General features: G+C 36.7%; 2 protein-coding genes, 1 long non-coding RNA gene and 1 other non-coding gene across 9 annotated transcripts; 3 read left to right on the top strand and 1 right to left on the bottom strand.

Annotated features, from left to right (window-relative positions):
* Nucleotides 1-16,566: 16,566 nt before the first annotated feature.
* Nucleotides 16,567-33,493, top strand: NDUFA5 (NADH:ubiquinone oxidoreductase subunit A5). Of its 4 annotated transcripts, XM_034964902.3 has the most exons (6): nt 16,613-16,752; nt 17,079-17,123; nt 20,779-20,865; nt 23,937-24,053; nt 28,859-28,924; nt 32,304-33,493. In XM_034964902.3, exons 1-6 carry the CDS (start codon nt 16,732-16,734, stop codon nt 32,403-32,405), a joined length of 438 nt encoding a protein of 145 aa, XP_034820793.1. In that variant the 5' UTR covers nt 16,613-16,731; the 3' UTR covers nt 32,406-33,493. The 4 variants fall into 4 exon arrangements, with proteins under 4 accessions (XP_003815494.1, XP_034820793.1, XP_057158736.1 ...); XM_003815446.5 differs by lacking the exon at nt 20,779-20,865 and having other exon boundaries at nt 16,567-16,752; XM_057302753.2 differs by lacking the exons at nt 20,779-20,865; nt 23,937-24,053.
* A 4,384-nt stretch (nt 33,494-37,877) lies between these two features.
* On the bottom strand, nt 37,878-39,401 carry LOC129398352 (uncharacterized). Its single transcript, XR_008626038.2, has 2 exons — nt 39,130-39,401; nt 37,878-38,938 (listed from the first exon to the last, which is right to left on the bottom strand). It is a non-coding gene; the product is annotated as an uncharacterized LOC129398352 (long non-coding RNA).
* Nucleotides 39,402-39,403: 2 nt separating this feature from the next.
* Nucleotides 39,404-122,491, top strand: IQUB (IQ motif and ubiquitin domain containing). Of its 3 annotated transcripts, none has more exons than XM_003815444.5 (13): nt 39,404-40,087; nt 62,229-62,629; nt 64,539-64,673; nt 71,220-71,381; nt 71,467-71,639; nt 71,831-71,986; nt 77,671-77,881; nt 94,947-95,122; nt 105,547-105,717; nt 109,942-110,118; nt 113,334-113,582; nt 117,386-117,571; nt 122,027-122,491. In XM_003815444.5, exons 2-13 carry the CDS (start codon nt 62,233-62,235, stop codon nt 122,207-122,209), a joined length of 2,376 nt encoding a protein of 791 aa, XP_003815492.1. In that variant the 5' UTR covers nt 39,404-40,087; nt 62,229-62,232; the 3' UTR covers nt 122,210-122,491. The 3 variants fall into 3 exon arrangements, with proteins under 3 accessions (XP_003815492.1, XP_057158735.1, XP_008966687.1); XM_057302752.2 differs by lacking the exon at nt 39,404-40,087 and adding an exon at nt 41,610-42,199; XM_008968439.5 differs by lacking the exon at nt 39,404-40,087 and adding an exon at nt 41,627-42,211.
* LOC112440518 (U6 spliceosomal RNA) lies at nt 116,857-116,963 on the top strand. The gene has a single exon (XR_003028559.3). It is a non-coding gene; the product is annotated as a U6 spliceosomal RNA (small nuclear RNA).
* Nucleotides 122,492-144,179: the final 21,688 nt, after the last annotated feature.

Here is a 144,179-nt window from a genome sequence, read left to right as displayed (position 1 = left end):
GACACCAAAAGGACAGGCAATAAAAGCAAAAATAAACAAGTACAACCAAATCAAATTTAAAAAGTTTCTGCACAGCAAAGGAAACAATCAACGAAAGAAAATGCAACCAAGGGAGAAAATATTTACAAAACATATATCCAAAATATATAAGGAATGTATACAACTCAATACAGAAAAAACAAATAACCTATTTAAAAAACAGGCAAAAGATCTGAATAGACATTTTTCTAAAGAAGATATACAAGTGTCCAACAGGAGTGAAAAGGTCATCAACATCATTAATCCTTAGGGAAATGCAGATGAAAACCACAAAGAGACATCACTTCACACCTGTTAGGAAGGCTGTTGTCAAAAAGTCAAAAGATAACAAGTGTGGATGATGAAGTGGAGAAATAAAAAGTCTTGTACACTCTTGGTAGGAAAGTAAATTGGTACAGCCATTACGGAAAACAGTTTGATGATTCCTCAAAAAATTTAAAATAAATCTACTATATGATCTAGCAACCCCACCTGTTAGTATATATCTAAAGGAATTGAAATCAGTATCTCAAAGACATATTTGCACTTCCATATTCATTGCAGCATTATTCAGAATAGGCAAGAGATGGAATTAACCTAGGTGTCCATAAGTGGATGAATGGATAAAGAAAATGTAATATATATTTATCATGGAAGATTACTCAACCTTAAGAAAAAAGAAATTCTGGTATTCGTGACAACATGAATGAAACTGGAGGACCTTATAGTAGGTGAAATAAGCTGGTAACAGAAAGACAAATACTGTATGATATCTCTTATATGTGGAATCTAAAAACGTTGAATTCATAGAAACAGAGTTTCAGTTATAAGTTTTAGAGATCTGACGTACAGCATGGTAACTATAGTTAACGATAATTTATAGTGTACTTAAAGTTTGCTAAGAGAGTTTGCTTAATTGTTCTCACCACACACATACACACACACACACACATACACACACACACACACAAATAGTAACTATGTAAGGTGATGGATATGTTAATTAGCTTGGTTGTGGTAATCATTTCACAATGTGTAAATATGTCAAACAATCACATTGCAGTATTATGTATATACACGTTTTATTTATCTATTAATTAAACCTCAATAAAGCTGGAAAAATGTAAAGCATAAAAGTAAGTAAGAAATCCAGGTCAGAGGGTGCTGATGTTAATCCAGCAATATTGCATATGTATTCCTACGTGTAATGTGTCAGTTTGAGGACTTTCTCCTAGTGTGCCCTAAATTGAGGTTTAGGGAATAAGGGGAGGAAGTTTTCTCTTCTGCTTGGATAAATTTGCTTGTTTCTGTAACAATTTAACAGTTAAACAGTTTATTTTTAAGAAACAACAAATTTTTCAATTTTCAGAAATTTAAAAATAAATTTCTAAGAGGGGGATTGGTACAAAATTCAAATGCAAGATTATTTGATTTCTTTGTTCAGATAATTATATTTTACAACTAAATAACAGAGTCAGGGAAATGCTAACAAATACATATATTGGTCTTTTCCTTTACTGGTTTCACATTATTTTTATTTGGGAGGGAAGATCTTTCCTCGTAATTTTCCTTTTAAAAATATTTTGATTTCATTCATTGTTTCTTTCAGGTGACTCTTAGAATCATCTAGTCAAAATGGAATTGTGACTGTAAGTGCACTAAGAAAAGATACCTTTGGGAAGAATGAACATATTTTGACAAATATGTTCAATATTTTTACATATTAAAATATTGACTCTCACCCATGAAAATATGTCTTAATTTATTCAAAGTTTTCTTTTGAACTAATGTAAAGTTTCATAGTTTTACTGAAGTCTTGAATATTCCTGACATACTTATTCCTCAATAGTTTGTGATTTTTATTTCTTTGTGAATAGAATTGCTTCCCCTGGTTATTCTGGCACATCGAAAGCTAACAGTCTTTGTATATTTATTTTTATTCAGCTGTCTTTTAGAATTCCTATTTGTTCTAATGATTTTAGGTTGATTTTCTTGCTTTCTGTACAAAATGCTGTCATGTTGAGTGGTTGAAAACCTTATAAGAAATATTATACTAATCTGTTACGGGGGGAAAAGATAGATTCTACTAAGAAACATTTAGAACAAGAGGTCAGTATGTAAACTCTAAGTGTGACTTCCATAGAGCAGTTGTTCTTAGGTTTGACTTGCATTGGAATCACCTGCGGAGCTTTAGAAACCACTGATGCCTAGCCGCCTCCCTCAGATACTCTGATTTCTATGCATCAGGACATTAAAACTTCTTTCTTTTTCTCTCACTTTTTTTTTTTTTTTTTTTGACAAGGCCTTTCTGTCTCACACAGGCTGAGTGCAGTGGCACGATCAGAGCTCACTGCAGCCTTGATTACCTGGGCTACAGTGATCCTCCTGGAACTCAATTTGGATCATGTAAAATTTGAGATACCTATCAAAGTCTAACAAGAAAGGTTAAGTAGGCAGGTTAATATGGTCCAAGTTTAGAAGAAAAGTCTGAGCTGAAGAAATAAATTAGTGATACGTAAAACCGTGTGGCTTGAAGAGCTCACCAAAGCAGTACATGCAGATATAAAAATAGAGATGTTTAAGGAATGAACTCCGGGGCTAACCAGAGCTATGAGACAGAATACAAGCCAAGGGAAGAAAAATATTTACAGCCTAAAGGAGTGATCGACTGTATCAAATTCTGCTGCTAAGTCAAGTAAGATGAGGACAGAGAACTGACCATTGGATTTGGCAAACTTTAGGTTTGGTTTTTTATTGTGGAATCATCTCACTAACTGGCTAGACTTCCTTTCCTGGTTTTCCATCTTGTCCCCCGTCTATTTTGCTTCTCAGTATATTATGAAGATGTTATGAGGAAAAGAGACAGTGTTCTTATGCTTAAGGATCAGAAGACCCATATACAATTTCCTAAGTCTAGGAATGTTACTCCTCTTTCCTGTGCCTTCTCTCCGAAAAAATCTTTCTTCACTCATTTTGTTTGACTTAGTTTATGACTAAGGGTTGTTGATTTATCAAAATCAGCTTTTTAAAAGTTTATACTAGTAACTACTTTAGAATAAAGAGAATGTCATATAACAAATTGAAGTAGAATTTAAAACTCATTTTATTGCATTTTCTTAGAGAATCATCAAACACTAGATGAGCAAGTGTTGAGGTAAAGAGTGTATTACCCACTGTCAGAGAAGACTTTTGGAGGAGTTTAGACATTTGCTACACTTCATGGTTATCAATTCCAGTTTCCCCTTAGTTCCCACTTCCCATGATATCTCCTCATATGATATATGTTGAAATTAGGCCCGAAAATAGCTCTGATTTACTGTTCAATTTTAGAATCTACAATGCTGTCTTTTATTTATTTATCTATTTACTTATTTATCTTTTTTAGAGACAGTGTTGTTATAATTGCCCCAGCTGATCTTGAACTCCTGGCTTCAAGCAATCCTCTTGCCTCAGCTCCCAAGTAGCTTGTATTACAGGAGTGAGCCACTGCACCTAGGTCTACAATGTTATCATTTTATGTTCTCTCATCTGAACAGTCTATAATTTTAAAGATCCAAATTCCACTACAATATTTGCTTGTGATGCTTGCCATCTCTTTGCCTGCTATAAAAATTAAATTTTAAAATAGAGGCTAGTAGATTAATTTTTAAAACAAGATTTACACTAGTTTCTTTCATGGTACTAAGTTATCATTTCTGAGTGTTCTAAATGAGGTATATTCCTCTTTGAATAATACTGCATTCATTTATTTGCCAAGTATGTATTTATTAGCTACTATGTGCCTGGTAAAATGAAAATGTTAAAGAAGGCAGTTCTTACTCTCAGTCAGTGGAGGGGATGAATAGATGATCAAAAGAAGGTGATGCTTAGCTTCTAGGAGGGGACCAAGAGTATGCCTTAGACGATATAAAGTCTTGAGCTGAGACTTGAAGGATAAGAAGGAGTTTTCGAGATAATGTATAAGGGGAGAGGCATTCCAGGCAGAGAAAATACACATAGATCTGAGGGAAAATGGCATATCTGGGGGGAATGCTGATCATTTACTCTTGCTGGTCACAGAACGCATTGAGGAATCTACAGACAATGAGCAGGAGCTTTAGGTAAGAGTTAGAATATGTAGGATATATGTATATACTGAACTATATACTGGAGTAAAGAATTTGGGGCTTTATTTTATTTCTTCCTCCAGGACGGTGGCAATGAGAAAAGGCTTTCTCTTTGGGGTGCACTAGGGTAGTGGTGTTATTCGTCAGAATCTCTAAAGGCCATCTGTGGAGTCTTAACATTCTGAAGCACTCACTCCCTTTGGATATTGTAATGCAACCCTCCCTCCCCATCTCCCATTGTCACACATCCTTCCTTCCACAGGGACGTTACCTTCACATACTGTGGGTTGAACCTGTCCCTCAAAGTGGTCTGGGCCTGAGAACCACTGCAGGAGACAAGAAGAAGCCACAGGAGCATTTTAGGTAGGAAAAGATCATGATCAGTTTGAGCAATTTCTCCTCCCTTTCCTTGTTTTGCAGATATTTTACCATTACAACATAGATGGAGATTTTCATCTATTAATAAAAGATGTTCTCTATTCACAAATGGAAATGGAGCAACAGTACACAATTTCTGCCCCAGAATTCATGGCTGGTGCAGGTAAAAAGCTCTTTACAGATTGCTAGTCAATCCATTTGCTTTACCTAAAAAGTTCATTTATATAGTTTTAAATGGTTTGCAGAAGTCGTTTGAAAAGTACTCTTGAAGTTTCATGTCTTTTCCTCAAAACTTGACAGTCTTGGGAGTGACAAAAAGGGAGAAAATATACAAACATATGTGATATATTCATAGCTGGACTTAAACAATGATAAAAGAAAATTTTCATGTTACAACCTACTTCCAGTAGAATTTTACAATCCTACTATCTAGTAGGAATCATTTCCTCTGAGTGGTGTTCTCACTCTGAGCAAATCATTTCTTAAGTAGCAAATTCTCCTCACAATTTGATGTATATCAGTTTAACCGAAAGACTTTTCAGAAACCTAATATGTAGCAAAGCTCACAAGGTCTTTAGAACATGACACATCAAAAAAGATGAAGGTAGAAATAACAAAAATGTGCCCTTAGGACTTAAGTTGGATGGGATCCCCTTTCTCTGGCATGGAGTCTAGGTATCTGGAGAGTACCTTTTTTTTTTTTTTTTTAAGTGCTCACTTGAATGATCATGTTTTGTTTTCACTCCCACACTCTAACAATGCCCAAGAAGGGCAAATAGTAAAATGATGCTGTTATTTGATAAATTAATTATTGATGATAGACTCATTTTGAATTCAAAGTGTTAGGAATTTAATGGAGTTTCTCCTTAGTGGCTTACAGATCTCCCATACCCTTCTACTATCTAGTAAGTATCATGTCCTCTGAACGGTGTTCATACCCTGAGCAACATTCATGCTCTCAGAGAAACACCTCCTCCTCCGCAAAGGGCTGAAGGAGGTTGGTGGGACACAGATACCACCTGAATTATCGGTAAATACAAGCCATTTTTAAGTGGAAGACAGTTCCACTGCAACAAGCTGAAGAAAGCCAGCACCATCTAGTGGAAGGAGAGTCACACAGGAATGGACGCCTGTTGGTTTGGTTTCCTGTTCTGTATTTTGAACTCTTTGCTGAGACTTAGGTGTGCATTGTTAATATTGGTCTCTTTTCATAATAGACTTAACCGAATGGTCTCTGACCAAGCTTCAACACTGCGTTTTTTTAGTGGTTTGCGGTATAATAATTATAATGATGGCTATGTTTATTTAGATTTTGTTATACCTAAGCATTTCTCTAAGCCCTTATCTCAGGGCTTCCAGGTACGGTTGTGCGGGTTGTATACTGCACAAGGTTGCTTGGGTGAGGTTATGGGGAGACTGGAATCCATCTTAATCTCCACTCACCCACATGGGTGCCCTAGAGAAGGGTTGCATTCACTTGGAGAGATGATCAAAATTTTCCAAACTGCACAAAGGTGCCATATGATGCAGTTCTGGTTTTTCATATGCATTATCTCATTTAACCTCATGGCATTCTTGCAAAGTAGGTGTCATATTATTGTGACCATTTTTCAAGGAAGAAGTAAGCCTTAGGGGGTTAAGTAAAATTGCCTAAGGCCACATAACTACGCTGAGCAGTTTTTGGTCAAGTGGCTCACAGCAGAGGCAAGCTCAAAGCCTCTCCTGTGCCTAGCAAGTTTGATTGTGATGACTGCTTCACTCACTGACTCAAGCAACTCAAACCAAAAACTTAACAAGCAAAGCCAAAAATTTAAAAAGCAGTGCAACAGAGAACGGCCTGCCATGCACCTGAGGACTTCATCTGCCACCTTAGCATAACTCCTGTTTGCTCTCTGAACAGGCAAAACGCATCCTTTCGCTGGGTTCTTGTTCATCTTGTCTTTTCAAATGCCCTTTCTTGCCACTCCCCCATTTCCTTCAGTAGAAATCCTTCTGCTCCTTTAAGACCCAATTTAGACCATCCTTCTCCATCTCCATGAATTTTTCTAATCCCGCCAATCTCTTTTCCTCCTTTATTTCCCTATCATATTTATTTTGTTTGCCTTACATAGTAATTATTTATGTACCTTTGTTACATCAGGATTTATTGTAACTTTTTTAAGGACAGGAGGTGTAACAGGCTTTGGACAATGTGGCCATTCAATAAATGAGAATTAAATTGAAAACCTAGGGACCTAAACAATGGCAAGAGAAACCTGCTGTTTTATTATATGCTTTATGTTCTCACTTAAACTAAATGTCTAAATAGGAATTTCATAATATTGAATAATGACAAGCTGGGAGTCTTAAGCCAAATCCACAATGCATTCTATAGCATAATAGATTTGTTTCTAATAAAGACCTAGTGAAAATTGAATTAGTGTGATTTGCCAAATTAACTCAACTCCCAGGAGCAGAAGGAGTTATAGATTTGCAAATCCCAAGGTACCAGGCATGTTGCAAACTTGTTCTAAATTAAGTTTTAACTTTCATTTTGACTGCAATTATCTATTAAACCCTCAGGCTACAGTGGGGCAGATAATAGAGAGAAAAGAAATCAGAACAACTCTTCATGGTATTTTTGAGACTATTTATAGAGAGTTTACTTTGCATGGAAGTGAACTGGTAATACAAAAGATTTCATAGAACAAACATATAACTATTGTAACCTCTACAGTGAGTACATAGCAAAACAAATTTAACAATAGTTATTCACTGAAAATGTAAATCTAAGATCCTTATTTTTAACTATAACTAAGAAAGTATTTTTATCTAAAATTTTCCCAATTACACTTATAAAGAAAATGTAGTATATCTACACCATGGAATACTACACAGCCATAAAAAGAATGAAATCATGTCCTTTTCAGCAACATGGATACAGCTGGAGGCCATTATCCTAAGTGAATTAATACAGAAACATAAAATCAAATACTGCATATTTGTAGGAGTTAAACAGTGATATACGTGGACAGAAAGATGGATACAATAGACACTGAGGACACCAAAAGGGAGGAAGGAGGGAGCGAGAGGGGCAAAGGTTGAAAAACCACCTATTAGTACTACAATCACTATTTGGCTGATGGGTTCAATAGAAGCCCAAACCCCAGCATTATACAATATCCATGTAACAAACCTGCATATGTACCACCTGAATCTAAAATAAAATAAAATAAAATACCTTGCATGTAAATTACATTGTCATAGGTTTATGTTAATGAAGACAAACAGAACTAGTTATTTCAAACAGATTGACAAAAATAGGGGAAATAAGACTTTATAAAATAGTTTAAAGATAGCAATGATTCAGTAGCCTGAATCTATAAGAGGAAGGTAGACTTTAGCACATAAAATTCTAACCATGCATTCAATGTCTCCCTGAGAAAGAAAAGACTAAGCTATTGAATGAAATTGCTGTGGTAAACAGCAATCTCTCTCATTAGCTCAGATATTAAAAGAGTATATACAAAAATTGGCAAAGGTCTCCATAATAAGGAAAAATATCAGTCTGGTGATAATAGTTAGAAAAGCAAATGCCTGAAATTAACTGAGCTTGCACAAATAAATAAGTGAATGAATAAAAAAGCAAGTACTAAAAGTATAGAGGAAACAAAGGTCCAGAAAAATAAGTAGAAGGAGGAAAGAGGGGTATGTTCACAGTCTAGACAAATGGCAAACATTAAAATGACAGATGTTTAGGCCAAGGCAAATTACTTCCTAGAGGCTAAAAAACAGAGTTCTAATCACAGGAATACTGCTGGTAATTTTTGAGCAACATAGAGAATGAAAGAGGGACCAAGAGGCTTTAGATAAATTTTGTCATTTTTTTTCCAACTGATACAAAATATCAGCAGGTAGTTTGTGAATAGTGAAAACAGTAATAGATGATCTAGTATGGGTTACGAATAACTTTTATAATTTGAAATTTATTTTACTATTCATTTGTCCTTTTATTCATTCAACATTTAAGTTGAACAATGAGAACACATGGACACAGGGAGGGGAACTTCACACACCGGAGCCTGTCATGGGGTGGGGGGCTAGGGGAGGGATAACATTAGGAGAAATACTTAACGTAGGTGATGGGTTGATGGGTGCAGCAAATCACCATGGCACGTGTATAACTATGTAACAAAACTGCACATTCTGCACACGTATCCCGGAACTTAAAGTATAATTTTTTAAAAAGTAATTTCTACATGCAAAGACTATGCTTGATATTTTTTCAAAAGGAACACTCATAAACAAAGAACATGATGTCTAGAATGTCTTTGATAGAAACTGTCCTTGCAACCCTGGGGATAAGATGAAGAAACATGAGCTGGATGGAGAACAGTTAGTGGATTTAAAACTGTTTGCATAACCATATCCAAAGAAAATCTAATGACGGATTGATGTCAGTTTGACTCTGTATTGTTCAACATGTTTGCTATGTTTATTACCATTTTTGATCAATTTCTAAGAGGACCACATTTTGGAGTTTTCAAAACCTGAGAAAAAGAGAATTCTGGCAGAAAGAATTTAATTTGACTTACAATGTTAAATAAGGTATGACAAAATGAAATTAATTAAAGTCGATCTGAATAAAAACTGAAGCTATAATAAAAGCAAATGTCATTGTGATGTGTTCAGTTATCTTAAGTGAATGAAAAATGTGATTGTTATATTCTAACAGCTGTTAAAGGAAGGGAAACCGGGCCAGTTACAGAAGCATTTTATGTAAAACATAGTGCTTGTTCAAGACAAGTGACAGTTCTTCTCAGTATCGAATAAGAATGAATAACATTCACCAAAATAACACATAGCAAAATTATTATTTTTGTAATAAAATGCAAAATCATGGCCATATCCTGCAATAATGGGAAAAACTCAACAATGGAAGATATCAATGATATAGTAAACCTTTACATCTAAGTTCAAAACATCAGTCATGTAGGTATATAAATAATATGAAAAAGACAGAGACTTCAGTTTATTAAGTAGGAGGTGGTTATGTAAAAGCTATTTTTATAACTACAAATGTTGTCTTACATGATATCAATAAGAATAATTTCCATATTAAAATAGATAACAGGAAGTCTTCTTGTTTGACCACTGCTGCAAAAGTTGACATCTTTCTCTTTTTCCTCCTGAAAATTTGTGCATAAGCAACACGGAGAATGACAAGAAGAATAAAGTAATAGAAAACATAAATTCCATTTTCACAAAACTGGAATAATGTAACCAGCAGACCCTGCAAGAAATGCAAGGACTAGTAAAAGTACAGAGTGGTGAGAAAACCTAGTGGCAGCAGATCTTAGACATGCCACAAAAATATACTTTCTAAAGGTGAAGAACTCATCTTCACAGTGAAGTGTGTAGTAAAAGCTGTTTTCTTTTACTGCAGCATTCCGTGCAGGAACTAAAGAGAGCAAGGTGGTGGTACAAGTCTTCTTGGATCTAATTTGGCTCAGAGAAGCCGAGGATGTGGAGCTACACAGAGAATCCCATAGATGAGTGACAGCTATGGGAAGCAGTCCCTTTGTTATCACTTAGACATAGTTGGCCAGGAAAATCCAACTTACTTTAAAGTGAGAAATAAACATGAAATTCCTATGGCACAAATATAAAAACACTATGAAAAATACAGAAAAAAGCAAAACTTTCCAACGTATGAATCACACACACATGGAAAATGTTACCATTGAACAGATGAAAATTATGATCATATATTTTACCGTTAATTAAAACAACAACAACAAAAAACACAACTTCATATATTAAAAAAGAGTAAAAAGTACAAATGCAAAAACTCAATAAAGAGATGCAAATAAAATAGAGGAAGATCAAATTAAAGCTGCAAACTCAGAAAAGAAGAAAATAAACTAGTCACAAAAGTGAAAATCAAATTTGAAGGATTACAGGACCATAAAAAATATAGAAGATGAAAATAAGAAAATAAAATAAAATAAAATAAAATTGAAATAAAGAAAGTCTTAAGGATAATAAAGCATATTCCTATATATCTATATATTTATATTTACATATAAAACAGTCAAGTAAAATCCAACAAATTTATAGTTGGAGACCCTAAGGAATGAAGCTGAAGAAAATAGAAGCCAACAAGAATTGAAAGTCATAAATCAAGAAAATTTTCCTGAAATAAAAGAAGGTTTAAATCTAAATACTTACAGGACACACTATGCATGCCAGGGAAAAGTAACCAAAAATTTGATATGGAGACATAGTCTAGGAGTGTCAGTGGATTTCAAAAAAAAAAAAAGAAAACTTCATGCTGCCAGGTTAAAAAAATCAAATAATTCATAAAGGGAAAAACAATCTAACAAAATATTTCTCCAAAGCATCACTTACAAGATAATTAAGTAAAGAAAATATAAGCAAACAATTTTATATCTAGTCAAGCTGTCCTTCAAAGATAAAGGTTACAAACATATTGTTACAACAAAACAATAATGGCTTGGGTAACTATGACAAATGGAGTAGTAGGGAACATTGAAAATATTTCACTGTAGAAATAATAATAAAAGAAATGTAGGGAATTAAGATTACTGAGCAGAATGTTGATGTTATATGCCCTCACAATACAGAAGTGATACAATTAAAGTTGTTTTCTTTAATTGTGTATGATTTAATTGTGTATGATTGCCTCATGTGGAATATCTGAGATTGAAAGGAGATATATTGTATCTGACATACCAAAATAATAGAGGTATGAACATATTTAACATATGAAAGCAAGCACTAAGAAAGGCGGTGTTTTACTAGAATCAATGGAAGAGGATATGCAAAGGATGAGAGAGAAAGAAGGAACATGATAGTTTCATTGTTTTTTCCTAGTAGGGAACTAATAGGTGTTGTCTAGAAAAAATGGAAAACCAAGAGTTATGTAATATAAATATAATGTTAATCCTTAAATTAAAAATACAAACCTTCTTAAATATCTGAAAAATTATCCAAAAATTGAAACAGCCTGCCTAGGCAAAGATATTTTTAAAAACTACCAGAAAAAAAAAAAAAGGAAACATACCTGTCATATTAAATGCAAGTAAGCCTAACTCATTGCTTAGGGAAAAGGATCAATGTAACTTATTCATGGTGGAGTCTTACATCTGTCTCCATATTTTTCTCCCCTATGTGTCTTAAATACAGCCCAAGGGAGCTGAGAGTTAAACAAGTATGATGTAGATCCAGTAAAGTCTTCAAGACTGAAATAGAAAAAATAAAAAGAGTACTTTGGAGGAAAACAATCATGGAACTACTTAAAGATGTGTAAGCTGCCTGTTACTAGATAAGAAAATAATCCACTCTTCAAGAAAAAAAATATTGCTTGATGTAAGATCTTTTGAACAAAGTACAGTGGGCTAAGGAATTAGCTGTAAGACTGCCACAGAGATGGAGAAATGGAATTGGCAAGTAGAATGAGGTTCAACGTTAGAGGGCCTCAAACTTGGGAATGTAGATATGATGCTACTGGCAATAGGAAATGGCTGAAGGATATTGAGTACTGGAGTGCTAACATGTAAACAGTGTTTTTAACTAGCGGTTCTTAAAGTGTGGTTCACAGCCCACTATCATTATCATCACCTGAGAACTTGTTAGAAATTCATATTCAGGTCCTATCCCTGACTTACTGTATCACAAACTGGGGGCCTGGGGATAGGATCAGGGAGGCTTTAGCTGGAGCCAGCAATCTGTGTTTTAACAAGTCCTCAGGTGATTCCGACATATACTAAAATTTGAGAGCCACTGTCTTAAAAGATTGTCCTGGGCTAAACAGATGCTTAGAAGGCTGTTGCATAGTACAGGAGTGAAGTGTTGAAAATGTACCTGGTCACTCAAGAGCCCTGAGGATGAAGATGTACAAAGAGATTAACATTGTTTTCACGCACAACATGCTGCAGTCATCATTCTGCAGTCCATGAGTCAAGGAGTAATGTCCACTTTCAAGTCTTATTTAAAAAAATACATTTTATAAGGCTATAGTTACCATAAATAGCGATTCCTCTGACAGATCTGGGTAACATAAATTGAAAACCTTCTTGAAAGAACTGACCACACTAGATGCTATTAAAAAGATTTGGTGATTCATGGGCCAGGTGCGGTGGCCACGCTTGTAATCCTAGCACTTTGGAAGGCTGAGGTGGGTGGATCATGAGGTCAGGAGTTCAAGACCAGCCCGGCCAAGACGGTGAAACCCCGTCTCTACTAAAAATACAAAAATTAGCCGGGTGCGGTGGCAGATGCCTGTAATTCCAGCTACTCGGGAGGCTGAGGCAGGAGAATTGCTTGAACTGGGGCAGCAGAGGTTGCAGTGAGCCAAGATCATGCCACTGCACTCCAGCCTGGGCAACAGAGACTCTGTCTCAAAAAAAAATTGGTGATTCATGCAAGGAGGTCAAAATATCAATATTAACAGGAGTTTAGCAGAAGTTGATTCCAACTCACATGGATGACTTTGAGGGGTTGAAGATCAGTGGAAAAAGCCATTGCAAATGTGAGGAAAACAGCAAGAGAACCAGAATTAGAAGTAGAGCTTGAAGATGTGACTGAACTGCTGCAATCTCATGATAAAACTTGATCAGATGATGAGTTGCTTCTTGAATGAGCAAAGAAAGTGGTTTCTTGAGATGGAATCTACTCCTGGTGAAGATACTGTGAATATTGTTTAAATGACAACAAAGTCTTTATAATATTTTATAAATTTGGTTGATAAAGCAGCAGCAGAATTGAGAGGACTGATTCCAATTTTGAGAGTTCTTCTGTGAGACAAGTGTTATCAAACAGTGCCTTCTGCTACTGACAAATCTTTTGTGAAAAATTTCTGCAAAAAGGAAGCTGGGATTTTGATAGGAATTGTGATGAAACGCTATATCAACTTGAGTATTGCCATCTGACCAATATTGACTTCAAATCATTAAATAAGAAATGTCTATTTATTTAGATCTTTAGTATTTCCAACAATATTTAATACTTTTCAGTGTACAAGTGTTACACTTATTTTGTTAGATTTATTTCTTTTTGATGCTATGGTAAATAGAATTGTTTTCTTAATTTATTTTCAGATTATTCATTGCTATAATAGACTAGAACATATTTTTGTATATTGATTGCTATGGACTATGTCCCCCAGATTTCCTATATTACAGCTCTAAACCTCAATAAAATGGTATTTGGAGATGGAATCTTTGGGAGATAATTAGGTTTAGATGAGGTCATGATGGTAACAGTGGCCTTATAAAAAGGGACACCAGAGATCTTGCTCTCCACCCTGACCCAACCCCAAGCACACACGAAAAGAGGTAAATATGAGCATACCATGAGAGGGTAACCAGTATAAGCCAAAAGAAAAAGCCTCAGAATGAAATCTGTCTTGCTGGCTTTGGTCTTAAACTTATCAGCCTTCAGAACTGTGAGAAATACATTTCTGTTGTTTAAGCCACCTCATCCATAGTATTTTGTTATGGCAGCCTGAGCTGACCCTGATAGATCATGTATAATGTAACCTTGCTGAAGTTATTTGTTTTAATTGTATGTATGTGTGTATTCCTTAATAATCCTATATAAAAGATTATGCAACTGTGAATAGAGATAATTTTACTTTTTCCTGTCTCTTCTGGATGACTTTTATTCATTTTATTTTCTTGCCTAATTCCCTTAGCTAATATTTCCAATATATTGTTGGATAGAAGTGGTGAGAGTGGAAAAATATTTGTCTTGTGAATGATCTTAGCAGAAAAGAATTGCCTTTCACTCTTAAGTATGATGTTGTGGGGTTTTTCTAAGCATCTTTATCAGGTTGAAAAATTTCTCTTCTTTTCCCAGCTTGTTGTGTGCTTTTATCATGAAAGCATGTTGAAATTTGTCCAATGCTTTTTCTGCATCTATTAAAATTATCATATAGTTTTTGTCCTGTATTCAATGGTACATTAGATTAATTGATTTGGGGATGTTAAACCAACTTTGTATTTTTGAAATAAATATCATTTATTTGTGGTGTATAATTTTTTTTCATATGCTACTGAATTTGGTTTGCTAGTACTTTTCTGAGTATTTTGTGTTTATTAATAAGGGATATTGGCCTGAAGTTTTCTTTTCTTTTTTCTTTCCTTTTTTTTTTTTTTTTTTTTTTTTGTGAGACGGAATCTTGCTCTGTCACCCAGGCTAGAGTGCAATGGCCCAATCTTGGCTCACTGCAACCTCTGCCTCCTGAGTTTGAGTGATTCTCCTGTCTCAGCCTCCAGAGTAGCTGAGGTTACAGGCACGCACCACAAGGCCTGGCTAATTTTTGTATTTTTAGTAGAGAGAAGGTTTTGTCATGTTGGCCAGGCTGTCTCAAACCCTTGACCTCAGGTGATCCTCCCGCCTCAGCTTCGCAAAGTGCTGGGATTACAGGCATGAGCCACCAGGCCCAGCCGAAGTTTTCTTTTCTTGTTGATTTCTTTGTCTGGTTGGAATCAGAGTCCACACCCGGCTGAAGTTTTTGTTTCTTGTTGATTTCTTTGTCTGGTTGGAATCAGAGTAACACTTGCCTTATAGAATTAGTTGTTAATTGTTTCCTCCTCTTCTATATTTTGGAATAGTTTCTTAAGTGTTATTCTTTAATTGTTCAGTGGAATTTACCAGCGAAGCCATCTGGACCTGTGCTTTTCCTTCTGGATAGGTTTTTTTTTTCTTGCTAATTCAATTTCTTTAATTATGTTAGATCTAGTCAGATTTTTCTTTATGCCTTCTTGAGTTGATTTAGGTAGTTTGTGTTTTTCTAGGAATCTGGCCATTTTATCTACTTTATCTTTTTTAAGCATAGTTGTTCATAGTATTCCTTCTTATTCCTGTTTATTTCAGCAAGGCTATTAGTGATGGTTCTTTTATTCTTGCTTGTATTAAATCTTCTCTCTTTTTTTTCTTAGTTTCACTAAAGGTTTGCCAATTTTGTTGATCCTTTTAGGGAACCAATTCCTGGTTTCATTGATTTTCTTTATTGATATTCTGTCTCCTTCTTTTCTAATCTTTAATATTTCCTTTCTTCTGTTTGCTTTTGGTTTAGCTTTCATTTTTTCTAGTCTCATGCCTCTAATGAAAGGCCTCATCTCTTCCAACTCATTCTCTTCAACTGTTGCCTAAGTTGTTTGTATATCTGAAACATAAATTTGATGGTGTCACTTAGAAGCTTAAAAGTCTTCTCATTGTTCCCGTTCCTTAAAAAGTAAAATTCAAATTTTGTATAATGGCAAACAACACCTTTCATAATCTTAACCAGTTTACCTTAACAATCAAACCCACCTTTCCAATCACATAAAATCACCTGGAATTTATATATACATTTTTAACCTCTTTTCCTTTGTACTTGTGTTTTCTCAATTTGTTCTTTTCTCCTACTGACTTTTTAGAAAGTCACCCACGCTTTTTAGTTATTTCCTTTTCGCTGGTACCATCACACTTTGCATCAACTTCTTTTAGAACAGTTACCAAATTATTTATTAATACACGCCTTCTTCATTATTCTTTGAATTCCAGGATGTGAAATCCCATTTTAGAAATTATGTCCCAGTAACTGACACATAGTGAGTGGTCAGTGTTTGTGGAGGTAGGAAAAAGTGGTATGGTCTGATATCATTTCATCTGGAAAAAAGATGATGTATTTCAGCCAGTGAAATCGAAAAGAGCGATGGAAAATGACCTCCCACTCCATAGGGCTTTGGTTCGTAAGACACAGAGAATACTGATATCCTTGTGCGAAGAACTAACTTGCTGTTGAGAGATCAATTCAGAGGATGCTCAAGCTCCGTTATCACCTTCATTTTACTAAACTGAGAAAGGAAGGTTGAGGAATGCATCAACGGTTAAGCACAGTGCAGGTTCCTACAGCGACTGGAGTTTTTTGGTAGTTGGGAGTGTTTCCCTCAATCTTTGGGCAAGCCGTCAGCAGTGGCAGGAACAGGAACAGACAGCTGAGAAACCCTTTCTTTCCCCAATCGTCTTCTAGCTTAGCTTTAGGCTTGTATGCCCATCGCGCATGCGTCAATTTTTCTCTTTTAAGATGGGCGGGGCAGAGTCTTTGCTCCTTTGGCGATCCTGAAGGGGTGGAGCTAAGCTGTTTCCAGGGTGACAGAGTGGCGACCTCGGTGGTCGATTGAGCAGGTCTGAGAATTGTTCCCAAAGGGTTGTGCGTCACCGAGTCGTCGGCGCTGTCATGGCGGGTGTGCTGAAGAAGGTGAGACGAATGGAGGTCACTGTTGGAATTTAGACTGTGGGGGTAGACTCAGTCCGATAGCCCTACTTCCCGCGGGTGTTGACCCCTACTGTCGCGGGCTCGGCGGTGCTTTTCGGGGACTCGTTCTGCATGCCTTACCGGGTAGGGCAGGTTAGTGGTTCCGCTCCGAGAGTCAGGAAAAAAGCTCCAAACAAGCGAGACTGAGAGACCAGTAGCTGGCTTTAGACCAGTTTTAGCCGGGGGATTCGTGGTTTTGTATTTCCTTAGCGTGCTGGACGTATGGAAACCGTAGTAAACAGCATGAATCGTGTTTTGTTTTTGAACAGACCACTGGCCTTGTGGGATTGGCTGTGTGCAATACTCCTCACGAGGTATGTACCTTTGTTCTTTCTTCGTTCTTGAATTCCCAAGGAAGACTAAATTCCTGTCACTTTGCTTATTGCAGGGTTAACGGGATACAGATGTTTCAAGCCCTTAATTACAACCCGCGTGAGCTCTTGAGACACGGGCGCTGTCCACCTACTTCGTTGATCCGATGTCACATTTTTATTTATTTTTGCCATGACCTCTTTATTAAGCCAGTTTTCTTGTTGACTGTTTCCTTGACATTTTCATGGCTTCACTTGTGCTTGCTTCTGTCAGCGCCATCTCAAATTTATATCTCCGTTTTCCATCTTTTCTCCTTGCCTTACCGTTTCTGCTTAGGTGCGTTGGATTACATATATTTAGGCTTACTAAAGGTACTGCCCCCTTTTCCTTCTATTAGGTCTTTTCCATCTGTATTCACGAATGTTTTCATCAAAAAAACCCACAAAATTTTTTTATCCTTCTTGTCTCTTCTATAATCACACCATTTCTTTGCTTCACTTTACAGATAACTCAAAAGAGTTATCTCTATTTTCTCCAATTTCTTTCTTATTCACCCTTGAATGCACTCAGTCACCCTTGGCGTTTTTCAAGTTCAGCAATTATCTCCATGCTGCCAAATCCAATGGTCAGCTCATATTTCTCACCTTCATTGACCTAATAGCAGCGTTTTTTGACACATTTGACACTTTTTCCATCACGCTCTTTTCAAGTTCACCAGTTATCTCCATGCTGCCAAATCCAATGGTCAGCTTATGTTTCTCACCTTCATTGACCTAATAGCAGCGTTTTTTTTTTTTTTTTTTTTTGACACATTTGACACTTTTTCCATCATGCGCTTTCTTTACTGGGCTTCAGGGCTCCCCCAGTCTCCTGATTTTTTCCCCCTACTCTTTGACTTTCTCTTTTTCTGGTTATTTCTCTTATGCCCACTTTTAAAATTTGAGTTAGTCAGGATTTAGTTCTTGGACCTTTTCTTTTGGACCTGTACTCTGTCACCAAGAGAGAGCAAATCCAAATAGAGAACGGTTTTAAATACCACCTATACACTGACAACAGATTTCCATGTAAAGCACTGACCTCTTCCTTTATAAAAGTCCTGAATATTTAATTGCTTAGTGGGCATCTCTACTTGAATGTGTCAGACAGGCAACCCAAACTTAACATGTCCAAAATGGGGTTCCTGATCTTCTGCCTAAAACCTGCTCTTCTCTCAGGCTTGCTCATCTCAATTAATGGCAGCTCAATTATTTTGACTCAGGTCAGAAACTTGAAATCATCTTTGATTTCTTCCTTTCTCTTACACTCCACATTTGTTATTTCGGTAAACCCTCTAGGTTCCACCTTCAAAATATATCTTGATTTTGACAACATCTCACTACCTCCTCTGCTACTACCCTCTTCCTCAGTCACCATCATCACTGATGTGGATAATTGCATTCACTTCTTAACTGCCTCTCAATGCTTGTCACAGCCTCCATTTGGTCTTTTTTTCCAGCCAGGCTACTAGAGTTAGTCTGTTAAAATATGAGGTAGGTCAGATCTCTCCTTTCCTTAAAACTAATGGCTTTCCATTTCACTCTAAATAAAGACAAGTTTCTTACTGTGACCCTCTGGTTCACTATTCTACTGATTTATTTTGTTATGTCTCTACTAGAATGTAGGTTTCATGAAGGCAGGGATTTGTAATTGTTTCACTGCTAGAACTCTGTCACATAGTATGTGCTCAGTAAATAGTGTTAGTTGAATGAGTGTCTTGCACTTCCTATGATTTCATAATAACTTTATTGTCATTGATGTAAAGAACTGAACTCATGGTTTTTCCCTTCTAAATATATTTCTTCCTCTGTGGGCTGTATTTTTCTTGATAGTTTCAGATCTTTCTACTCCCTAGGCTGGGAATTTGGACATCATAGTTGGTATTTCTCTTATACTTGTACTCTCATATTCATTCCAATGGTGATTTTTATTTTTATTTTTTTTGCTGATCCTTTTCTATAACAGCTCTCCAGTCTGACTTCTGTTTACTATTTCTATTGTTACTACCATAGTTCAGGTCCTTGTTCTTGTTTAGAGAATTGCAACCACCTCCTTACTGGCCTTTCTGCCTTGTTTCTCCTTCAGTCCTTTTAACTCACTACAATGAAGCTAATTTTCCTAATGTAATCATATGATTTTCCTAAATCTTTTAATTGTCCACAGAATAAAGCCCGAATGCTTTAACTTGGAATGCAGAACCACTTATAATGTGACATTTTCTCCAACTTTATCTCCTATGCATTTCCTTATGTGTCTTGTACAGCAGTATATTCCAAAATCCCCAGTGGATGTCTAAAAACCACATATAGTACCAAACTGTATATATGCTATGTTTTGTTTCATACATACCTATAATAAAGTTTAATTTATGAATTAGGCACAATAAGAGAGAAGCAGGCTGGACGTGCTGGCTCACGCCTGTAATCCCAGCACTTTGGGAGGCTGAGGTGGGTGGATTGCTTTAGCCCAGGAGTTTAAGACCAGCCTGGCCAACATGGCAAAACCCCGTCTCTACAAAAAATGTGGAAATTAGTCAGGTGTGGTGGTGTGCACCTAGTCCCAGCTACTCGGGAGGCAGAGGCAGGAGGATTGCTTGAGCCCCAGAGGTTGAGGCTGCAGTGAGCTGTGATGATGCCATTGCACTCTAGCCTGGGTGATGGAGTGAGACCCTGTCTCAAAAAAGAAAAAAAAAAAAAAAGAGATAACAACTAATAAAATAGAACAATTATAACAATATACTGTAATAAAAGTTATGTGAATGTGGTCTCTTTGTCTCAAAATATCTTACTGTACTGTACCACCCTCTTGTGATGAAGAAAGGATAGAGTGGGATAGTGTGAGATTTCACCACACTACTTTGAATGGCACATAGTTTAAAACTTATAAATTGTTTATTTCTGGAATTTTTCATTTAATATTTTCTGACTGAGGTTGACTATTAGTAACTGAAACCTTGGAAAATGAAACCACGGATGGGTAAAGGGGAGCTACTGTATTCTAACCAAGTGCTGTCCATTAAAAACATAATGTGAGCCTTAAATGTAAGCCATATTTGTATGTAATTTAAAATTTTCTAGGACTAATTTTTTAATGAAGAAAAAGGTAAAATTTAATTATTTTATTTACCCTAACACATCTAAAATATTGCCATTTCAGTATATAATAAAAAAATTAATGGTATTTTATAGTGTTTTTCTTCATACTAAATTTTCCAACTCTGGTATGTATTTATACTTATAACACATCTCAGTTTGGACTAGCCACATATCAAGTGCTCAGTAGTCATATTGAGCTAGCATCTACTGTTTTAGACAGCACAGTTCAAGAAAATAGAACTATATACCACTTCCTTATGTTTGCTGTATTTTCTGCCATTCAGTTCTATGTATTCTGTATGTAATTGCCTTTTCCAATATCTTTAAGTTTCTATGATCTACCATCCCTCTGGGTCTATCTTAGATGCCACCTTTTTGAAATATGAATGCTTCTCTGGTCTCAGCTGAAGTGAATTCTTCTTCTGCTATAGAAAAATAATGCTAATACTTAGTGAAACTTAATGTGTACCAGGTACTGTTCTAAGTTGTATATACCCTATGAGGCAGTATTATTCCCATCTTACAGATGAGGGATGAAGGCACAGAGATGGAAATAACTTGTCCAGTGCACCTAAGGAGTGGAGCCAGTGTAAACTCAAGCAGTTACGTTCTGGTTAGCACACCCTTAACCGTTGCTAAGTATTATAATATCTCTTTGCTCTATGTATTTCCCCATCCCTGCCAAACACACACTTATTTTTTCTTTTTATCATTTTTATTATTTTTCCTCTTCTGTATCTTACCCTGTGATATGGTTTAGCTCTGTCCCCATCCAAATCTCATCTTGAATTGTAGCTCCCATAATCCCCATGTGTCGTGGGAGAGGAACCTGGTGGGAGGTAATTGAATCATGGGGTGGGTTTTTCCCATGCTGTTCTTATGATAGTGAAGAAGTCTTGTGAGATCTGATGGTTTTATAAAGGGCAGGTCCCCTGCACATGCTCTCTTGCTTCCTGCCATGTAAGACAAGCCTTTGCCCCTCTTTCACCTTCTGCCATGATTGTGAGGCCTCTCCAGCCATGTGGAACTGTAAGTTCATTAAACTTCTTTTCCTTTATAAATCACCCAGTCTCAGGTATGTCTCTATTAGCAGCATGAGAACGGATAAGTACACTCGATAGTACCTTAAACATATTGGAGTGTGATCCATGTCCAGTCTGTCTTTATACGCAAACAGTGTGGTATTGTACATGGAAGTACTGAGTATATTTTGTCGCGGGTAGCGACTGTCTGGGGCTGGTGTTGCGTGGTGGTAAAAATAATTTACCAAGACATTTGAGGTAAAGAAAGGCAGATTTATTAGAGAAAGTATGAAAATACATTGCAAGAAAGCTATTGGCAAGTCAGCAAAAGAGGAGCTGAATGCAAGTAGCAAAGGCTTGCTGGGGATCTTAAAGGATGGTGCTTGTGTTGTGGGCTGAAGAGAGCTTTGTGCAGTACTGATAACACCTAGGTTGCAATGAGCTATCAGGCGAGGGTCTGATGATAGCTGGGCACAGGAAGACTGTGAGTTATTTGGGCAGGAGGACTATGTGTCCTGGACCATGAAGAAAGGTGGACTTCTAGCTTATCTGCTTTTTTATTTTTGCTTTACCCTGTTCCCTTATTAGGACTGCACACAATTTTTTTTTTTTTAGTTATACTTTAAGTTCTGGGGTACATGTGCAGAACGTGCAGGTTTGTACATAGGTATACATGTGCCATGGTGGTTTGCCGCACCCATCAACCCGTCATCTACATTAGGTATTTCTCCTAATGCTATCCCTCCCCTGGCCCCCCACCCACTGACAGGCCCCAGTGTGTGATGTTCCCCTCCCTGTGTCCATGTGTTCTCATTGTTCAACTCTCACTTATGAGTGAGAACATGTGATGTTTGGTTTTCTGTTCTTGTGTTAGTTTGCTGAGAATGATGGTTTCCAGCTTCATCCATTTCCCTGCAAAGGATATGAGCTCATCCTTTTTTATGGCTGCATAGTATTCCATGTTGTATATGTGTCGTATTTTCTTTATCCAGTCTATCACTGGGCATTTGGGTTGGTTCCAAGTCTTTGCTATTATGAATAGTGAGGACTGCACACATTTTTTTTTTAATTGAAAAAAAAGGTTGCTCTTTAGGAGAAGGGTTTGTATACTTGTAATTATTGAGACTTACTCCTGGAGTGATCATGTCTTGTTTGTTTCAACTGTTCTGGTTCATACCTGTGTTTTGGCATAATGATTAATAGGTATCTTTTCACTGTTACAAGTGTCCAAGTTTGGATGATAAACTAAGTGTCCACCCTATTGATAACATTTTTTCTTTTATTCTATATTAATAGTCCCCTGTTCTCATCTGTATTTCTCTAGACACTGATACATTTTTGTCAGGAAAGATGAAAATTTAAAACGTGAATTTTAGATCAGATTAAAACTTAATTAAAATGCTATATTAAAAACTAATATGCATTATATATTTAAATTGGAGAGGATCAACTTCTTACTGATGTCTATACTGAAGTTTAAGTTCAGTGTGCTTCAGTACATGCTATGCATTGACTCAATTCTCTTGCTACTTTTTCGGTTGAGCCTTTTATGCAGACTTTATGTCGTAACTCATTCATAATCAGAAGCAAGAACACTGAAGTATTATGACCGTATTTAGTTAAATTTGATCATACAGATGTAATGATTATATGTGTTTATTTCTACAGAAATTCAAATAAGAAAAATTAAAAAAAAAAATTTGCAGTGCTTCGGACCTCACTTTGAAAAATACTGATTCAGGCTGGGTGGGCTCACGCCTGTAATCCCAGCACTTTGGGAGGCCGAGGTGGGTGGATCACCTGAAGTCAGGAGTTTGAGACCATCCTGGCCAACATGGCAAAACCCTGTCTCTACTAAAAATAGAAAAAATAGCCAGGTGTGGTGGTGGGTACCTGTAATCCCAGCTACTTGGGAGGCTGAGGCAGGAGAATCACTTGACCCCAGGAGGTGGAGGTTGTAGTGAGCCAAGATCACGCCATTGTACTCCAGCCTGGGCTATAAGAGCGAAACTCCGTTTCAAAAAAAAAAAAAAGAAAGAAAGAAAAATACTGATTTAGTAAATGACTTGATTTCCAAAAAGGTCATTAGCAATAAGTTGTTTTGTTTCTGACCAGCCTGGCCAACATGGCAAAACCCCGTCTCTACCAAAAATTAGCCAGGCGTGGTGGCGGCCACCTGTAATCCTAGCTACTGTGGAGGCAGAGGCAGGAGAATCGCTTGAACCTGGGAGGTGGAGGTTGCAATGAGCCAAGATCATGCCATTGTACTCCAGCCTGGGCAACAAGTGAAACTTCGTCTCAAAAGAAAGGAAGAAAGAAAAATACTGGTTTGGTAAATGATTCGATTTCCCAAAAGGTCCTTAGCAATAAGTTAATTTTGTTTCTACTTGTTATCGTACCTTTGACTTATCTAGAACTTGTTATACACAGAAAATACAGAATGTTCCCATGTTTATATACAGGTTTTTCCTAAGTTATAAAGGGTGTAGATAGGGCACAGACATAAAGAAGTCAGAGCAAAGAAGAGTTAAATTAAAAAAAAAAAGCAAAAAAAAAAAAAAAACAGATGTGAGTTTTGTTTGTTTTGTCTTTGAGACGAGTGTTCCATTAAGTCTTTGGTAATATTTTAACCTATGGAAATTTGTATGGTTTGTCTTTTCAGAGGCTAAGAATATTGTACACAAAGATTCTTGATGTTCTTGAGGAAATCCCTAAAAATGCAGCATATAGAAAGTATACAGAACAGATTACAAATGAGAAGCTGGCTATGGTTAAAGCGGTAAGTAGCTAAGTCAGTTTTGTTGTCTTGGATTTGTGGTATCCAGTGTAACATTTAACCAAAAACGTTTAGTTCCTTATTTTTTATATATTCGACACACTTTTCTTCTATTCTCCTTCCTTGAATGCTCTTTTCCCATCATTCCTCCCTTTTATTCAGCAAACTCTTGTTTATTGAGTGTTTTCTATATGCAGGCCTCTGTTACATACTGGAGTTTGAGACTAGGATCAGATCCTTCCTTGAAGTAACATTGTAGCTGTTCCTTTTACCTCTCTTCACTATTTAGTCCTTTATTGATCTTTTGCTTTTTATCTTGGATATATCAATCTTGATCTCCTTTTTCTAATCTTAGAGAACAATAAAAGCAAAACAAAAAAGGGCATTTTTTTTCAAAGAAACCTGTCAAAAAGACTAGACTGTTATTAAGTAGCAGTTAATAAAAGTCTAGACTGCTGATTCATACCAAACTATATTGCACTATTGTTAAATTTTCACACTAGCAATCATTAAATGGACTTTATGTAATTATCTAAAATAGTGCTTAGAAACTCTGAAGGTAATTTATATACATGCATAAGTGATCCTAGTCACATATATTTCTTTTTATTAGATTACCAGACTATATAGTTCAAAGAGAATTCCTATCTTTCGTTAGGTATGCAACAAAACAATGCAGTTTGTATTATATCGTATTTTGTATTGTATTATATGATGGGTCTCACTCTGTTACCCAGTCTAGAGTGCAGTGGCACAATCACAGCTCACTGCAGCCTTGACCTGCCAGTCTCAAGCAATCCTTCTACCTCAGCCTCCCAAGTAGCTGGGACCACAGGCACTCACCATCATGCCCAGCTAATTTTTAAAATTTTTTGTAGAGGCAGAGTTTCACTGTGTTGCCCTAGCTGATCTCAAGCTCCTGGCTTCAAGTGACCTTCCTGCCTTAGCCTTCCAAAGTGCTGGGATCACAGGCATGAGCTACCTGCACCCGGTGCCTCACCTATTTTATCATCATCTTTCAAATAGCCTCAAATGTTTTTAGCTTGTTCCTATCTTAAAAATAAAAAAAACTGTATGCTTGTATTTTCCTTTACTTATTGTCCTATTTTTGTTTTCTCCCATAGCCAGTTTCAACCAAAGAAGAGTTTACTCTCATACTTCTTTACTTACTGGTTCCAAAATCCTTTTCTCTGCTATTTAAACTGCCTTATAACTAATTGATCTGTTTGTATTTCCATTATACTTCATTACATGCTCCACCATACAGCCAATAATAGACTGATTTTTTTTTCAATATGTAAATCTTGTGATGGTACAGTTGTCCCTTGGTATCCATGAGGGATTGGTTCCAGGATTCCCATGGATGCCAAAATACAAGGATGCTCAAGTCCCTTATATAAAATGGCATAGTATTTGCATATAACCTATGCACATCCTCTTGTATACTTTAAATCATCTCTAGGTTACTTATAATACTACAATGTAATGCTGTGTAAGTAGTTATACTGCATTTTAAAAATTGCTGTATTGTTATTTTTATTGTGTTTTTTGAATATTTTCCATCTGTGGTTGGTTGAATCCATTCTTAGTTGAATCCACAGATGCAGATCCTGAGGGCCAACTGTACTGTCTTGCTTAAAATCTTACTGTGGTTTTCTGTTCAGTGTTTCTCAAAGGCTGAGTTTAAGGATTTATGTTGAGCTGGTTGTATGAAGCTTACTTAGCTACCTTTATCTGCATGATTTTGATGTGTGGCCATGTTTGGGAACCACTGGCCTAACAGGGTAAAAACATGGTATAGAAGGCCTTCTAAGTTCTGGCTCTTGGTTATTTTCTCAATCTGATCCTGTTGCTTCCTGTTTTATACTCTATACTTAAGCAGTACCAAACTGCTGGCAGTTCTGTGGATTCCTTGCATTTTTATTTTTGTGTTCATTTGTATTTTCTCATTTCCTGGAATGCCTTTACGTTGTTTGGTAGTTCTTACTTTTTCTTCATAAATCATCGCTTCTTCTGTGAAACCTTTTCTTACTTTCTTAAGTAGAGTTTGACAACTTTGTTACCTCCTTTCCATTGTACCTTCATGCTGTATTATGTCTCCACCAGCCATAAGCTACTTGTTAATGATATTGGATTCAACTTTGTATCCTTAGACTCTAGCATGGTACCTGGAACATAAGGTTCCTTAGAAATGTGTCTTTATCCCAAAGGCTAGATATAACCCCAAACACTTAACAGTTGTATCTCTGATTCCTGTTTTTGGTAAAATTATCACAGATTTTTAACCCTGCATACAGCTACACACAAAATCTTTAGTGAATATTGCCATTATTATAAAATATCTATTTACTAAGCCTAAGGTGGAAATAAAAGTAACTTTTTTTTTCAGATTATTACTAGGGAGATAGTACTATTTTGGTGAAAAGCGTTGTTTGTGTCCCTGTCCAAGATTTTCATCTTAGTTCTAATACTTATTTGTGGAGTGACTTGGCATATTGCTAGTTTTCTCTGTCTCAATTTCATCATCTATAACGTGGGTATAATAATACCCACCTCGAACACTTTTTGTTAGAACCGAATGAGGTAATGCATGTAAAAGCTTAACATAGTCCCAAGTATATAGTGAGCATTCAGTACATGGTACCTTATCAAGTTTAATGGCATTATGCCATTGGTGACTAAAAATCACATTATTCACTATCGGTAAGACAAATTTTGAACTGTTCACCTAACACAGGCTTTTTCTGAAATGAAAGTGTCGTTGAACTTTCCTTGCCTTCTTTACCTTCACTCTCCTGAGTCTCTTATAACAGTGACCAGCTTCCCTGTTTTGTTTTTGATTTTTGGTCTCTCATATGAGTTAATTCCCTGTTAAATAATCTGTCTTAAACATGCTTATTACTTTTTCCCCTTTTCTCCCCCTTTCAGCTGTTTTTTATGTATTCACTTCTTTAACCAAGAAACATTTATTGAATGCCATGTATGGTTCTAAGCATGGAAACTTGTGCCTAGTTGGCACAAAACAGATAAAAATCCTTTCCTTCTTGGAGATTACATGTTAGTGATGGGAGACCAAAAGAAAAAAAAAAAGTAAAAACTGAGTAAAGAAGTACATAGTGTGTTAGAAAATAGTAAGTGCAGTGAAGGAAAATAAAACAAGGAAAATGTGTGCCATGGTGGGGATAGGGGATGTTACACTATGTATTAATTTCGTATGGCTGCTGTAATATTCCCACAAACTTGGTGGCTTAAAACAATGTAAGTTTATTTTATTAGATTTCTGGAGGCCAGAAGTTGGAAATCAACATCAGGGACCCAAATCAAGGTGGTGTTGTCAGGGCTGTGCTTCCTTTGGAGGATATTGGGTAGAATCTGTTCTTGTCTCTTTCAGCTTCTGGTGGCTTTTGGCATTTATTGGCTTGTGGTCTCATCACTGCAATTTCTGCCTTTGTGGTTACATTACCTTTTCCTTTTCTGTGTGTAATATCCCTCTGCCTCTCTCTTATAGGGACACTTATAATTGCAGTTAGGGACTATATGGATAATTCAGGAAAATCTCCCCATGTCAGCATCCTTAACTTGATCATATATGTGAAGTCTTTGCTGTATAAAGTAACACTCACAGTTTCTAGAAATTAATACATGTATATCTTTTGTGGTATTTTTCAGCCTATCATAATGCAAATTATCAGTAGTTAATCAATAAGAAGGTGTTATTTGAGCAAAGATTTGAAAGGTGGTGAAGAAACAAGTGATGCAGATACCCTGGGCCATCCAGCAAGATACCCTGAGGCAGTAACATATCACGTCTTGTGTTGAAAAGCAAAATGTATTATTTTCTCCCTCTTTATTCCATTTATTGGCCAGAAAAACACCCTGAAAAGACAAAGCCTTATTTACATATGTGGGTATATTTACAGAGCACGATTTCTGGCTCAAAAAGCTCAGTTTACTAGAAAATAACTAAATGTCATTGAATGTTCTAGGTACTATATTTATTAACATTTTGTTCTTAAAAACTTCTATTAAATAATTATATACATTACAAATGTGTAGAAAAAAAGGACTTTTCCAGAACAACAAAACCCTTGCCTCTTCCCCTTCAATTTACTACTTGTAAAGTTAATCTCTATTTGGACTTCTTTTTGCCTGTTTTTGAATTTTATATAAATGAAATCATTAGTATGTACTGTCTTATACATACTGTACTCTGGCTTGTGCTTAATACTGTGGATAAGAGAATCACCTATATTGTTGCATACAGTTTATTCATTTTCATTGCTGTGAAGTATTATATCCAAATATTATAATTAATTGATCCATTCTATTACAGATGATCATTTGGGTTATTTCTAGTTTGGGGCTATAATTTGTGCTGCTGTGAATATTCTCAAACATGTTTTTTAAAAAATATATTATGCATTTCTGTTTGGCATTATGCCTAGAAGTGTAATTTCTGGGTCATAGAGTAGCGTTTATTTCTAATTCTAATGCTCTCAGAGGAAATACAGGAAATATTAAGAAAGCAAAGTCATATTTTAAAATCTGTTTTAGGAAGACTGAATTTGACATTGTATTTCTGTCCCTTGATCAGCATGTCAATAAACATTTAGCACTTTTCAATATTAAGACAGAAAAGCAATGAAATAGCAGAGGTGAAATGAATTTTCACCAAATATTTAGTAAAAAGAGTATGATGAAAGAAAAGTTGTATTTTTAAGTGTTTTTATATAGGAATTTTAAAATATAGGATATTGAAACATTCAGTTAGTATGCTTCTTTAATTTTTTTTCTCCCTGAAATTATAGGAACCAGATGTTAAAAAATTAGAAGACCAACTTCAAGGCGGTCAATTAGAAGAGGTGATTCTTCAGGTAAAGAAAAAGTTGACTATTTAGGTGTTTGGTTTCATAGAGACACACAACTGACGTTCTAGAATGAAAGGAAAACTAAATTTCCTTGTTTATGTCAACTCGTCAAATATGTAAGACTAATCACATACAGAAAATGTGGTGCTTCTCATGTGTATGTTGATTATAGTATTTATTGTTGATTATAGCATGAATTTATGAGACTTCTGTTAGAAGCCTGGAGTTTGACACTCTTTTAATTTAATTAGCATGTTCTCCTTGGCCTAACCTTAGTTTAAATTGGTAGCACAATATTACTGTTGTTTTAATAGTTGTATCTTATTTTAAGAGTGTGGCACATTTTTATTAGGGAAAAATACAGACATTTTGAATTATAAAATTAAAATGTACTTTTATTTTTATTTTTGGTTCTTGAGCATTTGAGCAAGTTAAAAAACAATTGCATAGTATATTTGAGAGCTTAATTCTACATTATTTCCCAAATACTAACCCTGACAAATAATATTGAGTAGTAAAATGTAAGCATGATTATGAAGAGACTGAGATTAGAAAAATTATTAACATTATTAATTACATTTAGAATATTTAAATCTTAAATTATTCTATTGGGAAATTTTCTTCTCCTCTCACTATACCTGCTGCTTATACAAGAGAACAAACACCACAGTTTAGTTTTATTTAATCTGAATTTTAATTCTTTTCCTTTGGTCATAGTTAGGTTATAGAAATAGATAGGTTACTGATGTAAATAGGCTGGAAATATACTATTTTGAGTATTCCGTAGTTGGTTTTTTAAAGCATCTATGGGAAAATAATGATACCTCTTTTTTTTTTTTTTTTTAAGATTTGCATCTTTTTTCTCCAATTGCTAGTAAGGTTAAACTTTAAAAATATGTTATTATATTTTATAAATTATGTCATTAATATTTTTACTGTGTCATTTAGTCTGTGTTATTTATACATATGAGTGTCTTTTTATAATAAAAGATATTAACCTTAAACTTTTCTGACATTGTCTGCACATACTTTTTCTAGCCTGCTTTTGCCTCTCAAATGGGGTTTTTCCCCCATATGTAGAGGTTTTCTTTTTTTTTTTTTTTTTTGAGATGGAGTTTTGCTCTTGTTGCCCAGGCTGGAGTGCAGTGGCATGATCTCGGCTCACCACAACCTCCAGCTCCCGGGTTCAAGCAATTCTCCTGCCTCAGCCTCCTGAGTAGCTAGGATTACAGGCATGTGCCACCACATCCAGCTAATTTTGTATTTTTAGTAGAGACAGGGTTTCTCCATTTTGGTCAGGCTGGTCTTGAACTCCTGACCTCAGGTGATCTGCCTGCCTCGGCCTCCCAAAGTGCTGGGATTACAGGCGTGAGCCACCCTGCCCAGCTCAAATTTTTTTTATTTGGTGAAATTTTGTTGTTCCACACCCCTACAACCCTCATATTATAGGTTTAGAATGTCTTCATCTTATAAGTGTCTGATAAATATTCAATTGTTTCATTTAATTTTTATTTTGTTGCATCTTTTTTCAAATATAACCCTTTCTAATGTTTTCTTACTGTTGATTGAAGGACAGATAAAAGGAAGTATTGGATAATATTGGAGATTAGGGAGGTATATCACCAACAGACATGATATACCAAATCAAAAGAATTGTTAGATGGCTCTGGAAAAAGAGGAATATAGCATTCAGACAGCTTTCTATGAATGTAGACTGTTTCAGTTATTCAAAGGCCTGTTTACCTGGCCTTTATATTCGTCAGGTTGGCTGTGGTACTAGATACAGTGTTATGGGAACTTGCCGCAAACCTTATACTGTTGTCCTATACCTATTTCTCTTTTCTGTACCACCTGATTTCACTTTGATCATGACTTTATTTAGTTGATACATTAATTTTTCATGGAATTAAGTTTTAAGGCATATTAAGTATTTTTAAGTCAGCTGTGCAGTTCCCCATGTTTTCATGGTCAGTATTAAGGGTAAATTAATTTTAGTATTTTTTAAACTCAGTATATGTAGTATATTATTTAAATATAATCATAAAAATATTGAGATATTTTACGTTCTTTTTTATATGAAGTCATCAAAATCTGGTATGTATTTTACACTTTGCAGCACATCTGAATTTGGACTAGCTGCATTTCAAGTCCCCAGTAGCCATGTATGGGTAGTGGCTAACATATTAGACAGTCCCATTTCTAGATGGATGGTATGATGGTGTGTCAGAAAGGAGGAAATAGGCATCAGGGGCCAGGTGCAGCTGGGTCCAGGTTCCTGAGATAGGGCTGATTCTCAAGGATGAATGAGGCCTAGGTGACCTCCTCATGCCCTATAATGGCTGGGGGAGATTGAGAAAGCATTGGATGTTCATGAGACCCAGGGCAACCTTAGGAAATATTTTATCAGTATTTAAATTATTTTATCCTTTTGGCATTAGTAATACCTCTACCCCTGATTTCCATTCATCTGCTCTTTAACTCATTGTTTTTTATAGTTGCTTGTAAACATAGATTGACTTTTGGGACCGCTGTCATAGATGGGGTATTATCTTTTAACTGTGTAATAATAATTACCTTTAATATAATCTGAGCGCTTATTCTGTGTTTGAATTTCTTTTCTAACATCCTGACAGGTGTTTAATAGTATTCATCTTATAAGTTGGCTAGAGTTGTCATAAATATTGTTTGTTGTAGAAAAAATATGAAATAAAAAGCTACCTAAAATGTGTGTGTTAAATATAAGTTGTGTTTGAAAGGAAAAATTAAATGAAACATAATTTGATTAAGGAATTTATTCAGTTAGTAAATATTAATTATACATGTATTGTGTTCTACATTCCATAGATCACTGTTTTATAAACTCTGGGTCTCAAGTGACTGTGGGTCATGGAATCAGTTAGTTGGATAGTGATTAGCTTAAAAAAACACAATAGAAAAAAGAATATATCACTGCCAGTAAAGATAATAATTTAAAAAGTTTTAGTTATATGTTTGTATTGTGGAACTCAAAATAAAACATATTTTCTTACTGTAGGCCATGGTAAAATAAAGTTTGAAAGCCACTGACATAGATGAAAAGACATACTTCTGATTCTCAAAAAACTTGTGAAATATTATTAAGATAAAAAACCTCACCAGCTAAACTTTTAAACACTATAGCCTATTTCAATCAAATAGAAGATAACAAAAGATATCCTTTCTTACTCCTGATTATGTAGATGTGAGAATTAAGGTAATTTAATTACTTAATATTCAACATTTGATGGTGGAATAGATTATGAGATATTAAATGAAAGTAGTAACTAATAGTTAAATTTCAGTTGTTCTGATAAATATCTGTTGAAGAGTAAAATCCAATGATCTTTTAAAAAATTTGTATTAACAGGCTGAACATGAACTAAATCTGGCAAGAAAAATGAGGGAATGGAAACTATGGGAGCCATTAGTGGAAGAGCCTCCTGCCGATCAGTGGAAATGGCCAATATAATTATTAAGTGACTTTGGTGTGTTCATGGGAAACTGATGTAATTAAATATTCTGTTATATTAAGAGCGTGTTCTCATTACTGACATTTTGTAATCAAGAAAAGTGATATAGAAAATATGTAGGAGACTTAAAATTGGTGATTATGGTAATATGGTCATGTGAATCCATTTTTGATTTATAAAGTACTCACACAAGTTGTTTCAAAGATGATATTTCTGTGAACAGAGAGGCCATGGGAAGATTTGAAAATTATTAAAGAAAAATTCCTACAGATCTTCAATGCAGAGACCATAATCAAAAAGTAAACTTTCTTTAGTAGTATGTTCAATACATCATTTAATTTTTTAAGTTATCCTGAAGAAGAAAAGGTCCTTAATTATTATAGTCTAAACAAATTTATAGATTACTGTTTGAAGTAAATAATACGAGTGAATATTTTCAAATGTGATAAAATAGCACAAGTGGCTGGTGATAAAATTTGAAATTATGGTTAACCTCAGCTGTGATCTTATGTATGTAAAGTGAAATTTAAATAGATAATTATAGGTTGATTACAAAATCCATAGTGTCATTTTATTTTAGTCATTATTGAATTATACCATTTACTCTGTTTTGTTATAGTCTTAATTTTATTATATTTTGTTGTTACTGTATTATATTTGAAAACCTTCAAATTAGAATACATTGTACAGTTAAAGAAATTGACTTGGTACTTAAAAGAAAGATTTCCCATTGCATACAGGTTATTGGAGAAATTTTCCTTTTGTTGCATTTGTGGAAGTTAGTTTTCTGGCCCGTGGCCTTTAATTTTCTTAATCAACCTAATTACATCAGGATAGAGGTAGAGTTTCTGTAAAAGAAGAGACATTAAGAGTTCCTGAAATTTATATCTGGCATACGGATAGGCTTATATTCAAAACATCTTAGTCATACGACCATAAATTAAAAGTGGAGTCACTAAATAGTTTGCAGTACGTTTCTAATATAAGTGTAGGTGGGTATCAAAACAAGACAAATGCTGTTCAGGGAAAGAAGTTGGCAAGCTTAAGGTTAAACAAAAATAAAATTACATGTGTTTTCGCCTTCCTAGCTCCCTGTCATTTCTAAATACTTGGTTAAATTTAACGTGGTATCTCTTTCCTTCATAGATAGTACTATACTCTTGTGGGGTTTTGTGTATACGTGTGTGTGTGTGTGTGTGTGTGTGTGCGCGTGTGCGTGCGTGTGTGTGTGCGTGCGCGCGCATGCGCACATTTGCTCAGAATGAGAAAAAAATGGTATTTTTCCTTCTTTCCAGTATATTTCTCCCCTCATAGAGCTGTAACATGAATACTAAATAAATATTAAATAAGGTGGATTCTTAGAGGTTAGAGTGCAAGAAGGCTCCTTCTGGTGGGGAAGTGTTAGAGGGGGAGTTAGAAGCCCAGGGTTTCTCATTCTCATGGTTCTAGTGTTGTTAACTCAATGACTACATTGAGGCAAGTTTGGCCTGTTTCTCAGAATGGCCTATTTCTAATGCTGCAAAAGAAATAGAATATGATTTATAACAACATTTTCAGTTCTAAACATTTCTTGAATATATAATATATTTATTAAAACATGATGCTGAAGTGTGTTTGCATGGGTACTTTCAAGGTAATTTTCTAGCCAACCATTATTTTTCAGGTCCTTTGGACAACACAGAAACAAAGATGGCTTGCTGTGTTTTTGTCATATTTTCAGTCCCGTATCTGCCATGATTCTTGGGCATCTTTTATGTTTCACCAACAGTGTTACTGAACTTTTTTGCTAAAAGGGGACCTTACTGGTGTTTGCATTAGAAATGCTAGTTGCAGAATAATAGTCATTGTAAAAATAATATTATAACAATAATAGCTAATGTTTGTTGAGACTTTAATATGAATGTCAGGCACTATCATAAGTACCTGACTAATTTCACTCATTAAACCTGCACTACAACCCTAAGAGTGATACTACAAATTATCTTCATTTTCCAGATAAGAAACCAGAACCCTACGTGAGTAGTTTTCCCCTGCAATTATGCAACTTGGGGCCTTGGGGACACTGAAACCAAGAGATGATTTAATAACAAATCCAAGGTCACATAGCTAGTAAGATGTGAAGCTGAAGTTTGAACCCAGGCAGTCTGGTTCTAGAACTGATGCTCCTGTTATATTATTATTTATGAATATGCTTGGGATGTTGTGACTTCTTCCTGTGCTGTATGGGCTGTACCAAATGAAACTAGATCCTGCTCTCTTTACCTTTTCTGTCAAAATTATCTGTAAAGAACAAATATGAGCAGAAGTAGTAAACGATTTCATTTTCTGTAAAGAGCTGCATATACGTTATAGGCAGATTATGTTAATGGGATAGGTATCTAAAAGGTATTGCAATTTGGTCATTGGTTCTTTCTCCTGTCTCAATTGCTCACAGAACTTTACACCTGATCGTTTTTACTCCTTCAGTCTTTTCCCAGTTGCTTCCTACAAACATCCAGGTTAAGTCTCCTGATCACTTTGCAAATGATTCTTTTATTCAGAGATCTTCAGTGTTTTGAGTGGCTACTAAACTAATTTTAATAATTTTCAGAATGGCCTATTTCAGTTCTCCCATGGGTTTCATTCTAGTTAATCATCATACTGCAGATACTTCAAAAGAAAGAGAAGCTGATCAATTTGAGCTTTGCTAAGAAAGAAGAAATGGCAACAAAGTTGATGCCCCCTTTCTCCCACACTGGGACTTAGTGCAGACGATTCCAATTTCTTGGCATTCTTTCCTTTGGGATGAAAATGGCTTATATTTAGGATAACTATAGGATAATTTATCATTCCACTTGGAATGATTTTGAGTGAAAATAATTACATAAGGATAACAGATGTACACCATGACTGTCCTGGGCAAACAAGATATAGGGGGGCACCCTACTGGAGTAAGGCTCAGGTCTCAAGGTTGCCATCTTTCCCACACCAGTAGGATCAACTAGTCTGTCATTGGAATAGAATGAATTGATGCCAGCAGTAGTAGTCATCATGTGCAATCAGGCCTCAAGTTTTATTGTATCCTTTCACTCTCCCTCATTCTCCCCTCCCCCTCCTTTTCCCTCAGAATTGGGGGATGGAAGAAAAGAGAGCTTATATTTTATTGTCAATTTTCTAATCCCATTCAGAGGAGCGAAGCTAATTAAGCCAATAACAATGTTTATGAATGTATCTTTTTTAAAAGGGAGATGACAATATATAGGAAAATTCCCACATGTAGGCTAATAGCAGCTTTTTCTTTTTCCTCCCATCCTCTATGATTATGTAAACATATAGAAGTCTAACACCCTACACAAGTGTATTGTGGGGTATAGGATTAAGTACCAAATTGCTGAACATATCACTAGTATTTTGGATTTGCTGAGTGCAGTCTTCCCATTAAAACTAAGTGTTCAGTGGGGAGGCGTGGTGGCTCACACCTATAATCCCACTACTTTGGGAGGCCGAGGTGGGTGGATCACTTGAGGTCAAAAGTTCGAGGCCAGCCTGGCCAATATGGTGAAACCCCGTCTCTACTAAAAACAAAAACAAAAACTAAGTGTTCAGTGAGATTGTAGCCTATGCTACAACAATAGTAATGCTAATTGTTTTAGAGAAAAGTAAATGAGAGGCTACCAGTTGGGTTTAGAGGAGGTCGACGTTTTATTTTAGACAAAATTCACAGGAAATCACAGTGGGAATGTGATAAGGGGTTTGAATGATTGATGGGGACAGGAAGAATTCATTTGAGAGACTAGAGATGAATCAGTATTCTAGATCGTGAAGTAAAATAGTGAGTCATGTAGTGACTTAGCATGGGTTATCCTTAAATCCCAGTGTCTTAAGTGTATTTTTTATTCATACTGCATGTCTAAGGAGGGTTGGCAAGGAGTGCTCATAGACACACAAGGAATCCAGGCTGCGTGTGGCACCATCAACATATATTTCCATGACCATAGTGGTGGTGGGGAATTGGAACATGGTAAATTACACATAGGAATAAAAAAAAAGAAACAACCAAGGTTAAATTTTTTTTTGACTGTGCCACAAAATTTATGAATTGAACTTGCCATGCATCACTAATAATTTTCAAATTGGTCTTTAGGTTTACATTAGCAGCTAATTTTTTGTGGTACACTTAAATGTAATTTATGATTGGCATCTGTATATAATTAAATGAAAAGCATTGCAAAGATTTCTATTTTGGTATTTCTCATGATCCTCAATTTTTTTTTAGGTGAATCTATTAGCTTTTCTAAAGATAACTATTTTTTTTTTTTTTTACAAAATATTGGCATTTTAATCTCTCTATAACTGGAGGGTGAATTATTTTTCACCAGAGTAAAACAGGTCCAAAGTCCCTTATCTAAATTCCTAATTTCAAAAATCTCTGAAAACAAAGTTTTTTCATAACTCATTTGGCAACAAACCCCACCTGAATTACATGAGGCTATTTGTGGTATTTATCGCACTTCAATGTGAATATGAATATATTTTGCCACAGATGTATCAATATATTTTATTCTAAACTGCTTCCTCAGACCCTCTTAATGTGTTACATAATGTAAAGTATATGCCCATATTTCCTTTCAAAAATCTGAAAAATTGTGAATATCAAACACATCTGTCTTAAAAGGTTTCAGAAAAGGGACAATAGACCTATATTTCCATTCTCTTAACAAGTTCACAAAGTGGTATTATGATCCAAATTTAATCTAAATAATTTCCAAAACAAAAATTTTCAGGTCCTTATTTTTCTAAATTATTTTAATATTAAAAATATTCATTATTCATTTTAACCTGTAGTAACAACGGGAGGTACTTTGAAATGCTTGATTTTATCAAGCCACTAGGTGGCATCTTTGTAAAAATAAAAGCACATCAAAAGAAATGTTTATTACATAAATAAATGCTGAGATGAATAAAGGTAGATGTTTCATGAGAAACACGAAGTCGTTTGGTGGAATAAATCCTGAGAAAATGCATAGATTTATCATGAAAAGGAAAATGGAAAATGGTATTGTAAAATTACTCTTTCACTTTTGGAATTGAGAAGCTTTTTCCTATTGGTTGTTTTCATTAAGGTTGAATATAAATTTATTATGTAACCAAACTACATTTGTGTGTATGTGCGTGTATGTGTGCGTGGACAGGATTTTGACATGCTAATAACTTTTCCATGCTCCACAGACTACCCAAGGAAGCCTAAGTTAGGTTCCTATTTAAGATTAAATTGTATAAAGTCATCCTCACAGCAAACTACAAAAAAAAAAAAAAAAAAATGAATAGTGGCTATCAAGTCACATTTAACACTGTGAGACACTTAAGTTCTCTCCTACCAGTTTTTCTTCCCCCATCTCCTGACTCTATTCCTAAACCTACTGTTTGCATACCGTCTCTAACATTGAGAACAGTGAATGACAAATTTTAAAGAGGAGACCCAGCAAAGTGAATGTTTAAAACCAGTGGAATGTTTATTAGTAGCAGAATGTAAGATAAATTATGATTTTGGAGATGGGAGTGTATGAGTGTTTGTAAAATCTTATCTGCACACCTCCACACCTGGTCTACCCATCCAAGAAAGCCTAATTCTAGTGGTTACCTCTATGCCCATTTTTCCCCTTTACTTTTCATGAATGTGTGGAAATGATTAAAATGAATTTACTTTTACTGATCATTATTAAAACAAAGCCAATTTTATCTGAATATATATTTCACTATTCTAGTAAAAATATATTTTAAAATGGGATGACTGAAAAAAATGGCATTGGATATTACAAAGTTATTGGGGAGATGAGAGTGCAATTTCAGCAGAACAGTATAAAGAAATAAATGAAGACAATGAACATTTATGAATAAGGGAACGGACCTGTACTAATTTTATTAATCCTTTTAACATATCAAATCAAATTAAACAGTACTGTAATAGTGGTTAAAAAATCTGGGACCTGGAGTTAGATTGCTTAGGTTTAATCCTGGTTCCCTCATTAAACTTTGTGTGCCTTAGTTTTCTCATTTACAAAATGGGTCTAATAGCAGTTTCTCCCTAATAAAATCGTTGTAAGGATTAAATTAGAAATCTATGTACGGTGCCTCATGACAATGAATACTTCATAAGTGTTAGCTGCTATTATGAGATAGCAACATGTAGTTTGTTACTAAATTTCCAAGAGGAACATACTTGACTTGACCTCCAATACTATCCTGCGGTTCTTTAAAAGTTTTCTTATTCATTGATAGGCCGAGCGCGGTGGCTCACTCCTGTAATCCCCAACACTTTTGAAGGCGGATTGCTTGAGGCTAGGAGTTCCAGATCAGCCTGGCCAACATGGTGAAACCCCATCTCTACTAAAAATACCAAAATTAGCCGGGCGTGGTGGCGGGCGCCTGTAATCTCAGCTACTCAGGAGGCTGAGGCAGGAGAATCGCGGGAGCCAGGGAGGTAGAGGTTACATTGAGCCGAGATCGAACCACTGCACTTCAACCTGGGCGACAGAGCAAGACTCTGTATACACTAGAAAAAAAAAAAAAAGAAAAGAAAAAGAATTTGTTGTTAGACAAAATTTAGTTTATTAACTAATTTAGTGATTAACAAAAGTTCTTCTCTTATAAGCAGAATTATTTGATAGCTACTATCTCCCTTTTCTCTTTGGCTGCCAGGAAGCTGAGAGCCAAGTTGTTAGTTTAACAAAAGCAAGTAGGCACCTGACAGTTTCTCGCCTCTGACTTCATCGTGATGATTTCTCTGACTCGGATTTTTTTTATATCTGTAAAATTAAACTGCTGTCAGTGTTTGGTTTAGAGAGCTGTGCCGTTTCACAAGTGTAAAAGATCTTGGAGAGAAGTTACTGTCCTGATTCACTTGGATCTAGGTAGCCAATTGGTAACAGCCTCCGCCTCTGGCTCCTCCCCTTCTCCCTGCCGCGTCCCTCCTCCCCGCCCCCTCGCCTCTGGCCCCGCCCCTTCTCCCTGCCGCTTCCCTCCTCCACGCCCCCTCGCCTCTGACTCCTCCCCTTCTCCCTGACGCGTCCCTCTTCCTGTCTCTTCGCCTCTGGCTCCTCCCCTTTCTCCTGCCATGTTTCTTCTCCCCGCCCCCTCGCCTCTGGCTCCTCCCCCTTTTCCCTATCGCGTTCCTCCTTTGCAGCCCCCATCCCCCTCCTCTGGCTCCTCTTCTTCCCTACCGCGATCCTCCTTCCAGACCCCGGCCCCCAGCCTGCCTCTAGCTCCTTCCCTTATTTCCTGCCGCGCTCCTCCTTCCCGACACCGCCCCTCCGCCTCTGGCTACTCCTCTTCTCTCCTGCCGCACTCCTCCTTCCCGGCCCCACCTCTCCGCCTCTGGCTCCTCCCCTTCTGTTCTGCCGCCCTCCTCCTTCCCGGCCCCGCCCCCAGTCTTTGGCTCCTCCCCCTACCCTGCCGCGCTCCTCCTTCCCGGCCCCTCCCCGCGGCCCTCTTCTGGCTCCTCCCCCCTACCCGCCTCTGGCTCCTCCCCCCCACCCGCCTCTGGCTCCTCCCCTTCCCACCCCTGCCGTGCTCCGGCAGGAAGAGGTGGTGCCAGGGCCGTTGCTAGGATACGACCAACAGCTGAGAACGCGGCGAGTATGGAAGCTGCTTCTTAGGAGCCTGGGAAAGCGCTTCGACGAGAATAGTTTGGTTTCGTACACAGGTAGGAGAACAGGTTTTGACTGCGGCCTCCTGGTCCGACGCTTAGATCCAGCCTAGAGCCGGTGACAGCCGCGCTGGACTCTGGGTTCTGTGTGCTGGGCAGTGATTCCCGCCTGAGCGCCTGGGGCTGCCTGGTCGGTCAGGAATGTTCCGACTTTACTTTAAAAACCGTGCGAAGCATCCCATCTTTCTCGGCTCCTTTTTTGGCTTCACCTCTCTGATTTGGGACTTGAACCAGCAGCATCAAGCTAGGAGGTACACCTCACCTCACACCCCGGGTGCTTATCACGGTAATTGCATAGAAGATGTGTGTATAACCCACACCTGGCACTAGAGACTCTTAGCCTTCCGTGGCCACCATTCTCATATTAAGTCGAGAGATTTTAGACTTTCCTCACCTGGCACTCTCACTCCTTCCTCTCCACCCTTGGTCTTTGCCTCTTAACAAACCTAAAAATTCAGCAGATCTATTTGGTAGAAGGCAATACTGGATCCCTGCCTTACTAATTATACTACATTCTAAATGTATTAAGCTTTAAATGGTAGGGAATGAAATGTAGGTGAAAAGGGAGACTTTTTTGTATGCAAACATGATAGAGGTTGCTTTTTAAACAATAAGATTTAAACATTTTCATTTGAATAGATAATACATAAAAAAATAGTTCGAATAGTAAAAAGAATGAAGAGTGAAAATCCTCCATCTACCCATTTCTCCCCATCTCCAGGCCACCTTCCACAGGTGTTTTAGACATACGCAAATATGTAGTTACACCTGTAACATTGTGCATACTCTGCTGTGATTGGCTTTTACACTTAAGACTGTGTGTCCAGTTGTTTTCTATCAATATTTACAGATCTGTCTCATTTATGCATTTATGGATGAATTTATGTATTTATGTTTCATTGTGAGAAGGTGTTTCGAAGCATGTCAGGAAATTTGGAAACTCTCATAAGCAAAAAGATTGATAAATGTCACTACCTAACAATCTAAAACTTTTATATAGTAAGAGAAAAACAACATCAAACATACAATGGGAAATATAAGGGCAACACACAAAGGGATATTTAATTATTAGGACTCATAAAACAATATGAGGATGTAAGGAAACAGTCAAGGGGAACTTCTTGGGGCTATAATAGAAAACAGTTTGATGGAATTTAACAAAATTAAGATCTGTATGCCCTTTGACTTGTCCATTCTAATTCTGGGAACTCATTTTCAGTATACTTACACATATATACAGAGATAGATGTATAAAATGTTTGTTGCAGCACTATTTTTAATAGTAAAAAACTAGAGGGGTCTGCATGGCGGGGCCTCGGAGCCAAGACGAGGTTGAGTAGACTCGTTTTGAATTTTCTCCCCTCTGCTCCGGCGGACTTCCCATGTCGCCTTGTGGGGCTATCGGCGGCGGCAGGACTCGGGGAGTCAGAGGTCTGGCAGCGCTGTCTGCGCAGACCTACCGGACGCTACCTCCCAACCCCTTTTCTTCCTCCTGCCTCCTCCTCCTCCCGTCACCTCCTGACCCGCCGGAGCTCCGAGCAACTGCCGGTCTCCGCCCCCAGCCGCAGCCGGTCACTGGCGGCGCCTTCCGCGCCAAGCTTGGGGGCCTTTTCCGGGTCCTACAGGGCACGGCTTCCGACCCGCGGCCCGGGACGGGGCTCGCAGGCCCCAGAGGGGCAGGCTGGAGAAGGAGGAGGTTAGGTGTCTTCAGGAGGGTTGCTGAGCCCAAGGACGCGCCATCGCCGCGGAGAAGGAGCCGGACCCCTTGGGCGGAGCGCCCAATGTGTGGTCCCTCACGCCGTCCCGCACCTTGCTTTTTAGGGTTCTTTTTCCGCTTTCTGAGCCCTTTTATACCTTACGTTTAGAAGGGGAAAATCATCCTCCCACACCTTCTCCCCGACTTTTTGCCTTTTTTGTCTTGAAGTTACCCAAAGGTCTGTGTATTGTTCTCAATGGTCCCAAGAATTACTCGAATATAGTTGTTTTTCTGAGGGAGGATGGATGGAGATAACTATCCTGATCCCAGTGTCACTTTTTAAGGCATTCGCTTCAAGAGACAAGCAGTTTAGAATCAGGCAGAACTGGATTGCAAAATTTATGGGCAGACCGGTATGTGTGCAGGTGAAGACAAAGCTTTCCTTTTTTACGTTGTTTAAAGATGTCCTACTGTAAGGTAGACGCCTAATATTTAAATGAACGCCTAATATTTAAATAGAGAATGAGAAGAGATTTAAACAATTGGAAGAAAAAAATAATTTTTATTAGAAAGCAATGACAATAAAAGTAGGACTCTTTTCAGTTTACTCACCTTTGTAACTCCGAATCCGGGCCCTGGAACCAGAATTCCTGGGTTCAAATCCTGCCTCTGCTACTTGATTAACCTTTTTGTGCCACACTTTTATCAACTGTAAGAATTAACTGCGCCATCGGAAGCACTCAGTATGTTAATTATTATCATCAAATAGTTACTAATTCCAGTTTAACTAGAAGCTTTGCCAGCGTGAATAGATAAGGGAGAATAGCCACATTGAGTGGAGGAATAAAATTAGAAAACCTCTGTGCTGAAGTCCCAGGAGATCACTTATTAGGCTTGAGCTTGCTAATGGAAGTGGTGATCGTTTAACCATGTGGTTATTGTAGTGGTGAGGATTTACACATTAAATAAGTCTTGGGCATCTGAAGCTTGAAACACTTTCTTAATGAAATCTTGCCGTTGAATCTGTACTTACTGATAATATGTCATTGGTTAAAATATATTTATAAAATGTATAATTGACCAGCAGGTTAATACATTTTTATCATTAATTTGAAATTTATCAAAATGAGAATATACAGTACCTGACAGTCAGTGGAGTTTGATCTTAATTTGATTTGAAAATTATGATCATGAAAATAAATAACCTGAATATATGCTTAATAATATAAGACTTTCAGTTTGCAAAACAGAAATCCTGACTTGACTAAAATACATTTTTCATTTGACGGAGACCTTTAGTTAAGGAAAGATTAGTTTTAGCATTCAACATAACTAAATACCCAGCATTATGTTTTACGGTTTTTTTCAACAATGATTTATGTGTCGTGTTTGGTGTTGCCTCCAAGCAGTACCTAGGATAGCTGATGCTTTTACTTTGAGTCTTTTTCTTTAGTTGGAACATTAATTGCAAGCTTTTGGTTGGTAATCATTTTTTATGGGATGTATTTACTATATGGTCCTCACGGAGACACATTGTTATCTGGAGAACCACAGTTTGGAAAATACATTTCTCTTTATTATAAAGTTTTTTGTTTTATATATATAATGCCACAGTGTGATGGGATACAAAGACTATGCATTAGGGCTTTGGAGTCTTAATTGTTCTTTGTATTTTTCTTTTTTTCCAATTTGATTATGGATCCGAACCTAATGCACTCTGTGATCTTAAGCAAGTTTCTTGACAGTTCCAGTTTTCTTATCTACAAACAGAGACAAGAAGATCTACCTCAGAGTCATTGTAAGGATTAAATAAATTTGTAAAGCTTTCAAAGAGCAGCCTAATCCCAGCATTTTGGGTGGCCGAGGCGGGCAGAGCACCTGAGGTCAGGAGTTTGAGACCAGCCTGGCCAACATGGTGAAACCCCGTCTCTGCTAAAAATACAAAAATTGGCCAGGCATGGTGGGGGTTGCCTATAATCCGAGCTACTGGGGAGGCTGAGGCAGGAGAATTGCTTGAACCTGGGAGGTGGAGTTTGCAGTAAGCCAAGATTGCGCCACTTCACTCCAGCCTGGGCAAAAAGAGTGAAACTCCATCTCAAAAAAAAAAAAAAAAAAAATCAAAGAGCAAAAAGGTAAAAAGTTTGTTTGTGCAGAGTAAAAAATGGGTAGAAATGGATTACAGGGAAGCTTATAGTGAGAACAAACCATAAATAAAATTGACATTGTGAACACCAGCCTTAGATTTTTTTTCCCTGAAAATTAAAAAGTGCTTTTTAAAATTTTTTTATTTTTTGAGTTGGAGGGTTTTTTGGTGGTGGTGTTGTTGTTTGTTGTTGTTTTGTTTTTGGTTTTTTGTTTTTTTTTCAGAGTCTCCCTCTGTCGCCAGGCTGGAGTGCAGTGGCGCTATCTCAGCTCACTGCAACCTCCGCCTTCCAGGTTGAAGCGATTCTCCTGCCTCAGCTTCCCGAGTAGCTGGGACTACAGGTGCCTGCCACCATGCCCTGCTAATTTTTTGTATTTTAGTAGAGACGGGGTTTCACCATGTTGGCCGGGATGGTCTCGATCAGGCGTGAGCCACTGTACCGGTTGAGATGGAGTCTTGCTCTGTTGCCCAGGCTGGAATGCAGTGGCATGATCTCATCTCACTGCAACCTCTGCCTTCCAGGTTCAAGTGATCCGTGTTTCAGCCTCCCCAATAGCTGCGATTACAGGCTCCTGCCACCACTCCCAGCTGATTTTTGTATTTTGTTTTGTTTTCTTTTTGAGATGGAGTCTGGCTCTGTCGCCAGGCTGGAGTGCAGTGGTGCAATCTTGGCTCACTGCAACCTCCAACTCCCTGGTTCAAGCAATTCTCCTGCCTCAGCCTCCCGAGTAGCTGGGATTACAGGCACACGCCACCACGCCCAGCTAATTTTTGTATTTTTGGTAGACACAGGGTTTTATCATGTTGGCCAGGATGGTCTCGATCTCCTGACCTTGTGATCCGTCTGCTCAGCCTCCCAAAGTGCTGGGATTACAGGCATGAGCCACCGCACCTAGCCTGTTTTTTTTTTTTTTTTTTTTTTAAATAGAGACAGGGTTTCACTATGTGGCCAGGCTGGCCTCCCAACTCCTGACCTCAAGATCCGCCCACTGTAGACTCCCAAAGCGCTGGGATTACAGGCATGAGCCACTGCATCCAGCAGAAAATTTAAAAATTAATATAGATTATTGTTTATATATAATTGCATGCATTTAAAAGTTCGATCTTTAACATAACTTTAAAAACTGATTCTTAAAAAATAAATTATCCTATTAAAAAAAAAAAAAAAACTAGAGACAGCTTAAATGTCCATCAATGAACAACAGTTGACTACAATGTGGCTTAGCCTTGCAAAGAAGTTACTGTGAAGTTGTTGAAAAGAATGCGGCAGAATCCTATTTTACATAAAAATAAATGTTAAGCACGTATTATAAAAAGTCATAAAATAGTATTAAAGTTTAAAAATAAACAGAAATATAATTTATGAAAGACATTGATATGATCATAAACAAATTTAAATGTATATATATTATATAATCGTAGCTTTATAGACAATTCCTGGAAAGATAAACTGCCTAACAATGAGAAATAAAATTAGCATGTCTGAAATACTTTTACTTCTTATTTTATCCCCTTCTATTCTGTTAGTTTTTTTTCTAGTAAGCACATATTACTCTCTTAAAAACAACAACAAAATGAATGATAACAATAATGAAAAAATGATTTTGAAAAGTCTTTTCCAACTGTAGCTTTCCAAACTGGGTTGGAAGATCACATTTTACATTTCACACTTTTAATATGTGTACTTTGTTATTTACATTTAATATTTGCTGCAGTGAGAGTTTACACATATGTATGCAAGTAGAGCATATTAATATATACATATGAGGGGGTATTAGGAACCAATAAAATTAGCTCCTTGTTCTAGATGGGTGAAAAAAAATCTGCTGAATATTTTCTACTCTCTTTTAAATCATAGTCATGTTTGTCACTTAAGAATAAAAGACATTCTCTGATAATATATCTGATGGCAAAATTGTTAGTTAAATTCTGGATCTGACTACCACTAACCTACCATGAGGCATTCCTGGGTCTTAGCTTTTTCATCTGCAGGGAGATCAGTTTCTAGACTTTTTCTTCATCACCAGGACCCCTTTTCTGTTCTCCTCCCAATCCCCCATGGACTCCTACACTGAGATACAGCACAGTTAAGTGGTTAAGGGCATGGGTTCTGGATCCAGACTGCCTGGATTTGGATCCCAGATATACTGCCTACTAGCTCTGGGTTCTTGAAAATATTGCTTAACCTCTCTGTGCTAATTTCTTTATCTGTAAAATGGGCATAATGATATCATCTGTGAGAATTAAATAATTTGGTATAAGTATTTGCTAATATTATGCTTTATTTTAAAAGTATTTTTATCGGGGAGGAGCCAAGATGGCCAAATAGGAATAGCTCTGGTCTACAGCTCCCAGCGTGAGCGACGCAGAAGACGGGTGATTTCTGCATTTCCATCTGAGGTACAGGGTTCATCTCACTAGGGAGTGCCAGACAGTGGGCGCAGGTCAGTGGGTGCGCGCACTGTGCGTGAGCCGAAGCAGGGCGAGGCATTGCCTCACTTGGGAAGCGCAAGGGGTCAGGGAGTTCCCTTTCCTAGTCAAAGAAAGTGGTGACAGACGGCACCTGGAAAATCGGGTCACTCCCACCCGAATACTGCGCTTTTCCGACAGGCTTAAAAAATGGCGGACCAGGAGATTATATCCCCCACCCGGCTCGGAGGGTCCTACGCCCACGGAGTCTCGCTAATTGCTAGCACAGCAGTCTGAGATCAAACTGCAAGGCGGCAGCGAGGCTGGGGGAGGGGCGCCCGCCATTGCTCAGGCTTGCTTAGGTAAACAAAGCAGCCTGGAAGCTCAAACTGGGTGGAGCCCACCACAGCTCAAGGAGGCCTGCCTGCCTCTGTAGGCTCCACCTCTGGGGGCAGGGCACAGACAAACAAAAAGACAGCAGTAACCTCTGCAGACTTAAATGTCCCTGTCTGACAGCTTTGAAGAGAGCAGTGGTTCTCCCAGCACGCAGCTGGAGATCTGAGAACGGGCAGACTGCCTCCTCAAGTGGGTCCCTGACCCCTGACTCCCGAGCAGCCTAACTGGGAGGCACCCCGCAGCAGGGGCAGACTGACACCTCACACGGCCTGGTGCTCCAACAGACCTGCAGCCGAGGGTCCTGTCTGTTCGAAGGAAAACTAACAAACAGAAAGGACATCCACACCAAAAACCCATCTGTACATCACCATCATCAAAGACCAAAAGTAGATAAAACCACAAAGATGGGGAAAAAACAGAGCAGAAAAACTGGAAACTCTAAAAAGCAGAGCGCCTCTCCTCCTCCAAAGGAACGCAGTTCCTCACCAGCAACAGAACAAAGCTGGATGGAGAATGACTTTGACGAGCTGAGAGAAGAAGGCTTCAGACGATCAAATTACTCCGAGCTACAGGAGGAAATTCAAACCAAAGGCAAAGAAGTTGAAAACTGAAAAAAATTTAGAAGAATGTATAACTACAATAACCAATAAAGAAAAGTGCTTAAAGGAGCTGATGGAGCTGAAAACCAAGGCTCGAGAACTACGTGAAGAATGCAGAAGCCTCAGGAGCTGATGCGATCAACTGGAAGAAAGGGTATCAGCGATGGAAGATGAAATGAATGAAATGAAGGCTACAAGCCAGAAGAAAGTGGAGGCCAATATTCAACATTCTTAAAGAAAAGAATTTTCAACCCAGAATTTCATATCCAGCCAAACTAAGCTTCATAAGTGAAGGAGAAATAAAATACTTTACAGACAAGCAAATGCTGAGAGATTTTGTCACCACCAGGCCTGCCCTAAAAGAGCGCCTGAAGAAGTGCTAAACATGGAAAGGAACAACCGGTACCAGCCGCTGCAAAATCATGCCAAAATGTAAAGACCATTGAGACTAGGAAGAAACTGCATCAACTAATGAGCAAAATAACCAGCTAACATCATAATGACAGGATCAAATTCACACATAACAATACTAACTTTAAATGTAAATGGACTAAATGCTCCAATTAAAAGACACAGACTGGCAAATTGGATAAGAGTCAAGACCCATCAGTGTGCTGTATTCAGGAAACCCATCTCACATGCAGAGACACACATAGGCTCAAAATAAAAGGATGGAGGAAGATCTACCAAGCAAATGGAAAACAAAAAAAGGCAGGGGTTGCAATCCTAGTCTCTGATAAAACAGACTTTAAACCAACAAAGATCAAAAGAGACAAAGAAGGCCATTACTTAATGGTAAAGGGATCAATTCAACAAGAAGAGCTAACCTAAATATATATGCACCCAATACAGGAGCACCCAGATTCATAAAGCAAGTCCTGAGTGACCTACAAAGAGACTTAGACTCCCACACATTAATAATGGGAGACTTTAACACTCCATTGTCAACATTAGACAGATCAACGAGACAGAAAGTCAACAAAGATACCCAGGAATTGAACTCAGCTCTGCACCAAGTGGACTTAATAGACATCTACAGAACTCTACACCCCAAATCAACAGAATATACATTTTTTTCAGCACCACACCACACCTATTCCAAAATTGACCACATACTTGGAAGTAAAGCTCTCCTCAGCAAATGTAAAAGAACACAAATTATAACAAACTATCTCTAAGACCATAGTGCAATCAAACTAGAACTCAGGATTAAGAATCTCACTCAAAACCGCTTAACTACATGGAAACTGAACAACCTGCTCCTGAATGACTACTGGGTACATAACGAAATGAAGGCAGAAATAAAGATGTTCTTTGAAACCACCGAGAACAAAGACACAACATACCAGCATCTCTGGGACGCATTCAAAGCAGTGTGTAGAGGGAAATTTATAGCACTAAATGCCCACAAGAGAAAGCAGGAAAGATCCAAAATTGACATCCTAACATCACAATTAAAAGAAGTAGAAAAGCAAGAGCAAACACATTCAAAAGCTAGCAGAAGGCAAGCAATAACTAAAATCAGAGCAGAACTGAAGGAAACAGAGACACAAAAAACCCTTCAAAAAACTAACGAATCCAGGAGCTGGTTTTTTGAAAGGATCAACAAAATTGATAGACCGCTAGCAAGACGAATAAAGAAAAAAAGAGAGAAGAATCAAATAGACGCAATAAAAAATGATAAAGGGGATATCACCACCGATCCTACAGAAATACAAACTACCATCAGAGAATACTACAAACACCTCTACGCAAATAAACTAGAAAATCTAGAAGAAATGGATAAATTCCTGGACACATACACTCTCCCAAGACTAAACCAGGAAGAAGTTGAATCTCTGAATAGACCAATAACAGGAGCTGAAATTGTGGCAATAATCAATAGCTTACCAACCAAAAAGAGTCCAGGACCAGATGGATTCACAGCCGAATTCTACCAGAGGTACAAGGAGGAACTGGTACCATTCCTTCTGAAACTATTCCAATCAATAGAAAAAGAGGGAATCCTCCCTAACTCATTTTATGAGGCCAGCATCATCCTGATACCAAAGCCGGGCAGAGACACAACTAAAAAAGAGAATTTTAGACCAATATCCTTGATGAACATTGATGCAAAAATCTTCAATAAAATACTGGCAAACCGAATCCAGCAGCACATGAAAAAGCTTATCCAACATGATCAAGTGGGCTTCATCCCTGGGATACAAGGCTGGTTCAATATACGCAAATCAATAAATGTAATCCAGCATATAAACAGAACCAAAGAGAAAAACCACATGATTATCTCAATAGATGCAGCAAAGGCGTTTGACAAAATTCAACAATGCTTCATGCTAAAAACTCTCAATAAATTAGGTATTGATAGGACGTATCTGAAAATAATAAGAGCTATCTATGACAAACCCACAGCCAATATCATACTGAATGGGCAAAAACTGGAAGCATTCCCTTTGAAAACTGGCACAAGACAGGGATGCCCTCTGTCACCACTCCTATTCAACATAGTGTTGGAAGTTCTGGCCAGGGCAATTAGGCAGGAGAAGGAAATAAAGGCTATTCAATTAGGAAAAGAGGAAGTCAAATTGTCCCTGTTTGCAGACGACATGATTATATATCTAGAAAACCCCATTGTCTCAGCCCAAACTCTCCTTAAGCTGATAAGCAACTTCAGCAAAGTCTCAGGATACAAAATCAATGTACAAAAATCACAAGCATTCTTATACACCAACAACAGACAGAGAGCCAAATCATGAGTGAACTCCCATTCACAATTGCTTCAAAGAGAAAAAAATACCTAGGAATCCACCTTACAGGGGATGTGAAGGACCTCTTCAAGGAGAACTACAAACCACTGCTCAAGGAAATAAAAGAGGATACAAACAAATGGAAGAACATTCCATGCTCATGGGTAGGAAGCATCAATATCGTGAAAATGGCCATACTGCCCAAGGTAATTTACAGATTCAATGCCATCCCCATCAAGCTACCAATGACTTTCTTCACAGAATTGGAAAAAACTACTTTAAAGTTCATATGGAACCAAAAAAGAGCCCACATCGCCAAGTCAATCCTAAGCCAAAAGAACAAAGCTGGAGGCATCACACTACCTGACTTCAAACTATACTACAAGGCTACAGTAACCAAAACAGCATGGTACTGGTACCAAAACAGAGATATAGATCAATGGAACAGAACAGAGCCCTCAGAAATAATGCCGCATATCTACAACTATCTGATCTTTGACAAACCTGAGAAAAACGAGCAATGGGGAAAGGATTCCCTATTTAATAAATGGTGCTGGGAAAACTGGCTAGCCATATGGAGAAAGCTGAAACTGGATCCCTTCCTTACACGTTATACAAAAATCAATTCAAGATGGATTAAAGACTTAAACGTTAGACCTAAAACCATAAAAACCCTAGGAGAAAACCTAGGCATTACCATTCAGGACATAGGCATGTGCAAGGACTTCATGTCTAAAACACCAAAAGCAATGGCAACAAAAGTCAAAATTGATAAATGGGATCTAATTAAACTAAAGAGCTTCTGCACAGCAAAAGAAACTACCATCAGTGTGAACAGGCAACCTACAAAATGGGAGAAAATTTTCGCAACCTACTCATCTGACAAAGGGCTAATATCCAGAATCTACAATGAACTCAAACAAATTTACAAGAAAAAAACAAACTACCCCATCAAAAAGTGGGCAAAGGAGATGAACAGACACTTCTCAAAAGAAGACATCTATGCAGCCAAAAAACACATGAAAAAATGCTCACTATCACTGGCCATCAGAGAAATGCAAATCAAAACCACAATGAGATATCATCTCACACCAGTTAGAATGGCAATCATTAAAAAGTCAGGAAACAACAGGTGCTGGAGAGGATGTGGAGAAATAGGAACACTTTTACACTGTTGGTGGGACTATAAACTAGTTCACCCATTGTGGAAGTCAGTGTGGAAATTCCTCAGGGATCTAGAACTAGAAATACCATTTGACCCAGCCATCCCATTACTGGGTATATATCCAAAGGACTATAAATCATGCTGCTATAAAGATACATGCACATGTATGTTTATTGCGGCATTATTCACAATAGCAAAGACCTGGAACCAACCCAAATGTCCAACAATGATAGACTGGATTAAGCAAATGTGGCACATATACACCATGGAATACTATGCAGCCATAAAAAATGATGAGTTCATGTCCTTTGTAGGGACATGGATGAAATTGGAAATCATCATTCTCAGTAAACTATCGCAAGAACAAAAAACCAAACACCGCATATTCTCACTCATAGGTGGGAATTGAACAGTGAGAACACATGGACACAGGAAGGGGAACATCACACTCTGGGGACTGTTGTGGGGTGGGGGGAGGGGGGAGGGATAGCATTGGGAGATATACCTAATGCTAGATGACGAGTTAGTGGGTGCATCACACCAGCATGTCACATGTATACATATGTAAGTAACCTGCACGTTGTGCACATGTACCCTAAAACTTAAAGTATAATAATAAAAAAAAGTATTTTTTTCTCCTACTTTATAAAACGAGTAATTATGTAATGCCTAGGAGTCATTATTAATGTATAATTATCATTAGCCATTTGGAAATTTTAGAAATAGTTCATTACTAATTAGCTAACATTTATTATATGCTTATTGTGTGCCAGGCACTGTTTGCTAAGTACTTTATATACACTACTTTATTTAATTCTTGGAAGAAACTTTGATGTTGAAACTACTAATATCCCATTTCACAAGTGTGGAAAATGAGACTTAGGTTAAGAAACCTCTGTATCTCAAAGTCATATAGCTAGTAAGTATCAGGAACTGTGAGGGGTCTGGTGTTTTACCCTATGTACAAACTAATAAATTAGTCACTGTTTCTTGGATGCTGGGTCAAAGGACACATGCAAAAGAAGTAGCCAGTGCTTCAAGTTTGTGCCAATTTCCCAAGCCCCACCCAGTCCAACAGGGGAAACACAAGTGAGTCTACATGGTTGCTTGCACATGGGGAATTTACTGCTTTTACAGTAAACCAAAGAAAGCCTGCTCTTTGTTTTGGGGAAAGAGTTTATCTCAGCTGTTGCAGTTTCTCGGTGCAAACAGAACCCTGAGAAATGGTCTGGGTAAACAGTGGTCGTGGCCTTGCATTTTTGTCACACCCACAGGAACATGTAGGGACACTCAAGACCCATGGCCGATTGCTTCTTTCAACAAGAAGTTGTTAAGTCTAGATTCAAACTCAGGTGGGCTGGCTCCAGTCAGCCCTTCTGAAGTTCCACTTTAGGAAACCAAAGCTGAGAATCACTGTACTGCATGGCAATGAAGTCATGACTTAGAAACCTTGACATTTCTTATTTTTAGGTTGAATAAATGCTTATCACTGCTAACCATCATAAACACAGTTGCTAATCACCCTTTTTATAAACAACTAATGTCTTGAAAACATGTAGTTATTTGGGTCATTCATATCATTAATTAAGGACCTATGAACCTTAGGCACTACTATACATACAATCTACAGGTTACAGAGAACTGTGATCTCTGTGTGTGTGTGTGTGTGTGTGTGTGTGTGTGTGTGTTTATTTAGACAGGGTCTCACTCCATCACTCTGGCTGGAGGGCAGTGGTGAGATCTTGGCTCACTACAATCTCCACCGCCCTGGCTGAAGCGATCTTCCCACCTCAGCCTCCTGAGTAATTAGAATTGCAGGTGCGTGCCACAATACAATGCCTGGCTAAGTTTGTATTTTTTGTAGAGACAGGGTCTTACTATGTTGCCCAGGCTGGTATTGAATTCCTAGGCTCAAGAGATCTGACCACCTCGGCCTCCCAAAGTGCTGGGATTACAGGCGTGAGTTACTGCACCCAGCCCTCATTTTGTTTGTAAGGAGATAGATTGCTTGGAGGGGAGCAATCTAGGACACCTAACATACTAAAATTAGGGTGAAATAAATATAAGCATTAGAAACCATAGCAACTAGGAAATGGAGGCAGACACATTGAGGAGGAAGATGGAGGGGTAAGGATTTATCCAGTACCTATGAAAGGAACTTTATAATATGTGGCTTCCGTTTCTGACTGCATTGATTTCACATGTCTCATGGCTTTAAATACCATAGACTTCTGACTCTCCAATTTCCAGGCCAACATCTTCTCAGAACTTCAAACTGCTAACCCAGTGTGCAATGGGCATCTCAAACTCAGCATACCCCAAATCAGACTGATCTAATTTCCATGCATACCTCAGGCCTCCTTTATTTGAAGTTTTCCTTATTTCTGTAAATGTAGCTCTATCCTTCTGGTTACTTGGGCTAAAAATGTTAGCAGTATCCTTGATTCCTCTCTATCTCATAGCCCACATTTAGTTCATCACTAAATCCTTTCAGCTGTATTTTAAAAATATATCCAGAATCCAGTCAGCACTTCTCATCATCTCCTCTACTGTCACCCAGGTCCATTTCACCTCATGTCAAGGTTACTACAATAGATTCCAGTAGACTCCTAATGTCCTACCAGCTTCCCACTCCCCTACCTTCCACAATCTAATGCCCTCTCCCCACAACCTCGTCTCTAGCTTCATCTTCTATTGCTCTTTTCTTAACTCACTGCTCTCTAGCCACATAAGTTGACTAGCTAGTTATTCCTCAGATATGTGATGCTTCTCATTTCTCCATTTGTCCTCATGCCTTGCTTATTTTCTCAGTTCAGCCTCCTGCTCAGATGTCATTTCAACCAGAGAGGCATTCCTTCCCCACACATATACTTAGCAAAACTTGCCACTCTGCTCTGCCATACTCTTTCCTGATAGTCTCATACTTCCTAGCCACCTTCTTTGCTTTATTATTTTGCTAGCTCTTTATCTGATCCAATGTATATTTTACTAATTTAGTTATTACTTGTCCATTTTCCTCACTAGAATATAAGCTTTTTTTAAACTGCAGATCAAAATCTCTGCAGTAAAAACTGCAAACTACCAACCAGATCAAAATCCCTGCAGTAAAAAAAGCTTATATTCTAGTGAGGAAAATGGGCAAGTAACAACTAAATTAGTAAAATATATACTGGGTCAGATAAAGATATGTATCAAATATCACGTGTGTCCAATAAATATGTGCAATAATTGTGTATCAACAAAAATTTAAAAATTTTTGAAAAGCCTTGTCCATGGCTGTGTGTAGAAACATAGAAGTGTCTCTACACACAGCTAAAAGGGGGACTGGTAATGAGTAGGTACCCAATAAAAATTTGTTGAAAGCATGAATGAATTCAGCCATGGCCAATGCTTTTCAAAAATTTAAAAATTTTTGCTTATACATAATTGTACATATTTATTGAGCAACTGTGATATTTGATACATGCATACAATTTGTAATAATCAAATTAAGGTAATTAGGATATCTGTTACCTTGTCATTTCTTTGTTCTGGGAATATTCCAAAACTTTTCTTCTAGCTATTTTGAAATATAAAATATTGTTAACTATAGTCACCGTACGGTGCTATCAAACATAGAACTTACTCCTTCTATGTAAATGTATTTTTGAACCCCTTAACCAACCTTACTTCATCCTTCCTCCCTCCTGCCCTTCTCAGCTTCTGGTAACCATCATTCTACTCTCTATCCTTGTGAGATCAACTTTTTAAGCTCCTACTTTTGAATGAGAACATGTGATATTTGTCTTTCTGTGCCTTGCTTATTTTACTTAACATAATGTCCCCCAGTTTCACCCATGTTGTTGCAAATGACATAATGTCATTCTTTTTTATGGCTTAATAATATTTCATTGTGTGTATACATGCCACATTTTCTTTCTTTATTTGGTGGTAGACACTTAGGTTGATTGGCTATTGTGGATAGTGCTGCAGTAAACATGGGAGTGCAGATATCTCTTCAATATGCTGATTTCCTTTCTTTTGGTTATATACCCAGCAGTGGAATTGCTGGATTATATGGTAGAACTATTTTTAGTTTTTTGAGGAAACTTCCTGCTGTTTTCTACAATGGCTGTAGTAATTTACATTTCCCACTAACAGTGTACTACCATTCCCCTTTCTTTGCATCCTTGCCAGCATCTTTTATTTTCTTTTTGACAATAGCCATTTTAACTGGGGTGAGATGATGTCTTATTGTGGTTTTGATTTGCATTTCTCTGATTATTATTGATGTTGAGTATTTTTTCATATACCTGTTGGCTATTTTTACGTCTTCTTTTGAGAAATGTAGTGATTATATTGATGAAAAAAATAAATTGGGGGTAGTTGAGGTATGATTAGGGAGGCCTCCCTGGAAACTGAGACATGGAAGATGAGGAATTAGTCATAAAGATTTGTAGTAACAGGCCAGGTGCAGTGGCTCATGCCTGTAATCCCAGCACTTTGGGAGGCTGAGGTGGGCAGATCACCTGAGGTCAGGAGTTTGAGACCAGCCTGGCCAACATAGTGAAACTGTGTATCTACTAAACATACAAAAATTAGCCAGGCATGGTGGTGGGCGCCTGTAATCCCAGCTATTTGGGAGGCTGAGGCAGGAGAATTGCTTGAACCAGGAGGCAGAGGTTGCAGTGAGCTGAGATCGCACCACTGTACTGTAGCCTGGGTGACAGAGCCAGACTACCTCAAAAACTGTTTGTAGTAACACATTTCTGACAGAGGAAACATAAAATGCAAAAGCCCCAAGAGGGAGATCAGCCCTAGATATGGTAAAAGGTGGGGTTGTTTAGAAGATGAGGTCAGAGAGGCAGGGGCTAGATCATTTAGGACCTTGAAGGCCATGGTGAGTAGTTTGGATTTTATTCTGGAAAGCATTTTATTTTAGAGGTATTTAAGCAAGTATGAGAGGGGCATGGCATGATTTTCTTTAAAAAATATTTTTCTGGCTGCTGTGAGAATAATAGATTTTTTTGGCGGGGGTTGGTGGGGTAGGAGTTTCAAGAATGAAATTAAGATAACCAGCTAAGAGACTGTTGCAGTAGTACTGTCAAAATATGATAGGATGGCAGAAAAAAGTAGACTGAGACTAGATTTTCAGGTCAGTATTGACAGTGCTTTTTGAGTGGCTGGATAATGGGTGAGCGAAAGAAAAAAAAAATAAAAGGATGACTCTAAAAGTAGACCTTCCTTGGTTGTGTTATATTATTGTTTTATTATACTGTTAGATATAATTTACTCATGTTACAGTTATGAAATTTATTATCTTAGGCCTATTGGATCAACTCTCATGCCCTGGTGGGCATTCAAGCTGGTTTAATCCTTTTCAACCTTATTAGACAGATATAGGCATGGCTTGCCCTTTAGGTATCTATACCTTTGGACTGCTTTTAAGTGTTGTGTCTGTTAAATGGGGCCTTGTTCACATTGGGTAGTGTCAGATGGAACCTAACAAAGTTTCAGGGCATAGGTGAGCAAGCATTGTTCTTGCTGGCTGTAGGAAAGACAATGTAATTGCTGTTGTGAAATGGTTATTCTTACTACATAGCTATGAAAATAATCACTAGATACTGACTCTCAGAAGCTTTTTTGGTGTTGGTCCATGGATGGTTCTGATTCCTCATGGAAGACAGTTCCCTGTGGTTCTCTAGAATTTCTGCTTAAGAGACACTGACAGCTTTGTTTTGAATTTTGTTTTCAAGGGTATTTGTATACTGAACAGTCTTAAAAGATATAGGGTCTCTTTCTTTTTTTTTTTTTTTTGAGATGGAGTCTCGCTCTGTCACCCAGGCTGGAGTGCAGTGGCGCGATCTCGGCTCACTGCAAGCTCTGCCTCCTGGGTTCACGCCATTCTCTTGCCTCAGCCTCCCGAGTAGCTGGGACTACAGGCGCCTGCCACAACGCCCGGCTAATTTTTTTGTGTTTTTAGTAGAGACGGGGTTTCACCGTGTTAGCCAGGATGGTCTCGATCTCCTGACCTCGTGATCCACCCGCCTCGGCCTTGCAAAGTGCTGGGATTACAGGCATGAGCCACAGCGCCCTGCCGATATAGGGTCTCTTTCTAAAGCAGAGGTCAGATTTATCTGTCTAATATAATAACAATGATATATTCCCCCAAGGCAAAGGTTAGGCATATTTGCTTGCAGTCCATTATAAAGGATTGGAGTTTCTAAGCTTGGGGTTTCTTAGCTGTGATGCAAACCCACTGTGTGTATGGCATCTAATTGGGCATTCCACATTGTTCCTCTGGGATTTGGGGGCACAGGGATCCTATGTGAATATAAAGCTCATGCTATCTGCTGTGCCATGAGTAATAAAGTCCTTTTTCTCTGGCCCAGGAGTCTTATCTATTCTGACAGTATTCATGAAACTATGGCAGGCTAAATTGTTAGCTTGTAGGTAGGATGAAATCTCAGACCTGTCATAATTTTTAGTTCCTATTCCTAAAGAGGCTTTAGCACTCTTGATCACATACTCTCCCAGCCACCTTGTGTTTTCCCTACTCTACTAGCCTATGATGTCTTATCTAATTTTTTAAACAGGTAATACATTTATGTTGTTTAAAAATATTAAAAATAATACATTGAGAATTCTGGAGCTCACCCTTGTTCTGGCTACTTCCTACTCACCTTGCCCCCCATCAGATAACTAGTTTTCTTAGTTTCTTTCATACTTTTCTGAGTGTTTCTTTATCCAAATAGAAACAAACACGAATATATATTCTTATTTCACCTTCTTTCTTTTTCTCACTTAATAAATCTTGGAGTGTGACTTCTGTCAACATATAGAGTACTTCATCCTCCTCTTCCTCTTTCTTCTTTTTGATTTGGCTTCTTTATTAAGTATAGCACAAAATCAGAAAGCCACATAAAACACATTTACAGATTAATGAATTATGATAAGATAAATGCCCTTTTTATCATTTTCACCCCCACAACAGATATGACAAATGATTGTTTTGTATTTCTGTGTGTGTATGACTTTATGACATTATTTTTATACAGCCAAAGTGCATTTATATTTACCCATATATTTTCACTTTCTTTGCTATTTATCATTTCCTATACTACTGACCTTACATCTGGGATCAGTTCTTTTTCCCTGCCTCGTAGATTTTCAAAAATTGTTATTGTTATTGAAATTCCTTGAGTCTTAGTCTTAATAGCACACTTTTTTCCCCCTACTGAAAGGAGCATTAATTGCTTTTACTTTTTGTCATCTTTCTAGTAAGGGATAATCTAGACACATTAAAATTTGCCCTCTTTAGTCTGCAGTGCTATACATTTTAACAAACGCATATAGTTTGCATAACCACTACCACAATTGAGATTTTGAGTGTTTCCATCACGTAAAAAATCCCCACATCCTTCTGTAATCAACTCTTATCTTTACCCTTAGGCTTTGGTATATTTTCTAACCCTAGGATTTGTCATATAAATTGAGTTAATAGTATACAGCCTTAGTAAAGCTGGCTTCTTCACTGAGCATAATTTGAGTTTCATCCATGTTGTTGTGTGTACCACTTGTCTTTATATGCACTCACTAGCACTTGCTATTAGAGAGCTTTAAAAAATATTATTTTAATTATTCTAATAGGTATGTAGTGCTATCTCATTGTGATTTGAAATTCCATTTTTATAATGAGTAATGATATTGAGCTTCTTTTTATGTGTTTGTTCTCAGGGCTGAGACTAGGGTGATGCAAATGATGTACCTAGGCCCAAAATTTTAGGAGGCATTCATTTTCAGACATGAGTACAAGTGTAGAGCAGTTAGGCACTTCACTTGCCTCAACCTAGGCCTGGCCCTGCTTAATTGCCTTCTATATGTATTCTTTGGTGAAGTGTCTGTTTAAATCTTTTACCCTTTTTAAATATTATTTTTTCTTATTATTCTCTATATAGTCTGGATATAAGTCCTTTATCAGATATGCATTTTGTGAAAAGTATCTTCCAGTCTATGATTTGTCTTTTTATTCTCCCAGTTGTGTTTTCTGAAGAGCAGAAGTTCTTGATTTTGTTGTTATTGCTGTTTTTAGAAGATACCATCTTGGCTAGTTTGGGGTGTTGGCTAATATGTTGCTAGGAGGTAGGGCTTTGTTATGATATTCTCTTTCTAATTAGGCCATTAAGCTCTGTTACAGGAGAAAATAATCAAAATGGTGTTTTTGTGTGTGTGTTTGTTTTTTGTTTGTTTGTTTGTTTTTTGTTTTTTGTGGTGAGAGCCTGAAGAAGTTTCTTGATCTTTTTTAAAATTGAGCTTTGTTCAGGTTTTTCTCATTCCACTTCTTTCCCTCTTGATTGTTTTGAAATTTAAAAACTATGTTTCTGTTTTTTATTGCTTGTAGTGAGATTTAACTATGCATATTTAAGTAACAAAGTCTAAGGTTAAGAATATGTCCCCCTTGGAATGGGAGGCCATTATTTTAAGTGAAATACCTCAGAAACAGAAAGTCAAATACCACATGTTCTCACTTATAAGTAGGAGTGAAATAACATCTATACCTGAACATAGAGAGTGGAATAATTGACATTGGAGACTTGAAAGAAAGGGAGCATGGGAAGGGTGTGAGGGATGAGAAATTATTCAGTGGGTACTGTGTATACTATTAGGGTGATAGCCTCAATAAAAGCCCAGACTTCACCACTACACAATATATTAATGTAACAAAACTGCACTGTACTTGCACTCCCTAAGTCTATACAAATAAACAGATTGTAAGGATTTGAGAGAGTTTGGTCTGTTTTTTTCCCTTCTCAATTATACATTATTGTCTAATATTTCAATTTACTATCATTTTGTATTAACAGTATTTGTTTGGATTTACTCATATGTTTATGATTTTTCACATTTACCTTTCCGAGTTGCACTTCAGACATCCCTTGAAATCATTTTCCTCCTTTGAGTATATTCTTTGGAAGTTCCTTTAGAGCAAATATCTTGGTGGTAACTTAGTAACTAACTTGTAAATGCTTCTGTTTTCTTTCTTGAGAGGTAATTTTGCTGGGTGCACAATTCTAGGTTGATAGTTTTCTTCTTTCAGTTAGCCTATTGTTGCATTGGCTCCTATTTTTCTGATAAGTCTGCAGTGATTTTACTTTTCTTTGTATTAATGTCAGCAAATTAATATGATTCAAAACAGCAGATGTTATATTCTTTATCATTGTACTTTCAGGACCTTCTCTTTGTCTTCGATAGTCTGTAATTTCATTACAATGTATATGACTATTAATTATTTTTATTTAACCTGTTTGGTATATATTTATGTTATGCTTCCTGGATCTGAGGATCCGTATTCTTTTATCAGTTTTGAAGAGTTCTCAGCTATTACCTTTTAAAATATTTTTCCTGGCTGGGTATCATGGCTCATGCCTGTAATCCCAGCACTTTGGGAGGCCGAGGCAGATGAATCACTTGAGGCCAGGAGTTCGAGACCAGCCTGGCCAACATGGCAAAACCCATCTCTACTAAAAATTCAAAAATAAGCTGAGTGTGGTAGCACATACCTGTAGACCCAGTGACTCAGGAGGCTAAGGCAGGAGAATCACTTGAAACTGGGAGGTGGAGTTTGCAGTGAGCCGAGATTGGACCACTGCACTCCAGCCTGGGCGACAGAGCAATACTCTGTCTCAAAAAGAATAAATAATACATAAAAATATTTTTTCTCCTCTATCTTTCTATTTTTCCTTCTGGGACTCCATTTTGACATATGTTAGTTCAGAAGCTGGCAAACATTTTATGAAAAGGACTTCACAGGTTTTTTTTAGACTGCAAAGACCGCACATAGTCTCCAATGCATCTTTGTTGTTTTTTGGTTTCACAATACAAAATCATTCTTAGCTCACAACAAAATATATGCTTAGCAAAAACATGCTAGGCTTTCTTTTCCATGGCTTTTAGTCTCATATTTTTTGTATCTTATCTGTTTGCATCATTCTATATAAAATCATTTTATTTATCTTCCAGTTTACTAATTCTCTCTTCAACTGTCTCTAATCTTGTATAGCTTATTCACTGAGATAAACAATTATATATTTTTATTGCAGATATTTCCATTTTTAAAAATTTATAACTTAGTAGCCAGAGAATTCCACTGGCTATGGGTGAATTTATTTTCTCCATAAAGATTTGTGCTCAAAGTAGAAGCCCCAGAGAGAGCTTTTCCACCTCACTACTGTTTCAAGGTTTCATATTCCCCTTGCCTTTGCCATAGAAATCTGGTCTGGGGGCTACCTTCCCTATTTTCCCTTCCTGACTTCTATAGGTGGGCTCCCTGCTATATTGGACATTTGTTTCTCTGATTTAACTCCTGCATCTGCAGCCCGGCTCTGGCATGCCTTGAACTATCCTGGCCCAAGCTTTTAGATGCTGTCATCTTGTCTTCCAGACCCAAGCTCGTGGTTGCTATAGCTGTGGGTCTAGTCAGCTCCAAGCTCAATCCATATTTGTTATAATAGGTTTATTTGGGGGGAGCAGAGGTCACTGTAGACCTCTGCTACAATTTGTAAGAGCAGAGCTACTACAAAAAGTGTATTCTGTTCAGGGTACACTTGCTATAGAGCTGGCTGGTTCCTTGGAGCTTCTAATCATTTGTAATGCTAGAAGCATCCATCAGTTTCGTATTCAGAAAAAAGAAATTCAAAAAGTCTTTTCATGAGGCATTCTTCATTAAATAAGGAAGTTTCAAAAAATATGAGACTAAAATAAGGAAGAAATAAGAAATGACAAGATATTAAAAAATGTTTTTCCATATATTCTTTGCAGAGTATTGTCAAATTTATTGTTTTGAGGTTCTTTTTTTTAACCTGATGCTATTACTAAGATAAACATTTTTTTAAATTGAGCAACATTTTAGTTGAATATTATGAATGTTACTCTATACTAGCAATGAATTTGATTTTTTGTGTAGAAACTTCATCTATGTAGTAAATGTGTTTATTTTTCTTAATTCAGGAAAATGTCTAATCAACAGGAGAAGTATGAAGCTCAGAATATAGCCAATTCAACAGAAGAGAGTGATGATGCTTTTGATACTGTCACTATTCCAGTTCCCTCAGAAGAGCCTCAAGAGTCAGATCAAACTGAAGAGCATGAATCTGGAATAGAACAATTCAGTGAGAGCCATGCAATACATGTTGAGGAGCAGAGTGACCAAAGCTTTTCAAGCCTGGAACCAGACAATGAACAACTCATGGAAGAGGTTATATCACCAAGACAAGTTTCATATACTCCGCAACATCATGAAAAGCAATATGCAATGCAGAGGCCAAATGACGATAGTTTGGCATTTCTGGATAAAATAAAGTCTGTAAAGGAGTCTTTGCAAGAATCAATGGAAGATTCTCTAGCAACAGGTACTACCTAAGGAAGATAGGCTATTTCATTTTCTCATTTTGAAGAATGAGTGCGTTTTCTTGTTGGCTTATTTTTGCTTAAAGATTTGTTTTATATTTGATATTCCTTTCCCTTTCCCTTATCCACCAAACTTCCAGAGTTACATAGCTTGAATCTCTTAACTATTTGTGAAAGCTTCTCTATTCTGCAGTATCTATTTTTCGTCAATGAATGAGCATCATTAAATTTAAAAATTGATATTTATACATTTTTTCAAAGAAAGTAGGTTTTAAAAATGTTTACCACCTTGGAAAATGATGGAGAAATTATTGACTAAAATGGGAATTATTTTACATGCCAATTTGGAATTAATTGTTGTACCTAAATAGCAAGAGGTGCATGGGAACTAGACAATAGATTTTTCTAGTTTCGTATCCAGTGCTCGCTTATTCTACATATCATGTTGCTTTTACATATTTCTGTAGTCTGTTTAGTGTTAACTTATATTTTCCTTCAGAAAAATCATTGTTTTTCATTGTAGGTTAATTTTAAAGACACAAAATAATGTTGATAGCATACAGTAGTTATTATTATATTCTTAATAACAGCAGAGTGGCAGCAGCAATAAGGTGGTTACACAGAGAACCATTCTAGTTGCGTGGTTAACTGACTGCTCCTTTTCCGTCTTGTGAATGAGTTTTGAGAGAGTTTCTGCCTACAGAGTGGAGAACATGAGCCATGATTTAACAACAATAATAACAGCAGCTTAGTTTGGCTGGTAAAATGTAGCTTTTGAATCTGGTGGTGTAGTTTACCCTTGTGTGATGTGTCCATATAAGTAAAGAATGAAAAGAAGGAGAGAAAACTACGTAAGCCCAGTTATACCTGACTGAAGCAGGTATCTCTCAATTTTAGTATTTAACGTAAATTTGGGTTTCATTTTTGGGTATTTCTGTCATTCCCTGATATTATAACTTAAACACATAGTGATTTTTAAAAGAATGTTGTCTTGGTCCTTTACCTCCTGAACTTCACAAATCCCTTGACACATTTCCCCTTCCCAAAGCTTAAGAAGTCACTACTTATGAAAGTTTTAAAATTTATTAATTAAAATAACCTTCTTATATTTGCCATCTGAGAAAGTATTCTCTTTGTTGATAGAGAACTGTGGAAACAAGTTTTAACAAGCTCAAAGAACCTTCGCATTACCAATGCCTACTTAAATTTTGTCATGTTATTGATAAATGTCTTATTTTTAGCTTTACGAAAACTGTAATTTCAGGAATCTAGAAATATACAAAACTTTTTTGATCCACAGTCTTTATTCTATACTCCATCTTCTTACATCTTCTCCATTAAAATTTGAAGTCTGTAGATGTAAAACAGTTTACCCATATTAATTACTTTTTACATACTGTATTTCCCTCCTATATTCATGAACAGATAATCATTTTATAATAACATTTAAAAAATTTTTAATGTGTAAGTATCTTGATTCTCTCTTTTCTAGAGGGGATTGAGCCATATAATGTCCCTCTTTGTGAAAAGTAGTTATAGTGCATTTCTAACTTCTGGGACACTCTCTCTGTCTCAGGTCTCTCTTTCCTAAATTCACTGTGCAAAAATGCGTGATTTCCTGAGATGTATCCTATGCTTATATCTGAATAATACATACCAGGTATTGAACATTAGAGATAATTTTTGAGATTATGGGTTGATTTTCAAAGCAACTAAATATTGGCTACTTCTCCTTATAGAAAATTAAAAGTAACTGTTATCATTGGGGCACAGCAGGGAAACACTAGCAAGAACAACTTGTATTCTGTGTAATTAAAAATTAACATATAATTCTGTATCTGTTTATGGACTGTAGTTTGCTGACCTTTGCTATATTTGACTATAATTCTTTCTTTTCTATTTAATTTACAGTAAAAGTTGTACTTATTCCAGTGGGCCAGGAAATTGTAATACCTTTTAAGGTTGATACCATTCTTAAATATCTTAAGGACCATTTTTCACACTTATTAGGTATCCCACGTTCTGTACTGCAGATAAGATACTCAGGTAAGTTTGGAGGCTAATAAAACATATCAAGACTTTTCTAGTTTTAACATGTAAACAATCAAGATCTTTGATTTTAAAAACTAAATATCTTGGTACTAATTGAACATTATATTGTGGTTATGCATTCACTCATTCAATACATATTTAGTAAGGACATACTTTGTTCTAGATACTTTGCTAAGAAATGAAGATACAGAGAAATGTGAAATAAGATTCCTATTCTAAAATTCTTTACAGATTAGTAAGGAAGAAGATGCATGCAGTAGCTACCATGTAATGTGTAAATGCTTCCATGGAAATATGCACAAAAAGCTGTGGGAACAGGGGAAGGAACTTGGTAGATTCTAGAAAGTTTCATTTAATAAAAGTGATAATAATTGTGCCAAGTCACAAAGAGGTGAGAAAGTGTGGAAGTTTCGGGAAGTGGTAAGAAGTGTTGAGTGGCTGGAAGTAGATTATATATGGCTAGTGGGAGGAGATGAGATTGAAAAAATGGATGATGAAAGAGAATGTGTAGAACAGGAAGAGGACTGAAAATGATTTATGAGTATTCTGTACATTAAGGTCAAGGCACATTTCCATGATGATAGGTATATTTATATTTTGTGGATGATATTGAACAGCGCACTGAAGTTATATTAATCTTGTGTCCTGAGAGGACATAGTCTTTATTAACTATTACAGTTGATCAGACTAACATACCTAAATATATGTTTTTATAGAATATGTCTGAACAGATCCTAATATTTCAAACAGTTTTGATATTGACTTATAATGATGCCACAGAAAGTTTCCAGAGAAAAACAATTTAATTTCCAAATTATTTTTAAAAATCTATTATAGTAAATGTACTCCAAAAGTAAGATGTTCATGTGTTCAGATAAGTGATTGTTAAAACTTGATTTGCTATACAAAAGCTAAAATTTAAATAATTATTAGTAATAATGATTATGACCATATTGTTGGTGTTGGTGATTAATTTATTGACCATATACTGTGTGCTAGTACTTCCAAAAAATGTTTTGCCTACATTATAATTTAATCCACACAGCAGCCTTTTGATGTAGGAATTACTAGTAACTCTTTTTTGGGGAGAAGGAAACCCAAAACTCAAGAAACTTGTGCAAAGTCACAAAACTTGTAAGTGGCAGAGTCTGAACTTAAATGTAGGTATGACTCCAGAGGGAATTTGAAACTGCTGCACATTAACTATAAGGTGAAGTTCAAAACTGGATGAGAGAGCACTTTGAGATTGTAGTAACCAGCTAGTGGTACTTAAGGATTTCTCTGTTCTTTATACCTCATGACCTTTCTTCTTTAGGTACCAGGCATCACCACTGGGTAACAGGCTTATGCCAGCAGCAATTACAAAAGAGCTTGACTCTATGCCAGGCATCCTCTAAAGTGCTTTCTGCTAGTACTAGAACTTGAGCTCCAGTTTGGTGGGATTAAGCCTGTTACAGAAATAAGTAGAGAAATAAAGGGGGCTCTGGGGACCCTGTATTGGTTTCTTATGGCTGTTCTAACAGTCACAAACTTAGTGGCTTAAAGCAGCACATATATTTCGCTTATAGTTCTGGAGGCAAAAAATCCAAAATTAATTTCACTGAAATAAATTCAAGGTGTCTACAGGGCTGCTGTCCCTCTGGAGGATCCAGAAGAGAATCTGATTCCTTGCCCTTCCAGCTTTTAGAGTTGCATTCCTTGTATTTCTTGGCTTATTAGGCCCTTCCTCCATTTTAAAAGCCAGAACTGTAGCATCTTCAAATCTGTCTGCTTCTGTCATATGGCCTTCTCCTCTGTCATCAAATCTTCCTCTTCCTTCCTCTAATAAGGGGACTTGTGATTACATTTACGGCCCAACCAGATAATCCAGGAAAATCTTTCCAACTCAAAATTCTCAATCAAATCCGCAAAGCCACTTTTGCCATATAAGGTAATATTCATAGGTCCGGGAGATTAGGATGTAGACATACTTGGGGCAGTTATCCAACCTATCATAAAGTCCATATGACATTCATGTTAATTTTTTTTTTTTTTTTTGAGATGGAGTCTCACTCTGTTGTCCAGGCTGGAGTGAGTGTCGCGATCTCGCTCACTGCAACCTCCGCCTCCCAGGTTCAAGTGATTCTCCTGCCTTAGCCTCCCAAGCAGCTGGGACTACAGGGATGTGCCACCACACCCGGCTAATTTTTACATTTTTAGTAGAGACAGGGTTTCACCATATTGGCCAGGCTGGTCTCAAACTCCTGACCTCATGATCCACCCGCCTTGCAAAGTGCTGGGATTACAGCTTTGAGCCACTGCACCTGGCCCTCATGTTAATTTTTTAACTGAAGAATTTAGGGTGTGAAGTAGAAACTCAAAGATCTTAGAATGTGCTTTCTTGAACATAGCCAAAATAGACTACAGATGCTCCTCAATTTATGATTGGGTTATGTCCCAGTAAACCTGTCATAAATTGGAAACATCATATGTCAAAAATGCATTTAGTAAGCCTAACCTACCAAACTTCATAGCTTAGCCTAGCCTACCTTAAGTGTGCTCAGAATAGTTACATTAGCCTACAGTTGGGCAAAATCATTTAATACAAGGACTCTATTATAAGTGTTGAATATCTCGTGTAATGTATTGCATACTGCACTGAAAGTGAAAAACAGAATGATTGGGTGCTCGAAGTGTGGTTTCTACTAAATGTGTGTGGCTTTTGCATCATCATAAAGTCAGAAAATTGTAAGTTGAGCCATTATCATTGTAAGCTGGAGAATGTAGTGGTGTCTGATGGATTTCTAAGAATAAGTAAACCTTTTGCAGTGTTCACATTCCTAACTGCAATTTAGAAGGGCCATAAATTTGAAGATTAATATAGATTCCATCAATAAAGTTTCCATGACACAAAACAGCAGCCAGTCACATAGTTACATTTTTGTATACCTTAAAATAGAGAAAGAAAATTAGTCAATTTCCTGAATACACCAGTGGCTGGGCAGATTGGGGAGGAGTGAGTAGAAGTTAAAACAATAGCATCATAAAAATTAAGCAATGTATACTTTTTCTAGCACAAAACTGGCTTACCTCTACCGTGGCATGAATTAATTTATATGAGTTTCTGATTATGAAAAGAGAGAAAGTAAGGGATTCTGCATATATGCTTCTCTGTTCTGGGGGCGATGTGGTTTGGATTTGTGTCCCCACCCAAATCTCATGTTGAATTGTATTCCCCAGTGTTGGAGGAGGGGCCTTGTGGGAGGTGATTGGATCATGGGGGCAGATTTCCCCCTTGTTGTTCTTGTGATAGTGAGTTATCATGAGATCTGGTTGTTTAAAAGTGTTCAGCACCTCCCCCTTTGCTCTCTTCCCCCTGCTTCAGCCATGTAAAACGTGCCTCCTTCTTCACCTTTTGCCACGATTGTAAGTTTCCTGAGGCCTCCCCAACCATGCTTCCTGTACAGCCCATGGAATTGTGAGCCAATTAAATCTCTTTTCTTTAAAAATTACCCAATCTTAAGTAGTTCTTTATAGCAATGTGAGAACGGACTAATACAGAAAGTTGGTACCAAGAAGTTTGGCATTGCTGTAAAGTTATCTGAAAATATGGAAGCAGCTTTGGAACTGGGTAATGGGCAGGTGTTTGGAGGCCTTTGAAGAAGACAGGAAGATGAGGGAAAGTTTGGAGCTTCCTAGAGACTTGTTAAATTGTTGTGACCAAAATGCTGATAGTGATATGGACAGTAGAGTCAAGGCTGAAGTAGTCTCAGATGGAAATGAGGAACTCATTGGGAACTGGAGTAAAGGTCACACGTGCTATGCTTTAGCAAAGACACCGGCAGCACTGTGTCCTTGCTCTAGGGATCTGTGGAACTTTGAACTTGAAAGTGGTGATTTAGGGTATCTGGTGGAAGAAATTTCTAAACAGCAAAGCATTCAAGATGTGGCCTAGCTGGTTCTAACAGTATATGGTCATATGTGTGAGCAAGGAGATGATCTGAAACTGGAACGTATATTTAAAAAGGAGGCAGAGCATAAAAGTTTAGAAAATGTGTAGCCTGATCATTTGGTAGAAAAGAAAAACCCTATTTCAAGGGAGGAATTAAAGCAGGCTGCAAAATTTATATAATAAAAAGGAGCCAAATGTTAATGGCCAAGATAATGGGGAAAATGCCTCAAAGTCATTTCAGAGACCTTCATGGCAGCCCCTCTTGTCACAGGCCTGGAGGCCTAGGAGGGAAAAGTGGTTTTGTGGGCTAGGCCCAGGGCCGTTTGGGACACTTCTGCATGCATCCCAGCTGCTCCAGCTCCTGCTCTGGCTAAAAGGGCTCCAGATATGTCTCAGGCCATTGCTCCAGAGGGTGGAAGCCATAAGACTTGGTGGCTTCCATATGGTATTAAGCGTATGGGTGCACAGAAGGCAAGAATTGAGGCTTGGGAGCCTCTGCCTAGATTTCAGAGGATGTATGGAAATGCTTGGATGTCCAGGCAGAAGTTGGCTGCAGGAGCAGAGCCCTCATGGAGAACCTCTGCTAGGGTGGTGCAAAGGGGAAATATGTGACTGGAGCCCCCACACAGAGTGCCCACTGTGGCACTGCCTAGTGGAGCTGTACCTGTGGAGTCTTCCAGACTCCAGAATGATAGATCCATTAGCAGCTTGTACTGTGCACCTGGCAAAGCCGCAGACACTCAGTGCCAGCTCTTGAGAGCAGCCATGCGAGCTGAGCCCTGTGGAGCCACAGGGGTAGAGCTTCCCAAAGCCTTGGGGGCCCACCCCTTGCATCACTGTGGCCTGTATGTGAAACATGGAATCAAAGGAGATTATTTAAAGCTTTAAGATTCAATAACTGCCCTGCTGGGTTTTGAACTTGCATGAGATGTGTAGCCCCTTTGTTTTGGCTGATTTCTCCATTTTGGAATGGGTATATTTACCCAATGCCTATATCTCCATTGTATCTTGGAAGTAACTAACTTGTTTTTGATTTTATAGGCTCATAGGTGGAAGGGACTTGCCTTGTCTCAGATGAGACTTTGGTCTGTGGACTTTAGAGTTATTGCTGAAATGAGTTAATACTTGGGGGACTGTTAAGAAGGAATGATTGTATTTTGCAATGTGAGGACATGAGATTTGACAGGAGCCAGGAGCAGAATGATATGGTTTGGATTTGTGTCCTCTCCCAAATCTCTTGTCAAATTGTAATCCTCAGTGTTGGAGGAGAGGTCTGGTGGGAGGTGAATGGATCGTGGGTGCGGATTTCCCCCTTGCTGTCTTCTTGATAGTGAGTGAGTTCTCATGACATCTGATTGTTTAAAAGTGTGTAGCACCTCCTCCTTCACTCTTTCTCCTCCTCTGGCCATGTAAGATGTGCCTTCTTCCTCTTCACCTTCTGCCACATTTTCCTGAGGCCTCCCCAGCCATGCTCCCATACAGCCTGTGGAATGGTGAGCCAATTAAACGTCTTTTATTATTTTTTTCGAGACAGAGTTTTGCTCTGTCGTTCAGGCTTGAGTTCAGGGTGTGATCTTGGCTCACTGCAACCTCTTCCTCCCGGGTTTAAGTAATTCTCTTGCCTCAGCCTCCCGAGTAGCTGGGATTACAGGCATATGCCACCACGGCCTGGCTCAGTTTTGTATTTTTAGTAGAGACTGGGTTTTCCCATGTTGGACAGGCTGGTCATGAACTCCTGGCCATAGTGATCTGCCCACTTTGGCCTCCCAAAGTGCTGGTATTACAAGCATGAACCACCATGTGTGGCCTAAATGTCTTTTCTTTATAAATTATGCAGTCTCAGGTAGTTTTTTATAGCAATGTGAGAAAGAACTAATATGGGGGGTAGGATGGGTATTAAAATAATTATCCTTCCTCTTGATATGGGTATGTCCTGTACTTACAGTTAACACATTGCGTTTTTTTAATAGAATGAATGTTTAGCATATTACTCTGCTCATACCATAGAATGTCTTTATTTTTTAAATGTTTATGGAGTTTCATGGTTGTTATGTATTTATATTCCTGATGAACTGAGAGTAATGTAGTGTTATTTATAATGCCGAATTCCTTCTCAAGAATGCCACTAAAACTCTTCCTATTATGGAGTTTTTTTGTACTAACATCAGAGCAAGAGGTAGAAACTATTAATACTATATTTAATAATTAAACGATATGTGTTCCTATGAGTAAATATATTAATAGTATATTTAATAATTAAATGATATGTGTTCAAAGTTTCAAAGTTCACCTTTGATATTTTCCATCTCCTTAAAATGAGAATGTGTAATTAGCCATTTCTAGAAATGGTGACTATAGTTAATAATAATATATTACATATTTGAAAATTGCTAAGAAAATAGATATTAAGTGTTCTTACCACAAAATGATAAGTATATGAGGTAATGGACATGTTAATAGCTGTATTAAGCTACTTCACAATGTATACATAGTTCAAAGCATGTTGTACACAATATATACAATTTTTATTTGTCAAAAACAAAAAATAAGATCAATGAATAGCCATTTCTTTGTCATAAAACTTTTAAAAATTTTATTTCAATTTTTAGGAAAAATTCTTAAAAATAATGAGACTCTAGTACAACATGGAGTTAAGCCACAGAAAATTGTACAAGTGGAAATCTTTTCTACAAATCCAGATCTGTATCCAGTCAGAAGAATAGATGGATTAACTGATGTCTCTCAAATCATAACTGTCACTGTCCAAACTGGTTCGTTATTTGATGTCTTTTAGATAAAGTATTTTTGAGTCCCTTCTTGGTTGAGCTTTCATTGAATCTTGGTGTTATCTCTCAGGCCTTGATCAATACCAGCAGGTACCTGTTGAGATTGTCAAATCTGACTTTCACAAACCATTTCTTGGTGGATTCAGACATAAAATAACAGGAGTAGAGTATCACAATGCTGGAACACAAACTGTACCTAAAAGGATTCCCGAAAGACTCAGTATATTTTGTAGGGATACACAGGTAATGTTTTTATTTGTCTCTTTAGGTTTTTGAAGGTATAGACTCAATAATTGTACTGTATGACTCTCTCAAATTTCTCTTAAGTAATTATATGGCAATTAATAAAAGAAAATTAACTCACATATGTAGAAAAACTCCCTTATGTATATATATAGGGGATACTGATTTAAATTTTTAATGTTTTCTTTTAGACAGTTTTTCAGAAAAAAAATCTCCAACAAACTACAAATACAACATCCACACAGATGACTAACATTGGTGTATATGTATCAAATATGACTGATAAACTGGTAACACCAGGAAAGTATTTTTCAGCAGCAGAATACCATGCTCAAAGACTAAAGGCGGTGAGATAACTTTTATTGTGGATGAATACTAAAAATTTGATATATAAGCCAATTGTTCCGAGTGTGTCTGTTTCTCCAAGCCACATTTGCTTGAGAAAGAATGCTCATGAGTATGGGTCATATTTCACTGCTAACAAAGCAGTCTTTATCTCCAGTATTCCCCCATGTAAAGAACCAGCATCCTAAATGCTCCTAATCCTTCCTTTTCTCTTAGGGAAACCCAGCTTCTTTGTGTATTGCCTTTGGCCATTATTAGCCTTCTCAACACTGCTGTCCCTTGGCCTTAAATCTTGTCACAGTAGAATCACCAAGGGAACTTTCGAGACTAATTGAAACCAAATAGGACAGTAGTCGATTTTCTCTGATATTAACATAGCCACTCCAACTCTGTTTTATTTTTTTGCATGGTCTCTCATTTTTCATTCTTTTACTTTCAACCTATTTGATCTACCTCCTACCATCAATTTACTGTGAGTAAAAATGACCTGAAAGCAGTGACTTTAAGAGATTTTGCTTTTCAAATGACAAGAAATCTGGAGCTAGGCTATTCAGCCCAAGACCTTTAGAGACAAACTTGTAGTGAAAAAAAGTTAAGTCTGTTGACTTAATTGCCCTGAAGGAGACAGTATACCAGGGGAACCATGGGGTTAACTTTATAGCAGGCTTTATCAGTGCCAGTTATTCCAGCCTGATAATTTTTTACTTTTTCAGTACAAACTAAATTTCACCAAATAAAGGAATATATGGAGTTATTATATAATTTAGGGAAGAGTGAAGTTTGAGTGGGATTTAGGGGAAGCAGTATTCTGATTGTCTCAATGCAAAACAAGGGTGTGTATAAATGGGCCAACATTAGGTCTGGACTGTGAAGTAGACCAAGGTCACGTTCCTTTGGAAACAAAGTTAAAAGAGATGGGAAATGTTTCTTAGAAGTTCTCTGAAGTTCAGCACCTTGGTTGTATAATTGAGGCTGCTTCTCTCTGTCAAAGTGACGTGCAACCTCTAGGCAAGAGTGGAATGTTTGTTTCTTACTGATCTAATTTCAGACAGGAAAGTTTCTGATAGTTTCTGAATTTAGAGAACGAAGTTTCTCAGTGAGTAAGAAGATAGCAGTCACTAAAAGAAGGGGATTGTTGAAATATTTTATAGTTGTAGAGTGTCCTTGGGAGAAATACTGTTTTTGTTAATTTTGTAGCTGACCTGATGAGTGCCTGTTATTCCAGCCTGACAATTTTTTACTTTCTCAGTCTTAATTAATTTTTACTTTCTTACTATACTGGGCATGGGTGGTGACTCTATGATGTCATCAGAATCATAAACTCCTTTCATCTTTCTACTCCATTAAGCTCATCATGAGCTTGTTACTGTATGAAGATAAAATGGTTGACTAACTTTCATCATGCCTGCATTCCATGTGAGAAGAAGGGAAAAGTCAAGGCAGCATGTTCCATGAATGCCACCTTCAAGAATTTCCCCGGAAAGCCCCACCCAGTGACTTCTACTTGCATCCCATTGGCTTGAACTATGTCATGTGACTATCCCTACTGCAAAAGTGTGTGATAAATGAATTTTTAAAGTAGCATATCATTGCTCCTCAATGAGATTGCAATCTTAGTAAGAGAAAGTAGGGCAAAATGGATATTAAGTAAGGAAATGGAAATTTCTGTCATTTTCCAAACTCCAAAAAATGATATTGAAAGAATAAAAGTATAAATATACAAGGACAAAGAATACATGAGAAGAGTAAATGTGAGTTGTGTTTTTTTTTTTGAAGTTTTAAAGCAGATGGAAAAGTGTTAACTTGACTTAGTAGAGCAGAAGAAGTGAAAATCTAAATGCTGCCAACGAGGATGGCATCAAGAACCAAATAGATTTGCCCCATAGAGTCTTGAAAGGTGAATTGGAGGTTCTGTGGGAGGTGGAAGTGAGGTGTGACCTGTTAACAGAGGAATTTATTAAAAGCCGGTATAGGGAGTACATTTCCGTTTAATAAGTTCTTTTAACCTTGATTCCTTTCTACTTGGGTCATGTTTATTTTATTTTTTAAATAGGTTTTGAGTTCACTGCTTACTATTTTAAATCTTTCTTGTTTCAAGAAAGATGATATTTTGCGTGACTACTGATATTTTTGGACTCATTCTTGCTATTTCATTTTGTTTTATTTACTAATTATTCTTATTTGTTTATGCTTTTTTTAGCCTTTTTTTGTTGGTTTGAATAAATATTTCTTTTTTTGTTCTTTCATAGTTCAGAAATAAGTATTTTGTTTTTTCTAGTGGTTATATTACAGAAAAGGGGTCCCGATCCAGACCCCAAGAGAGGGTTCTTGGATCTCCCACAAGAACTAATTCAGGGCAAGTCCATAGAATAAAGTAAAAGCAAGTTTATTAAGAAAGTAAAGGAACAAAAGAATGGCTACTCCACAGACAGAGCAGACCTGAGGGTTGCCTGGTGCTGGTTGCCCATTTTTATGGTTATTTCTTGATGATATGCTAAACAAGGGGTGGATTATTCATGCCTCCCCTTTTTAGACCATATAGGGTAACTTCCTGATATTGCCATGGCATTTGTAAACTGTCTTGGCACTGGTGGGAGTGTAGCAGTGAGGATGACCAGAGGTCGCTCTTGTCGCCATGTTGGTTTTGGTGGGATTTAGCTGGCTTCTTTACTGCAACCTGTTTTATTAGCAAGGTCTTTATGACTTGTATCTTGTACTGACCTCTTATCTTATCCTGTGGCTTACAATGCCTAGCTGTCTGGGAATGCAGCCCAGTAAGTTTCAGCCGCATTTCACCCAGCTGCTATTCAAGATGGAGTTGCTCTGGTTCACACGCCTCTGACAGTTACTCATACACATTTTTTAACATAACTAATTTTTTTATACCAAGTGCATATCTAATCAGCCTATATATCGTTTCCATGAATAAGTCAAGAACCTTACTAGGCTTTTCTTCATTTTCTGCCCCTCCTTTCTTTGTTTCCTCTTTCTAGAAGCTGTCAGGATTTTCACTTTATCCTTGGTATTTGGTAATCTTATTGTAATATGCTTGAGACTTGGTGATGTACCCTTTCCGAGAGTCCATGTCTTGCTGTGGGAAATATACCTCTATTATGTTTTTATGAGTTTCTGTAATCAACTTTCCTTATTTTATCTGGAACTTATCTCAGAAATATTTTGGAATGAGGCCAGATGCTGAGGCACATGCTTGTAATCCCAGTACTTTGGGAGGCTGAAGTGGGCAGATCACTCGAGGCCAGGAGTTGGAGACCAAGCTCGGCAACTTGGTGAAACCCTGTCTCTACTGAAAATACAAGAATTAGCCAGGCATAGTGGCACGTGCCTGTGGTCCCAACTGCTCAGGAGGGGAAGCATGAGAATCACTTGAAGCCAGGAGGCGGAGGCTGCAGTGAGCTGAGATCACACCACTGCACTCTAGCCTGGGTGACAGTGAGACTTCGCCTAAAAAGAAAAAAAAAAAAAAAAAGGAAACATTTTGGAATGCTGGGATTTATCTTTCATGTCTCTTATTTTTCATTCATTCATTTAAATTTTTATGAGCCTTTGTCCTGCATGCTAAAAGATTTTCTCACCTAATTTTCTTACCTACTTATTACTTCTTATGTTCTACACATTCTGCAGATCAGCTTACAAGAAACTACTAGTTCTCTGTCAATACCCATTTTTTCCCTTCTCCTATTGTAGTAAAGCTTTATCTGAGCATGTGGCTGTTCCACTGATGACCACATTTCATCACCTCCCTTGTGTATCAGTGAGGCCATATAACTAAGATCTGGACAGCGAGATGTGAGGGACAATGTGAGCCACTTAGAGTTATCATTCTTAAAATGCTCTTTGTTCCTTTTCCCTCTGTTTACTGGTTGGAAGATGGTAAGTGGACCAGCCATCTGGGACATATAAGTAGGAAGCCATTTGTTAAATATGACAGAGCTTTCCTACGAGCCCTAAACTGCTTTGCTAATCCCTGGATTGTCATGTGAAAGGGAAAAAACTTCTGTGTTGTTTAAACAACTGTGTTTTGGTGTTTTAAATAAGTTGAACAAGTTTAGTAGCACTCAGTCTAATCCATGTTCTATTAATTTTTTAAATTTCAAAAATAAAATTTTTGCCAGTCTTTCTTCTTGGTTCATTATATTATTTTATACTGATAGCCTTTCCTTTCTCTGTGAAAATATTAACTATATCTAGTCTGCTCTTGTATTTTGTTTTGTTTTGATTTACTCTAGTAGTTCTAAAACTTTACTATAAGCATCATCTGGAGGGCTCATGAATATATAGAATGCTGTGCTTACCCAGGAGTTTCTGATCAATAGCTCTGGGGTGGGGCCTGAAAATTTGCATTGCTAATAGTTTTCTAGATGCCGCTGATGTGTTTGAGATTCTTAATGTCCAGTGTGCCAATAGCATATTGGTTCACCCAGTCTGACCCCATGATTTTAGGGGAAATGTAAAGCTTGATTATGGGAGAAACCTAGTTTTCTGGATAGGGGGCTTTTTTTTTTTCATCCTGGGTGTCACCTTCTGGGACACTCACCACTCTTGCCTAGGGACAAATATCTCTGTTGCTCCTTGCCTAATTATTTTAGAGGAACCTATCCCTTTTGCAGTTTTTAAAGTCACCTGGTTAGTGGCCACTCTGCTCAGACCATCCATCAGTTTTGGGCTTAGAGCAGTCCTAGAGCCCCTTGTTTTTTCTGACTTGCTTCTCCAGTGCATGATTAGGTTACAGACTCTTTCTTCAATTAATTCTACTGGCCTCTTTTGTTGAAGGGATTCTTCAAAGTTTCTATTCTTTTGGGGGACCCCTTCAGTTTGATCTAGTATCTTTGTTGATATCTGCTTTACATAGTTTTTCTACAATTATTAGGCATTAGGACGAGAGTAAGGGATGCATCAGCATAAGCTCTACCATCAGTCTTGATCCGGCCTCTTCACATTTTATTTTTATTTATGAGTTTAATAAATAAAATTATAAACTCTCAGAAAAAATGATAAACTCAGCTATATCATAAACTTTTTGAGGGTTTAGTACTATGGTGTACTTTCAAACATATTCATGTTTCATACAAGTTAATAAATATTTATTTGCTTCAGTCTCCATTTTATCTAACCTGCCTTTGGTGGTTTCCACACATACCTACCTGATGTGTATTTAGGAAAACACAGTTTTGTTATAAACATGAGCCTAAGCTAGTGGCATTTAAGATAAGATGGAGATAATTAATATTTATAACAATAATAGTATTTATTGAGGACTCATGATGTACCAGGCTTGGATTAAGCACTTTATATGTATACTCTTATTATCACTGTTTTACACATGAGGGTACTAAAGCATAGAGATGGCAAGTAACTTATCCAATCAAACAACTAGTGAGAAGCAGAAGGAAGATTCAAACTAAGTTTTACTCCAGAGTCTATTCTGTTAAGGATTGTACAAACATCCTTCTGTGAAGGTATATTTGCGAGATATCAAAGTCAAATAGCAGTCACATGCATTATACATGTTTTTTATGTTAGTGTTTGTGAAAATATGTATTTGGAGCTAAGACTAGACTCAGTTATTTTGTTGTGGAATTGGAATTGAAATAATCATCATTGCCTTTATTGTCTGATCAAAAAGTTGATGATAGGCACTTTCTATTTCCTTTTAATTTAACTATAGGTGATAGTGATACAGACTTACTACAGGCAATGGCATGCTAAAATCTTCGTAGAGAATTTAAGAAGACAGAAAAGCTTAAGATTGGAATGGGAAACACAGCAAGAACTAAAGAAGATAAGAGAAAAAGAAGAATGGATAAAATTGGACTATCACCGGAGGCATAATCCTAAAACAAATGAAGATTTTGAATTTCTTTATAATGCATTAGAATGTAAGTTTGACACAGGCTTTGCAAAAAATATTTTTAAATTTTTCATTAATAGGAAAAACAGATTTACTGCAGACAAAAGGAAGGTGTTATCATTTTAGGGAGATGTCTTGGAAATTTGCAGTAGAGAATTTTGAAAGATGAATACCACTTTATATTTGGAATAAGAATTAAGGCTGAAATGAAATTAGAAATGCTTTTATATTAACAATTAAAATGTACATACTGCTTTGTGAATTATGCAGTTTTAGTGTATTATTTCATTTGATCCTCATTCATGTGAGATAAAGAGAGAAAGTACTGTGTAATCTAGTTTTCTTGTGGTTTGGGAATTTTGAACTCAGAGTTGAGCTGTTCTTTAATCCCTCAATCCAGCATCCTGTCTGATTTTGCTCTTTAGAGAAGGGGCTTGGCAATATTTTAAAAATTCCCCCTTATTAATAATACTATATAAATGTATATTCTCTACACCTTGACTTTTATACCTTATTTCTTCTACAGTGTGTGTGCTAGTCATGGATAAATTAAAAGTTTCAGTTATTTGAACAAGCCAGGCACTCTTTACCCAGGCAGTAGATACACGATTCCCCTTCTTGGAGGTGTTTCTCCATTGCCCACCTTTGGATCTCAGGTTAAATGTCACCTGCTTAAAGGTTTTTGTGAATGACAACATAAGTTGGATATTCTTTTGTCATCTTATGGTCCTCATTGCACCTGAAACTTTTCATTTTTATCACCACAGTTGGTAATACTACATCTTTTTTTCAGTCTCAGTTATTTCTTTAGTAATAATACATCTTTTGTTTAACATTTATTTCTGCCATGAGGGAATAATTCATTTATTTTTTGATGAGCTGCCTTTTACTGTGCTTAGCTCATATGCCCAACAAATGTTCATAAAATGAATGAATGAATGAATGAAAGGAAGAAATCCAGGGTTATACTAATGCAACTGTCTCTAGCTTCTGCTTTGCCAGCAGTACCTGGTAAGGTGGAAATAACTGGAGCAGAAGAGTTATTTAATACACCAGATATCTGAGAGTGGAGAAATTAGACCCTTATGAAGACACAGAAAAATTTAAAACCTAGAAATAGCCTCAATTGGCTTTTGTAGTTGAATGGGATATTTTAGTCCAAGGAAATAAGTTTTTGACCTCTCTCTGATTATTTATAACACTAAGCAAATTTTCTTCCATTCGTTTGTTTCATTACATACTATTTTTTTTGTGGATGTTATATGTTCTGTTCCTCAAGTTGCAGTTTCCTTTCTAATTGGATACATTTTTAAGCATCAGATATTGAGTCTGTTTTTATAGCTATAAGATAATATGCTATTTACCAAAAATAATATAATTAAACATTAGGGCTAATAAACAATATTAATAAATTCATTTTCCTGGTAACGTAAAAATTGAGTGGCTTTAGGAATATTTATAGCTTATGGTAAATATTTACAACTACTATGGTAGTATTTGAGGTAACTGTTAAGCCTGCTCCCTAGAATTGTGTGTCTGTTTTCCATTTTATCCTAATCATTGTCCTCTGGAAATACTGCTTATTTTACTTTAAACTTCACTTCTACTTCCATTTTTTCTATCAGATGATAACAAAGATTATTAAGTGTCAGTACTTCAATAGAGAACATCGTTAGCCAGGTATCTATGAAAAGTCTTATTGACAAGTTTAAAACTAACATTCTGTTAGAGCAGAGCTCTGTTAAAATAATATTCTAAATTCATATGTGACTAAAGGATACCATTGTTATCTTTGTGTGGTTAACAGACAACTGTGCAAAATAGAAAATATGTTGAATGAGCTTCTGCCTGTTCTACTTATTAGTGGTGTTAATTAGGACAAGTTTCTCACTTCTCCTAAACCTCAATTTCTTCATCTATCAAAAGGAATTAATAATTTTTGGCCTGTCTACTTCAGAGGGCTTAATAGAGTAAAAAGTATAAAATATTACATTTATGAAAGTATTTTAAAAAGTACAAGGACCTATACATATGTGAGCTATTGTTCTATGGCAAATGATTTTATACAGAATTTTCATACTAAAGTAGAACAGATATATTTTATATAAGTCCACATATGATTTATATATGGAGGAAAATGAAATACATGAAGTTTCTTATATAAAAGAGACATCTTTCGGGTTTTTCTAGTCCTAAAATTCCAGATTAAAAGCCTTGGAATAATAATTTTTAAGTTCTGTTAAAAAATCTGTGGTTTACAAGCTCAATAATTTATATTGCTCTTCTGTAATTTTCTTCATTTCATATTCATAACTCCATTCCTTGGAGCTGCTGCCCTCTTGTGGCTCGTAATGATAATTGTATACTTTGAGCTATAATTCATAATATGAAACTTAACTTTTCCTCGAGGTAGTCTGTTCTTCAGTAATAAAAGCAAAATGATATCAATTTAAGAAAATAAACTTAGCTGTATAAGGTAATATGTCAAAGATGAGGCTATCTCCAGGCAATAATATTTGATTTTCATGTCTTTTTATAGCAGTATGTTGAGGGTGATCTCTTTTATCGTTCTGAATTGTCACTAGGGCCATTACTTGGAAAAAAAGGTGCTAAGAATCCCATATTCTAAATAGAATAATTGGGGTTGTTTTGTCCATTTAAAAATTTTATATAGGCAGAATTATGCAGAATATAATTTTTTGTTTGTTTTTCAAAATTCAATATTATGTCATGAGACCGATCCTTGCTGTTGTGAGTAGTTGCCCTTTGTATGCCATTGCATGGATGTGCCATAACTTATGTATCCATTTTACTGTGGATTTGGTCCTTCCCACCCCTCCTCCCTGCCCCCCCAACTAGTTTTTGGCAAATATGTGTATATGTATATATATTCACCAAAAGATGTTTGTAGTAGTACTACTTGTGTATATGTATATATACTCACATGCACACACACACACACACACACACACACACACACACACACATTTCTCTCAGGGTGTAAACCTAGCAGTGAAATTGCTGGTTCATAGGATATACGTAATTCAGCTTTAGCAAATCCTGCCAGATGGTTTTTTAGAGGTTGTACCATTTTAAACTCCTATGGAAGAGTATCAGAGTTTTAATTGCTGTCATCCACTCCAACATTGGACGCTTCTGTCTTTTTCATTTTAGCCCTTCTGGAGGGTGCTATCACCCTGCCTTATTTTTGACTGAGGCTCCAATAGGTGAGATATCAGGATACCAGAGTCAATGAGAGTCAATCTCTCTCTCCCTCATAAAGAATTTACAAACCAAGTAAAATAGGACCTATTTCTTGGCTCATGGGTCACTTAGCAAGATAAAACATATAAGAAGGGCTAGGAGAGATTTGAAGAGGTTAGTAAGGTAGGTTTTTTTTGGAGAGAGCCATTGCTATGCTTTGGGGTTGGGGTGGGTAGGTTGTGTTATTTTCTGACCAAATGCCTAGTGAAAGGAGCTTCAAGGGAGTATTCCTGGTGAGCTTGGAAATGTTCCCTGTGTTTGGGGGACAACGAGGATTGTTGCCTGAACCTTGACCAGGATGGTAGACTGGGGTCTGAGTCCAAACAAGGAAACCTAGGGAACTAGAGGAGGGCTTTCAGACTTCTTTGATATTGGAGAGTGCTGCTGCATTATTTATAGCACTCCCAGGATTTTTAAAACAGAGATGTATCTTTGTTTTCTGTCAAAAGGGGACTATACAGTAGAGAACACAAGAGAGATTGAGCCTGCAACAGGGCAATTTGAGGTGCTCTTGGTCCTGTTTAATAGGACCAGCTATAGAAATGAAGGGATCTTGTCAGAAAGAAGCTTGAAGTGAACAGCTAGATTATCCCTAAGTGGCTACCTAGAGTGCAGATACATCTGTCTTGGGCCAGGGGAGTTGCGGTTCAGCTCAAGATCCTCAGGATGGTGAGTTTGAATCATCTGAGAGGCCTGGAGAGTGGGGTGAGTAAGAACTACCCCTTCTCATTCACTCATCTCCCAAAGGAGTACAGAAGAGAAACAGCAGCTAGTGGTGAGGAAAGGAACTGAGAGGTGAGGGTGTGTTCAGAGGATCTACCCTTTCCCCGCTCAGGCAGGTTTCCATTCTTTCAGTCTTTGGCATGTCTTTTCATTCTCTTAACAGTGTCTTTCTTAGAGCAAAAGTTTTTAATTTCAATAAGTCCTATTAGTTTCTTCTCGTGTGAATCATGCTTTTGGTGTTATATCTAAAAGCTCATCACCAAACTTAAGGTCACACAGCTTTTCTCCTATGTGCTCTGGAAGTTTTATAGTGTTATATTTTGAATTTAGGTATAACATCCAGTTTGAAATAAATTTTGTATGAGATGTGAGATATGTGTTGAGATGAATGTTTAAACTTTTTGCTTTTGAACATCCAGTCGTTCCTTTAGCATTTGTTGAAAACACTGTCATTTCTCCATTGCATTGCCTTTGTATCTTGTTAAGATCGTAGTCCATTCAGGCTACTATAACAAAATGCCATAGACATAAATAACAGAAATTTATTTTTTAGAGTTCTCAAGTCCGGGAACTCCAAGGGCACCAGCAGACTCAGTGTCTGGGGATGGTTTGTTTCCTGGTTCATAGATGGTGCCTTCTCACTGTGATCTCACATAGCGGAAAGGATGAAGAGCTTTCTTGGGTCTATTTAATAAGGGCAATAATCCCATTCATGAGGGTTCCACCCTCATTACCTAATCACATCCCCAAAGGCCCTGTTAATGCCTTTTCTTTATATATTGTCAAACTTGATTTGCCAAAATTTTGTTTTGGAATTTTTGCATCTACATTCCTAAGGGATATTGATCTGTGACTTTTTTTCCTTGTTATGTTACTGCCTGGTTTTAGTATTTGGATAATGCTAATCTCCTCTGTGCTCTTCAATTTTCTAAAACAGTTCGTGTAGAATTAGTAGGATCTCTTCATAAAATGTTAGGAATTCAACAGTGACACCAACTAGGTCTGGAATTTTCTTTGTGGGAAGGTTTAAACTATAAATTCAATTCTTTAATAAATATAGGGGTATTCATGTGACTTATTTATCATTGAGTAAGCTTTGATAGTTATTGTCTTTAAAGGAATTGGTAATTTTTTTCTGAGTTGTTGGATTTATTGGCATAAAGATGTTAATAATGTTCCATGTTATCCTTTTAATACCTATAGGATCTATAGTGATGTTACCTCAATTACTGATACTGGTAATTTTGTGTTTCCTTCTTTTTTTCCTGATCAGTCTGCCTAGGGATTTATCAGTTTTATTACTCTTCCCCTGATTTTTCCCAGTTCTTTTTCTCTGTTCCACTTTGTTAATTTCTATTGTTATTTATTTCCTTCATTATGCTTACCTTTGGTTCAGTTTACTCCTCTTCTAGTCCTGTGGTGGAAGCTGAGGTCATTTGATTTGAGACCTTTCTTCTTTCCTAATTATAGGTGTTTGGTGCTGTAAATTTTCCCTTAAGTACTGCTTCAGCTGCATCCTCACATTTTGATATGTTGAGTTGAAATTTTCTTTCAGTTCAAAATACTTTCTAATTATCCTTTTGATTATTTCTTGACCCATGGGATACTTAGAAGTTGGTTATTTAATTGCTAAATAGTTGGGGATTTTTCAGATATCTTTCTGTTATTGATTTCTAATTTTATTGTAATGGGAGAATGTAATTTTGTATAATTTGAGGTTTGAGGTTTTTTTTTTTTTTTTTTTTTTCCAAGATGGTGTTTTGCTCTTGTTGCCCAGGCTGGAGTGCAATGGCATGATCTTGGCTCACCACAACCTCTGACTCCCGGGTTCAAGTGATTCTCCTGCCTCAGCCTCCTGAGTAGCTGGGATTACAGGCATTTGCCACCACACCAGGCTAATTTTGTATTTTTAGTAGAGATGGGGTTTCTCCATGTTGGTCAGGCTGCTCATGAACTCCTGACCTCAGGTGATCTGCCCACCTCTGCCTTCCAAAGTGCTGAGATTACAGGCGTGAGCCAATGCACCCGGCCAATTTGAGTTCTTTTAAATTTATTGAGACTTATTTTAACAACTAGAATACAAATTACATTGGAGAATATTCTGTGTGCATGTAGGAAAAATTTACATTCTATTATGGTTGGGTGTAGTGATCAATAAATGGCCATTAGATCAAGTTAGTTGATAATGTTGTTTAAATTTTCTTTATTTTTATAAATTTCCCATTTATTTGTATATCAATTATTGTGAGGGGGTATTGAAATCTCAGACTGTAATTGTGAATTTTCCTATTTGTCTTTTCAATTTTATCAGATTTTGCTTCATGTATTGTGAAACTTTCTTATTAGATGTAAAAACATTTAGCATTACTATGTCTTGTTGATGAATTGAGTCCTTTATTTAAATAACCTTCCTTATTCCTTATGATATTTTTTGCTGTTAAATCTACTTTGCCTGATATTGATATGTCCTTTCCATTTTCCTTTTGATCACTGTTAGTTTAGTATATCTTTTTCTATTTTGTAATTTTTAACTTCTTTGTGTCTTTATATTCAAAATGTGTTTTTTGTAGGCAACATATAACTGGATCTTATTTTAAAAATCCAATTAGATGATCTCTTCCTTTTAATTTGGATGTTTAGACTATTTACATTTAATGTGATTATTAATATGGTTGGATATAAATTTGTCATCTTTCACTGTTTGTTTTATATTTGCTCCTCTTATTATTTTTAAAGATTTATTTCTTTTTTATATTTATCTGTTTACTATTATGAATTTAAATTTCCCTTCATTTATTTTTATCCTCCTTGGAATTTTGTTGCATTATGTGCTTGAGAATATGTGATTTTTATAAATTCTGGATAATTCTTAGCCACTATCTCTGATATTAACTTTTCTCCATTCTCTCTAGTTTCTCATCTTGAAAATCCTAGCAGACATATGTTGACATCTTTAACACTGTTTTTCATTTTATACTTTTATCTCTTAGGTTTTTTTTTGCTGCTTTTGGGACAGTTGCTTCATATGTATCTTTTTGCATACTAATTTTCTTTCAGAGCTTCTCTAAACTCCTGTTTAACCTATTTCCTAAGTTTTAAATGAAAAAAATATCAACATAATATGTGGAAGTTTTATTTGGCATTTTTCAAATGCATTTGAAGTTTATTATATTTTAAATATTTTTTCCATTTTAGTATATATTTTATAGTTTTAAATAAAATAACTTTGTTATCTGAATTTCTTGAGAAGTCTACATTCCTGCTGATTTTTACTCATGTAGTATCTTTCTTCATATTTAAAAAATATGAGAGTAATATCCTACTCTATATTACATATTGTAAATGACTTTAGCTGTAAAGGAAAACCTGCACATCACTTCACAGAGTTCCAATTATTCTATTCCAGGGAGTATGAGTTCTTACCATGGTTCTCTGTTATATCAAAATAGGATTTATGCCAAGGCTTAAGTGTACAGCTTTATGACTTTTTACATATGCAGACATATATATAGCAACTACCCTTACTAAAAGGTAGGATATATTTATGCCCCAGAATGTTTTCTCATGTTATACATAGGTCCGCATCCCACTTCCACTCCTGCAAGGTAACCACTAGTCTGACTTCTATCACCATAGATAAATTGTGCCTGTTATTGAGCTTCATTTCATACATTTTGTAGTATATTTTATTTCTGGCTTCTTTGCCTCAAGGTTATATCTGAGATTCATCCATTTTGTTGCTTATAGGGCTAGTTCTTTTAAATTGCCACATAGGATTCCATTGTATAAATATAACCACAATTTATTCATTTTCCAGTTGCTAAATGTTACTTCAACATTTTTGACTTTTATGAATAAAATTGTGATTAATATTTCTTATATATGTTTTCTGGTGGATATATGAACTCTCTTCAGTATTTTTAAACATTGCATTGCAAACTTATATGAGCTGTAATATTTTTCTTATTTGTTTGGGATTCTTGCAAGGCTTGGGGTAAGGCAATTTTCCCCAAACAGGCCTCATACTGATTGCTCTTTCTTGGCCTATGGGTATTTTTTGTGTGTACTGAAGGTAGACTCTTTGAGTTTCCTGATTCTGTGTGTATGTAGGGTGGAAGATGGGAGTAGGGACTCAGTCACATTTTCTTACGTTTCTAAGTTTCAAGACCTTTTCATCTGTTCACTTCTTCCATGGCCTTTAGGCCCTTTGCCTTTGGAAGCAGCTGCTAGCAAATGTGCTCAGGGCTCTTGAAGCTGTCAGTACCTACTTCCCACCACGGATTCTACCTTCCTGATTTTGCTTTTTGACCTGCAGGGGTTTACTGTACTTTCTTGTGAGCTCAGCTTTTCTTTTTTTTTTTTTTTTTTCTTTTTTTTGAGACAGAGTCTTGCTCTGTCACCCAGGCTGGAGTGGAGTGGTGTGATCTTGGCTCATTGGAAGCTCCTCCTCCTGGGTTCACACCATTCTCCTGCCTCAGCCTCCCAAGTAGCTGGGACTACAGGCGCCGGCCACCGCGCCTGGATAATTTTTTTTTTTTTTTTGTATTTTTAGTAGAGACGGGGTTTCACCGTGGTCTCGATCTCCTGACCTCGTGATCCGCCCGCCTCAGCCTCCCAAAGTGCTGGGATTACAGACATGAGCCACTGAGCTCAGCTTTTCTTTTAGAAAATTGTTTGTTATGCTGTCCACGTGTTTAATAATAGAAAATTTTTTCAGACTATTAATAAAAGTTTATGTTCTACTGTTTAATGATATAGTTACTGCTGGTAATTGGTTTTAACTTATTTCAAACTACTCTGAAAGGAAGTCACCTAAAAAGGCCTTTGGATGAATCCTATATGACAAAAATATTAAAATACTCTCACCCATGGGTAACTTCTATAGTGAGAGCTTTTACTATGAAAGCAGTATACACATATGGAAGTGTGTATACATGTGACAGCCAAAAGTGCCTTGTTAGCTAATATTCTACTGAAGTTCGGCAAGTTTGTAAGTTGTAGCCATATTGGCATTTCTGCTCTTAATGATTTACTTTACTTGCTCTATTGGTGAATAGAGGACATGGAAATTGTGTTTTAAAAAAGATTAAACACAAGCATAGTTTACACTTTTGCTAGGTTTGAAAAAGTCTCTGGTGTGATAATATCCTCTATTAAGAACAGGAACTATTAGTTACTACATATGATTTAAGACAAAATGTCATCACAGGCATACTCTAATAATGTCTTGATTAATGGTGGGTTTAGCTGTAAATGAATACCTGCACATCACTTCACAGAGTTCCAATTGTCCTATTCTAAGGAGTGTGAGTTCTTACCAGGGTTCTCTGTTATACCAAAATAGGACTTATGCCATGAGTCTTTGAAATTGACCATATAGTATTTTCCTCATTGTTTTAACCAGTTCTCACACTGCTATAAATAACTATCTGATACTGGGTAATTTATAAAGAAAAGAGATTAAATTGACTCATAGTTCCACAGGCTGTACAGGAACCATGGCTGGGGAGGCCTCAGGAAACTTCGTGGCAGAAGGTGAAGGGGAATCAAACACCAACTTCATATGGTGGAGGAGAGAGAGAGAGTGAAGAAGGAGGTGCTACACACTTTTAAACAACCAGATCTCATGAGAACTCACTATCTTGAGAATAGCAAGGGGGAAATTCACCCTCATGATCCAGTCACCTCCCATGAAGTCCCTCCCCCAATTTTGGGGATTACAATTCAGCATGAGATTTGGGTGAGGACACAGCCAAACCGTATCACTCATCCTTGGGCAAGGTGATGCTGCAGAACTTTTTCTCAATTTACCAATGTTCTAATAACACTTATCAGGCTGAATACAATAAATTATATATAAGCTTATTACCTGCACACAACTAAGGTCCTTTGAAATATCCTAAGGACTACTCCAAAGCCCAGGAGTCCTGATAGAGCATGTGCCTTCATTATTCTTGACTTTCTACCTCCTCAAGAGTATAGTGTAGTCCTAGGAGAGTAAAGGGCAAATTAAATGAAATCTGTAAAACAGTCAAGATTCTGTCTCATATTTCCTAAGTACTCAATATGATAGTGTTAATTATAAAAAGGATTCATGTTTATTTTTACCGAATCTCTTTAGACTTGAAGTTACCTTTATCATTATTTTCCCTATTTAATAAATATTTACTAAGGACAATTACTACGTACCAATTAATTATGCTACAAACCAGCTACTTGGTAGCAAGGCTAAGTCACATTCACAGTGGTCATTGTACAAGGTAGAAGGGATAATTGCTTTAATAGAAAAATAAGTAAAGTGCTAAACACTCAGCAGAGTTAGGTAGATGACTTCTGTGCCAGGGTGTTGAGAAGTTGTTAGGGAAGGCTTCAAAGGGTGTGTAGGATTTTTTATTTGGCTGAGAAGTCTTTCTGAAAATAACCTGTCAGATCAGGGATTCAGTGCATGTCACTGTGTTGGAAAGCATTATTATCACTGTTGGGTACATATTTCTGTATGTTCACGGCTAGTCTGAATAGGACTAGCATCTAAAGCCCATATTCATTTTAAATTTCTGAAACCTGACCTTGTAATTTCCAAGCAAGAAATAGCAGAACATACAAGATTTTGTCTACCATTGGCAGTTTTGATGCATCTGCATGTTAAAATTCTCATCACAGACTAGAAGTCTAACTGGAGAGAACCAAGCAAGATTCCAACTAAAAGCCTCTCTTGAACAGTTAAGACAGTGGTGTGTACAGAGAAACGTAGTCAAAAAGTAGAGACTCAAGCCCAATCTGTGCTGTCAAGAGAGGTTTCTGGAAGATCATTACTCCAATGCTGAGTCTGAGATAAGAGTCAGACTTATCTGACTGAAAAATCTGAATTTTTCCTTTCTTCCAGTTTCAAGTAATTGGTGGTCCATACTGTGGCCAGAGTGATTTATCAAAAATATCAATCTAACGTAAAACCCTTTCGTGGTTTCTTCACCTACACAATCATGTCCAGGAGATGGATTCCTTATACCTCTCCAGCTGAATCTCTCAAGAGTCCTGACTTCCAGCTGTTTGTGTGGCTCCCTGACTTTATCACTCATGCTGTGTTTGTCATCTGGAATATCCTTCTACCTTTCATTGCCTGAATGACTCTTATCTCAGACTCAGCATTGGAGTAATGATCTTCCAGAAACCTCTCTTGACAGCACAGATTGGGCTTGAGTCTCTACTTTTTGACTACGTTTCTCTGTACACACCACTGTCTTAACTGTTCAAGAGAGGCTTTTAGTTGGAATCTTGCTTGGTTCTCTCCAGTTAGACTTCTAGTCTGCGATGAGAATTTTAACATGCAGATGCATCAAAACTGCCAATGGTAGACAAAATCTTGTATGTTCTGCTATTTCTTGCTTGGAAATTACAAGGTCAGGTTTCAGAAATTTAAAATGAATATGGGCTTTAGATGCTAGTCCTATTCTCCTTTCATTTTATGGTTGAACTTCAAACCCTGGAAATCAGGTGGTCTGTCTAGGAAGATGAGAAGACAAAGTAAATCAATTTTTTCAAATGAACCAATTCCTTTAATATCTTTTGCTTAAAAATATTTGTGGTTATCGATATCTGTAATGGGCTGACTTATGTTCCCCCCAAATCCATATGTTGAAATCCTAACCCTCATTACCTCAGAATGTGACTGTACTTGGAGAGGGCTTTTAAAGAGATAATTAAGAAAAAATGAGGTCATACAGGTTGGCCTTAATCCAGTATAACTGGTGTACTTATAAGAAGAGGAGATTAGGACACAGGCATATGTAGAGGGAAAATCATATGAAGATACCAGAAGATAACCAACTGTAAGCCAAGCTGAGAAGCCCTCAGAAGAAACCAAGCCTGTTGACATATTAGTCTTGGACCTTTAGCCTCCAGAATTTTGACGAAATAAAGTTCTGTTGTTTAAACCACCCAACCAATGGTACTTTGTTATGGAAGCCCTAGTAAAGTAATATAGCATCTCAATTTTTTTATTATCATCCTTTAGAGAACATGTATTTTAGGAAAGGAGTCAGACTCTCTCTTGTCCTCACCCAGTGTCTCTTCTGTATAGTTCTGGAAACCATCAGATTAGATATAAAATCAGTTTTGTTTAGCTGTTCCTGTGTCTTCTGTTTTTCTATTCTTTGTTACTAGTTGGGAAATAGTGCTTTTTACTGACATATTTCATCCCTTACTATAGATTTACAGGGAAGTTATTCATCTAATAGAGAATTTTACTGGAATTAAGGTCTTTTATTTTCATTTCTCGTCAGCTTGGTTGGGTTGTTTCCTTTTTAAAAGCCCTACTGATAATCTAACGAAAATGGAGGATCTGAATGGATATGAGTATGTGTACTTGAATACACACTTATGTATCTCCAGATTCATCCAAGACTTAAATATTTATCTAGAACAGTAGTATATTATTCTTTGATTTTTTTCGAGAATAGCTAAAATAATAACTTAGTGCTCTACCCAAATTTATTATTCATTCTAAAGGTTTCTATTGTAAAACTGGGAAATAAAATAGGATTGCTAATATCATTCCATTTTTATTCACTTTTGCAGTACATCCATATAATCTGATATAATTGTATCAGATAAATAGTCTCAGTTATCAGACTATCTGATATGATCGTATCGGATAAATTGTCTCAGTTATTTCTGCAAGCCAGCAATGTTTCTCTTCATTCATAAACTGCTTTTTGGTATATAGATTTTATCATAGTTCTTAAAGTTCTTTTGGTTGGTAAAGTTATCAGCTCTTAAATAACAAACTCATCAATCATAGATTTCTTAGACTTTCATAACATAATTTAGCTCTTAAATTTACAATCTTTTTGCTAAACATAATTTAGCTTTTAAATTTATAAATCTTCTTGCTGGACAGACCATGCTGTACAGTTTCTGAATGATGTATTCCTGATAAAGGACAGAGTGGATTCTTTTAAAGAACATGACTGGCAAGCGTTAGACCTGACCAAGATGAATTCAAATTGAAATTGAAATTTGAGAAGAGAAAGAAATACTCTGATAAAACTATAAAACTAGATATTATGAAAGGCAGTGGCCAGATACAATACTTATGGCCTCAGATATTTATCTTCTAATGCATAGAGACTGATTTTAAAGTAAACCTGAAATTTTTATTAGAAGAAGGCTAATATAGTTTCCAATTATATGAATTATTCCTAAAACTTAGTGAGAAAGTAATCATGTCTGGAATATAACAATGCAAGAGTATATTTTACTTGATTGAATTGTATATAATGGAAGACCAAGGGTAAGTAATCTGCCAAGAATAGATCTACTCAAAGGAAGTCTTTAAGCCTAATAGTGAAAATGTTGGGCTTTTAGGTGAAGATAAATGAAAAGAGAAGTAGAAATTCTGTTCCTGTGGAAGGATTTTATAGTATGTCCAGCCAAGGAGAGGCAGGGAAACATATTAGTTCCTCTAAGAAGGAATTATGTTATTCTTGCTTTTTTATGAACCATAGAACCAGTGTCCTTTCACATAATAATTGCTCAAAAATTATTGAGTGTTTTGAATTGGGAATGAAGTGATAGGGTTTGGGCAATTATAATAACCATATCAGAGAAATACGCTTCTTAGAATTCAGAGAAAAAATTGGTTTGATTCTATGGCCAGGATGTAGTTCATGAGACTGTAAAGCTTCATTATTCTCATAATCTAATAATAATCTCCATCTGAAAGATTTAGATGGTTTATTAAGTAAATGTAGCCCTCCAGTGGTAAACCAGCTGATAAGTCCACACTGAAAAGGACTGTGTGTAATGAAAGGATGACATGGTTTGTGAGAAGTGGGAGAGTATGTTGAATAAAGCTAAAGCTATGTAAACCTCTGTGGATGGAAGAGAAGCCTACTGTCTATGGGGAGGAATCCACGAGTATCCTGCTTGTGGAAGTGCAAGGACAGAATTTATTCTGCGAATTGAAAACCACATGTGAGAGGCACAATAAATAAGGAGAACTATAAAATGTGGCACTAAGTATTTTTAGGAATAGTTCAGAAAATCCAAAAAAAACCTGGAATGAACTGAAACTTATGATACATGCTGATGAGTAAAGTGACTTTGGGAATATTTGTTCAGAATAATGAGCAGTGGGCTGCAGTTTCAACCTGTTTTGCTTTCATGTCTATGGAGAGCATAGCACAAACATGGCTTAAGTGAGTTTGGGTTGCCAGTCCAGATGTATATTCCAAGGTATGAGGGTAATGACCAAAACTGTTCTCAGTAATCTTTAGTCATGAAGAATGGGCAAAGTACCCAGAAGACATGCTCTTTCAGAGAAGACTTGTGGTTGATTATTACAAACATTACAGTTTTTTATAAATCCCTCCTACTTTTGACAGGTACATGACTGACATTTGAGGATTATTTATGCCAAATTTCCCCAAGTTTCCCTTGCTGAAATTTTGGTTGCATCCTACGCATTTTCACATGTAGTGTTTTTTTCTTAATATTGTTATACTTTTTACTTTTCTTTGATTAAATTCTTATTTTTGATGATATTTCTTCAATTAACAAGCAATTGGAATATTTCTATATAAACTTTTGTTATTAGTTCTAGTTTAATTGTTCTGTGGTAAAAATGTAGTTTGTAACATTTCTGGTTTCTACTACAATATGATATGTCTATATAAATGGTTTATTGAACTTGGAAAATGAGGTTACATTTTCAGCTTTTGGTGTTCAGAGCTTGATGTATGACAATTTAATTTTTTAAAAATCATTGTTCAAATATGCTTTTAATTTTTTTTACTTGGCTCTGTCATAGATTAATGCATTTTTATTTTATCTATTTTTTAAATAATATAAAACATACTCTCCAACATTGTGTTTATAATTGATAGAATTTTTTAAAAACATATTTGATGGTATATGATTTCCTATATAAACATTCATGACAGTCAGACCTTTCATCATAAAATCACCTTGTACCTAAAAGACCTGCGTTTTGAGGTTCTCCCCCCAGTTTTATGTTTTAATATTGCTATTTCTGCTTTCTTTTTTGTTCATATCTGCTAACCTTTTAAATTTCACCTTTCGTGTCACTTTTTTTCAAGTGTGCCATCTGAAAACATCATGTCACTAGAATTCTACAAAATTATCTTATTTTCAACAGAAAAATACCTGTATAATCATTTCATATTTTAAACATAACTGTTACGCTTTGTTTTGCTTTTCTCATCTTGCTTTCTGCACTATTTAAAATATTTTTTCTTTTTTTGCATAAACTCATAGTTGTTACTATCTTCTGCAGTGATTTGAAATGTTAGGCATTCTTCTGAAAGTTTTTCAAAGACTTTCTTAAAGCATGGTAAACTATCAAATAGCTTGATAGGCTACCCTTTTCTCTAGTTCCAAGTTGCTTAAGTTGGGGTTTCCCATCTTCTGCTATGATGTTCACTTTCTGAGATGAGAAGCAGAAGTTTGGTTAACATTTGTGTGCCTTTTTGACAGTTTTTCATTTATTTGGTAGTATCTGCACTATATCTTTTAGAAATTCCCCAGGGTTTCTTACATAGGGATAAACTCCTTTCAGATTTTTAGTACTGATTCAGGTCTCTCTCATTTCTCCCATCTTTCATATTTCTTTTATCGTTTTAGCAGTGACATAGGAGAGGGGAGGTAGCAGTTTGTATAGAAGCTTCTATCTTGACAGAAATTTGGTATGCCATATCTTAAGAGGTACTATGATAAATCAGAGGAGCTTGACTTACATGGACAGAAAATGAGTCAAATGATGCACAACTGAAGAAATAGAAATATTTATGTCTAGAGAAGATAAAACATAAGTGGGGGGTGATGGCTCCCTTCACATACCTAAAGGAATACCATGTGGCACAAGAAACAAACTGACGCCATGTTGCCTCACAGGCTAGTATTAGAACCAGGGCGGGCAAATTAAACCTGTTCAAGCTGCTAAGAGAAGGATACTTTCTTAAAGGTGGGGTTGAACAATTTAATTTCTCAAGTTATTTCCAACCCTATTCTTTTGTTAATGTAAATAAGGTTGACATTTTTGAAATGTGGGATACAAAAGAGTTTTCTTTTCCAAATTTAGTATATGTAAAAATTAAATGGAAAACTTGGTAAAATGCATGTATCTATCTGAGCTTGGAAATTTTGATTTATTTAAGTTTGCGCAGCACATTTTTTATTGATAGTAACCAGGGCTTTAAAATATCATAAATATTATTATAACATAATGCATTAGTTTGAATAAACAGTAAATGCAATTACTTTATAACATTTGTGACTATAATTTAGAGTTTTGTAAATAAATGGAAAATGGCATCTAAGTGAATGAAGGAAATGACTGAAATCAACAATTCTACATAAAACTATATCAATTTGGGTCCTTGGGGAAGCAGACACCAGGATGTAATTGGAAGTGAAAGATAAAGGGGAGAGGGAGCAGAGGAAGGAAAAGGAAATCTTCAGTTTGAGATGAGATTTGACACCTCATCAGTTGAGAGAGGGAAGGAAAGAAGATGGGGTATGGAAAGTCTTCGCTCTAAGGAAGGCTAAGCCAGCCCAACAATTGACTCTGATATGATTGACTACAAAAAAGTCCACTGTTGGGCACATATAGTCAGGCTCTGACTCCCACATGGTGCTTGGTCATTGATGAGAGCTTTGTAGGCAGAGTGTGACCTCAGCTTCAACAAGGCAGCAGATCTGAAATGCTGTAGTTGGAACTGTCAATTACCTTTACCCGTTGTGACAAGTACTCTCTTGAAGGGAGATGTGAACAGTGCACGCTCATGGCTGCCACAAAGTGCAAGTCATATTTTTGTCAATGCTAGGCAGTATGAATGCTCACTTGGAGTTATAATTTGACATCATCTGTACTGTTTCCCTTTGGCTTCTGTTTCTTTGACTCTACTTTTATTAAGTCTCTCTGCTTCCATTTCGTCACTTTTTTCATGCATCAGGTGTACAATAGAAATGATTCTATCTGTGTATACTTTTGTTTAAATTGATGTAAAAATAAAATACTCCTCATCAGGATGTGATCTTTCAAAATGGGATTTTTAAAAACTCAAGAGTCTATTGTGTTATTCCTCTAGTCTGGCGGCAAGAAGAACTTACACGTATTAACCAATCTTTTACTGGAGCTGAAAGGAAAGCTGCTCTGTGTGAACTTCTGGAAAAAGAGACTCAGATAATTGCTTCCATTGGGAGACATAGATACATTGCTTATATGGCAAATCAGGAAGCAGCAATACAAGCTTTTTTGGATAAGGTTAGTGAAGTGACTACTATTTAAATATGAATGTATTCTGAGTTAAAAAATGTAGAATAATGTACCAGACAAGAGACTTAGATTGCAGGAACTTACATGAATTTTGTTTAGGATTTTGATGACATATTTCTTAAAATTTGATTTATTTTTTTCTGGTATAGCTTTAGATTTTAATAGCAGCCTAGAGTAAAAATTGTTAGGTAATATGAAGTCCATACATTCTTAATTAAGGGGATTGGCCATGAAGGAAAAGATGGAGACACATTTCTTGTGACTCTGTTCATTTAGATTTAGATTGGCTATATAAATTAGATAAGTTGTATACTGTGATAAAATGCAGAGTATCAAAGTCAGGAAACATCTAGGTCTGGGGTGCTCTGATGGTAAGCAACCTGGGAGAAATAGCTATAGACTAGTATTTTTGCTTTGGCTCACCACATCATTAACTGACTTCAAATTTCTGACCGAAAGAATATATGATTATTGAAAACCATGAAAACATATAATTAAGGAAAAAAACTAAAGTAATTACCACTTTTGTGGTCAAACTGCCTGTTCGATATTGAATAGTCTGTTTCCATAGTGACCAATTTTCTTTTATAAACCTAGTCTTTCCAAACAATTTAAAGTCAATTCAGCTACGAAGAAAAGGGGTGCATTTCTCTAAGATGTTAGCCTCTAGTGCTTCTATTTCTATGGTTCTTATTATTTGAGGACATTTGTTCTTAAAAACCATATTTTTGATATTCTAAATGCCCTCCTCTCATCTTCTTCACTCCTTTATTTGATCTCAGTTTATCTGTGGCTTTAACTACTACCTGCATCCCAGAACTCCCTATAGTTCCATGCCAGATCCCTTTAAGGAGCTTCTACATCATATATCCAATGGCCTACTGTCACTGCTCTTTGGATTTCCCAAGATTACACTTCAAGGAGACATGATGAACCCTAAGTCCTATCACCTTACTATCCCTTGCCCCCTCACCTGTAAACTGATCTTGTTCTGTAGCATATAACCTATCTGTATGAAATTTCATCATCTACTCAGTTGCTCCAGACAGAAACCTGGGTATTATTTTTGACTTCTCCATCTAGCCACCAACCTGTTTATTCTATTGTTTAATACCTCCTCAAATCTTTTTTTAAATCCTTGGTTAATTATTTAATAGTGATTTTGAGCACTTACTAAGTCCTCTGCTTTAGCATACATTGTTTCTTTTTTTTATTACACTTTAAGTTCTAGGGTACATGTGCAGAACATGCAGGTTTATTACATAGGTATATATGTGCCATGTTGGTTTGCTGCACCCATTAACTCATCATCTACATTAGGTATTTCTCCTAATGCTATCCCTCCCCTGCTTCCCACCCCATGACAGGCCCCCATGTGTGATGTTCCCCACCCTGTGTCCAAGTGTTCTCATTGTTCACTTCCCACCTATGAGTGAGAACATGTGGTGTTTGGTTTTTTGTCCTTGTGGTAGTTTGCTCAGAATAATGGTTTCCAGCTTCATCCCTGCAAAGGATGTGAACTCATCCTTTTTTATGGCTGCATAGTATTCCATGTTGTATATGTGCCACATTTTCTTAATTGATGGACATTTGGGTTGGTTCCAAGTTTTTGCTATTGTGAAGAGTGCCGCAATAAACATACATGTGCATGTGTCTTTATAGTAGCATGGTTTATAATCCTTTGAGTATATACCCACTAATGGGATCGCTAAGTCAAATGGTACTTCTAGTTCTAGATCCTTGAGGAGTCGCCACACTGTCTTCCACAATGGTTGAACTAGCTTACACTCCCACCAACAGTGTAAAGCGTTCCTATTTCTCCACATCCTCTCCAGCATCTGTTGTTTCCTGATATTTTAATGATCGCCATTCTAACTGGTGTGAGATGGTATCTCATTGTGGTTTTGATTTGCATTTCTCTGGTGACCAGTGATGATGAGCATTTTTTCATGTGTCTGTTGGCTGCATAAATGTCTTCTTTTGAGAAATGTCTCTTCATATCCTATGCCCACTTTTTGATGGGGTTGTTTGTTTTTTTCTTGTAAATTTGTTTAAGTTCTGTGTAGATTCTGGATATTAGCTCTTTGTCAGATGGGTAGATTGCAAAAATTTTCTCCCATTCTGTAGGTTGCCTGTTCACACTGATGGTAGTTTCTTTTGCTGTGCAGTAGCTCTTTAGTTTAATTAGATCCCATTTGTCTATTTTGACTTTTATTGCCATTGCTTTTGGTGTTTTAGACATGAAGTCCTTGCCCATGCCTATGTCCTGAATGGTATTGCCTAGGTTTTCTCCTAGGGTTTTTATGGTTTTAGGTCTAACATTTAAGTCTTTAATCCATCTTGAATTGATTTTTGTATAAGGTGTGTAAGGAAGGGATCCAGTTTCAGCTTTCTACATATGGCTAGCCAGTTTTCCCAGCACCATTTATTAAATAGGGAATCCTTTCCCCATTTCTTGTTTTTGTCAGGTTTGTCAAAGATCAGATAGTTGTGGATGTGTCGTGTTATTTCTGAGGCCTCTGTTTTGTTCCATTGGTCTATCTCTCTGTTTTGATACCAGTACCATGCTGTTTTGGTTACTGTAGCCTTGTAGTATAGTTTGAAGTCAGGTAGCATAATGCCTCCAGCTTTGTTCTCTTTGCTTAGGATTGTCTTGGTAATGCGGGCTCTCTTTTGCTTCCACATGAACTTTAAAGTAGTTTTTTTCCAATTCTGTGAAGAAAGTCATTGGTAGCTTGATGGGGATGGCATTGAATCGATAAATTACCTTGGGTAGTATGGCCATTTTCATGATATTGATTCTTCCTATCCATGAGCATGGCATGTTCTTCCATTTGTTTGTGTCCTCTTTTATTTCATTGAGCAGTGGTTTGTAGTTCTCCTTGAAGAGGTCCTTTACATCCCTTGTAAGTTGGATTCCTAATACCTCCTTAATTCTTTACTTCTTCCTTTCCAAACCCACTACCATTGCCTGTAGGGAAAAAGCTCTGCCCTGGTGTCCTGATGACTCTGCATATATCAAATAGGCCTTCCTATCTCCCCTGGGAGGATGTCATGAGACAGGTCTTGCCTTATCTTGTATGCATGAGCTCGACCCTGACATAATTGAATCTGGATTTTCTTCTCATCTGGATTTCTTTGTGTTTCCAAATTGAGCTGCTGCCTCCAGTTTCACGTCTCAATTCTCTCCTCCATTATCTATATCACTGCCAAAGTGGCCTCACTAAACACAACTCTGACCCTGTCCTTCCTCACTGCCCTTAGGGAACAAGGATTTTCATGTTTGCAAACCTCACTTATCTCACTGTTGTATCACTGCCATCTCTCCCTGAATACTATACCCACACTGCTTCAGCCATGCTTGATTACTTGCATATCCCAGAAAGACCAGGTGCTCTCGATCCTTTTGCATTGGGTGCCTTTACATGGAACATCCTTTCCTTCCTTCCTTCCTCAGTAGCTAGCTATTGACCCTGAAACAAGCTCAGATGCCTCTTCTTCTAGAAAGCAAATGCTGGTCCACCTACTCTAGCCTGTAGTATATGCTCTCATGAGACTGTCTCATCTCTGTCTTTGTACATAGTATGCAATCTTTATTGTACCTACATGCCTGAATTCTTTCCAGATTTTGAACCTTTAAAGGAAAGAGTTGTCATTTATCTCTGTATCCTCATATCTTAGCACAGTTCTTACCACAGTGTCAATAAATGTTTGTGGAAGAAGGTAGGGAGGAAGAATAAGGGACAGAAATAGTGGTTGTATAATTTTGTATTCCAAGTATCATCAAGAAATTATGTAATGTAGATACTGTCATTTTAAATGCTTAAATATATTAATTCTAGGAAAGATGAATTTACTGTAGGAAAGCTATAATATTCATACTTCTCTGGAGTCATCTTTTGAAATAAACCTATTTGTTTAGCAAATCGCTTTACCTTGCATCCTGCTTCATCACTGGGATACTTAATTGTTAACCTCACCAGAGAAGAGAGTGTGGGCCCAGGGCAACATGAATATTCAAAGGAGCTGGAAGCTTCTGAGTGTCCATGGACAGGGAAGATGGGTGTCACCTTTCTTTATTTGATGCTGAGCCTTCTGTAGAATTTTCCCACTAGTGCCATCATACTGTTTTCTATTTCCTGCAAACTATTTAAAATTCTATTGTTGTATATACTTACACAATATCTATTCTTTATGCCCAGAACATTCCCTACCCCAGTCCCCATGTCTAGCATTGTCTGTAAACATTTAACTAAACTTCTTGAAATTATGGAGTATCCATAAATGGATCAAGGCCCAACATATGAAAGTGATTCCAGAGTCAGTTGATGACCACTACCCTTTCTCATGAGGTGTGGCACTCTAAGATGGTCTTCATGTAAATCTCACCAAAAAAAAAAAAAAAAAAAAAAGTGAAATGGAGAAATTTAAAAATTCTGTTTACCAGAATTCCTAGGAGGAAGGAAGATCTATTTTTTTGTGTTTGTTTTTTTGTAAATACTTTGATAAGCTGTTGGGGTGGAATTTGAGACTCTGAAGGATCCTGAGTACAGAAAGAATTGTTCTATTCCAGGAAAATGGAAGTTTTCAAGAGTTGTCCTAGAGGGAACTAGATAAGGTAAAGTGAGGAGAGAATTGGAAGGCAGTGGGTATACAGTGTGACTTTTTGTGACTTCTTTAGTTAGGTGACTAAATAAAGGAAATATTAAACGCAACATAATTTTATTTTTGGAAAGGGAGAGGAAACCAGATAAATAAGCTGGGCTCCATGTCCAGATGGATACAGGGTAACACAGAAAGGTGAAAGGCAGAGAATTGAGGGAAGGATGAAGTTAGCCACAAGAATTTGTAGAAATCAAGGCAAAGGTGTTTTGTGGGTCACATGTTATAGAATTGGAGTTCTAAACCCACAGTTACCCCAGCTGATAAACCAGTTAATCTCATCAATCTCCAGGCTAAATTTTAAAGGAAATTGACATTTTAGTTGATACAATGGGACTTTCCTTCAGTTTTGACTAAAGACTTGTATTGGGACAGGAAGAACACACCACAATATGGATCAGCTACACTTGACGATAACTCCCAGTCAGTGCACATAGCCTAATTAGTCCAGTGTTTAAAAATGTTGACTAACAGTGACTTCTGGCCTGCTTTTAGCCTGCTATAGTGAATTAAAAACTCACTGTTACTCTAATTCAGAATCATTTAAATCACCTTTTTGTATATGATTCTATACTAAGAAGACGATTAAGATAAATTTTAGTCTTTTGATGTGAATACTTATAAAATGTCTGTTTTTCTCTATGCTTGTCAACCTCCCCCACCCCCAAGCCTAGTATTATCTCTAATATTCAGGAGGAGTCAGTGTTGATTTCATAAAACTTGAATGAAGTAACTTATTATTCTAACGTTTTTGATTTTAAGAAAAGATAGCTTATAATTAATCCCTGCAAGTAGACAAGGTCAGAGTTTTTTCAGATGTCAAAATTAACAAACAACCAGTGCCATATGTGAATTTGAAGATCTTCATTTAACACCACAATATACAGATACATCCAGAGAAACATTTACTTTCCTTTAATTTGGAAATAACTTTGGAGAATACAATTTTATATTTTAGTTTCAGTTTCACTTTTTTGAGTCCAAATACTGTGTGGTTTATTGAAACAATATTTTATTTTTAATCCTTTTTTCCTGAACATAGAATGTCTCTGAATAATGAATTATACAGTCTTAAATTTGTCCAGTCAAAGCATTGAACTAATAGATTATAATAGGCTCTATACTATGTCCTCATTCTTAATAAAAGGCTAACTCTAAAGATTTTTAAAGCATTAAATAATTAGTAATTTTAAGTCACCAAATATTGACTTCCACAGGGTATCAAATATTAAAAACGTGGCTGGGCATGGTGGCTCACGCCTGTAATCCCAGCACTTTGGGAGGCCAACGCAGGTGGATCGCGAGGTCAGGAGTTTGAGACCAGCCTGACCAACATGGTGAGACCAGCCTGACCAACATTGTAAAACCATGTCTCTACTAAAAATACAAAAAAAAAAAAAAAATTAGCCGGGCATTGTGGCGGGTGCCTGTAATCCCAGCTACTCAGGAGGCTGAGGCAGGAGAATCACTTGAACCCGGGAGGTGGAAGCTGCAGTGAGCCGAGATTGCACCATTGCACTCCAGCCTGGGCAACAGAGTGAGACTCCATCAGAAAACAAAAAACAAAAAAACAAAAAAACTCACAAAGTTTGACAGAGGTGAAGAAATTCAGGTCAAGAAGTTTGCATCAAAAATCATCAGCTGGTTTCTAATATATCTTTGGGTGTTATTTACCCAAACTCTGTAGAGACCATTTGAATTTCTGTAAGATATTTTTCCTTGAGTCAAGGCCATTTATTTATTTGATGCCCGTTGATTTGTACACTATTCACAATTGCAGGCTTAAAGAACTGCAATCCATGTTAGCTGTGTCTTTTAAATGCTTTTTCTCCATACCCAGGTAGCTAACAGTTAGTGGGGCAGGAAAGTGCCACTGCCTCTTTCTGAACTCTGCATGAAATAAGGGTGCTGCTATGGCTGAGCAAAACCCCTGTGCTGTGTAAAAGAAAGGTTGATCACTATATAGTAGCTTCTGTGGGGAGTTAGGGCTATTCTTAATTTTTGTCCTTAGGGGCTTGATAATTAATTTAAGAGGAAGAAAATATCTACTTTCCTAGTGCAGTCATTTCTTCTTTTTTGTGGAAGCCTGCTGCTCTCAAGGTTCTTGTTATTTCTCCACCTTCCTTTCCCTGAAATGTGTCTTCCTGCTGTTCTTCTGTTTCTCTCTTCCAGGGTCTGTGCTGTCTCTTTTGTTGGCAGCTAAATGGAATTTATTATGCTCCTATTTTCTGAAGCAATTTAAGTACATGATTGTTGTATATCTGTTATCACAGCCAAAGCTTTCAAAGAAAAAAGGAAATAGGGAAGAGAAATAAGCAAAGTTGACATTTTTCCTGTGTCAGAGTTAAAAACACCTTAAGCCCTGAAATCAAAAAAGCCTAGGCTTGAAGATCAAGTTATCTGTGTTGGCAGAAATACATCTAAGTATAAAAACAGCTTTGCTGAACAGATTTTTTAATATCTTTTCAGTGCCAGCTCTAGGGAACTTGAACTTCAAATCTAGGATTCTTTGATTGTATCACTCGGTTCCCTTTAATCTGGCTAACTCCTAGTTATTCTTCAGATTTCATCTTAGATACTTTCTTTTTACCAGTTAAGTGCTTCATAGCAACCCATAGTTACCTATTTATCTACAGTCATCAAGCGTACTCATCTTTTTTTCTAATTACTCATTTTCTTACCCTTCCATCCCATGAGATTTGAGAGTTCTTGAAACCAGGATAGTATTTTATCTACTCAGTGCCTAATACATTGATTAATGTATAGTAAACACAGTAAATATTTGTTGAATGAATGAAAGAGTATTGTAGACACTGTGAGATATATAGAACTACATGAGAAATTTCTTTCTCTTTCTTTCTTTATTTCTTTCCTTTTCTTTTCTTTTTTCTTTTTTCTTTTTTTGAGATGGGGTCTTGCACTGTTGCCCAGGCTGGAGTGCAGTGGTGCAGACTTGGTGCACTGCAACTTCCACCTCCTGGGTTGAAGCAATTCTCCTGCCTCAGCCTCACAAGTAGCTGGGATTATAGGTGAGTGCCACCGCACTCAGCTAAATTTTGTGTTTTTAGTAGAGATGAGTTATCACCATGTTGGCCAGGCTGGTCTTGAACTCCTGACCTCAAGTAATCTGCCTGCCTTGGCCTCTCAAAGTGCTGAAATTACAGGTGTGAGCCACCGTGTCCGGCCGAGAAATTTATTTCTCATACTCTTTTGGGAGAAATGGAATTAGCAAACATAAAACAATTATAAAGTAATTTGGATCCAAATTTCATTGCCTGTAGTCACTGAAATAGAGACATTGTATACTTGTGTGTTTTTACAAGTGCAATAGGATTTCACATACAAGTGATATAATTGTTTCAAACTATAGTAGTTAGAGGAATCTTTATGGAAGAGGTAGGGTTTGAGTTCAAAATGGAAAGGTGGAAAGGACTCAGATGAAGAATGTATTTGGAAACCAAGATCTAACCACATTATGCTATATTTGTTAGGGCTAAAAACTTGGGGGGGAAGACAGAGTTAAATCAGTCTATCAACTGAAAAATACAATGTGATAGGTAAAGTGGGTGTTTCATAAAAAGGTCATTGTATTTGAATTATTACAAATGAAATAATTTACCACCATGCAGATTAAAAGGTGTTGTCCAAATTACTGGAAGAAAAGCAATTGCATTTAATACAGCAAACCTGAGGAAAATTGTATGCAAAGATTAAGACATTGGTTAGACTTTAGAATATTACAGCATGAAACTTAGCCCTAGCCTTTAAAAACTTTTTAAAAAGAGCTTTAAAATAAGCATCAAACTTCAGTAACACTCTGAGGCCTACCCAAAATAAGGCTATATGCATTTAAAAATTATTTTATTTCTAAGTGATGAGAATTGAATGATAAAATATTTTATTATTGAGCTATTTTCCTTATAAGCTTTTAATCAATCTTAATTATATCAGTCTGATAATAATACATTATTTAATATTGAATTTATGCTGTAACAATTTAAATTAATTATAGGGCTGCAGCTTCTCATTTACTGGATTGAAACTGGAGCTGAGAATCTAAAGTTTCTGATGAAGATTCCTACCTCTGAATAACATTCATTTTGGCTTTGATCTGAATATGATGCCATTACTTTGAGAATATATCAAATATAGTTGTTTTTAAGAGGTAGCTTTGCCGTTCTCAATGTGATTTAGCTAATGTGAAATATAAAAAATTAGTTGTAAATTGATGTTACAACTAAAATTCCCTCCTGATACTGTCATTGTTTTTTTCTTTTCCTTTTTTTTTTTTTGAGACAGAGTCTTGCTCTGTCGCCCAGGCTGGAGTGCAGTGGCGCGATCTCGGCTCACTGCAAGCTCCGCCTCCCAGGTTCATGCCATTCTCCTGCCTCAGCCTCCCGAGTAGCTGGGACTACAGGTGTCCGTCACCACGCCCGGCTAATTTTTTGTAGTTTTAGTAGAGACGGGGTTTCACCGTGTTAGCCAGGATGGTCTCGATCTCCTGACCTCGTGATCTGCCCGCCTCGGCCTCCCAAAGTGCTGGGATTACAGGAATGAGCCACTGCACCCAGCCTACTGTCATTCTAAATACAGTTTTATATAATGTCTCTATTTGGTTAGTCCATATTCCTGATGATCTGTTCCAATACACAGAGCTTCCATTTAAACCTTACATTAGATCACATCTAAGATTTAAATGTTTGCAAGTATGGTGTAAATTGTATTACAAGGACACCAGAGCAATTACAGTTAACCTACAAAAACATGTTTTTGAAGAATTGTCATGATCAACATAGTCTTGTTTCTGAAAAATTATCATTAGGGAAAGAAACTGAGCAGCTTTGTACCCTAAAGTGGAAGAGCTAATAGACAGTAAGTGTTCACTGTGAAATTTCTGGGTGAAGGCATCTCCTCTAAATGTCCCTGTCAGAGGGAACAGAAGCAGTGGCAAACACAGAGGTATCATCATTAAAGATTATCCTGTTTCCTGAGTCGGTAGAGGACTAATTTCACCTCCTGTCTCTAATCTCTGAATTCTTAGCCTGGGAGTCCTCAGATGAGCTTCAGGGCAAGTGAACTTCATTTTTGGCCCTTCATTTAGGAGGTGGGCTAGGTTGGGAGGCACCAAGCCAGATTTGGAAATAGGAAGTGAGAATCTTAGCCAGCATCAGGGAGGCAGGAACCACAGCCCAGCACTGTTAAGATAGCAATATAGCTCTTTCACTATGGACATCTGCTTTGAGAAGAATTTTGAACTTCTTATAGAAGTATTTTTATAGGACATTAAACCATAACTCACAGAGTCCCTTTTTGGTATATCTTTAGGTCTAAATATATTGAGGATTGTCATAATTACTCTACAAAAGTTATCTTCAATTGGCAAGGCAGGATCAAGACATATTTATATACACTCAATATAATTGAACCAAGCAAATAATTGTCCTCATGGGGTTAATGAGTAATTCCATACATCTCTCAAACAATTCAACATAAAAAACTAGTAGCAAATCCTGAATATTGTAGAAGTGTATGAACTTCTACAGACTGAATAACTGTCATTCTTATTTGTTTTTTTCTAAAATATTTTACTTTTGCCTGATCTGCAAATTCTTAAATTAATTTTCATAAGCTTTAGCAATACTTTAGTTATAAAGCACATGATATTAAGGTAGACTTTTAGTAGAAGGAGCAAAATTGTTATACGTAGTTTCTAATTAACTGATAATTATAAACATAATATTATTTTTAAGTGTTCAGCTCCAAAAATATGGAGAACCCCTAATGGCAAAACAATTGAGATGGATACGCAGTTCACCATCAGAGCCAGAGAGCTGCAAAATATCTATAAGTGCATTATGCTGAAAAATATCTCCCAAGATGAGAGGCTGGATGTGCTGTTAACTCTTAAACACACTGTAAAGGTATGTTAACTTTCTCTTAGTTTGGGGGTAGAGTTCACTGTCAATAAAAAAAAATTAATGAAATACTAAAACAAGTAAAGTGTTTTACATTAAGAATTGTTTTGGTATAATTTGGGAAGGATGTGGTTTATGCATTAATATTTACCTAAAAGTTCTCACAATATGTTATAATACATAATAAATGTAAATATAATGAATGTAAATATATCTTTATGCAATGAATGCAAATATATGCAGTATAGCATGAGATTAATAATTACATAAACAGCAATTATAATCTACATATTTTGACATTTTTTCAGTGAAAAATTGATTTTTAGCAGTTTTAAAGCAGCACCATTGTATTTTTATCTTTTTTCTCATCAATTATTGATTTTCTGTGTTCTTAATCCTACTTTTAATGAAAACAAAGTTAGTGGATGTCACAGATCAAATTTTCCCAAGAAACAAGAAACAAACTCAGAGATGGGGTTTATATTCAGGAAGTTTGTTGGAGAGTGCTATCAGGATAATTCCTGTGAGGCAGTAGAGAAATCAGAATCGGGAGGATAGAGAAATTAAATTGTGGTGGATTCTGAACAATGACTTCAGCCAGTGTCATGGGGAATTCTAAAACTGGAAAGGCCATCCAGAGTTGTCCTGAATTTAGGCAAGGGACCAGGACAATTTACTCTCACTTTGACCACATATTGGATGGGCTGCCCCAGAAGGGCATAGCTTTGGATGAGATAACTTTCTTTAATAGAGAGCAATTCTCAGAAAGAGCCTCGCTTGAGAGTTGTCAGCCAACAATCTGCCAGGATGGGGAGAATACACACGCTGCTGCCTGGATCCACTTCATGTTGTAGGTTTTAGGATTAGCTCCTCTGGATTTAGATAGGCCCCAAAGCAAGGTTAAGAAAAACTGCAGCCCCTAGTGTAGTCATTGGCTTTAAGGCCACAAGAGATACTCACTGTTTCCTTCCTCTACTATCTATTTTAGATTTCCTTCTCCCTAAACTAGCATCTTGACTGGTCCAGGTGACCCACTTTTTGGAGTGACTTGCATCTTGAGAAGTCTGAACCACAGGTCACTATGCTTTTCTCAGTCTGAGGCTACCAGACTTCCATTTACTGTCAAAATCAGGCAAAGATATACCAAGAAATGCCCATTACCTGGGTGCCAAACATATTCTTCTCTGTCCCTATTGGGTAATAACTGCACCATTGCCTTTTGAAGATCAGAGTCAGTTACCTCTATAAGCAAGAAAACACTTGCCTTGCCCGCAGGTCTCTTGGCCTGCGGAGCTTAGGCATTAGTTGTAGCTCAGAGTTTAATAGGACTTGCGCTATGTCTTACATTAGAAGCATTTTTCCTCCAGGAATTAGGGCCTCTAAACTTGAAGAGTCCAGAGTTACAGGGGCAGGAAGCAAACATTTCCCAAGTAGTAATTGGGGCCATTTTTACTTTCACCTCCTCTGTTCCCAGACAAGGGCAGTTCAGGGGCTTCCACTTGGTCTTCCTCATCATGATAGCTCTTACTCCACAGGTCAAGAAATCAAGGGTAATGAGGCTGTGCCAACTATAAAGTATTCTATTCCAGTTATATATTCAAGGACCAGGGAAATAAATGCTGGGTGGCCCAGTAGATCCATTATGAGCTGGACCTGGGCCAGGACTTGATTTAATTTTTGTTTTCACATACCCCACACTCTCACAGGATCCTGGGTCTTTATACTGCCACAACAATTAGTCATTTGATTCAGGATGTCCCTGAGAAGAAACATGACCTTAGATGAGGCAGTTTGTTTTCAGCTGATGGTAGCTGTCTATCTGTAGGCAAGATGGCTTTCTTCAGCACAGGGAATTCTCAGAGAGAAGCTCAGTGGAGAGCTATCAGCTACCACAACCTGCCGCTGAGAGTCTGCTTCAGTGCTGAAGTAGGGCTGATCTGGGCAGCACACTCAAACATTCATTACAATGAATATGTTGTCTACATTCCTAATTAAAAGGGAAACCCTACTGTTATTAGGACCATTGGTATAGCTCTTGCATTTTATAGCTCAAATTAAAGGAAATATTGAGCTTACATTATGGTCAGTGTAAATAAATTAAATAATTTATATTATTTTATTTAATTTATCCTGACCATAATGTAAGCTCAATATTTAATGTAAGCTTATATAATAAGTGGGCAATACAGGTAAAAAGTATTTGGGTTCTGAATTGTGCTTGTGAGTTCTCAAGTTAATAAGACACTTGGCAGATGTTCGTTCAGTATAGCATAGAAATATAGGTTGTTTCTGTGTGATCATCGGTATTAACTAAAGTTTATACATAAGCAATGGATTAGGTAACTGCATGGTCAGTCTATTTTGGTCATCGATATGGCCCAGATTGCCAGAACATATAGGCATAGATATTGTAATGAAAATCAGTGGTTCACTATATATAACAACTGAAAACTATCAGCCATATTTAGGTCCATCTAAGTGAGCTACATGATTACAAACCTGAGAATTTCATAAGCATAACATTTTGATACCCTGTGTAGGTTTCTTTACTCCTAACTGTAAAGAATGCTCTTTCTGTGGATGAGTTTGTGTGTCTGTCCTCCAAGGCACACAAAACTCTTAAAACACATTAAATAATTGGGTAAATGGTTCTTCCAGGGAGACAGATCTCCATAGCAGCAGAGGCATTGACTGCCTTTTTTCTGGACTACCTTTTCAAAGATGTTTGTGTAGTGACCCACCTTGAAAGACAGAGATAGGTAGGGAGGGAGAAGCAATAGGTCCAGAGGTAGGAAATAAACATGATACTTATAGAGGGCAGTAAAAAGACCAGATTGGGAAAAAGAGAGTGCATAGGGAATACAATATAAATCCTGACATAATTAGGACCAGTAATAAAAAGGCCAAAGGATGGACTCATAAAAGGCAAATTATGCATATCTTAATATGTTTAGTATGAAATATTCATATATACATTTACTTGAAAATATTTTGATAGAGGATTAAAGTCTTTAAGTACAACTCAAATTCTGACTCCATTTATGGCTGCACAACCTTAAAATAAGTTAATATTTATGAAAATCAGTTTTGTCATTTGTAAAATTAGTTGCTTTGAGAATATGTGTGTATCTATCTACATGTATGTAGATATATATACACACACATATATAAACATAAAAACTTAATATAGTGCCTTACAAAGAGGGGGGCCTCAATAAATAATAGGTGTTATTTTGATGATAGTTACTAATACAGACCAGTGAATTTTAAACCTCAGTACATATTAGAATCACCTGGAGAGCCTGAGAGAGGGACAGCATGAATGAATATGAGCATAAATGAGTATAATACCTAGGCCCCACTTCAGAGCAGTTAAATTAGCTCCTCAGGTATGAGGACAATATTAAAATTTTTAAAAATCTCCCTCAGGTCCTTCTAAAGTGCCTCCAGGTCAAAGGACCACTGATGCAGACTCTCGTATTAGCCTTACCAACTATGTAGTACAAAGTACAGAAGAGCATTATTTTACAATTAATGACTTTATCTTCTGACTCCTTCATTCAAGCTGTGTATCTTCCAGTTTTCCCTTGGGCAATTGGAGGACCTTATAAATATTTCTACATTAATCGCTTGTTACTTGTGGCTTTGTGGCTTTTTCATCCAACCACACTCATTTCTATTACTTCATAAAAAATATTGTGACCTATAATAAATAGACAGAAAAGTGAATAAAATATATACGTACAGTTTAACAAATATTAAACAGGAAGTTGCCAATGTTTCTGGTGTCCTCTTTTCCCTTCGAATTACAATTCCACTTGACATCTCCTAGAAGTAACTATCATACTGACTTTCATGGTAGTCATTTTCTTGATTTTTCTTCATAGTTTTACCACCTCTGTATAAATCTTTAAATAATATGGTTTAGTGTTGCTTATTCTTGAATTTTATTTGACAGAATTGTACTGTATCTGTTATTTTGTACCTTGAGTATTTTGCTTAAAATTAATTTGTAAGATTTAAGTTTTTGTTGTATATAGTACAATACTATATATACAACAAAACTATATATACCACAAAAAATGAACTATTAGTTTTGCCAATTTATACTCCTATTGACAATGTTTCATTTCTTTAGGAATGTAGATTTTGGTTTGTTTTGGTGGCAATTTGAAAGTGAACTTAGTGATTTGTAAAATTTTATACCATATATTTTTGTGTTTTATATAGGAACATGAATGTAAACTAACTCAGGAAATTCTAGAATTGATTGACAGAGAGGTTGACCTTATGATGAGAGGAGTCAAACATCATAACCTTGAAGGACTCAGAAAAAGAATTGCGACACTCTTTTTTCATTATATCAAAACACCTCTGTTTAATCCTGAAGTTGCAAAATACCTTAAGGTATTCTACATTTTTCTCTATATTCCTGTTTCAAAATCCTAAGATGTGGTATAGTAAATTGAAGTATATTCAAATTTTGCTTTAACACTTTACTTGGGAGTCCATGTGGAATACCATCTTATTGGTAGTATCTCCTTTGAATGATATTTTGTTATGTTGGTAAATTAAACTTACTCATTTGACTTATGTGTATTTCCAACCTTCAATTATTTCCTAATCTCTTCACCAACTTTCCAACTGAATATTGCATTACGTTGAATGTATTATGATTTCTCACGCCTCCATGGCTTTGTACATACCGTTGGTTTCCCCTGGAATGCTATTCACTATTTACCCAGCCAATTCCTGTTCATTTTCTAAGACTCAATTCTCATCTCATCTCTTCTCCTTCATGAGGCCTCACAGGGAATTAAATTCTTTTTTTCTGAGATTCCATGTTATACCTTGTTTGTGTTCCTTATAACACTTATCACAAAGTTATAATTATTACTGAACAGGTCCATATGGATATTCTGAGAGAACTTCAAATGTAACATATTTGAATTACACTATCTTCTCCAACTCCAGCGTCGTTAGGCTTCTGTGGCTCTCTAAAGCCAAGACAAATGCTCCATTGCCTTCTTACTGTGCAGAGCTATTTAAAACACTATTAGCAAAACTCTTGGGGTAGAGTATGTTGTCAGAGAATTATAGTTTTATTTCAATGATTATATTCAGTTAAAATTTACTTAAAAAGCTGACTAAACATCTTTAGCTTTTTTGAAAAAACAAAATCTCATATTTAGTCAAAACTTCTAGAAGAATAAAAATTGTTTAATTTTTATATTTTTAAATTGATTTTTAAAAACCTGATTGTATTGCAAAAAGAATATTAAAATATAACAAAAGTCCAAGAGAAAAAGTTCCCATTATATTATTTCTTACTCAAACCAGTGTTTCATTTGTCTGAGCCACCTTCTTTCTCTGTAGACTTATTCAGTTTATATTTGGAGTAATACAATTGATAGAGTTTCTACAATTTTACATAATGTTATATCATTTTATTTATTTTTAAAATTTGTCTTTGGTAAAATTTACTCTTTTTGGTAAGTTCTGAAAAATGTATAGTCATGTAACCAGTAGCACAGTCAAAATAAGAAATGGTCCTATCAGCCCCTAGAATTCTCTCATGCTGCCACTTTGTAGTCAGCTTTTTCCCTAACTTCCCAATCCTTGGCAAACACTGATATGTGTTTTATTTTTATAGTTTTATCTATTTCAGAAGGTCATATAAATGGAATCATACTATATGTAGTCTTTTGAGACTGACTTCTTTCACTTAGCATATTGCATGGATTCACCCATGTTTTTGAATGTGTCAGTGGTTTGTTTTTATAGCTGAAAAATATTCTAATATCTGGATATACAAGAGTTCTTTAAAAATCCATTCACAGTTGTAGGACGTTTGGATTGTTTAGAGAGTTTTGGTCTTTTATGAATAAAATCATTACAAGCACTAGATATGAGTTTTTGGGTAAATTGATTGTTTTGGGGTAAATTCCTAGAAAGTGGCATATTGAATCACATGGTAAATGCATGTTTACTTTAAAAAGAGACAACCAAACATTTTTTTCCAAACTGACTGCACGATGTTGCATTTCTGCCTGCAGTATATGATAAATATATTAATTAAGATAAAGGATTTAAAGTTTGTTCTTGAATCTAGGACACATCTATGGATTATCCTGTACTTCTTTTTTTGGGGGAATATACTCTTTAATATTTCAAACTACTGGCTGGATTTAAAAGTTACTGGCTTTAAAAAGGAAGGGCTCATTTGCACATTTTTAGTTTGCATAGTGGGAGAAGAATTTGAAGGAACACCGCTACCCCCACAACCACTTTTTGGGAGTAGGTACTCTGGAGAATTCGTAGAGTTTAATTCTGTAGCTTAAATGGAGCCCTCTGTCATCATAATCATTAAGAATGAGTTATTTTTTTCTTGCACAATTTCAGATGGGTGGAGAATATCTTTCCATGGCATTATAGTAAATGCTCCATCTATAATGGAGACGTGTGCTAACGTGTTTTCATGAGGTTGACTGATACATTTGCTAATTTAATGCCTAGGAGGCATGAAGATAAAATAATCATTGAAGATAAACAAAATGTGTAAATCTCAGAATAAGAAAAGGAACCAGATAAGTTGTCTTCTTGATCTTTGATCATACACCTAGATCACTCTTCTTTTCTCTCGAAGAATTGACTGCCTTTTAAATTTACATATTTTCTTATCTCCCAAAATTACAAGACAAGGGACAATGAAGTTTTCAAAGAATATTACCCTTTGCGAAGATGGAGTGTTTAGGAAAAGTAACGCAGAGTAGAGGGGAAGGTGCAGAAAGGTAACAGATAGATATTCAGAACAAAGTAAAACATTAGAAGGGACTATAATGGTAAATATTTTAAATCCACATTGAGTAAGAGAAAAAATTTATAGAACATTGATGTCCATTTCCTTCTTTATAAAAATATTTTTTGAAAGTCTTATATATCACATGCAAACTCTGTTGCTGCTTGATCTTTACTTTCATGGAAACCAGAGGTACCATAAATTAGGAAAGACTGGCATATATATGTCTTGATTCAGTTTGTGTTGAAATGTTCACAATTCACTCATTCATTCATGGTACTTTAGCCCATAGTGAATAATTGGATTGATGATTTTATGGTAGAATTACTTTCTGTCTATTGCTTTAGACATAGAATTTCAAACTTTGAAAATTAATCATTTGAACTAATCTAAATTTATTTTGAAGATAAATTAAACGAGAAGAACAATTGGGTTAGTGGGTTTTTACTTATATGCGAATCTAGCTATAGAAATAACTAATGTAATATAGAACTGAAAAAAATCTAAATTTTCCTAATAAAAAGCCTCTTCCTACTATTTTTTTCAGTCAATTAATTTTATAAGTGATTTTACCACAAATATCTAAGAACTGATGAATAACAGATTTTCAATATTTTGGCAGGATGAATAAATACTGCTTGAAATTTAGATTTTCTGTAGGATAAGAAGTTCAGGGAAAAATAAAATTTTAGAAATTAGCCAACTTTTTTTTTTAAATCTCATTCTAAGATAAGTAAGTTAGCCTTTGATGCTTCCATTGGTTGGGATCATATTTGGCCTGGCCTGGCTTTTTAGACCTTTTTCTTCTTTTTTTACTATTTAGGTCCCTCAAGACCCATTGAAATTTTATAAGAAGATTTACTTTTGCCACAGTTGCCAGCTTTATTTGCCTTCTACAGAATTTTCTGTATCATCCACCTCACGCCGCATATACCGGTGTCGTAACTGCATTAACCTTCAGAATGAGGCTCAAAAACGAGAATCATTTTTGAAGTACAAATGTTTACTTCAACAGCTCTACTATACAGAAGCTGATTATGAAGGTGATTCTAAAATTGCTTTCTTGATGCAGGTATGGTCAATAAGGGGTGCCAATTATAGCTGAAGCTTGTCAAGGAGGCTATCTTGCAATCTTATGTATGTTTGTGTGTGTGTATGATTGTTTAATGACTCTCTATTCCACTAGACTGTAAGCTCTGTGAGGGCAGGAGTATGCTTTTTTTCCCTCCTGCTCACCATTATACCTCTATAACCTAATACAGTACCAAGTTTTTATTTAAGGCCCTCAATATTTGTTGAATGAATGAATGACTTTTACAGAAACTGATGTTACATATACACATACTAGTGTTTATGAATAACAGTAATAATTAGTGTAAACCAAATGTGACCATAATGGTAAATAACACCAAAAGTGAAAGCTAAGGCTTATAGAAAGTAAAAAAAAAAAAAAAAAAAAACCTTAGGGAAAGGCTTTGATACTTGTCTATGTAAAGTGTTGATATGATACCACACAACTGGAAAGTTTCTGGCCAGAGTTCTTTTGGATGAATCATTGCATTGGATCATTGACCCTATGTAATCTGCTTCTCGTAAGAACTTCTGGCTCTGTGAGAGGGTGGAGCCTGTGAGATCAGGAATTCTGACCTGAATTCCTAACTTAACCACTACTTCGGTCTCTTTGGTTATTCCATGTTTTCTATTGGGTTTAGGCCAGAGGATAGTCTGTGTCTCTACAAAATAAAAACAAATTCCTGACACTGTTTGGACTTAGGTAAGCAAGTGAGAAAACAGAAGGACTTACTTGTTGTTGATATGGCTACCCAACATTAGCCACTTATTAATAAAAGTATATTATAGAGCACAATTGACCTCATTAATGATATTTGTGTTCACAGACTGTCAAATAAGGGCAAATTTTCTGTAAATTAGTTACTAATTAAAATGAACTAAATTGTATTTAATACCAAATAGGAAAATAGGCACTACTATGAATAGAAAACTTTATAGAGATTAAGAAAAAGATACCAAATGTGATGTGCTTTGTTAAAAAATTCTTCTAAATCAGTAGCTTTCAAACTTCTAAATCTCAATCTATAGTAAAAATGTATTTTTATGACAACCTGATATAGGCATGCATGATAATTCTCAATACTCAGTACCTATATGGCTTTACACACTTTATTGAGTTAATCAGCACAAAAATCCTATCAAAATAGGCATTATTTCCATTCTGCAGGTGAGGAAAGGGAAGCACTGAGTGGTTGACTAACTTGTCCAAGTTTACGCTACTAAGTACCAGCACCAGGATTGAAAACTAGGCAGTCTGATTCCCAGCATCCGTACATGTAAACACATGCTGTTCTGCCTCAGAAATAAAAGTTTCCAAAATAGTGTTTATCTTTACCCCTATGGATGTACTCTGATATTTTCTATTCAATCTCAGTCTACTTATTCTGATTTCCATTTGGAAAACTTTGATATCACCCAAGAGGTAGCAACCCACAGTTTGAAAAGCACAAATTAAAATGATTACATATTTTGTCCAATAGAATGAATATTTTGTTAATAAATTTGATGTTTATTTCAGCTTAAATTCTTATTTGCTACTTTTATTCAGGAATTATTGACATGACAGATGTATATTTCCTTGTAGAGAATCTTAGATGTACTAGGGCTTTAATGTAAGTCACCAACAAGTGCTGCCTCAATATTCCATGTTGTATTAGTCAGATTTCTCCTGAGAAACAGAACCAATAGAAAATGTTATACATATATGTTATATATATATATATACATATAAGGAGATTTGTTACAAGGAATTTGCTCACATAATTGTGGAGGCTGGTAAGTCTAAAACCTAAACAGCTGATGGCCCAGTTCAAGTCTGATGACCAGCAGGCTGCTATAGAGCCAGGAGGAGCCAGTGTCTCAATTCAATGGCCATTAGGCAGGAACAGTCTTCCTTACTTGGGGACAGGGTGAACTTTTTGTTCTATTCAGGCCTTCAACTGATTGGATAAAGCCCACTCACATTATGGAAGACACTCTGCTTTACTCAGTCTACTGACTTACTTAAATGTTAATCTCATCCAAAACTACCCTCACATAAACACCAGAATACCGTTTGACCAAATATCTGGGTATCCGGTGGCCTCATCAAGTTGATGTAAAATCAACCATTACACATATTGAATGAAAAAATTCTAGGGGAGCATTGTAACCTTTCAGATAAGGATAATCTCCATTAGATGTGATTTAATTTCAATACCGTATCTGTGTAGGGTTTTGGTCTCTTATATTACTTTTCCAATGTCTAGGATTAGCAGACAAATATGAGTGTCCAGTAGCTTCCCCCCCTTGTAATTGGTGTAGTTTTGATTAATATTTATTTCAGTAATAGTATTTGAGGCATAATTTGAATGTTTGAACATTCTCATAAATAGTAAATCTTGTGGACAGCAGCAAAGATTAGCATATGTTAAATGTGAACATGATGCCATGTAAAATGAAAAGGTGAAAGTTAATATATACAAAAAGTAAACATTCTGCTTAGACAAGAGATTTGAGTGTTGTACTAGTCACCTTGTTTATCTGTAATGCATACAAATACTGCCTAATATAATAGGCAATAGTATTGCTCTGTTACTGCAAAAATTTCAAGTACAATGGCTACTTGAAAGGTAGAAAGCTCTTAGAGACTGTCAACCACACTTATGTGCACATTTGACATTTACATGCAAATAAACACGTTATTCTGTATGATACAATTTCAAAATTATTAGTACAGTTGAGCAACTAAATTAAAAACAAAAATGTAAACAAGATGCATTTTGAATGTGAGTAAAATATATAAAACATTGAATTTTAAAGGTCTATAAATTTATTTTTCATAGCAGCTGTGTACAGAGTATTGTCTTTTTTAGCATTAAGTAAAAGCTAGAATGCATTAGTTGAGCTTAATATATTGAATTACCAATTTATGAAATACTGTTGTAGCTGATGATGACAGGTTCTTTTTGTTTTTTACTTTGGCAGATTGTTTAGGTTTTGTGTACTCATTTTACAGAAAATATTTCTCCTCTCACACTTTTTCACAGAAGCTTTTTAAAAAAATGTTCTTTTTACATGCTTATACTTTGTTGAGTTTGTCCCTCTCTGGCAATTCTAAATTTATAATGCAGGCCCCATGATAAAAAGTCATTCCAAGAGTTTTAGCTGATAAGATTTACGTTTTTTAAAAAGTTTTAAACAGCTATTTCATTACCCCTCTTTTTGATTAAAACAACCAAGTCTTTTAATTAACACTAAGTGAATTACTTATCTTTATTAAATCTCAACTTCCTGTGTTTGCTTCAGCAGCCCATATACTGAAATTGGAACCATATAGAGAAGATTAGCATGGCCCTTGGACAAGGATGACATGCAAACTTGTGAAGTGTTCCATATTAAAAAAAAAAAAATCTCAGCTTCCTCATTTGTAAAATGGCAGTAAAAGGTTTTAAAAGGTCCCTACAATGGCCCTGAAATTAAGATGGTACTTACTAATGAATTTTAAAAATCATTCAATACCATATGTTTATTATGGTAACATTATAGCATTATTAAGATTATATTCAGGTAAAATTAGCATACTGAAATGAATTTATACTGCTTACTCTGGTTTAGAGATGGGGACGCAACTGTGAGACTGATAATGTAGTTTAGGCAAAATGAACAGAAGTTTAGTGAAAAATAAGGGGCTATGTGTCATTGAAACCTAGTGAATAATAATTCACTTAAAAATACTCTATAATTTAATTATTTGCTCAAGTAATATAATAATCTTAAACAAATTTAAACTACATTGTTTTTAAAACTTGCTTTGACATGCAGCTACAAGACATTCAGTACCTGACAGAGAACATCTGGGCGTCCCAGTCAGTCCTCAGTGCCTGCGACAATCTCAGTGATCTGGTCATGGTCAGATGGAATAAATCCCTGGAGTGGTCCCCCTGGAACTGCATTCTTCTTACCAAAGATGAAGCGGCTGCTCATCTCAAGCTAACAAGTATTGAAGAGGTAAGAAAGTTGAATTTTATTTGGGAAGTTAATTTAATCATTGGAATTATTAGCGATAACTGGACTGCCTTCTAATATATTCCATGCTTAAATACTTCCATCAGATTAAGAAACAGAACTTATGGATTAAGAGCAAAAAAATTTATGGTTGGCATATATGGCACAGATTAAATAAAAGGTATATATAAGAGATTTGAACATATTACAAGTCCTAAACATCATACCAGTCTCTCCTAATAGCAAGTTTAAGCACATTCCACGGTAAATTCCATGAAGGCAGTGATTTTGTTCGGCTTATTTACATCTATTTCTCTAATACCTACAATACTGCCTGTCACAGAATGGAGTTTATAAGTATTTGTTGAATGAATAAATGTGCATTACCACCAGATAGGTATTATGGAACCCAGAATCTGTCCTTCTTTGATTAATTATCATGAGTCTGCTTAAAAACACCCAACTCTCAAATTTTGTTCATAATTTTGTGCTCTAAATGGCAATCATACTGATGGGGTGTAGTTCTGATGCTCCATTTTTCATTTGCTTCCAACTTGCTGGGAGTGGAGCAAGCACTGTAAACATTAAATGCCATTTACTGTAATTTTAGTAACTTACATGATGCAATCTGTAAAACATTTTGATGGGTAAGTTGAGGGACTCCTGAAGAATTCGTAGAGAGCTCCATTTACACTAGGTCCAGGATCCCGAGAGTTAATACTGATTCTCTGCATTTTTTAATTCCACACAAGGTGTCAGCTAAAGGAAAGTAAAGAAATGACAAAATGCAGTAGTCATTTAAAATAGTGTGATTCCCTGTTTGTTTTTTTTTCAGTGGAACAAGGGGTGATGAATATAAAGATAAGAAACTAGCTAAAGTTTTAGTTTTTAAATATTTTTTTAGTTTTAAGAAGCCAGGCTAAGAAAAATTTCACTCTAGGGATTGAAAGAAAAGGTAGCAATAAGTTGAAGCTGTATTAAATGTTATATTTAGTGAACTAAGCTGCCTCATAAATATTTAATCACAGGAAGCATAGTCAATACTAGCAATATCATTTCATCTAGGACCCATGATGAGATTGAAGTTCATTCCCAAAGCTGATATTCCAGTGCTTCTTCAATTAATCCACACAACTCCCTTTGTGCATTTAATCAAATTACTGCAGTATCAAATTAAATGTTCTATTCACATGCATTTCTAATTTAGAATGCCAGTCTTATCGAATTTCTGTAAAGGGCACCAAGATTTGCAAGCAGACAAACTGGAAAAACATTTGCCTTTTTTATGGTTTTGGGCTGATACAATCTTTTAACTATTGACTTTCAGCCCAGTTAAAGAGTAGTTTATATCTTGCAGAAGGATGGAGCATTTTCAGAATTTTCTTAATGTTCAGAGATATTTGCTTTCTTAAGAAGTTAAAAAAATACTTGCAAGTTAATATGAAACAGGTATAGGAAACGTGGAAAAACACTTCCGTTAATGTGAACTTTAAGTGGAGCAGATTGATCTCTCCTTGTGTGCACACTGGCCAAAGTAGGAACAATCATGGACTTAAAATCAGTAATCCTGACCCAGTTAACTCAAATCTCTGTCACTGACAACTTTACATTAAAACCTGCCCTCTTTGCTTCATAAATTTTTAGAAAGATTAGCTAAATAAGTGGAATCAGTAAAGAGGATAAAAGCAGCTCTGGCTCTGAATTCTAGCTTTACCATTCATGAGCTGGGAGAAATTGGACAAATTTGTGAATGTCTCAATGACCCAGCTTTCTCATCTATAAAAAAGAGATAATGGTATCTCATCATAGGGAAGCTTTGAGTAGACCATTATTTAAAGCTTTCTGCATAGTTTTTTTTGGCATGAATAAACTTAGGTAGTAACTATGAAAGCACTTTAAAAATTTTTGATGCATTTTATTTTTAATTTTAAAGCAATATATTATTGGCTTAGAATCTGAACAGAATAAAAAATGTAATGTAGAAAGTAAAGGTCTCAGAGGTTGAGGGAATAGGGAGAGATTTGTTAAGGATACAAAAATTATAGCTAGATGGGAGGAGTGAGTTCTAGTACTGTTCTGTGGCACTGTAGGTTGTCTATAGTTAATTACAATATATGGTTTCAAATAGCTAGACGCAGCATATCGAATGTTCCCAGCACAAAGAAATGATAAATGTTTGAGATGAATATGCTAATTACTCTGATCATGATATATGTATCATCCCATCACTATGTACCCCGTAAATATGTACAATTATTATCAATTTAAAAAATTTAAAAAACGACTGAATGAATAAATAAAGGGAGGCAAATAGACAAATCTCCCATGTAGAATTCCAAATAATTTATGTAGATACTCTCCACTCTTAAGGAGATGGAGAATAACTCTCTACCCTTTAAATGTGGGCTGTACATAATAACTCCTTTCCAAAGACTATATTATGGATGGAAGGGGAGGACCTTTACAGTAGAGAAACCTGACAAGCACTACCTCAGCCAGGTAATCAAGATTAACAGCAGCAGTGCTGTCATGCTGATGGTGTGTACCCTTGATATGATGTGAGGAGAAGGGCACTTCACCCCTGTGGTCTTCCTCCCCAAAACCCATCCCTTCAGTCTAATAATAATGAAGAAAACATAGGACAAACCCAGATTGAGAAACATTCAGGAAAATGTTGGTGTTGGGTATATGGGACCTTTCTGTAATATTCTTAGAACTATTTGTACACCCAAAGAATTTGTGAACATAGTTTAAAACCATCACATGGCTATTTCAAGAGAATGGACCTAATTTCAATGGGAAAAAAGGTCTCTTGATGTCCACCCATCCCTATCTCCATGTTGCAATGATAACTACTATTTCTTAGGTATATAATAATCTATTGAAATCCTTCTGGAAGTTTTCTATGTGTATGTAAGTATATACACTTTTACTGTAGCAGGAATTTCATATTAAATGACTCTGAGACTTAGTTTCTTTGCTTTACTTAACAATATAAATAATATAATATGGAAATATATTCAGTTATTTAAGAGTTACTTATTAGTGCCTTGAACACATATATCATAATTTATCTCATCTTTAATAATTTATAGTACTGTAAAGGCACCTTGAAAACCTATAAAGTTCTGTACATGTGTAAGTTAATATAGCATAATAAAGTGTGTTAGTTTTTCTTGAATGAAATATGGGCTAAGAAGTGGTAGAAACAAAGTTAGATTAGCTCAAAAGATGAACATTTTAACCTAGTAAATTTTTCTGTTAAGAGGAAATTTTAATAAGCCCAGGATACTCCTATATAATGCTTTCTGCTCTTTTGGTCCTTTCACCCAGGACTTAATTATCTTTGATTTGACCCTCTGAAGAGACCTTTATTGAGGGAATGTCTTATTCTCAGAAAATAAATTTTAGGAAGAAGTATAGGTACTATTTGTGATTTGATTGAAAAGAGGGCCAATTAAGATTAATAGGTAATAGATTATATTTATTAATTTAACCAGAATTTACTTTTGAATGTGCCAAATACTGTACTAAGTAATTACAGAGAAACAAGAAAATTTAATGAATATAACTTTTTGTTGTCTCAGTTGCATTTAGGTTCAGCTACAAGAACAGAAAAAGCAATTTATAATGATTTAATCAAATGTGGGTTTAGTTTTCTTATGTAACAAGAAAGTTCAAAGGTTGGCAGTTTGGGTCTAGTATGGTGGCTCCACCTTGTTCTCAGAAATTCAGGCCATCTCACTTTTTCCTCAGCCATATTTAATCTTCAGCTTTCTCTCTCATGCTTGGTGGGCTCTTAGTGATAGGATAGCTAGTTCATCTTCTTCATTACATGTACCTCTCAGTAATGGCAAAAGGCTAGAGGTGCTTGATAGGTGAGTCTTCCCACTCTCAAAAGTTCCTTTCAAAGGCTTTATTCAATTATATATATATATATAATTATATAAGGTTATATATATTGTGTATAATTAAATAATCTTGGAAGAAATTTAGTTATCTCCTTAGATTCTTCTTGGTGGTGACAGTTTCTCAGACTTTCCTTGTTTTGTTTTTATTTTTGTTTTTTCTCACCTCAATATCTATAACATTAATAATATAATTATATATATATATATATTCTAACTAGATACCCCCAGTTAGAATAAGGGCTAAGAAAGCTAGACACATCACACCCTATACAAAATCAGGCCTCCGGCTCAAATGGGAGAAAGAATGAATATTGAGTTGATAACTAGCAGTGGTTTAAACTTAGAGAAGTCAGAGGGAGAGTTGGGGAAAACTTCCAGGTTAAAGTGTCATAGGAGCTGAGTCATGAATGATGATAGACAACGTGAGAAAAATAAAGGTAGTCTGGGATGAAAGAATTGACAAGCAAAGGCACCGAGGCATGACAGTATTTTTACCTGGCAAAATATATCTGTGATATTTACTAGAATTTGATTTTTTTCTTTGCAGGGATATGAACGCTCATTTATTCACAAGATCAAACACAAACATATCCTGGCTAAGAACTATTTTTCTCAGCTTCCAGTGCTGGCTTCGTTTATACTTGATGATGGTGAAATTGATGAGATCAGATGGAAGTATCACTCAGACACAACACCTAAGATTATAGAATCCCAGAGGCCTCCTCATTAGGTGATCCAGGAGTATTTGTTTGATGATCGGCATTTTGTTCACTGCTAATAGGGTAATACAGAGGTCACAGAGTATGGAAATGGAATTTAATCGGTTTATTGATTTTGTTTTTTGTTTTTCATAGTATTTTGAGTTATATAAAGAGAAAACATTTCTATATAAGTAAGTATTCTTTGTTAGGAAGTTAGTGCTAAATTGAAATGCAATTTTGTTACTGAAATTAATATTTTGGGGTAAAGACAACATTTTAAAATGTGTTTTCACATTAAATTTTTAAAAATTTTTCAAGTATATTAGTTAAAATCTAACAAACAGCCAAATAAAAACTAGACAACTTTCAAGTTATTTATTTTAGATAGAACGTAGTTATAGGAAGCTAATCAGTATGTGGAGGGGAGGAAACATTATAAAGTGCTCTTTCTTGAAAACTTCTTTAAGTAGGATAAAAAAATTTATATTTTAGTATAGGCATTTGAATCTTTGCAGTTTATCGTCTGCTTTCACCTTCCATCCTTCTCATAATCCCAATAAAACAACACTTGAAACTATTTATAAATAAACAAAAAACCTTCATTCTGGGTAAACAATGGAGCTATTAGCATATGCAAGAAAAACTCCCTGTGGGCAATGGTGAAACTATAAGAAGAATAAACTGGTTAAATAAACCATAACAACGCCCTTCTCCAATAAACCAAAGGAGTGACCTTGACCACATATAAGTTAGGGACCTACAGTGATGAACAACGGTTTGCCAGTCAGTCTTAACAGGAAATGGATGGCACACTCGAAATAGCTTAAGCCAAGGAGAGTTTATTTACAAAGGGCCTTATTATAAGGTGTGGGTAGTGTGTAGGGAAACTAAAAGAATAGTGCAGGAACCCAGGGCTAGTATCAGACAGGCTATCTCTCCCTTTAGTCTCAAATGAACTTGGGGAGAAAGTCTGAGAACCCAGGAAGAGTGTAAAGAAGATAACTGAAAGGATCAATGACCAGCTGTAAAGGGAACGGCCAGGCATAGGGGAATCTCATGAACTAGAGAAATATACAATTTCATACTTCTTCCTTTCTCCAGTGTCCTGCTTGGGTTTCCCACTGGCCAAACCCAAAAGGAAAGCAGAAGGGGTAGGAGTCAGTTGACATAATCTTTAGGGCTTCAAGGCAAAGAGCAGAGTATGTAAGGGGAAGAGTAGATCTGGAGGGCTAAATAGAAAGTATCCAAATGGAGAAAGAATTAAAAGTGAACATCTATAATCAAATAGCAATATTTTACTCACTATCACACACAACATAGTTAGTTATATATACATAAAACATATGATTTTTCTCCTAATTGCAATCAGCAATTAATGAGGCTCTTCTCTCAAGTTTAGTTATCAAGTTATCAAGTTTAGTTATCAAGAACTTAAATATTTGTTCTATATAAATATTTGACAACATTTCAGCCACACATTTTGTAGGATATCTAAAATTTTTCTTAGCCAGAGCACAGCACATGGCAGTTGTTAAGAAAGTAAACCTCAGGGCGGGGGGAGGAGCCAAGATGGCCGAATAGGAACAGCTCCGGTCTACAGCTCCCAGCGTGAGCGACGCAGAAGATGGGTGATTTCTGCATTTCCATCTGAGGTACCAGGTTCATCTCACTAGGGAGTGCCAGACAGTGGGTGCAGGTCAGTGGGTGCGCGCACCGTGCACGAGCCGAAGCAGGGCGAGGCATTGCCTCACTCGGGAAGCACAAGGGGTCAGGGAGTTCCCTTTCCTAGTCAAAGAAAGGGGTGACAGACAGCACCTGGAAAATCGGGTCACTCCCACCCGAATATGCGCTTTTCTGACAGGCTTAAAAAATGGCGCACCAGGAGATTATATCCCGCACATGGCTCAGAGAGTCCTACGCCCACGGAGTCTCACTGATTGCTAGCACAGCAGACTGAGATCAAACTGCAAGGTGGCACCGAGGCTGGGGGAGGGGCGCCCGCCATTGCCCAGGCTTGCTTAGGTAAACAAAGCAGCCTGGAAGCTCAAACTGGGTGGAGCCCACCACAGCTCAAGGAGGCCTGCCTGCCTCTGTAGGCTCCACCTCTGGGGGCTGGGGGCAGGGCGCAGACAAACAAAAAGACAGCAGTAACCTCTGCAGACTTAAATGTCCCTGTCTGACAGCTTTGAAGAGAGCAGTGGTTCTCCCAGCACGCAGCTGGAGATCTGAGAATGGGCAGACTGCCTCCTCAAGTGGGTCCCTGACCCCTGACTCCTGAGCAGCCTAACTGGGAGGCACCCCCCAGCAGGGGCAGACTGACACCTCACACGGCCGGGTACTCCAACAGACCTGCAGCTGAGGGTCCTGTCTGTTAGAAGGAAAACTAACAAACAGAAAGGACATCCACACCAAAAACCCATCTGTACATCACCATCATCAAAGACCAAAAGTAGATAAAGCCACAAAGATGGGGAAAAAACAGAGCAGAAAAACTGGAAACTCTAAAAAGCAGAGCACCTCTCCTCCTCCAAAGGAACGCAGTTCCTCACCAGCAACAGAACAAAGCTGGATGGAGAATGACTTTGACGAGCTGAGAGAAGAAGGCTTCAGACGATCAAATTACTCCGAGCTATGGGAGGACATTCAAACCAAAGGCAAAGAAGTTGAAAACTTTGAAAAAAATTTAGAAGAATGTATAACTAGAATAACCAATACAGAGAAGTGCTTAAAGGAGCTGATGGAGCTGAAAACCAAGGCTCAAGAACTACGTGAAGAATGCAGAAGCCTCAGGAGCCGATGCGATCAACTGGAAGAAAGGGTATCAGTGATAGAAGATGAAATGAATGAAATGAAGTGAGAAGGGAAGTTTAGAGAAAAAAGAATAAACAAAGCCTCCAAGAAATATGGGACTATGTGAAAAGACCAAATCTACGTCTGATTGGTGTACCTGAAAGTGATGGGGAGAATGGAACCAAGTTGGAAAACACTCTGCAGGATATTATCCAGGAGAACTTCCCCAATCTAGCAAGGCAGGCCAACATTCAGATTCAGGAAATAGAACGCCACAAAGATACTCCTCGAGAAGAGCAACTCCAAGACACATAATTGTCAGATTCACCAAAGTTGAAATGAAGGAAAAAATGTTAAGGGCAGCCAGAGAGAAAGGTCGGGTTACCCTCAAAGGGAAGCCCATCAGACTAACAGCGTATCTCTCAGCAGAAACTCTACAAGCCAGAAGAGAGTGGGGGCCAATATTCAACATTCTTAAAGAAAAGAATTTTCAACCCAGAATTTCATATCCAGCCAAACTAAGCTTCATAAGTGAAGGAGAAATAAAATACTTTACAGACAAACAAATGCTGAGAGATTTTGTCACCACCAGGCCTGCCCTAAAAGAGCTCCTGAAGGAAGTGCTAAACATGGAAAGGAACAATTGGTACCAGCCGCTGCAAAATCACACCAAAATGTAAAGACCATCAAGACTAGGAAGAAACTGCATCAACTAACGAGCAAAATAACCAGCTAACATCATCATGACAGGATCAAATTCACACATAGCAATATTAACTTTAAATGTAAATGGACTAAATTCTCCAATTAAAAGACACAGACTGGCAAACTGGATAAAGAGTCAAGACCCATCAGTGTGCTGTATTCAGGAAACCCATCTCACGTGCAGAGACACACATAGGCTCAAAATAAAAGGATGGAGGAAGATCTACCAAGCCAATGGAAAACAAAAAAAGGCAGGGGTTGCAATCCTAGTCTCTGATAAAACAGACTTTAAACCAACAAAGATCAAAAGAGACAAAGAAGGCCATTACATAATGGTAAAGGGATCAATTCAACAAGAAGAGCTAACTATCCTAAATATATATGCACCCAATACAGGAGCACCCAGATTCATAAAGCAAGTCCTGAGTGACCTACAAAGAGACTTAGACTCACACCCATTAATAATAGGGGACTTTAACACTCCACTGTCAAGATTAGACAGATCAACGAGACAGAAAGTTAACAAGGATACCCAGGAATTGAACTCAGCTCTGCACCAAGCAGACCTAATAGACATCTACAGAACTCTCCACCCCAAATCAACAGAATATACATTTTTTTCAGCACCACACCACCCCTATTCCAAAATTGACCACATACTTGGAAGTAAAGCTCTCCTCAGCAAATGTAAAAGAACAGAAATTATAACAAACTATCTCTCAGACCACAGTGCAATCAAACTAGAACTCAGGATTAAGAATCTCACTCAAAACCACTCAACTACATGGAAACTGAACAACCTGCTCCTGAATGACTACTGGGTACATAACGAAATGAAGGCAGAAATAAAGATGTCCTTTGAAACCAACGAGAACAAAGACACAACATACCAGAATCTCTGGGACACATTCAAAGCAGTGTGTAGAGGGAAATTTATAGCACTAAATGCCCACAAGAGAAAGCAGGAAATATCCAAAATTGACACCCTAACATCACAATTAAAAGAACTAGAAAAGCAAGAGCAAACACATTCAAAAGCTAGCAGAAGGCAAGAAATAACTAAAATCAGAGCAGAACTGAAGGAAACAGAGACACAAAAAACCCTTCAAAAAAGTAATGAATCCAGGAGCTGGTTTTTTGAAAGGATCAACAAAATTGATAAACCGCTAGCAAGATGAGTAAAGAAAAAAAGAGAGAAGAATCAAATAGACGCAATAAAAAATGATGATAAAGGGGATATCACCACCGATCACACAGAAATACAAACTACCATCAGAGAATACTACAAACACCTCTACGCAAATAAACTAGAAAATCTAGAAGAAATGGATAAATTCCTGGACACATACACTCTCCCAAGACTAAACCAGGAAGAAGTTGAATCTCTGAATAGACCAATAACAGGAGCTGAAATTGTGGCAATAATCAATAGCTTACCAACCAAAAAGAGTCCAGGACCAGATGGATTCACAGCCGAATTCTACCAGAGGTACAAGGAGGAACTGGTACCATTCCTTCTGAAACTATTCCAATCAATAGAAAAAGAGGGAATCCTCCCTAACTCATTTTATGAGGCCAGCATCATCCTGATACCAAAGCCAGGCAGAGACACAACCAAAAAAGAGAATTTTAGACCAATATCCTTGATGAACATTGATGCAAAAATCCTCAATAAAATACTGGCAAACCGAATCCAGCAGCACATCAAAAAGCTTATTCACCATGATCAAGTGGGCTTCATCCCTGGGATGCAAGGCTGGTTCAATATATGTAATCAATATATGTGATCAAGGCAAATCAATAAGTGTAATCCAGCATATAAACAGAACCAAACACAAAAACCACATGATTATCTCAATAGATGCAGAAAAGGCCTTTGACAAAATTCAACAACACTTCATGCTAAAAACTCTCAATAAATTAGGTATTGATGGGACGTATTTCAAAATAATAAGAGCTATCTATGACAAACCCACAGCCAGTATCATACTGAATGGGCAAAAACTGGAAGCATTCCCTTTGAAAACTGGCACAAGACAGGGATGCCCTCTCTCACCACTCCTATTCAACATAGTGTTGGAAGTTCTGGCCAGGGCAATTAGGCAGGAGAAGGAAATAAAGGCTATTCAATTAGGAAAAGAGGAAGTCAAATTGTCCCTGTTTGCAGACGACATGATTGTATATCTAGAAAACCCCATTGTCTCAGCCCAAAATCTCCTTAAGCTGATAAGCAACTTCAGCAAAGTCTCAGGATACAAAATCAATGTACAAAAATCACAAGCATTCTTATACACAAACAACAGACAAACAGAGAGCCAAATCATGAGTGAACTCCCATTCACAATTGCTTCAAAGAGAATAAAATACCTAGGAATCCAACTTACAAGGGATGTGAAGGACCTCTTCAAGAAGAACTACAAACCACTGCTCAAGGAAATGAAAGAGGATACAAACAAATGGAAGAACATTCCATGCTCATGGGTAGGAAGAATCAATATCATGAAAATGGCCATACTGCCCAAGGTAATTTACAGATTCAATGCCATCCCAATCAAGCTACCAATGACTTTCTTCACAGAATTGGAAAAAACTACTTTAAAGTTCATATGGAACCAAAAAAGAGCCCTCATCGCCAAGTCAATCCTAAGCCAAAACAACAAAGCTGGAGGCATCACACTACCTGACTTCAAACTATACTACAAGGCTACAGTAACCAAAACAGCATGGTACTGGTACCAAAACAGAGATGTAGACCAATGGAACAGAACAGAGCCCTCAGAAATAACGCTGCATATCTACAACTATCTGATCTTTGACAAACCTGAGAAAAACAAGCAATGGGGAAAGGATTCCCTATTTTATAAATGGTGCTGGGAAAACTGGCTAGCCATATGTAGACAGCTGAAATTGGATCCCTTCCTTACACCTTATACAAAAATCAATTCAAGATGGATTAAAGACTTAAACTTTAGACCTAAAACCATAAAAACCCTAGAAGAAAACCTAGGCATTACCATTCAGGACATAGGCATGGGCAAGGACTTCATGTCTAAAACACTAAAAGCAATGGCAACAAAAGCCAAAATTGACAAATGGGATCTAATTAAACTAAAGAGCTTCTGCACAGCAAAAGAAACCATCATCAGAGTGAACAGGCAACCTACAAAATGGGAGAAAATTTTTGCAACCTACTCATCTGACAAAGGGCTAATATCCAGAATCTACAATGAACTCAAACAAATTTACAAGAAAAAAACAAACAACCCCATCAAAAAGTGGGCAAAGGACATGAACACACACTTCTCAAAAGAAGACATTTATGCAGCCAAAAAACACATGAAAAAATGCTCACCATCACTGGCCATCAGAGAAATGCAAATCAAAACCACAATGAGATACCATCTCACACCACTTAGAATGGCAATCATTAAAAAGTCAGGAAACAACAGGTGCTGGAGAGGATGTGGAGAAATAGGAACACTTTTACACTGTTGGTGGGACTGTAAACTAGTTCAACCATTGTGGAAGTCAGTGTGGCGATTCCTCAGGTATCTAGAACTAGAAATACCATTTGACCCAGCCATCCCATTACTGGGTATAATACCCAAAGGACTGTAAATCATGTTGCTATGAAGACACATGCACACATATGTTTATTGCGGCACTATTCACAATAGCAAAGACTTGGAACCAACCCAAATGTCCAACAATGAGAGACTTGATTAAGAAAATGTGGCACATATACACCATGGAATACTATGCAGCCATAAATAATGATGAGTTCATGTCCTTTGTAAGGACATGGATGAAATTGGAAATCATCATTCTCAGTAAACTATCGCAAGAACAAAAAACCAAACACCGCATATTCTCACTCATAGGTGGGAATTGAACAATGAGAACACATGGACACAGGAAAGGGAACATCACACTCTGGGGACTGTTGTGGGGTGGGGGGAGGGGGGAGGGATAGCATTGGGAGATATACCTAATGCTAGATGAAGAGTTAGTGGGTGCAGCACACCAGCATGTCACATGTATACATATGTAACTAACCTGCACATTGTGCACATGTACCCTAAAACTTAAAGTATAATAATAATAAAAAAGAAGTAAACATCAAGGAGGAAATTGCCATAATGTAGTCATTTTCAAGGTCTCATAGACAATTCTGGGAACTCTCTAAACAATAAATTACAGATGGGACTAGATTGGGGACCATTCTGATTACTGATAAACTGGCAGCAATTTAACACAGACAAATGAAAGTTTACACTGGAATGTAAATGGCTAGATTTTTTGTAAGACACTTTAGGAGAATCCCATAGCTCAGAGAAGAAAGGGTTGGGGAGGTAGGAGGGAGGGTTGGGGAGGGAGGGAGGCAGTGAGAAGAAAATAGCCAGAGAGGGGGAAATAAAGGACTTTAGAATTCCCCAGTTGACCTAGGGGTGAAACAACTGGAATGGAAGACTTATGGAGTAAAATGGAGAGGGGAGGACAGGAAATTTGAAGTCTGAAAGAAAGAGATGAGGGTATGTATTCCCTTGGTTTCTCCTATCTGCTTTTTGGTCTGTTGTCAGTGGCTGCAATTCTCTACATAAAACCACAGCTCTGGTTGAGTGGTAATCCCTCTTGCACCATGACTGTCTCTGAATTTTGAGAGTCATTCTTTCCTTTTCCTCTTTCGGCTTACACATGAAAATGGCTTCCTTTTGTGTAGCTAGGTTAAGATGCTTTATTTTTCTTATTGATTTTGTCAGAGTCCTCTCCATTGTAAAGAATTATTTTATTAAATACTTCTTAAATTAAACAGTTTGAGTGTGCCGACAGATTTCTGCTGGACGCTGACCCAAGCAGTAATTGGTACCAGGAATGATCTCAGGAAACTGAGCTTAAATTGGAATCCTAGGTTTGGGTTACTCCTACATTTGAACAGCATATGGATAACCTCCTTACCAGGTGAATGGAATAATGGCAATCTGCAGCAAGTGGTAGCATCATGATTACTCACATTATCACCAATGGTGGCATAGAATGGGGTGCAGATTGAGGGGGAAAGCATATGGAGATCCAACGGCTGAGGCAATTTGTCCCTTTGATGACAAAAATTGTGGGATAGGATGGGTGTATTTTACACTAGAGAGGGTCCATAGAGAAAGGGATAAATTGAAAGTCTCAAATGTCCAACTCAAGGCCCAGATAGATATTCAGAAAGTCTTTATGACAAAATTCCATATCTCCTGTATATGCTATACAATATTGTGCCTATAGTTAACAATGCTGTATTTTACACTTAAAAATATGTTTAAAGGGCACATGTGAGTGAGGATTAAGTCTGGAGCCTAATTAAACTTTGCAGAGCTGTATTGTCAATTAAATGTCAACTCTTATTAGATCTCTTGCTAAGGTAAGAATACTAGTGAGGAAGAAAAAGGTGTGTTCTGGTATGAGTTAGCTTGAACACTGGAAGACCTGCAGGATCTTGCACTATTTTATAAAGAGCCAGGGGAGCATGTGTAAGAGCATAGTCTAAGGGTATTAGGTGATTTTGAAAGGATAAAGATTATGTCAACCCAAATTTGTGTTTCTGCCTAGAATTCAGGATTTAATGTGTTGCCTTAAAGTGCTGAGAATTGCTAGATGTGTTAACTGATGCCTGGACTCAAAAGTGGCCTATACCAATGAGTTTGAAATGCCAGCATTTCCCTGGAAAACATTACTCAGGACGATGGGTTGTTGGAATAGATCTACTTATTATATGCCACCTTCTCAGACACCTCCTATAAATACCTATACCCCATAGGAGAGGAAAATCCCTAGAAGCCCTATGGACAAAATAACAAATCACAACAAATGATGCTGGGGTTGTGGAGAAATTGGAACCTTTGAACACTGTTGGTGAAAATGCAAAATGGTGCAGCTACTATAGAAAACAGTTGTGTGGCCGGGCATGGTGGCTCATGCCTGTGATCCCAGCGCTTGGGGAGGCCAAGGTGGGAGGATCACAAGGTCAAGAGATCGAGACCGTCCTGCCCAACATGGTAAAGCCCTGTCTTTACTAAAAATACAAAAAAAAAAAAAAAAAGAAAAAAAAAAAATCCTGGGCATGTTGGCACATACCTGTAGTCCCAGCAACTCGGGAGGCTGAGGCAGGAGGATCGCTTGAATCCGGGAGGCGGAGATTGCAGTGACCAAGATTGCACCACTGCACTCCAGCCTGGTGACAGAGCGAAACACCATCTCAAAAAAAGAAAAAAAAAATTTTATGGAGGTTCCTCAAAAATTACAAGTAGAATTACCATATGATTCAGCAATTCTATTTCTGGGTATTTATCCAAAAGAATTGAAATAAAGATCACAAAGAGGTACCAGCACTGCCATGCTTACTGCAGCACTATTCACAATAGCCAAAATTTGGAAAAAACCTGAATGTTCGTCAGTGGATGGATAAAACAAATGATATATGCAATATACATGCAATGGAATACATGCAATGGAATATTATTCAGCCTTAAGAAAAAAGGAAATCCTGTAATATTTGACAACATGCATGAACCTGAAGGATATTATAATAAGTGATATCAGCCTGTCAGAAAGAACAAATACTGTGTGATTCCGTTCATATAAGTATCTAAAATAGTTACACTCATGGAAGCAAAGAATGGAATTGTGATTGTCCGGGGCTGGGAGCAGGGTAGGGCGAAATAGGAGTTGCTATTATCAATGGATATAATATTTCAGTTATGCATGATGAATACATTCTAGAGATCTGTGCGATATTGTGCCTATAGATAACAATGTTGTATTTTACACTTAAAAATATGTTAAAAGGGTAGATCTCAAGCTAAATGCTCTTACCATGATAACATTTTAAAAGAAACGAGTCACTATGGATAGAGTGGTTTGATCCTGCAGGGATTTGTAGCAGCTGTTAATTGATCATCATATCCACAGGAATGAAATGGGCAGTTGTAGTAGCTTACTAGGACTGTCATAAAATTGTCACAAACTGGGTGTCTTAAAACAACAGAAATGTGGCTGGGCACAGTGGCTTATGCCTGTAATGCCAGCACTCTGGGAGGCCGAGGCAGGTGGATCACTTGAGGTTGGGAGTTCAAGACCAGCCTGGCCAACATGGTGAAAACCCATCTCTACTAAAAATACAAAAATTGGCCAGGTGTAGTGGCAGGTGCCTGTAACTGCAGCTACTCGGGAGGCTGAGGCATGAGAATCACTTGAACCCGAGAGGCGGAGGTTGCAGTGAGCTGAGGAGATGGCACCACTGCACTCCAGCCTGAGTGAAAGAGCAAGACTGTCTCAAAAAAAAAAAAAAAAAAATACCAGAAATGTATTCTCTTACAGTACTGGAGGCAAGAAGTCTGAAATCAAGGTGTCAGCAGAACTGCTCTTTTTCTGGAATCTTTATGGGAAAATCCTTCTTTGTCTCAGCTTCTGGTGCCTTCTAGCATTTATTGGCTTCCTTGACCGTATCACTCTAATCTCTGCTTCTGTGGTCACGTTGCCTTCTCCTTTTCATGTATCTATGTCTTCTGCCTAAGAACACTTGTCATTGGACTTAGGGCCCACTGGCTAACAATACAGGATGATTTAAGACCCTCAATTTCTTTATAACTGCAAATACCCTTTGTCCAAAGTAAGGTCACATTCACAGGTTCCAGGTATTGGGACATGGACATATCTAAAAAGAGGCCACCATTCAACCTACTACAGCAGCCTACTATGGTTCTGTTTGACATATATAAACAGAGAAATTTCAACTCTGGAGGACAGAAAAAATTTTACTCAAGGTGCTGTAATGGGGAATATTTTATGGAGTGTGTGTATGTGTTTTATAGAGTTCTCAGACTTGAGCCATTTCACAGACATAGAGCCTCTTGATGGAAAAAGAGGCTATCTTTAAGGAATGACCCCCCTCTACACACTTACAAATGGTTACCATGAATGTTTCTTTAAGTCATCTCTAGTGGGACCTTGGCCATTTTTCGGGGGACAGTGACCTGGGGAGAAGCAAACACCCAGACCTTCCAAGGGTTCTTAGATACTGGCTCTGAAATGACTCAGGTCCAGAGATTCAAAACATCACTGGAGCCCACTGATCAAAGTGAGAGTCTTTGATGACTAGGTATTTGATTCTTGGACTAAATTTATCCAGTAATAAGTGCATTGCAAACCATAGACTCATTATGTTCATTTGTCCAATCCCAGTATATAAAGACAGATATATATATATATATATATATATATATATATATATATATATATACACACACACACTTAGTAACTGGCAGTATTCATACATAGGTTTTCTGATCTATGCAGTGAGGATTATTTATAGTAGGAAAGGTCAAATGAAAGCCCCTGAAACTGTACTCCAATCCTTTCCTTCCCCAGAAAGAACAACAAAAAACAATACTGTATCCATAAGAGAATTGATGCCATCAAATACTGGAAAGATAATGATTATTATCATGTTTCCATTTAATTACCCTTTAGGCTGGTGCAAATTTTATTCAAGTTGAAAAGCTGTGGATTATCATAAAGTTAATCAGAGGATGATACCAATTGCAGCTATGGTTACAGATGTCTTGTCTTTATTGGAGCAAGTCTATGTATCTCCACCTCTTTGCATATATCTATTGACCTATTAAATGTTTTCAACTCCCACTAGGAAAATATATAATATGTATTTAGTCTTCATGAGTCAGGGACAGCAGTAAGTCTTCACTATCTTACCTCAAGTCTCTGTCAATGTTTCTGTTCTCCCTCATAATGCAGCAGGGTCTTGACTGTCTTGATATTCCACAGAATGTCATGCTGCTCCATTACATGGTTGATATTTGCAAATTGGACCTGGCAAGCCTGAAGTAGCAAGCATCCTTTGTGCCTTAGTAACACATCTGCATGCCAGCGGGTGGGAGATGAATCCCAATTACTAAGGAGAAATCATGGTGATGCTATACAATGGGGGCCAAGGAGAACTATGTTTGGAATCCAAAGGATTCTCTGGGGGCTTTTTAATACTTGTTTTCTTAATAGAAAAGGTCAGTGGAGAACTATAGCAACCAAATAATACATGACTGAGAACTCAGACACTTCAGTGATAAAGATTTTGGTTTCATCCCCATAAAGAATCCTGACCAGCTGGTGTTGTCTGAGGGCAGTGGAAAAAGGAAATCATAGATAACAACTAACGCCCTGTGACCAGTTACAGAAATGAGGGCTCTAGTAGCTTTGTGTATTGTCTCTTATTTATTATCTGTAGGTTTTTATCTGTATATGCCAATCAGTTTCCTTTTTCCCATTTCCATTTTATATATAAGTTATTGCAGGTTACATTTAAAATTTATCCTTTAGGTAACAGAATTGAGTCAGACTGTAACTGAATTTTAGAAAGAAATCATATAACTAGTGATGGAATAACTGTTGGGACCGAGTCTCCTAATTTGGAAGAACGGGTAAGAAAGTCATCTTTTCTTTGAAGGATAGCTTTTCTTGATAGGTGGAGGCATAGGAAGTTCAAATGTGGGTAGAAGGTTGTATATAGGAGCCAAGAAGCCAGAGGAGTTAGCTGTGCCAATTCTTATTTGTATTGCCTCTCAGCTCCCGTGATGTACTTCTTTGCCCTGCTTGCGATACTGAAGCTGAACCCTGTAAATGTTTCTCCTTTGCCAGCTGGACCATGTTAAGTATTGCTACTGGAGGGAAATGTAAGGAGAATTTAGTGAGGGGCTTATTTTCTTGGTTCCCACGTGCTTTTTTGAATCCTTATTCCATGTGGTGAGCAGTGGGCAGAACACCCAGTGGCACCCCCCCTCCAGTGAGTTTTGCCAGCACTTCTGTGTGTGGCTGGAATACCCAGCAGTGGTGTTCACTCTCCCATGAGTTTTGTCAACACCCCAGTGATTAGCTCCCCAGTGAATCTTACCAACAATCTGATGAGCAGTTTCCTGCTCATCAAACCTGGCTTGTGGCATTACAACACACTTCTCTGTCACATCTACACCTTCTCCATCAAGGTCTGATTCTCAGCTTTGGGTAGGGCATGCTTTCAAACTTGTTTCTTCTTTGGGTGATCTGCCTCTACCTTAAAGGTGGACAGATCCCTGCATCTGCTGTTCCTGTATTCTTAAGAGGTCTCTCAGTAGTAGTTAATCCCTTGTTACTAGTCAATAAGTCTTTATATTAAAATTTCCCAGTTCAAATTACAGTGTTGCTTTTAATCTCTTGACTGGACCTTGACAGATACAGGAGAGAATGTTCAGATTTCCTCTCTAAAGTAAGAAACCATTTGCTGTACTTTGTATTACCCACCGTTAAGAAAGAGGCATAATGCTTAGCAGGCTTCTTAGATTCTGGGGGCAACATAAGCCACATTTGGATATGGGGCTTTAAACTATTTATTGAATAAACCTTAAAACTGCCAGTTTTAAGTGAAATAAAGGCACTTCTTCTGCTTGGGCCATGTGACTTAGCAAACCCTATACCTGTAGTATAAGAAATATGCTATTTTCCGCCAAGTGTTCTGATCTTCTTTTGGGTCATGGTGGAAACTTAATACCCAGTCATGATTCACTAAATGACTGTGTTACTCAAAATGCCCATAGTAAACTGTGAGTTATCAGATCCACACAATAATAGAGTTGACCATGCACAGCATCATTCCTGTAGAGATTATATGAGAATATCCTTTAAGGTCTGGAAGTTACAAGTAAACTTCATGAGGTAGATAGTTCAAACTCCCTTGGTATGTTCTCCTTCTGCTTTTCTATTTACCCCTCAACTAACAACTGTGGATTCTGGCCAGGTGTGGTGGCTCACGCCTGTAATCCCAGCACTTTGGGAGGCCGAGGCAGGTGGATCATTTGAGGTCAGAAGTTCGAAACCAGCCTGGCCAACATGGTGAAACCCTGTCTCTACTAAAAATACAAAAATTAGCAGGGTGTGGTGGCAGGTGCCTGTAGTCCCAGCTACTTGGGTGGCTGAGGCAGGAGAATTGCTTGAACCCTGGAGGCAGAGGTTGCAGTGAATGGAGATCATACCACTGCACTCCAGCCTAGGTGACAGAGACAGACTCCATCTCAAAACAACAACAACAACAACAAACAACTATGGACTCATGAAGAGTTCCCTATGACCACTTAAATGAAAGAAAAAAATGAACCAGTTTATAGAAGGATCCGTACAGTATGGTGTCAGAACGTGATCTGGTTGAGAGACAGGTGTGCCCTTATGCTGCCCACTGTATTACAACTCCACTTGAGATGGTCATGGGAGACAGTGATAAAGAGAATTCTATCAGAAGGAAAAATTTCAGGTGGTACATGTTTGTGGGATGAGAGATGGCTGCTAGTATAGATCTACAAAGATCCATAGGAAGCAGCCAAAAAGTTGTTCAACAGAAAAGAGACTTGGGAAGAATAGTAACTAAAAAAATGGTGATAAGGAATTCTGGGGGAGCTGCATGTGGATAGGCATGCCCTAGGTAAGTGTGCTCCAGGTGGCGCTGACTGCAGAGGAAACTGTCAGTATTCAAATGGACAAGATGATTCCTCCTGTGGATGTCAGTCAGCTTCTTTTGCTATCCTTTCTGGTGCTTACTCAATGGGTCCATCTACAAAGTGACTGTGACAGTATAGATGGAGCTTACTCATGGGCTTAACCACAGAGATTTTTTTTCACAAAGGCTGCTTTGACTACCACCACTGCTGGGTGTCCAACCTACCAACAGCACAGGCCAATAAAAAGCCACAAAACGATATTATTCCCCAGGAAATCTATCTGGCCATCTGGTGACTGGTTGATTATGTTGGATCCTTTCTGTTACGGAGTGGGCAGACTTGTTTTTTTCTCGTGAATATAGATATTTAATAGGCATATGGATTTTTTTTCTTTTCTTTTCCTTTTTCTTTTCTTTTTTTTTTTTTGAGACGGAGTCTCACACTGTTGCCCAGGCTGGAGTGCAGTGGTGTGATCTCGGCTCACTACAAGCTCTGCCTCCTGGGTTCACACCATTCTCCTGCTTTAGCCTCCTGAGTAGCTGGGACTACGGGCACCTGCCACCATGCCCAGCTGATTTTTTGTATTTTTTTTTTTTTTTTGTATTTTTAGTAGAGATGGGGTTTCACTATGTTAGCCAGTATGATCTCAATCTCCTGACCTTGTGATCCGCCCACCTTGGCCTCCCAAAGTGCTGGGATTACAGGTGTGAGCCACCGTGCCCGGCCAACATATGGATTTTTTTCTATGTTTACAGTATTTCTGTCCACACAATCATTTATGTATGTACAGAAAGCCTTACTCATCACTATGGTATTACATATTACATTGTCTTCAATGAAGGTACTCATTTTACAGAGAAGGAAGTGAGACAATGGATTCATGCTCGCAGAATTCACTGGTTTTACCATGTCTCTATCACCTACATATATATGCCTTGATAAAGTGAAATGAAATAGCCTACTAAATGGTGAGTTATGGCACTGTCTGGGTGACAATGCCCTATGAGGTTAGAGTGCTTTCTGACAGGATGCAGTGTATGCCTAAAATAATTGGCTATGTGCGGTGCTGTCTCCTTCACAGCCAGAATTCATAGTTTGGGAAATCATGGGTAGAGCTGGCTAATAAATACTGCTGTCTCTCCTATTTTCAGAATGCGTGGAACTGGGGACAAAAGGATAAAGCAGAGAGTGACCTCTTTCACTGTTATACCATATAACCTACATAAAGAATTATCATTTCCCATCCCTCAGTTTTGGACTTAATGAACTTGGAGGTCTTAATGTCCAAGGGAGGAATTTCTCCTGGGAACACAGTAATATTTCCACCAAATCAGAATTTGAGACTCACAAAGCAATTCTTTAGAGAGTCCAAATAGTTTTTAAGTGTGTCTTCCTAAATGAACAGGCTACAATTTCTACTTTCCATAGATTGAAAGCTACAACGTCAACCAATAGCTGGTTGAAAACACCATTTTCATATTTTTTTGTTATGAGATTATTTCATTCTCATCAATTTTCTCAGTTATAGTCCCTGGCAACTCCAAATGATATTCCAGGAATGTACCATGGTGCCCTATTAGATGTGATACACCATATTGCTTTACTGGATCCAAGAGCTGCCTATGGGGATAATAATATGTCATTACATAATGAGCATCATAAAACATCATTTTGGATTCCAAAAACTAACACACACTATATTTTATAGAAAAGTAATATATATTTCAAAGTGAGACTGTTTCAGTGGGAGACCTGACAAAGAATTGAATCAGGAAAATAGTATGTTAGAGGCTCTTGGCTGGGAGAGAGTTCTGATAATCCTTTTACAAAATTAAATTTAATGCATGGCAGATTAAAAAAACCCAATTCTTATATTAGATACCTCTAATACACATAGAAGACAGATCAAAAAATTATTAATGAATTTAAATTTTAAAACACACTTATACTAAATTTTTGCTCTTGATAATTCAGAAGGAAATATTTCTATAAATATTATACATTTATATAATCAGGAAAGGAAAATGTATACTAAACTATGAACCTTTCAAATATGAATAATTTGCAATAATGACAGAGTCAATGTCTGCTTTTCATAGCAACTTGTCAACGGTTGTTATGCTTGTGAAACAAACGGAATTTGAATCTCTTCACTTTGACATACAATGCAGAATAAATTCCAACATATGCATGCTGTGATTGTTCTCAGATTCTAGAGAGTTGACATTTTTATATCATGTCAAAACAAATTAAGAACATACCAAAACTGAATTCAGAAATATCTAATTATTGCTGACTCAAGTCACTTAGTGTGAAGATGACTATGAGGGATGCAGAAACAAATAGATCTTGAACAGAGTATAAAAGTTTTTGCACCAGTCAGAAGTCTGTATTTTTCTGGCTCTGACAAAGTAATTTACTGGAGTTGGGTTTTTCATGTCAGTATTGGATTTGTGAATTGAATTAGGTACAGGCACAAGTAATGAAAGAAGGAGATTGGATTATTTCTTCCTAATAGCTTTTCAAATGATTGTTATCATCTATACTTATAAGCCTATCTCTCTTTGGTAATATGCATTTCCACATGCTGGGTTCCCCTCCCCACCCCACCTCCCCCGTTATTTTTTCCTACGTTCACTTCCCTGCTTCTGCTTATTCCAATCTTATGCATTTTTCAAGATCAGCCCAATTGTACCTCATTCATTCATTTACTCACTTATTTCAAAACATACTTACTGAGTTTAATATGGGCTGCTTGTTACACCTTGGGGCTACAATGTCAAGTAAGATATTATCCATACCCTTAAGGAACCCACGTAGACAGGCTGACAGTTTTTGTTCCTCTATCTATAAAGTGAGGTTGGCAATATTTCAGTAGCAGGATTGTTAAGAATTAGAGTGTATATACCCAAAGGACTATAAATCATGCTGCTATAAAGACACATGCACATGTATGTTTATTGCGGCACTATTCACAATAGCAAAGACTTGGAACCAACCCAAATGTCCAACAATGATAGACTGGATTAAGAAAATGTGGCACATATACACCATGGAATACTATGCAGCCATAAAAAATGATGAGTTCTTGTCCTTTGTAGGGACATGGATGAAATTGGAAATCATCATTCTCAGTAAACTATCGCAAGAACAAAAAACCAAACACCGCATATTCTCACTCATAGGTGGGAACTGAACAATGAGATCACATGGACACAGGAAGGGGAATATCAGACTCTGGGGACTGTTGTGGGGTGGGGGGAGGGGGAGGGATAGCTTTAGGAGATATACCTAATGCTAAATGACGAGTTAATGGGTGCAGCACACCAGCATGTCACATGTATACATATGTAACTAACCTGCACATTGTGCACATGTACCCTAAAACTTAAAGTATAATAATAATAAAATAAAATAAAAAGAAAACATATGGGACACAGGGAATGTGTAATGTCTTTTAAATGAACAACGTTTGCTTGTTTACATTGTTTTGTAAGACAGCATGATTTTTTTTTTTTGTTTCTTTTATTTTATATGCCGTATGTGGGATGAAAACAGGCAGAATTAGGTTTGCCTTCTAATGATCGGTCATTTCTCTTAGTGGCCTATGTAGTTATGAACCCTAGAACAGTGACATGACACTGTGGAAATTTGCCCAACAGCCCTTGTAGCCTAATTCCAGTTTAGTATCATCCCTTATCCTTACTGTTTCCTTTTGATGTATATGAAAACTATTGAAAAGAGACAGACCTCTGCTTTATAAAGGTGAAGTTTCCAGGTGTATAAAGTGGGAACAGCTACTGCTGATACTCTGCAGCTATGAATTGCAAGAGTTTATTACAAACTTTCTGTGGCACTTCCTCAGAAAAAACTTCCCCACCTTCACAAGAGCTTTATCTGTAAATGGATTGTGCAGTTTCTCTCCTCCCACTGAGCCTGGCTACTGTTTGGCAGCTTCCAGTGATCTTCCTAACCTGCATTTATCTTTCCCAAATTAGAGGCAGCTGGACAATTTTAGGCAGACAACAATTCAGTAATTCTCTCTTTTCTAATTTGTAAAGCCAGTCATTTTCTCAAACTTCAGGAGACTGATTGGCTTGGAAACAAAGAACTGTAATGTGATCTTAAACTTTTCAGGCTTAATTGTTTTACAAATATTCTATAACAATGTGAAAGTTAAAAAAATCAGTTATTAGAATAAGTAAACACTACATATTGTGATAGCTCTATTCTTTTTACCTGTTTTTAACCTGATATGAATAGAACCAACTGGAGTTGATTTCCCATTGTAAGTAAGAAACTAGTATTTAATTTCTATTATGCACAGCAAGTAGCCAGGAATGGGACCCTTGAGTTGAAAAAGTACATTTTAAAAAGTTGCTTTAGAATAAAGAATAAGATATTATCTACCTGCTAAACAAAACTCCAGTTGTTTTGTATTTATATTACAAAGTATATTTTTGTAATTGTTTTCTTTGGAGAAAATTCCAGAGATTATTTTTAGAACAAATTTGATGTCTGCTGTTTTTCCTCTGCTTTTAAATTACATTATTATTTGACCTACTACATCTTGAGGTGCCTTTTTAACCATCTTTTCCACACTCCTTTGGAATAATTCTTAGAGCTAAACTTCATTCTGTAAACAAAAATGTCCATATTGGCTAGGCTTTCTTCATGAAGTGTGGAGTGTGAAGGAAAGCAGCCTTGAGTATTTGATAAGTCATAACAATACTTTGTTTTAAAAACATTAATACACTAATATAAATGCTATGAAAAAATAAAATAGCAAAGTGTTATTCTTTTATTGAAGACATAAATTTGACAACCTATGACAAGACACTCATAAAGAGGATCCCAACCTGTTAGAATGTTTTATTTTCAAGTCTTTTGCCCATTCTTTATTTGGGTTGTTTGTCTTATTACTGAGGTATAAATGACCTTTATATATGCTGGTTACAGGTATTTCGTTAGGTGCATGTATTGTAGATACTGTCTCTTGCAATCTGTGGCTTTCTGTTTAACTTTATTAGTCATGTTTTTCATGAATCACGGTTTTCAATTTGTTAAACCCCAGTTGATAAATTGTTTCTTTCTTAGTCAATGCATCTTATATCCTCTTTAGGAAAATTTTGCCTTCTCCAGGGTTAAGCAGATACTGTGTATATACAGAATTTCTGCTGATACAACCTCCTTTATTTCTGATATTGGTATTTTGTGTTTTTTTCTCTTTTGTTGAGCAAGAAGTTTATCTTGCTGGGGGTTTATCTATTATTATTATTATTTTACTTCACAAAAAACAAGCTTCTGATTTGAGTTTTTTCTGTTATTTGTTGTCTATCTCATTGATTTATTCTTGTATTTTTACTAATTACTTGATTCCACTTTCTTTGGTTAATTTGCTTAACTTTTTCTAGTTTCTTGAAGTCAAAACTTACATAATTGATTTGAAACCTTTTTCTTATCTCATAAAAACATTTCATGCTATAAATTGTCTTATAAGCAGTGCTTTAGGTATATTCAATAAATATTCAATATAATTTTATTTTGTAAAAAATGCAAAGTAGTCAAGTGCTATTATTTTAGTGAAAGCAATATTTTCCAAGAAAAATACTTAGTCACATATTTTTTATTTATTTGATGCTGCTTATTATGTTCCCAGATTCACATATAAACTAAAGGCACACTTTTTGAGAATGAAAGTTTGAGTCAGGCTTTTATTCATATGTAATTATATATGTAATGCAAATTTAACTTTGGGCATAAAAATGACTTTCTCTAAAATAATTTATAAAGGCATCACACCAGCTGAATTTATTAGATTTTAAAAACTATTCCATCTAAGAAATGAGTGTTTACTCAAGGTAAATTTATTTTATTAATAATAGTTTGCTCATCTATAAAATCCAGATAAATGCTTTTAAATTTTAATATTAAAACACTCTAAGATTGGTGTCTCCTCCCCCCTACTCTCACCATTCTCTGAATTGTTCTGATGCTGCATTGTGGGAGAGGCTAAATATGTCTCAGAAAACTCTATACCTGTTGGAAAAGATCAACTCTATGCCTGGGAAGGTAGTTACAACCAGGAAACAAAATAACACCATCTGTGCAATGATCTGTATTTTCACTTTCCAGCATTACTCAGAAGGGCAAATGCAATCACACTTCACCTGTCCCTAGAAGGAATGCCAATTAGCATTTCTGACTTTAACATACATTACTCACTATATGTTCGTCTCATATACAAATACATTGTCTACAGTAACGTGGCTAACCTCACAGGTGGCACAGGAAATCAAACTTAAGATTTTATAGTGTTCTCATACATGTTTGGGCAGGAACATATATGCACACCATAAGCTAAAAATCAGAAGGTGTTACTGAAAAATACTGAGGTACATTTGAGGAGGCTTGAGTTTTAATCCTCATGTTGTGATTTTGGATAAGTAACTTAATATCTTAATGCGTATAATGAACCATTTGGCCCAGATAATCTCTATGGTGCTTCCCATCACTAGTACTTTAGGTCTACAATAACCATGAGCCACATAGGAATTTCAATAGGCTCCGTAGGATAACATCGGAAACATTTTGTCAGTGCTGTTCGATTTGATTCAATTTAGCAAACTATAGCTGATCACTGATCATGTGCCTAGCACTACTTGTACCAACTGGGCTCTAGGAGCAGAATATTTTTGATTTACATATATCTTTAAAATGATATTGAGTAACTTAATTTTTTATTGGTTTCTTTTCACCTTCTGCTCTCAAGTTTTCCAGAATTACATAAATACCATTAATTTTATAGTGTAAATGAATTGTTTTAATATTTTTGTTGGTATTCATACCAAAGGTAAAATGTCATAGGCTCTCAGTGCATGATTTTTCTTCTTGAGCAAAGGAAAGTCTTTTACTAAACTTTGCCTTGGACACAACGGTTTCTATGATTGCCAGCCTCTCAGCTATCATTTACCTTTTTAAAAGC

Source organism: Pan paniscus, chromosome 6, assembly GCF_029289425.2.
Source record: "Pan paniscus chromosome 6, NHGRI_mPanPan1-v2.0_pri, whole genome shotgun sequence".
Taxonomy (NCBI): Eukaryota; Metazoa; Chordata; class Mammalia; order Primates; family Hominidae; genus Pan; species Pan paniscus.
This window is presented reverse-complemented; position numbering and strand designations above follow the sequence as displayed.

Bases quoted from the DNA above. Each gene is read 5' to 3' on its own strand.
- NDUFA5 (XM_034964902.3), top strand. From the start codon at position 16,732: ATGGCGGGTGTGCTGAAGAAG. The intron at 16,753-17,078 runs GTGAGACGAATG...GTTTTTGAACAG, and splicing joins TGGCGGGTGTGCTGAAGAAG to ACCACTGGCCTTGTGGGATT. The intron at 24,054-28,858 runs GTAAGTAGCTAA...CTGAAATTATAG, and splicing joins AGCTGGCTATGGTTAAAGCG to GAACCAGATGTTAAAAAATT.
- IQUB (XM_003815444.5), top strand. From the start codon at position 62,233: ATGTCTAATCAACAGGAGAAGTATGAAGCTCAGAATATAGCCAATTCA. The intron at 71,640-71,830 runs GTAATGTTTTTA...GTTTTCTTTTAG, and splicing joins TATTTTGTAGGGATACACAG to ACAGTTTTTCAGAAAAAAAA. The intron at 95,123-105,546 runs GTTAGTGAAGTG...ATTATTTTTAAG, and splicing joins TACAAGCTTTTTTGGATAAG to TGTTCAGCTCCAAAAATATG.